The sequence below is a fragment of the Platalea leucorodia genome (assembly GCF_965183815.1).
Source record: "Platalea leucorodia genome assembly, chromosome: 13".
NCBI classification, from domain to species: Eukaryota; Metazoa; Chordata; class Aves; order Pelecaniformes; family Threskiornithidae; genus Platalea; species Platalea leucorodia.
The window spans coordinates 14,768,814-14,909,447 of NC_138835.1; the positions used below are offsets into that span (position 1 = coordinate 14,768,814).

At 46.3% G+C, this 140,634-nt stretch overlaps 4 protein-coding genes across 16 annotated transcripts in view; 3 read left to right on the plus strand and 1 right to left on the minus strand.

Annotated features, from left to right (window-relative positions):
- Positions 1-2,533: 2,533 nt before the first annotated feature.
- NKAIN4 (sodium/potassium transporting ATPase interacting 4) lies at positions 2,534-53,637 on the minus strand. Its single transcript, XM_082325937.1, has 7 exons — positions 53,496-53,637; positions 27,970-28,107; positions 27,388-27,468; positions 18,935-19,132; positions 11,030-11,090; positions 7,769-7,853; positions 2,534-2,717 (listed from the first exon to the last, which is right to left on the minus strand). The coding sequence occupies exons 1-7, from the start codon at positions 53,547-53,549 to the stop codon at positions 2,708-2,710; spliced, it is 627 nt and encodes a 208-aa protein (XP_082182063.1). The 5' UTR covers positions 53,550-53,637; the 3' UTR covers positions 2,534-2,707.
- An 11,210-nt stretch (positions 53,638-64,847) lies between these two features.
- On the plus strand, positions 64,848-90,111 carry ARFGAP1 (ARF GTPase activating protein 1). Of its 6 annotated transcripts, none has more exons than XM_082325759.1 (14): positions 64,848-64,964; positions 65,165-65,249; positions 68,922-68,985; positions 69,910-70,019; positions 71,562-71,733; positions 72,940-73,040; positions 73,801-73,890; positions 74,583-74,679; positions 77,400-77,456; positions 78,480-78,512; positions 81,746-81,802; positions 83,790-83,849; positions 85,059-85,135; positions 85,609-90,111. In XM_082325759.1, the coding sequence occupies exons 3-14, from the start codon at positions 68,926-68,928 to the stop codon at positions 85,961-85,963; spliced, it is 1,269 nt and encodes a 422-aa protein (XP_082181885.1). In that variant the 5' UTR covers positions 64,848-64,964; positions 65,165-65,249; positions 68,922-68,925; the 3' UTR covers positions 85,964-90,111. The 6 variants fall into 6 exon arrangements, with proteins under 6 accessions (XP_082181885.1, XP_082181882.1, XP_082181883.1 ...); XM_082325756.1 differs by having other exon boundaries at positions 64,858-64,925; positions 65,165-65,296; positions 85,609-90,110; XM_082325757.1 differs by having other exon boundaries at positions 64,870-64,964; positions 65,165-65,296; positions 73,804-73,890.
- A 10,853-nt stretch (positions 90,112-100,964) lies between these two features.
- Positions 100,965-119,497, plus strand: LOC309597144 (DEP domain-containing mTOR-interacting protein-like). Of its 8 annotated transcripts, none has more exons than XM_082326220.1 (10): positions 100,965-101,184; positions 109,120-109,298; positions 112,478-112,601; positions 113,867-114,045; positions 114,672-114,857; positions 115,241-115,381; positions 116,309-116,379; positions 117,846-117,950; positions 119,117-119,343; positions 119,461-119,497. In XM_082326220.1, exons 1-9 carry the CDS (start codon positions 101,099-101,101, stop codon positions 119,240-119,242), a joined length of 1,197 nt encoding a protein of 398 aa, XP_082182346.1. In that variant the 5' UTR covers positions 100,965-101,098; the 3' UTR covers positions 119,243-119,343; positions 119,461-119,497. The 8 variants fall into 8 exon arrangements, with proteins under 8 accessions (XP_082182346.1, XP_082182348.1, XP_082182345.1 ...); XM_082326222.1 differs by having other exon boundaries at positions 119,199-119,343; positions 119,461-119,496; XM_082326219.1 differs by lacking the exons at positions 119,117-119,343; positions 119,461-119,497 and having other exon boundaries at positions 114,700-114,857; positions 116,287-116,379; positions 117,846-119,079.
- A 6,193-nt stretch (positions 119,498-125,690) lies between these two features.
- Positions 125,691-140,634, plus strand: part of COL20A1 (collagen type XX alpha 1 chain) — a gene marked incomplete at its 5' end in the record, with an annotated part of 48,779 nt that continues 33,835 nt past the window's right edge. Inside the window, 13 exons of the mRNA XM_082326294.1 lie at positions 125,691-125,763; positions 128,225-128,335; positions 130,050-130,193; positions 130,435-130,593; positions 131,542-131,742; positions 132,991-133,146; positions 133,880-133,999; positions 134,171-134,335; positions 135,885-136,049; positions 137,399-137,571; positions 138,236-138,365; positions 138,872-139,017; positions 140,347-140,470. Of these exons, the coding sequence (XP_082182420.1) occupies positions 125,691-125,763; positions 128,225-128,335; positions 130,050-130,193; positions 130,435-130,593; positions 131,542-131,742; positions 132,991-133,146; positions 133,880-133,999; positions 134,171-134,335; positions 135,885-136,049; positions 137,399-137,571; positions 138,236-138,365; positions 138,872-139,017; positions 140,347-140,470 (1,867 nt within the window). The remainder of the gene's footprint in view (positions 125,764-128,224; positions 128,336-130,049; positions 130,194-130,434; positions 130,594-131,541; positions 131,743-132,990; positions 133,147-133,879; positions 134,000-134,170; positions 134,336-135,884; positions 136,050-137,398; positions 137,572-138,235; positions 138,366-138,871; positions 139,018-140,346; positions 140,471-140,634) is intronic.

Here is a 140,634-nt window from a genome sequence, read left to right on the forward strand (position 1 = left end):
ACAGAACAGGGTCTTTGCATGACCTCGCAGTCCTTAGAGCAGGTCTAGCACAAGCAGACCAGGAGTATGAAGGATGACTAGCTCTGCTAATAAAAGCTAGAGGAGGTAATTAAGTGTGGAATATGATCCTTGGTAGCTTGTCTTATTTTCTTTCTTCTCAGAGTGATTTTTGTGATGATTTGTGTCAGTCATTGATACCAAATACTATAGGGTTACCTGAACCTTTATTTTACTTCTATTAAAAGATACTTAATTACCTGTGTTCACCATAACATAGGGTGGTAGTTATGGAGCTACTCAGTCATCACACTTGTATTTATTTAATTGATCTTTACCGGTGTGTATTACAGTCAGGAGGCATGCCATTAAGTGCACAATTTGATGCTTAGTCTCTTTAGGGTACTTGGCAAGTATTCTTGATCAGTTTTCTTAGTAAATGTGGCATCAAAGCTTGGTCAGTTGGAGATGGCTGCATGTTTTTAACTCTATACCTCAAAATAATTCAGAGAGTTCCTTCTGACTTCGTACGACCATCTAGAAGAATTTCTTCCTGAAACTACTAGTGAAATGTTTCAGCTGTTCAAAGCTGAAACCGCTTTCTCCACCATCTGTGCTGAATTTTGGTTGCACTCAAGCAAGACCAATAAAGAATGCTGCTGTCTGATGGACAACATTTCTCTCACAGGAAAAGAAATCGTATTAAACCAAAAAGTGTAAAGTCAGTGCTTTCTGGTGAGGAAAGGGAAGACTAATTTCAAAAGCCCCAAATAAATGAAGCCTTTCATGGATCAGTCTCATTGACTAGAGGATATGTATTCTTCCATTCCTTTTTCTGCCCCTCCAGGGAACATCAGGTGGGCGAGTAGGAATGAGCATAATACGGAAATGAACTGAATAGAAGAAGAGGTGGAGAAAGTGCTAAGAAATTGTGTATGCGCACAGCTATGTGTGCTGTCTAAATGGAGAAGCTTGTGTTCCACTGGTATTTTTTTTTAACTCGGTAGTGGCACAGTATTGACTATATGGGAGGTAGTTATGTTTTCTCAGGCAGAGCTGTTTTAAAGAGGGTTGAGCTTTTTCTTCCTCAACTGATGAAACTAGTATCACACCAGCAACTGTCGGCTGTCTGTTCTGCTCAGTCAGCAGCTGTGGCTTCTGCTGGCTAAAAGAAGGAAAAATACCTATAGAAGACAACATTTTCACTCACAGCTGCACCTGATGAGAACTCAGGATGTTGCAGTGGGTATCTGGAATGGAAGCTGCACAGAAACAAAAAAATGTTCTCTTAGTGCTTATACTTTTGAGTTTATAGAAGAGGGTTTTGCTTCCTGGGCCCTTTGGAATGGGACAAAGAAAGATGCATCATTCTGTCTTTGACTCAGCACTTAATGTTTTTATTTCTTTTAATTCTTCCCTCACATTTCCCCTCCCTAGCATGGCTTCTAGCTTGACTCTTCTGAAAAGCATTACTCAAAAATGCCAAGTAATCTCAAACAGATTAGGCAAGATGATAAAGAACTACAGCCGTGCTTGGAATGTGCCACGGATGGCTGACAAGCGCTCTTTCTCTGCTTGACACTTAACATGCTGGGAGATGTAGGTAACAAAACTGACATTGGTTTTTGTTTGTTTTTTAATTAATCGCTGCAGCTCATTAATGCAACTTTAATTATACTTATTCCCCCTTTTCTTCAGCCCATTCCCTCCCCTCAAAATTATCCTGTCACAAAAAACCCCTTCCATCAGGATGTTGCCAGGCTTGTGCCTGGAATAAGCGTGGCTGCTTGGTGAGGAAGGCAGATACAAAACCATCGGTGATCCATGAAGAACTAGGCATTTTCCAGTGTCCTGCAGCAGGTTTCAGCTGTGTATATGGCTACACCAGTGTTAATGTAGATGGACAAACCCGGAGTAAGCTACAGCTGCTCTGAGAATGGCTTGGCATGTTGAAATGGGGCTAGGCTCCATGCTGAGTAAAGATCTGGTGCTTGTACTAGTTTTTAGCTGTTCAGCATGACAGGAGTTAGGTCACAGAACACTGAAATCCAGGACAAATGCCTACTGCTAAGGTGCTGACCCTGTCTAAAGAATAGAGGATGAGGAAGGGAGTCCTGGATGGGCAGGGAGGGAAGAAGGGAAGAGCTCTCATCTATAACTTAAAAAAACAAAAAAAACCACAAAACAACAAAAAAAAAAAGAAGCCTAAATAACTCAAATGTAAATAGCCCCCACCTAGTTCTATACAGGCAGGGAGGAGATGAAGTTGTGTTAGGGGATTTAGGCTCTTTTCAGAACAAGGGGAAGAGGCTAACTACAAAACATATGAAATGTCCCGGGGTGTTATGCAGTGCTTCCTTCTTTACGGATCCATGGCACAAGGAAGCAGCTCCGACTTCAACTGTATCTCGAGAGGCTCTCGGTGAACTTGTTCTGCCTGAGGTCTTTAGGCCTGTGCTGTTTATTGGCCAGTACCACCAGACTATGGTAGGAATGCTTTGTCAGGGCACTTGGAGAATTAAAAACCAACCACATGGCCATTCTTCAACGTACATTCATTGCATTTGAAAAGAAAACAAGGAACAAAAAATGGAATGGAGTTCACCATCCTGCATTTCCTCTGCCAAAGATCCAGGCCATGGCGGATTGTTTCCTGCAGCACCTTTGATGGCGGAGTGCAAGGTTCATCCATCCTCTGGCTCTTCTTTATTTACGCAGGCCTGTAGGGAGGAAAGAAAGTGAAGGCAGGGCATCAATGTGGAGCAAGAACTAAGCTGCTTCCTGAAGATAACAGAAATGGCGTGGAAATAATGAGGACAAACTTACAAACTCTTTTTTTTCTCCTGTTCTGGGTTTTTAAATATGATTGACTACAGATGAAGAATAGGGTTGAGAGCTCAGAGGTAATGTGGTTAAGTAGTCTTCAAGTCTGCAAAGAATGTTATGCGTATTCCAGACCTGAATATACTGCAGTTAGACTAAGGACTAGATACGAGCCAAAGTGTTAGATCTATGTATTCTCAGCATCCGGAGCTGCATAAAATTTGGTTAGGAGTTTTAAAAGCTAGGGGCCATCTCTAGAATAAAGTAGCTTCTTGCCACTGTGGTGATGTGCTTTTTGTGTAGATGCAGCAGTATAAGCAGATCTACTGTTGTAGCCAGCAGTAAAGATGAGTGAATGGTTTCAGCTGAGACATCACCTCTCAAACATGCAGCTTCAGGTTGATCAAAACTTTGCAAATTCCTGTTGATATTCAGCAAATTGTTTGTTTGGGGAAAAGTCTACCTAGAAAGAAAAGCAGAAGCATTTTGTTTTGTGTTTGTTTTTTGTTTTTTTTTTTATCTCCTCGAAACAAAGTGGGATTTTTTTCCTGTTAAGTAAATGTTTCCTTTGTGAAGTATTCTGGTCATCAAGCCAAGTTTGGAGAGGGTGGGGGGGGAAAACAATCCTAAAGGAGTTTAGTTTCTTCCCCCTTTCCTCTCCCGCATTGTTTCAGTCTGGATTTTGATTTTTTTAATTGAAGAATGTTAGTTGTGTATTTGTACCTATCAGTTGTAGGTTGATCTACTGAAGAACCTACTTTCAACCTATAAGTGGGTGACTGTTACATGGGGTCGAGTCCTTTAATGCTGCACGCTCACAGCTGCTTCATGCCTAGGGCCAGCAGACAGACTGCACCACAAAAGAATGGATTAGGGAGTATTAAAGTGAGCCATCGCCAACTGGAGCCTTAGATCATTCAATTCACCAATGCCTCCTGTTGCTACCCCGTCAATGCTGAAGTCTGCATCTGAGAAAAGTCACACCTTGTGTTACCCTATGGTCCCTTCCACTGGTAGAGCTGAGGAAAGCAGTCAGTGAAATCTGGCTACACAACTAAAATCAAATTAAAGCTCTCGAGCCATAAACGTAATGCAGTACTTGAGGTCTCAGATCCTAGTCAGTGTTATGGACAGGAGCCTCACAACTGCAATTCATTGCTTGGCCTCATAAATACAGTCTTAAAAGGCAGGGAGATCTATTGCCCATCTCTCCACCTTTTAAAGAAATAGAGACTCCCTCCTGCATCTGGCAGGTTCTTGATTTAGCACTAAGTCATGTACAAAATCATGCTTTGGGACTATTCTGCTTTATAATTGAGATTGCACAGTGCTTCTGTCTGAAACAAATTCCGAGAGTGATGTCAAAAGACTGAATGGATGCAGCGGGCAGGAGGTGCTGACAAATGCTTGTGATGCTCTGGGCCTCCTGCTGTCTCGGCAGTATTGCAGGGTGCTTGGAGATAGCAGCTTTAGTCAGAAACTTCAAAGCTGTCTTGGTTAACCCTTCCACGGTTATCAGTGCAAGAGTGCTTCCTTGCCTCAAATGGTGAGAATTCTGTTACTACAAGTGAACAAGAAGAAAAGCGACGCAGAGCTGATGTCCTGTGCAGCCCAGGAGGAGACAGTGGTGCAAGCAGGCATGGCCTGAATTTGAGCTTTAGCTAAGGAGGGGTAAGAGCTCAGCCTTTGCTTCCTGAAAACTCATTGGAAATGTTCCCTTTTGGCCTCAGGAGAATAACTTTGGTTTTCAATAAGTGATGTGTTATCCTTTGGCTAAGTACTTTGACCCAGAAACTCATGCACTGAAGGCGTTAGCATATCTTCTATCAAAATTCCTAATAAATTATTATTAAATAATTAGTGCAGTGCCTTGATTGGTAAGCAGCAGTGAGATTAAGAGTAATTGTATTACACAGTAAAACTGCCAGAACAATTTTTTCATGATAATTTGAGTCTCTCTTAATTAAGCTTGTGGCTTGAAATAGGAACCATCACAACCAAACCCCCCCTGGAGTCAATGAAATGTAGAACAGAAGCAGTCATGGAACCTGAAATAGAAATAACTGTATTTATAAAATTTCATTGTTGCTGTGTGAGTGTTGGAGGTGCTAATTAAGATGAAGCATGCTTAAATCCTGCCTTTGTAAGCAACAGTACAAAACTGTTGGTTGGGGGTTTTTTTTGTTGCTGTTGGCTTGTTTTTAAAAAGAAAAATAACACCTGGCTGTTGATAACTTGTGAGGTTTTCCACTAACTGGAGACTTGCAACTGAAGTGAAGGAGGTCAGTAGATTACCATGATAAAGCGAGGAGATAACTGGATTGTGGTCTGGAAGTACCGATTCTCAGTAATAGTCTGGGGAGATGTTTTTTCCTCCTAGTACAAGGCAAAGGTATTTAAGAACTTTTTTCAGTGCAGTGGATGGAAGCTGAAGGCCAGAAGTTGCGTGTACATTTTGAATACTGAATTTAGCAGCTGATAACCACTGAAGTAGGCTGCCAAGGAACACAGCAGTCTCCCTTTAATGTCTTTGAACTGTGACAGCATATTTCAAAGTTATCGAACTCATAGGCTGCGTGCTTGATACAGAGGTTATGGGGGCTGGTCCTGGACTTAACCTGTGCACATCAGTCTAGGTCAATGTCATTGTTCTGTGGGGCCTTCAGATCCATGAAAATTCATAAATTTGGAGAGATGAAGATGAGAGACTGGGGAAAAATGCAAGCCAGGACAAGGGAAAGGGCACATTGGGAGGAGAGGAAAGAGTGTGATTTCATCAGAAAAGGGCAGATAAAACTGGAGCGAATAGGATAATTCCATTAGGAAATGAAGGAAAGTGATCCTGTTAGAGAGTTGTGGAAACAGGGCGAGTGCGTTGTCAGGAGAGCAGCTAACTACTGATAATGGGGTGATGCCATCCTAAAATGAAAGTTCATGGTTGCAGTTAGCTCCAAGTCAGTAGCTGTAGAATAGATTTGGTTTCATTCAGCATTTCCTTCAACAAAAAGGACTTAAAAACAGAAAGTCCATGTTCCTGACCCCTAGCTGTTCTGTAAATTTAAACTTGAAAGAAGTTGGATGTATTTGTTGGTTTGCATCTTCCTGAACAGGATATAAAAAAAGAAAATGCTTTCAGTCATCATGAAATGATTTTCACAGCAGGACAAGGGCATCTGGCACTCAGTGCCCCAGACTGCAAAACTCCATGGCATCAGTAGTTGGGAATCAAGTATCCGTTCCTCCTCTCGTTCCCATTCATACATGTGGAAGAAAGGCAAGAGCTAGGCTGAAATAAATAAACGAAAATTGCTATTTGGTGGCTGCTGTGAAATCTGTAGAGAGTCAGCTTATCTACTGCTCAGCAGCCGTTTTCATCTCCCATTGGCCAGAAAATAATATTACATTGTGCTGGCAGAAGCTATCAATTGATAAGTGATGGTGTGAAGAATGGAAGTGAAGAACAAGAAGATTATCCGTGTACTTCATTAGTAGCTTACCATCTTACTGAGACCCTTGTAAGGACGTTTTGCGTTCCTAGCTTCTGTTCATATTACTATCTCCCCATATAGAAGCTTCATTTATAAGTACTAGCTTCTTTCACAAACAGAATTTGTCATTTTAAGAAAAAAACAGCCCAAGCCCCATACTGGAAAAGTGTGATGTTTCTTCAGCACACTGCTGTATCAAGCTAGTAAATCAGGGAGCTGCTTAAAGATCCACAGCTTCTGCAGACTACGGAAAATTCCATCCCACTGTGACAAAATGAGAGGGAAATCAATATTTAATCTCCTGTAGCATCCCTTCTAATAATGCTATTGCACCCCAAAGTTACAGGGAATTTAACTGCTTTGCAAAAATGACTTGTTCTCCTGGTCTTGTGCTGCAGTGACAAAGTGGGTAGTAAGTCCATACTACATTAGAGGGGCACATCTACAAATCTATTTGGGGGCAGTTTTTCTTCCCTCAGCCCCACTTTTCTCCCCCATCCTCACATCCTTCTTTTTGGCAGGACTCTCTGGTAACATTATTCCCAAAAACAACCTCCCTTAGCAGCTGCTTGAAAAAATTTCTGCGCGTTGAACTGCCTTCTTGCAGCTAGATTTAAGGAGTATCGAAAATTCAGATCTTATTGCTGCTTTAAACAGAGAATACTGGCCTTTATGTTTGAGAATCTCATTACGAACCAGCTTTTAAGTGGACTGTGTGAAAGTGTGATCTTGTGCCTTCAGCAGTGGGAAGGGGATCATCAGAGGGCAGACGCTGGAATTCAACAATGGATCTCTATTAGTGGTATGAGAGGGGCTGCTGTGGACAAGTCGCCTTTCTGCTCCCTGCTCTCAGCTGAACTCTTGGGATGCCCCACACATAGAAGCCTCTGTTCTTGTAGGCAACAGAATTTAAAATAAGAAATGAAACCTTAAGAGCAAACCTGTGCCATCCTGCATACAAACCATCTAATGCTTGGTTTAATTTAATTCACTGGTGTGTTAGCTTTGTATCCTACAGGTTCCTTAGAAGTACAAGCAGATACAGGGAGACCTCATACCCAAGACAGAGTCAAATTTTGTGGTGCTACCATGAGAAGATTATTGGAGGATGACAAAGACATGGCCAGTGATCAAAATTGCATGGATGTATAGGTCAGAGCTCAGTTATGACTGTCTGTCCACAGAGCTAAAATACAGCTTAAATAACTAGATGTTGCATAAATTTTATCAAACAGCGCTGCCATAAGCCAAGTATGGCAACACCAGCTTCACCCTGGCAACCTGGGGCTAAGGAGAGGCAGTTTCACCCCTTCTGGTGTCCACTTGTTCATTCCTTCCATGCCTGAAAAGCCTGTTGGAGAAATCAACCTGCAAGGAGGAAAAAACCCAAACCTGTGGCACCCTTGAGCCATCAAACTAAGAGGCATGCATAGCCTCTTAGCACAGGAGATGATACTTACAGGTATGTCTGCTTGAACAAAAGGTTGGTGGGTTTTTCATTGACATGGTAGAGAGGAAATGGATCAAATCCACCAATGAAATCAACTGAAAAAAAATCAAAACTCAAATAAATAAACAAACATGGCCAGAAAGTTGAAAGGAAATGAAAGAGAAAGTTGGTGCATGTCATGGCATAACACAAAAATTAGTGAGAAAACAGAAAAATGATTTTTCAGGTATGGATTGCCTGGTGGAAATCTCTGCTTGTACAGACCTCTTTTCCAGGATCTCCTAGGATGGGCAAGTGTGCCAAGGAGGAGATTCAGCTAGCACAAGACTTAAAGCAGAGAGCTAACAAAGGACTCCAGAAAAACAAGAGGGCCTCCCTCTGCCTCCTTGGATATCGCCACCATGCTGTGACTTCACAGGAGAACTGAGCTGACAAAGCCTCAGCCATTCAGCGATGTGCTGAAAGAAGGACGCTGGGGAATGGCTCGCGAGTGAATGCCAGCGGAGAAGTTGGCAGCACAGCAGTCCCCATCAAGGTTATATAGCGAAGTGGGAATTTTCTTGCCCCACTTGTCTTTCCTGCCAGACAGACAACAGCAGCTTTGGAAAACTGCAAATACCTCATTATCTTCAGCTCTGATATTTTTCACGTCCCCTCTGCCAACTCAATTTCTTTTAATTGTATACAAATAGGAACAATGCTTCCCTTCTCCAGTATTCACATAAGGGCAATGTAACTAAACAAGGAAAGTTCTAAGTGACAATTCCCTTAGTAACCATAGAAGAATTTTCCAAGTCTCTCTTAGTTCCCCTGAAATTAGGCCAAGTCTGTATTACTGAGCTGGCCAGCGCAGCCAGGTCAGTAGGGGTATGATGTGGTGTGATTTGTGACTGACCTAGCAGACCTTGCAAAAACCTTTAAAATAGATCCAGCTTAGACCACTTTTTGGCGCCAAGTACATTTTGTTTGGAAGTGTGAAAGCTATCCGGTCCAAATGCCATTTAAAAAATAACTGGAGAGTCTTATTAACTATATAAATGCCTGTTTACTTTTCTTTCCTGAAGGTGGCACTATTATTTTAAATTTTAGCTAAAGAGTTTTGGTATTTTTTAGTGAAAAAACGATAGAAAAAATATTTACTAAATATATTGGAAGTGAAAAAAAACCTCTTAAAATATATTTAGAAACCCAAAGACAACATATTCTCGCAAATTCCATCTTAATGGATAGCTTCCTGCTGATCCTGTGACTTTGGAACAACTGTCAGTTAAGGGGCAAAATCTGTAGAGGTTCTAAAAGTTAACTGGCGGGATAATTCCCAGCAGTTCCAGTGAGAATTGACCTTTTCTCAGCCACTTTTGAAAATGTTTGAGTATTCTAAAATCAAGACAGTCTGCAGTTTTAAGAAACAGATACTAACTATATTACCTCAGTTGTGGAATGTCTAAATTAGGAAACCTTAAAGAATTGCAATTTTCAGTAACTGTTTAGTACCTGGAACAAACCAAAGTCCTATCATCTGAGCACCCAAGCTTGGAAGAACTCAAAATCCAAGTTAAAAAAAATCTTAACTCTGGTTCATTGTTGCAATATATTACAGTGCATTAGCACACGTAAAATATCCTTGCCCACAGTTCAGCATGAGTAGATCCCTACTGCTGTGTTTTCTCATGAAAATCACGTTAGCATGAGCTTCCTGATTAATGTGCCTCAGCACTTATAATTACTTCATGCTGCATATCAAAGCCACGTTTAAAGGAAACCACGAATGGAAGAGAAAATTAAAATGCAGGTCAAATTTGTTCAGGTCACTGGAAGGATCTACCACTGTGAGTGTGAAATATTGATGGTTTGTCATTGTTAATTATTCAAGCTGGCATTTTAACTCCAAGCTGGGAAACTGGGAGGGAAAAGGAATTTGTTAGTGGAAAAAAAATATGTATCCTGAAATTAACAGCTCTGCCTTTCTAGATAATGCTTCCTTCCATGTGGTTGCCTCTCCTAACAGATCCCTACTATAAAAATGAGCTCTGTCAAGTTATTACTTTACTATATTCAAAAGGGGCTCAGAACTCAAGCTATTCAGCTAATAGAAGAGCTATAGGGTAATTTTTAAAATATTGCTTATAATGTAGCACTTTCGCTAAGTGCACTGCCAAGCTCTAAACAAATGATCAATACAATCGGTAGAATGAGTTCAGCCACACAGGAAGCAACAGAAAAACAGGAGGACAAGTCAGATAAGCAAATGCATCTCATCTCACTCCTGTGAAATCAACCTTCTTCACATACTTTCAAATATTCAGTTCAAAGCTGTTGTTTTTCAGCTAAAATCCAGAGCCAGCTGCTCTTTAAAACAACAAAGCTACTTGCACAAACCTAATGAATATCTTAAAGAAGTGATACTTGGATATAAAACCTTTGGATCAGATCCTTACCTGGAGTAAACTGGCCTAGAGCCATTGATTTCAGTAAGACTTTAGTGATTGAAACATGCTGAGAATTCAAACACAGAAAGGCAACGCATTGCCAAAGAAATCAGACTTCACATTGATTTGAACCCTGTGCGTCCATTCTTTTGTTTGCAAAATTACTGTTCTCAAAGGGAGTTTTAGAAGGGCAAGGAAATCCAGGACCACGTTATAGATATCTGGATAGATCCCACAGACCCAGCCACCCGTGTGATTCCTCTGAGTCTTTGCTCTTCTCTGACATATGTCATGACTCTTAAGATATTTGTATACCAAACGTGAGAGAGTCAGCTCCTTCCTCCTTCTTGTAATTCAGATACAGCACTTCCTCTGCTTTTAAATTAAGTGGTCAGGTTGGTTCTTGGCAAGAAATCTCATGCTCTGCTTCATCCTCGGCTTGTGGCATATGATACTCAGCAGGTGGCCTGCTTGAGTATCGGGTTGTATTCTTTGTTGTAGGTACTCCTAATTACAATGGTAATATTTCAGTGGTATTGAGCTTTACAAACTTGAGAACAGAGGAAGCTGCCCAGCTTCTCTAAAGCCCAGCCTGAGTGAGTAGCCAACACCAAGCTTTTTTTGGGCTGAAAGCAGAATTACAGCATCTAGCACATGGTGACATGGGGGAAAAAAACCTCACAGTAAAAACAGCTGTTCCTTGAAAGGTAGGTAGTGCCATATCACATAGATGGAGAGATAGAAAGAAGTCTGATGGCAACTCAGTCCTGATAGACAAACATCTGAGAGAGAAATAAAATTTAGTAAAACCTTTGCCAGGGGATCTGTTGATAAATACTTACAGCTGTCTTCTTCTTCTGTAAAAACACTAACAACATAACAGGCGTAGACAAAGCCCACCAGCTGGAAAACAGAGAGAATACATCATTTTAGTATCAGTCTTGTGAGACTGGTCAAAACCCACTTGGCACAACTTCAAGAGCCAACATTGACTGTCAGCTCGGCAGCATTGCTGTAACGGTGAGGCCAAGTCATATTTGCTGTGAGGCAGGGGGTGCGGGTGTAGGCTTAAGGGAAGACACTGCTGGCAGCATACTCAAAGGTCCAAACTAAAAACTTGCAAGACCCATCCTCACCTTCAGAGCAGCAGCCTGCTCTTGCCAGAACGATTGGCAAGAACACGGGCTCGCTTCGTTGACATTGAAGCTCTGTGCTAAGTTTACTCTCTCTAAGAAGTGATGAGGATGCAGGAGAGTGCCTTATGTAAAATTTTAGACAGACGACTACGTACAGGACAGACACACAGACATACAGGAGTAGGTTTTATTAACAGAGGTCCAGGGACAAGAACTCATCAGGTCTGTATTGCTGTCAGAAGGGGTATGCAAAGGAAGAGAAATGACTTTGGTGCAGGAGCTACCGACAAGATGTGAGTAGTTTTTATGCAGATGAGATAGAAAGTTAACCATAAAAATGGTGATGTACTGGCAGAAATGTTCAGAGACAGTGAAATCTTTAGTAACTTCGGCTTGGAGATCAAAAATTCATTGGAAAGAAATCCCAGTCTTACTCTAGCTCTACAATTTCTAAGGTTCTTTCCATCTTTGGAGAATAAACACTTCTGCGTGAGCTAATCAAGCATTGGGCCTGCACAGTAGATGGGCCAGAGCACGGTGAGAAACAGAAAAGACGATAGCAGTGCTCTTAATTCAGAGATTGCATAGGCCAGCAGTAAATTCCCCCTCCTGGGAACCAGATAGAAGCAGGGAAGGAGCAGCGAAACAGGGTGCCTCTCAAATAACAGCCGTCCTGGCGTGGTGTGGCCCTCGTGTCAACCCGTTGCTCAGAGCAGTCTTTACAACAGAAAACTAGAGTGAACATTAAAAAAGCAATTTAAAGTAGCCTGGCGGGTCTGTCCTTAGTTGGTAGTTTGTAGAAGCTCTAAAACATCAGAACTGCCTCATTCCATTTCAGTAGCAAGTTGTTACTCAGCCTGAACAGGGAAACAAACTCCTGGTACTACGGGAGTTAAGCATTCTCCATCCAGCAGGGTTTTATTTTGCTTTGCCTTCTTCCTGTTAATCAAATATCCTCTCCATCCTTCATTTTACATCTTTACCTAACACCCCACTTAGCGAGATCGCGGTTGACAGTAACTGTATTAGTAAAGTTATTGTGAGACATAATTGTTTTCCACTGTGAACTCAGTTCTTTTGAACAAGGGTTGGAATGTAACACGCAGTGACTCACTCCAAGGGAAGACAGAATGATGCATGGTAGGGCTTGAAAAGTAGAGTCCATTCATTTTTAATATGACAGAAAAATACATCACACCAGAAAACAAAAGCCAAGATAATGAGATTTTTACTGGGGAGTTAAGGCATTTGTGATTTCTCAAGCTCTCCCCGACAAAACACACCTTGTTGGAAGGAAACGGAATGTTTTGCAGCATCACTAAGCCTTGTGTTTCCTTTACAATTTTCTGTAATCGTCTGAAAGACAAGCCATCTCTCTCCTTTCTTCTTGGGTGAGCCCTGTGGAAACGTGTCCCAGTACCTCTGTGTGGGAGAGGTCGCTCTGTGCACTCACTCATTCCCCTGCTCTGCATTTCTGAAACCAGGGCTGCTTCATACTAAGCTTCTATGAGCTACAGAGGACTTCATACAGGAGAAAAAAAAAAATAAAAAAATAAAAAAATATATATCTATCTATCTTTCTCCTTCTGGGCATGATGGTAACCACAAAGCCGCACACAATGCCCAATCTATCTGATTTTCCCTGCTGACGTTTAGAATTGCCTCTGAGTAGAACCATTGCTTTTTAAAGGCAGACCAAAAAAAAAAAAAAAAAAATAAAACCAAACCCAATAACAAAAACACACCCAAAAAAATCAGAATAATCAGAGATTTTTCTTCTCTTCTATTGCTTGTAGTGTGCTAACAGAAAACCCGGGGAATTTTTTTTTCTTTCCGAAGTTTGGGGCAGTTCTCGGGGGCAGTTGGGGACAGCTCGGGGCAGTTGTTGGGGGCAGTTGGGGACAGCTCGGGGCAGTTGGGGACAGCTCGGGGCAGTTCTCGGGGGCAGTTGGGGGCAGCTCGGGGCAGTTCTCGGGGGCAGTGGCCCCAGGGCAGGAACTGGCCGTGGTGCTGACGCAGCCCCCGCGGCTGCTCCGGTGCCCGGCGTCACGGGCCGGCCTGGCTGCGACCGCCGCAGCTAGCGCTCCTCAGCCGGGCTGCGGCAGCTAACGGCGTGAACGCCTATGGATGCTCTCGGAAAACCAGAGTGCTTCAGCTCAAAGCCGTCCCAGCATTCACTGAGATGCCTAACCACCCGTCTGCACGCTCTGGTCACCGCTGTAAGGGCGTTTGTTCTCACCCTAGGATCAAATTAGGAGTGTGGTTACACACATTCTTTGCACTTGCTCTAGCATTTTCATAGTTTGAAGATCCAGCCTTTTACATTTTACAGGATATAAGGTCAAATCATGCAATTTACATACACACAAATATCCAAGCAGGAAAGATGTATCTTGAATGTGTGCCCCGATTCCAAGGGAACTCTAGGATGGTTTTCTCTTTGCCCAGATTTTCTATCATGCCGCAGAGTAGGAACTGTGGGTTAGCAGCCATACAAAGTGGCAGCCCTAAATCCATTCACTGTTACACGTGCACACAAACCTTGTGCGATACCTGTGTCAGGGAACTCCTGTTAGTATTACCAGTAAACATGACTTACCTGGGCAGAGCGCATGAACGATATCAGCTATACTGTCACAGGGAACCTGTTAAACCTCTGAAAACTGTTCACAGTCCAGAAGCACCAAGCAAGCAGTAAGATTGACTTGGGAAGTCCGTTTTGCACAGAAATTAATGCCTCATAACCCTCAACCATCATTCCTCTCACCCCGTACATTTTTCCTTTTATGACTAAGGTGACCTTTTGCATTCAGAAAAACAAACAAACCAACCGAAAGCTAGTGAATTAAGTGAACTTCCCTAAATCCCTAATTCCAGCTCCACTGGAGTGGAGGGTTTTCTTTATTTCTTCCATCTCCTGGCTTTGTTTCAAAATTACCTGCTTAGTGTTTAAAGTTTACTTATTATTGACTTTATAATCCATTCCTTCTTTACATGAATTTCATCAATAAAAAAAATTGTTTATTTAATGGCACTTTTTATTCAAAGAAGTTTTGCTGGTCTTGTGACCTGGCCAGAACAGGAGAGTTTCAGTAGCGAGGAGGGAAGAGACGTACAACATAAACAAGAATTGCATTTTTATATGGGCTGACCTAAACTATAATCAAAGATATCACCTCAGGGATTAAATGAACTCCCAGGACTGCCCATGTCTCACCTTCTGCATGAATTACGAATGAAATATAGCTGCAGAGGAGAAATGTCACTCCTGTTGTCCAGTCCTTTTCACTGGAAGAGTCTGCAAGTATGTGGGATGAGCAGACTCCAAGAGACACCAACGGTTCCCTTCTGACTGCATCCTTGAAGATGTATCAAGCCCCCAAACATCACCAAGTTCAGCAGCAATTAACATAGAACAGGAAGCTTCACAGAGGCCAAGAATTTGGAAGTAATTTCACTCTTGCTCAAAGTGCCATTTTGGTTGCTAATGTCAATACAAAAGAGGGCTTTAAGCTCTACTATCCCAGGGAAATAGCAGTAATTCTTAGATCTTTGCAAATTATGCAGGGGAGGTGGAAGAGGAGGGAAAACGTCGGTGTTGTAAAATGACACTAAGCTATTGCTCTAATTCCCCAAAGAATGTTCTTGGGCTTTAGCCTCTGCTGCTGTTTCTCTGCTTGTTCTGCATGTTCAGTACCAGCTTCCTCCAGGCTGCAGAAGTATCCGATTAAGCTTTTTATTAGGAACACATGTTGTAGGCAGGTGTGTTCAGTCAGCCTGTCAGAGAGCCTGGGAATGCACATGCTGCCCAACAACAGAGGATGGAGCTGGGATGTCCCAAGCATTCTGCAGGCAAATGAACAGAGCAGGAAAGACGGGAAGAGACAAGTGTGCCCAAAGGGAAAGAGGAAAACATAAGCCTGTACATCCCTCTGCTCCTCCGTCATCTGAAGTTAACTTTTTAATAGCGAGTTGAAAAGTGTTCACCAAACAGCAGCATTGAACTAAAGTGCTGGAGCCAGAAAGGCTGAACTACAGCAAGATCTACAGAAAGGGACCAGCTGGCTGTGAGCATGCAAAATACGGGAAGGATAGGAAGGCAAATTTTAGGAGGTATTACTGTTGCTTGTGTAAAATCTTAGCTTTCGTCTAGTGTCCTAGTGAAGATTCTGGGCTCTTCAACTCTTCTCTCAATAGAAAAACTTGCCATTGGTTTTTCCACCACAGAGAATTGTGCAGAGCCTCCTCCTTCAGGGCAGATGGATTCTAGGTTTCACTTCAGAGCTAATGAAGTGTATATGCTCTCATCAGTGCAAGAGGGGGGGAATGAGATCTCTGCTACAAGAAAGCAAAAAGCCAGCTCGTGAAAGAGCTATTGTGACCAGATAGCCAAAAAGAGGCAATCAAAATCCTTTGATTCCTTGACCTTCTTTATTCTTTGGATGCAATTATGACCACTGAAAATCAAGCTTCTGCCAACAGCAAAGCATCTCTTGTGCGTTGCTTCTCACATAACATCTGCTGTCAAGGCTTGCATTGCTGCCTTCCTGGGAACCTTCCAACCTGTCAGTCTGAGCGAAAACAGCAGACAGGCAGGCAATGAGTTCTCTCAGTTGGGGTTCCAATTTCCATCCCATTCAATGGAGCCTCAGGAAAAGCCTAACCCTCCCCACTCCCAAAACTACCATATGGACAGCCCAGAGCTATGCCAGGTATTTCAAAACTGGAAATCACTCCTCTCCCTGCTGGCTGGCAAGTTGGGGAGATGCAGGATGAATCCTTGCTAAGATAAAACCAAAGCAGATTTCTTTTCTTGACAAACTAGTTGCTGTTGCATTTCCTAATTGGGTTGGTAGGATTAGTTTTATAGTGCCATTTCTACAACAGTAGAGACTTCAAGATGTTGTTACAATAAGCTTTTTCCTCCAATGTGTTCTGTGCTAAAGCATTGAGAAAGATTTTTGTACTGGGCCCTACAGCTACTTGTATCGTGCATGGTGACTGATATGCCCAAGTTTGATCGCGCTCCAGATTAAAGGAGTTGCTTTTGCCTTCAAGGAGTACAGACAAGCTCTGAGCAAAAGCAGACTGAGACCTTATGTATCTTCAAATGTATGCCCAGGAGCAGGCTAATATAGTCAGCAGGAGTCAGGATGACAGCCAACACTGTGCTCACCATATGGGTTCAGGTTTGCTTTCCCTCTCCTTTGGCACGCAAGATCGAATTCAGCGAGCCTTACCCCAAGTACACAATACGGCGCACTACACTTGCTCAACAGCCTGAAGGAACTGGCATTTCCAGAGAACAACCAAGATTTCCACAGCTGGGTACTGCATAGTTAAAGAACATGGATTTCACACTGCCCTATCTGGAATAAGAAAACCCCAAAATACAACCCCCCCCCCCCCACAACTTCCAAAAACGACTAGGCAAACCAAAAAACTACAGAAAGCAGAATTTTGCCTGTCCCTTGCCCTTCTTCACAGGGAACTGACTATTCCAGTCTCAAACGCGCAGCGGACGAGGAGGGAACTAGGTCATGTCCCTTGCTGCAACCCCTGAGCCTTCAAGTTCCTAGTCATGTTTTTGTACTATCGATCTGGTCTCCCTGCCTGTCTGCAGCACAGTACCTGCCAGGCGCTCTGGGAAGGACAGCAGCCTGTAATAAAATCTGCCTTCAAATGAGATAAAGAGAATAGAAAAAGATACTGGCAGGGATCAAAGAGTTTGACCCTCAGAGACTAAAGAGGGAGAGAACTGGCTGACTGTTTTCAGGCAAGGTCTGAGTGAGAAAGTGAAAAGGCTTGTTTTCTGCCTTACCTCCGCAAAGCCGAGAGGAAAAGCTCTCTTTCTCCCACCACATGACAAAATTATATGAGCATTTCTGAGCCAGCAGGAGTTACAGACCTGGGGCTTCAATACAAGTATTTTAGCCTCATTTCCAGGGTTTAGGATTCAAAAAATCCACTGCAACTTAAGTCTCAGGGAGCAGGAAAGAGAAAATATTTACCTGAATCCTATTTTATCTTATAGTTCCCTCCTCTGTCTCCCCATCTGGCCCTTTGTGGTGTTTTGCAGATGCACAGAGAATACTGTCATGTGCCTTTGGGCAGAAGCAAAGGAGAAAACACTCCCAGAGACACAGACTCCTATATATCGGTGTGATCACTTAGCTCGGGGCCGTGTGCCTAAGTCAGTAAGCTGCCATAAAACAAAGGTCTATTCCAAACAAACTCAGGACCATCTGTGGGCTGAACCTCCAGCCTGGGGCGCAGGGCTCGTGCCAGCTCAGGCATTCAGGAAGGATGCTAGCACTGACATACTTCTGCACTTTAAAAGTCAGGGATGTTCTGACTTCAAAGTCTGTCAGTTGTTTCACCAAACTCAGGAACAGCACCAGCTCAGCAGCATCAATCCTGTTCCAGCTAACAGTCCTTTATAAAAGACAACAGGCTCTATTCTTCTGGATACATAGGTTTGCCTCTCTCATACACTTGCATCGAAGCAACTCTCAGACAGTTTAAGGCAGATCATTTTCCCTGAAGGAGAACTAACCACGTATTAACAGCCAGCACACACGCCAGGGAGTCCGTCCAACTCAGGAAACAGGAGCTTCTCCGTCTGCCTCTTTTTTGCGACAGGGCAAGAAGGGGGTCCGAGCCCCGCGGTTCACTGGGTCACACAGATCATCCCAGCTAATAGGAAATGCAGGATCAAGACAGTGGAAAGTTGAACCAAAAACGTGCGGAGAAGTCCTTGGCACTCCAGAAGCTTGGAGTTTCTCTATTTGTTATCCTTTAACATTTAAGCATGGCAAGTTACCCTTCTTTTTGAAGCCAAAACTGAAAGCTGAAATGTAAACGTTTCACCAGTCCACGTCCATTTGTACTTAAAGCCATTAACCACAAAGTAACAACCAAAGCAGATTAGAAAGATGCGGGCTGCTAACTCTACAGCAGCTACAAAATGGAAGAGTACTGATGAAGTAAGGGGGACAATGGACATTTTGTTTCAGTTAATTTCACAGACAAGTGAGAAACAATTAATTAACAGTGAACGTGACTGCAGAGTACTTTAAAAAGCCCGGGGAAGACTCCAGTGAGGAAAGAGTTGATGAAAACATTTAGTGCATATATCTTAGGTGTGAGCAGAAAGAAAATAAGCTGCTTTCTGCTTCCTTAAAGTTTCTTTCATGTTCTGGAGATAAGGGTCTTCTCCCTTTTATTTCTTCACAACAAATGTGCACATATGTGCTCCGTCACCCATCACTACTAAGTCACGTGGAATAAGAGACATCCTTCTTCAGAAGGGTCTCTGTCCTTGCCAAAACATGAATTTCCACACCCCAACAGGGATTCAGAGTGATTTGTTATTGTGCGGTTGCATGTGATGCATTACTTCAGATGCTAAGTTGCTGGCATCCATTTCCAATTCTTTCAAGTAATATTGTTCATAAGAGAACAGGAGAACAAATAAACGAACATTTACAGAGATTTTTGCAATCAGTTGATACAAAATGGGGTGGAAAATTGCTGCCTGGAAAAAAAATAAAACCAAAGAGCATCTCCTCAACACTTGCTACCCTGCAGCGCTCTCGGCGATGTACTCACCGCGATCAGGATCTGGAAGGAGCTGTGCATGACCTCGATGTACCGGTACTCCAGGGCACAGCCTATGACAGAGATGTAGGAATGGCTATCCAGCCCTTTGATGCCAGACATTGAAGCCTCCTTCCGTACACAGCCAGGACCATTTTCACTCCACCATGACTGGTGCCGCGAGATGTTGAATGTCAAGAGTTCACTGTCCTAAAGAGAAGAGTTGCCAAGAGATCTCCATTTACTATAAGAGTGTCTGATATGCTGTCAGATGGAGGTGATACTAAAATCAATGGAAAAACTAAAGTTTCTAAGATCCCCACCCTCAAGAAACAATAGCACAGATCAAAATGCATTGGCCTTATGTTCCTTATAAGTTTTTCTGCGGTGGGAACCATTTCTGAGGCAGTCCTGCAGCACTCCACAAAGCTCTTTCACCATCACGTAGCGCGCTTCAGAAGCAGGACTGAGCAGCTTCTAAATCAGAAAGACTGAGAAATATGAACTTCATAACCCTAAAGTGAGTTTCAAAACCCAACAGATCTTCCTCTGTTCCTAGCTTTTAACACATCTAACAAGTTCCCTTACCATTTCTGTCCGATTTCCTTCCACACTCTTCACATATGGTGCTTCTATGTCTTCTGTTGACCCGACACGCTGCCAGCCTCAGGTCAGATTACCCAGCTGAGCTGACCTCACGGTGATGATTGCAGCTTCTTGCAAACACTTCCCCAGCAATTCCTTATCATCTCTACCCCAAGAGAGGCTTTTTGTTTTGCTCTTCTCGTCTTTGTTAGTTCAATAGTTTAAACCATGCCACTGTGGGGGTTACATAGTGAAATGCCACACAAGTAGTGCAGGAGTTTTAAATGAGCACCTGGCTGCATACCAAACTGACAACACTTTCCTCACACTTGAGAAAAGAGCGGTACTTGCTGGAGTACCCGGGAGAGCTTTGGGATTTTGAGCTTACAGGACACGGCAAAGCCTCCCTGCAGACGGTAAAAGACAAACTCGGGACTGGCTGAATAGATCAGCTGCACCACTTCACGGATGCGTGCTAAGTGCTGGGTGCCCCAGCAGCCCTCTCGGGTCACTTTGATGTGGAATCAACAGTCCCTTTTGACCACAAAACAAGGCGAGGGCTTGGAAGTTTTATTCTGAAGGACAGACTATAAAATTCTCAGGCAGAGACTCTGTGTCTCTCTACAGAGTAGAAATGGGTACTGGATATACACACCCCACCTAACCATTACTAAAAGCTTTAGCACCTATCCATATGCTACTTCACACTGCTCATGCCAGGGCCCTACAGAGTCCCTGTAGGAAAGAAGGTCACACCTCCTAACGTGGGAAACCTCACGTGGCAGCTCCTTTGCCTCAGCTCCCCGTAGAGTCAAGAGGGAAAAACAGATTCGGAGCAGCTAATCCAGGCTCCTGCTCTGAATTACCCGCTGGAGAAAGGACTTGTTTCCACTGCCAACCCAAGGAGCCTAGCCAGGTAGTCCTGCAGATACACTTTTCTGTGTCCGTGTTTGTATCCGGGGGCAAACTTGAGTTACAAGAGCAGAAAATTTGAATGCCAGCCAGAAAACCTGTGAATAGAAACCAAGTGCCCCACTACACACATTGTGTAGGTACCCTCCACTCCACCACAGATACTGAAAAACGGTTTGCAGAGCTGTTATTAAAATATGCTGCACAAAGCACATGTTAAGAAATGCGGACAATTAAGTGAGAAGACAGCTGCCAAACTCCTGACATAATCACCACAACAGATGGGATGTGTTTTACAGTAGATGGAAGAAGGCACAGAGATGAAGTATGGCACCAGTGCAAAAGCAGCCTGAATAGCAAAGACAATAGGGAAAACTCTATTAACAGTTGGAAGTTTAAAGGCAGCTGTCTGCATTTTAAAGGCGATGGGGAATAATTATTAGATTGGCAGCTACAGGATAACACACACAGTGCAAGGTGCTGTGCTATCTATATTTCTAGAGAGTTTTCTCTTCCAGCTTCTCACAATTTTGGCAGAAGAGTCCTTGGCTTGCTCCCTCTGCTGGGCATTGCTCTTCAGTGGCCCACAGATATCTCACATATCCACCAAATCACATCTTTTCTGCAAAGCTTGTTCTTTCTCTCCCAAGTTTGCATGTTCTGAGACACATGGATCTTCCCCAGCAAAAGCTTTTCCTCCTGGAGACAGCCAGCCCTCCAAGCTGCTCTGCTCTTCTCCCTCTCACAAGCCACTTGCCACTTTGGATAGGGAAGGAAAGAATGATCTTTCTCCAAAGAAGGACTCAATTCCTGTTTCTTTGCCTGGGGCTTCCCCCAGTTAGCACAGAAACAAAGCTGTTCCACAGGGCACCACAGGATCTACTCTTAACCTCGGTCCCCAGGGCTTCCCTCTCCCGGCTCACAGATGGTGCCTTCCCAAACCTTCTGCCTCACCGATGCAAAGAGCCCCTTCAGCACCTTCTCTACTCCTTACAGAGGCGTCTGTGTGTATTTGGCAAAGTAAGAAACAGGCTGCTTTCCTTCTTGAATCTCCCTCTTGTCAGTCCTTATAGAATTGGGTCTGGCTTAACTTTGCTGCAGAAGCTGCACTTGCTTCTGAAGTAAGGCTGAAAAAGCAGAACAGGAGCTGGGCTGGAGGTGGGCAGGTGGAGGAACAGTAGGTCCGAAACAGCACTCACTGCTTTTTGCCTACAATCATGCTCCAGCTCCGTGGAAAAAAAAAAAAAATTATATTTCAGTTAAGAACAGATTGGTAAAACTGAGCACATTTGGATTCTAAAAGCACCACAACGACTCGCACACATGAGCCATCCATCTCACAGATGTAAAATGAATACTGATCGCACACTGGGATTGTGGATGCCCTTGCGTTCACACAGACACCGTTCTGAACAAGCATCTCGCTGGAGCACTGCAGGGCACGAGGACAGCATGAATGAAAGGGTCTCAACGTCCTAAGCAATGCCATTCCTTTGCTGGTGGGCCTGGCTGGATGTCCTCGGAGGATACCTGCTCTGATGGGGCACAATAAAAGAGCAGTCAAGGAAATCACTTAATTGACCTCCAGTTGCTCAGTGCTTGCTGGGAGACTGGGAAAAAAAAATCTCAGGATGTCTCCTGTGGTTTGCGAGCTTCATTTGCTAGGAGAGGATTGAAGAGCAGGGAAACTATGAAATAGGAACAGCACACTAAAATCAGGAGAAAAGAACCAGTTGCAATAAAGTTTAGGAAACAGCTGTTTCCCAAAACCTTTCTGCAATGCATTTGAAGTCTGAACACACTGAAATACTCCCAAAAGTGGTATGCAGGTTGGAAGATGTTAATGAGTCCCAGAAGTGAGCAAGCCTTGCTGTAGGGAGAGAGAGAGAGAGATCTGCGTGTAACTGCTCTCCCCGATGTTTCTTGGCAGGCTGCTATTTGAAGGGCTATCGCTTCCTCTTTAACCTTCAGCCTGAAGAGAAATATGAGCAAAGAGCGATACAAGCTCCTTCTCAGGAGCACATTGAAGGCCAGCCAAAAAAAAAAAAAAATCTCACATCTCACTCTGAACTGTTGTAGCACCTGGTTGCCATCCACTTGCCATCAGTGTGAGAAGGAAGACAACAGCACTAAAACTGTAGTACCTACATTTCCCAGAGTCTATTTTCCGCTCCCAGCCTCACCCCGCTGTGTCCCATGGGGAAACTCACACCTACCTCTGACACCCACAGAGCCAGCTGCGTTCGTTTTCTAAAATAGTTTTCTGAAGGCTGTTCTGAAATGATTTTCTAAGGGACACTATCAGAGATGGTTTTATTTCTTGTTAACAGCCTTCCAAACTGCCTCCCCCCAAATTTCCTTGATTATCCGTCAAGCCAGCACTGTAATGGCTCTGGAAACAAATTGAACCCTGTATGGGAGCCCCCAGAGCTTGAGAGCAGAATCATTTTAAATCTTTTCAGTTGGAAACATTTCTTATCAAAATAGGAAATATAATGTTTATCTTTTAGTCATGCGTGCTGAATAGCTGTATCACCCCGAGACGAGAGAGAAGCACGCTCGTTGTCTCTCAGCAGCCTTGTTGACAATGCCACAGCATTTAAAGGCCAAATCCCAGGCTTCCAGTTTCTAAATTTAGATGGAGTTGAGGGACAGTTGTAATTACGCATGCATTTACCCATCCTCCTCACAGTATTTTCTCCAGGTACAAAGTCATCCCAAGATGCTGTCCAGATTGTCTGGAATACAAATAACCCCCCGTTTGACTAATAAGGGCTGCTTCCACGTCAAGAGGAGATTTAGACCACCACCATGGCTCTGGATTCAGATCAAAGCACGGGGTAGACAAGAAAGAATATAAAGAAAGGGTAAAAAAAAAAATTCACCATTCCAAGATGAATAATTCCAGAGGGAAAAGACAAAGGAATACATTGAAATACACAACACCAATTCCTCAGACCTCTCTGAATGTTTCTCAAGTACATGATGAAGAGTCAATCAGCATGGCAGCTGGACAGACAGATGCTCATATGTCTTAACAGCAGGATTTTAATAATTAACTCAGACTAGGGCATTGCAGGAGGGACTGTGTTTCACACTCGAGTAGACAGGGAGAAGCTTAACATGTTATTTCAAGCACAGCCTAGAAACTTCAGAGATCGCTCCCAACAATTCACCTAACCAAACGGCCAGATGGACAAAGAGAAAAGAGGGAGATGGAACAGGAACAGACCCGAGGAGGAGGAACAGCAATCTGGAAATTGGGCTGCGAGCCCCACCGCAGAGCAGTGGGACAGCACTTTCGGAGAGGCTGCGTTTCCCCCAGATGCTGCAAGCGTGCTCAGAACTGCGAGCAGAGCAAGCCAGCAAGGCAATGCTGCCAAGAGCCGCTCGGAGGCACATCACCATCTCGCTGCCGGTGCTGAGAAGCAGCCCTTCAAACCCAGATTGCTGTATCTCTTGCCTGCTCCTTGGCAAAGCACTTGCAGGAAAGCTGGCATAGGCTACACACTTAGGGAAGCCCTTGCGGCAACAAGGGAAGTGCTTTCTTAGACACTTCTGCTGATCCATTTGTGTCTGGCCACCTAACGAAGTTCTGCTGTGCCGTATTTCACACTCTTACTCCTACTAAGAAAAGATTGCAAGATTAAGAAAAACGACAGGATAGAAATACAGAAATCAGGCCAGTTTAGTTCTTCCAAGAAGTAGAGAATAGATTCACAGAGCAGGAAAGAACATCTTCCTTTTGGAAAAAAAAAATAATCCAGGGTAGTTAGAACTAGCAGTTAGGAGGCAGATGGTTAGTAAGTAGTTATAACGCAACTGCTTGGTAAAGGAAAGCGAACAGCCAGCCCCCAAATTGCAGTTCAACACCCATGCACCTACTGGCCCATCTTCCACTGATGCGTTTGTAACTAAGAGATAGTTTCTTAAGCCCTTTGCCAGATTGCTCGTGGGCTGACATGGGACCCCACCTCACAGACCCCACAGCCGTGGTGCCCCTGGTTTCTGTTCTTTGGATCAGCCGGGCACCCAGAGCAAGGGGGGCACAAGAACAAGCGCCCGTGCTCAGCTCAGCCCTCACTGCGCCGCACCTCCCTGCTCCATCCTGCACTCCCTCACCACCGTGAAATCACATCTAGGCACCAGAGCCCAAAGAATTATTTGCAATAAGTGCACATAACCATTTTCTCATTTTTTCAATTCTTCAGGCTCTTCCTAAACTAGTTACAGCAGAAACAGTTGGATCCTTTCCCCCCTTTCTCACCCCACCTGAGTTATCAGCTGTCTCAGTTGCACTGGGCTGTCATTACCAGCCACCAAGTTAACAAACTCCCTTCTTTCTAGCTCACTGCCCTTTCTGCATTTTGTCATTATAAATTAGCTAGCTGCTGACAGAGATCTCCCTGGCAGGCTGCCCTTGTCAGGAATACAGAGGGGCGAGCACGGTGCTGGCAGGAATGCTACTCTCCCACTCCCCCAGCTCTCTCCCACAGGCTCACCAGGAATCACAGATGAAACGGCACCTGAAGACCTTCCTCAGAGCTGTCAGCCGCTCAAGGGGCTTGCACAGGGAGACAGCCCTGCCCGAAACACCCCCCCGGCACATTCATGCTTAGTCTAGTAGTTAATGAGTTAGTATTTACCTGGCCAGCTCCATCAGCCTCACTCCACCAAAAGCTCTTCTTCTAATATTTGCAATCTACCTGCTTACTGCCCGGCTAATTATAAGCTTTGACTTCTGATTAGGAACTCAAGGACACCTTCCTCCCAAGGCCGCTGCGGGCACACAGAGGTACCTGCTCCTCTGCAGCACCGCTGCCGTAACCCCTGGCTGATACCACCCTGCCCTTGCCCCCACCAAGGGCCCGTTCAACGCATGTTCATCCAAGCCCAGGTGTCCTTCTGGGGTCTGATCCCAAGACTACAGAGATCAATAAGATTCTGCAGATGTCGGCTGGCTTTGGATCAGGTTTCTAGAGGTGCAGCGGGAGAGCAACACTGCTCTTTAGTCCAGCCTGCAAATGCCACGCTGTCCTACAGAAACCTGCTTTCCTCAAGTGTATCATCTTTTGTCCTCATGTGGAAGTCAGGGCTTTGTCTTGCCATTACAAAGACCCAAATAACTTCAGTTAGAGGGGAGAAGGAGGAAAGCAGGCAGCATCATGCATTTTTCTTACAAGACGGCCTTTTTAAATGAAAATAACTCATTAAGAACAGAGGCAAGGCTGTAAAGGATTTCACCACCAAATGAGCACAAATACTCTCTTGTTCTTGCCAGTTGCCACCAAACTAACAGCATGAGTTTCTCATTACGGCTCTAGAGGGAAGTCCACTAAGTCAATAACAACTTATACTGCAGCCCAATTCTATAATAAAGTCCCCAATCACAAGAATCATCCTGTAGGCTAAATAAAGGTTCCCTGTGTGCTGGCCTTGCTAAAATGAGCCGCAGCACAGAGCAAGGTTATCAGATGCAGCTCCTCTGTAGTGGAGAAAGTGGAGTTTGCTGTGCTGTTTGAATTGCGGAACAGAACCCAACGTGTTGCAGGGCAGGTTGGGATTAGTAAACACAAGTAATCAGCTGGCTGGAAGCAAACACCGGCTGTCAGAGAAGCTCCCAGAGCAGTTTATCAAGCCGATATTTCCTCCGCAGAAGGGAAGGCTTAAATAGTTACATAAAATTCTTTTTTAGTTGGCCACAGCCAACACCGAGATCATCTCAGGCTGAGCTTTACCATGAGTAATCACTGTTTTGGGCAAGAACTCTCTCAAAGTTTCTGTGGATAATTGAGAGGGGAAATGGAGATTAACTGAGGAATTAGGAAGCTACATTTTCTTATCTGCAAAGGATTTATGCTGTCACTCATGACTTGCTGTAGGCCTGATAAAAAAAACATAGCGCGGTTCCAATTATGACTGCAACTTAGATGTATGACCTGGGAATTTAGGCCAGAGCGCTCCAAAATGAACCTGCGTCCTATAATCACTCCAAGTCTGCTAAGCTACAGCAACACTTAGTAATTCATTGCTTACAGCTCAGGTTTAATTTAGGGCCTGCTTCCCATTTTTATTACTTCTGACCCACCCCTCATTAAGCAGACAGCAATACTTGGCTTATCTAACCTTCAAAGAGCTTCACTTATTAACTCACAACACCCCTGGCCACAAGCCACGAATAACTACCACTGTATTTAAGAAGGAAGAATTAAGACAGGGAAGCCACATCACCTCTGAGGCCACATCCAGAGGAGATGCACCAGCCTCCCCAGCATCCCTCCAGTTTGTTCTCTGTTCGGCAGAGAGAAGAGCCTCTCCCAAAAGGTGCAATGGGAAATATTTTGCCTGGTGTGGCAACAACCCTTGCTGCTGAAGTGCACTAGGTCTTCAGCAGGACCAGGAGGCAAAAAACCATCAAGAACTGGTCAGGTATGGAGGTACAGCAAAGTCCTGGGTCCAAGCCAGCCCAGCCAGGCTGAGTCCCTGCTGCAGCTCTGCCCTGGGCCAGGCTGGCAGAGAGAGCACGCTTGCTGCTGCGGGGGACCCTTCCCCTCCGAGTCACACACCTTCTTCCCGAGGTGTTACCAGATCACAAGAGGATCAGCTGTAATCCAGTTAGCTCATAGCCTTCCTCAGCCACCTCTGCAGCACGGCTGGGAATGACCCCTCAAACCCCATCTCCCCCCAGGACGGCTCTGCTGCCAGGCTTGCTCTCACCCTTAAAAAGCAAATGCACTTTACCTCCTATGAGAGCAGGGCTTATTCCAGCCACCACCTGCACTCACCAGCAAAGGACTCCAGAAATCAGTACTAGCTCCCCATTTTTACCACACAGTAAGCCGTACTCCTCCCCCCCAGCAAGGCAGCCCCCTGCCACCCACCTTAGCCACCCCCTCCCTTAGCTGACAGCTAAGCTCCATCCCCCATGATGCAAAGCCTGGGCACTCACCCATAAAGCTCCTACTCACCTTTGAGAGCCCTCCCACTTCTAAGTAAAAGCAGATGATGAAGATGTTCCAGGTGACCCAAATTGCGGTCCAGATGGCATACTAGAAGGGAATGGGGGGGGAGAGAAAGAAGCAATAAACATTAGGAAGTCACTGGAATTAGTTTATATGTGATGCAGCTGGGGGCAGTTCAATGCCCCGAGTCAGCACTGCGATTGTTTTTTCTTCCTCTGTTTGTTTCCCGTGTGCAGACAGTTCTTGCCCGATTAGAGACACGGGGGCAGAAGTTTGGAGGGAGGGGAAGAGCTGCTGCCATGCCTTTGTCCAGCATCTAGTTCTCCCTGTCTGTTGTGCAGTATCTCGGTGTTACTTTGGTACCAGTAACAGTCCTCTGACATCTTCCAAGTTTGGAGTAACTACAGTAAAAGTGCAGCACACTGAACAACGTGTTCCTAAGCACAGCAACACCTGCTAAAATTGTTTATAACGCTCATGCCTGATTTCCCAAGGGCTTTACTCAGTTCCTCATCACTTGCCGTATCTCACCAGAGCAGAGGTTGCCAAAGGCTTTGAACGGCTCTGAACAAAACGAACATTACTTACCACCACTATGTAGCGAGGTCTGTACTGAATAGTGCCGAACAGGCCAAGGATAACGATGATGATGTGGAGGAAGTTGGCGAGGATGGGGGCCCACTGGTAGCCCAGGAAATCGAACACTTGCCTCTCTAATGCAGCAAGCTGGAAGGGAGGAGGAAAAGGAGAGTTACAGCTTCTGGGTTCGTGATGTTTATCCTCAAGGTTTTGACACGCTCCCTGAGCAAATCACTGCAGCAGCTGAAGATGTTACTCCATTCCCAACGCAATTTACTGCCTATGAACCAGGTCAGTAGGACAGAACATGTGTCTACACGCTCCCCCTTCCACTTTGTATTCATCCCATCTCCTCCGATGGCTAAGCTAACGCAGACCAGTGAGCTCCAGTGCCCGTGTGGGGGCACGTCCTCTGTTCTGTGCACTTTGTGATGGGGAGGTGGTCCTGGCAGAGGGCAGAGGGGAGCAGCGGGACGGTAACATCTTAAATGGCTGCAGCAGGACTTTCAGGAGCTCATTTGTCAGAGCCTTCAGCATCACTCCATCATTCCTGACACCTCTCATGTTTCTGCTCTCCAGCACAGATCCATCAAAGTGAGAGAGAGGAGGAAACTCTCTCCTCACCTTCGCCCCACAGAAATGCTGCCACCCAGCAAAGAAATTCTGCAAACACATCGGTTTTCCAGGAGGACAGACGGTGTTCCTCTCCTGCACTAATAACATGGTTCAAGGCTAGTACTAAGTTCTAGAAATAACACTCCATTACTGTTGAAGTGCTGAGCCTGATTTTGAGATCATATTTGCATAAAGATGTGTTTTTCTCTGTAGCCATCATCTGTGTAGCAGCAACAACTGGTCACCTGGATCTGAACGGCTGTGTTACACATGCAGCTGAAAGAGCACAATAAACATGCAATTGCACGCTAGCTTTTACATCCCCCCAGCCTTTAAATGCTATGTCTATAGGTGAAACAGTGGGTGGAGGGGGCAAAACGGTTCCTGCAGGATTTTCCCCAGTGCCCAGCCCTGTGCAGAGATCTCCTCTTTGCTTGCCTGTGCTAACGCAGTGCAACCAACCTCCCTCCATTGCCCAGCGACTTTGCTAGTGCTGCGGCCCAGCAGGAGATTGCCCTGTCAGGGTAAGATTTCAAAGTCTGTTTAATTATCATAGTAGTATGCTGGGATTGCATTATTGCATTTCTTATTTATTTTCACTTAAATAAATAATTACAATTTATCATTGATAGTTAATTTAACTACTAATCAGACATTAACCATGGATGATCCTCGTCCACTGTGTGTATTCAGCTATGTGACATCTTTTCTTGGCTTGGCTTTTAAATGGCAGCTGGGGACCAAGCACTGGAGCGTCTGTAACGGCTTAAAGCATTTAAGGATGTGAGTGGTTGCAGGTCCCAGTCAAGCCGCACGATGCGGGAAGCCACATCTATCAAATGACCATGTTCCCTCCTTCTTCCCGCATCAGTGGGGAAATCACCTTCACACCTCTCTTGGGCTAGGAAGGTATTGCAACTCACAACACCACCTTGGAAGTTCAACAAACCCCTGTATTTCAAAGAAATCTGTAGCAGCCCTGGCTAAGGGAGATCAGGCAGCGTGGTGATAAGCAGGTTTCCCTCTCTGCCATCTCTCTTCACTGGCAAAGGGGCACAGAGAGAGTGGGGAGGGAACAGAGGCAGTCTCCAAAACTGTCTCTCCTGCAAAATAATCGGTCTTCCCTTCGAAGCAACGCACACTGCCCCATTCCGATCAGCGCGAACCGCCTGGAAGACGCCATGAGATGTGCTGCACGGCCACGCGCGGGGCTCCGGGGCTGGAACAGGGCAAATGCTGCTCATTTCACCGTTCAGCCTGCTCTCCCCCCGAGCACAGCAGATTTTCTGTATCTCATCAGAAACAGCAGTAATAGGTTAAACGCTTAATCTTTTAGGAGGGGATTAACGCACGTACCTTAACGATATTGGGAAACTTTGAATCCTGACTGGTTGGCAATGGGTCACTTGACTGTGACTGCTTCATCCAATCAGGCATTTAATTGGCTTTGTGCGTTAGGTTAACGCGGGAGTATGCGCCGCACAGCGCATCGGTTAGCCAGGGGCCACAAAGCGGGGTGTTCCGCAGAGATAACGCCCTGCTCAGCTTCGCCTCGTGCCTTCGGGCCCTGGAAAGGGGATAAAGACAGATCCTTCCCACCCACGCCTTCTGCCATGAGTTTTCCCACTCTAGAATCAGGGCATCCACATCTGGAAAGGTGTTTTCTTCTCACAAATGACCATTTGCCATTAGGGCTGTATAAAAGGGGAAAGCTTGTCCTTCCACACCTTCGTGATGTTTCCTGCTTGTTTGGACCAGGGAAAACATTGGTCTGTGCAGTGAGAGGTACCCAGCCCTCCTGGAGACGGACCTGCCGATCTGCCCTGACTTCGGATTGGGGCACAGCTCCTAGAGAGGCCTCCGGTCCTGGCCACTCTGGATTTTTCCCCATGATCCTAGAAGTTAGCTTCGTGTCATACTTCCCTCTTCCTCACTGGGATTGCCCTTGTCTCCAGGTTGTTTCTGTCCTGATTTACATTCCCTTGCCACTTTCCTTGCATTTTTTTATGTTTTTGTGTCCCTGCGAGCTGCGGGCGTGACGCAGCTGGTACAGAGATCGGCTGTGCCTGCCTGCTGGTTCAGCGAAGGGGAGCGGGAGCCGGGTCGGTACGCTTCTGCGTGACGTGCGAGCTCAGGCAAGCTGTTTCCTCACTTATAAAAAATAACAGCAATTTTCTGTAAGATGTGTGTTGATGACAAGCACAAATGCTACTGTTGAAACTCTAACACTGTGTTACAGACACACAGGTAGTGAGCCTGTGCTGCAATCCAGCATCAGAAATGCAGCCTGGAGTTACCCTGGACTTGTCCCTGTTCCCCCAGGAACCCAGCATAATTAAGAAAATATTTGCTAAAAACAAATAGATAAACAGCCATTTCACTCATTACACTACAGGTCTGTGTGCAAAGCTTACCCATTAAACGCTGCTGAGATTTGCAGGTAAACAGGGCTGATGTTTGTGCTAAGCTGGCCTTGATGTGCGGTTGGGATGTAACGAATGTCGTGGTACCCTTCAGTCCTGCCTTTCAGTCTGGCTCAGAAATGGCAGCGTGCCTACGGGTGCCGATGTATCTGCTCCCTCCTACCGAACCTCTCTTGATCCCGCTGGCTGAGCAGGGGCAATGCCATCTTTCTCTGCTGCTGCCAAGTTTCTGCAGAGTAATATCCTTGCTGTAGCGTCCTTTACGATGATTCACACCATTCTATCGAGAAAGCCTATTATATTCTAGAGATATTGGTTGTAAAGAGAAATTTCACACATTGTGGCACAGGTTTCAACCCATTCAAAGCTGACAGGACCTTTTCATCACGGAGGACGGATTTTTCTTCTTTATGACTATTCTTATTAAAAATAGGATTCCTTCTGCTCCTTTTGCGTCTCTAGCCCATAGAACATTTTTACCTTTCATTCTTTAAATTAAATGATTTGTTGCGGTACTAAAATCAGCATAGTTGTGGCAGACTTTTCTCTCCTGAAATAAACCACATTTCTGCTGATCTGAGTGAAACTGGCATCGCAAATAACCATGTGAAGCAACTGTCAGCCAGGCAAACAAAACAAGCCAAAGCTCTCTGTTGGGCTATCGTTCATTTATACAGCCGGGAAAGATAAGGAAGGCAGAGAAGATGTTCTGCAGTTTACCGAGAGCCCTATCCCCTGGCTCACACAGCGTGAGCGCAGAGAGGCTCCGCGAGCCAGCACCACGGGCCATGCTCAAGGGCTTTCCACCATTAAAACTTCACCAGAGAGGGAAGCTGTACCGGAGCTGGAGGGGAGCGCTGCCTGAGGGAGCCCGCGGCAGCACAGGAAAATGGTCTTAGAAAACATCTCAAAATGTGGAATAGTTTCTTGTTGGGGGGTTCAAACCGTTCCAGTTGCGTTTCCCGTGGCTCCGGCAGGACAGCGTCACTGGCAGATGTCGATGCCAGCAGGACACTCCGAGCCGATTCAACACGGGCTGGGGGGGTGCTTGTTTAAATTCCGGTCCCTCAAATCTTTTCCATCCCCTCATCTTTGTCTTCTGTTGCTCCAGTCATGCTGATAAGCTGGAGGGTTCAACCTGTTCCCCTGGTGCCTCCATGCCAAGGACGAAGGGGTGCTGATGAACCACTTCTTTAACTCCCTGTCCTTTGTAGCCTACTATCAAGGCCATGTTATCAGCTGGATTTGCTCTTCTAAGTTTATTAAGCTTTTAAAGCCTTTAATCTTATTTGGTTTGGCTCTATTTGGTTTGGTCTTTCACCGCATTTCTGAAATCAGTTGGGACACAAAATAACAAATATCACTTTCCAGATGTTGACATGACTCGTACAGATGCAGGCAAGGTGCTCAGAAAGACCACTGCCAGGTACGGACACACAGAGAGGATGCCCTGCCTACACACACACACATGTCCATACGTATCCGTTCCTGCAAGCAAGCCTGCTTTTACACTTTCCAAGTTCAGCTTTAATAAGAGATTTCTTTTTAAAATCAAATGTTGGAAATGAATTTACAAGCATGCAATAAATGGAGCAAATGGGAAAGGCTGATCCTACTGCTATGGGCCAGCCAGCAATTAAGGGAGATACTCCTGCAAAAAAGAAGAAAAAATGTTTTGCCCAGCAACCTAGACAATTTGCCACTTGGCCTATAAAAGAGCAACTTGAAAACTCTTTTGCTGCTCCTCGTCTTTCACTGCCCTAAGGACACACAGCCTCACAGACTGCTCCAGCTCCTGCCCTGCCCTTGCTCAGTGCTGTACGCAGCCACCCAGGGCCCCTGCGGGCGTATCCACAGCTTCAACCCAGCCAACATTTGCGATGTAAACCCCTCTGTTTGCTTTCTCCCTAGCCTGAACGGAGAAAGAGCCTCACTGCAGCCCTGGGTCCCCGCCGCGCTCCTGCGATGCTCAGGGCTGCCTGGCTGCCTCCCGCGGCCTTGATTCAGCATTTGATTCCCTGCCAACTGGCTCTGCTTTTTAAGAAGATGCTCTTTGTTTGTCTACTGTGCAAACACCATCGGAGCGGCCAAGACTTTCACTGAAAAAGGTCACGGGTCTTTTCTTGAGGAAAAACTTGCGCTGATTTCCTGAGGTATTTTGGCTATGCAGTGGCTGACGGCCTGAGTTCAGGGCAAAGTCACAGTACTGCTATCCCTATGAGACATCATATAAGGATGAAAATTTAAGTCCAGCTAGCTGAAACAGCAGGAAGAAATTAAAAAGTCTCAAATGTATAACTTAAAATATATCTCTTTAGGTTTTGAACACAAATATCTTTATTTTTGTTTCCTTCAAGCAGTTTAAGTTTGGCAACACTAAACACCTGTCTGCTCTGTTTATTATTATTATTATTGTATTGGTATTATTGTTATTATTATGATATATCATTATACATAGTCTTTCTATACAATTGGTTTGTGTTTGTAAATGGTGAAACAATGCTAGATCTAAAGAATCTTAAAGCCAAGCTGCAGTGTGGTGAAACTATCAGCAGTGAGCAGAAAATTCCCCTCTGTGTGCCAGTGCTTATTCAAGGCGGAGAAGATTTTGTGGGCAGAAAAATTATTAAACAGTAAGCCTGCTTTTACCACAGTGGGTGCATTTCTAAATAAATATTAATGGTTGTAATAGCTGTTTAATTAAGTTTAACTGAAAAAGCAGTTCACTGAGCCACTACTTCACATCTCCCTAATCAAGGGGCTCGTTCTGCTAGGTGCCGCGTCCTTGTCTCTCCTAAAGTCAGCCTCTCACGTGCTAATACATGCTGCATTCGTGAAATCTCATTTTTCTTCAGTAAGTGTTGTCAAGGAAACCTTCCTCGGGGCCTTGTGATCCACAGCTCCGTTCCCAGCATCCCTCGTTGAACTACAGAGGTCAAGAGACTAATTGCACAGGAGGTCTCTGTTTGTCACGTTGTCTCTCAGACATCTTTGGTCGCTCTGGCCACTGGATACAATAAACCTCATTCTCTGCTCGGTTTGGTCCGTTTTCTCCCCAGAAGCTGCTGAAACCCCCTCTATTCACACAGATATTAGAGAGGCCTCCAATAGCAAACCTTAAATCTTTAAATCGTTTCTGTTTCGGAAGCAAAGCCCGGTCACTGCGGTGGCCTGGAAGACCAATGCCTGCCAAAGATCCCCGCAAGGCAGCTGGAGAGGTCCCCATCGCTGGCGTGAGCCCCGCACCAGGTCGCTGCCCTGCAGCAGGGACTGCCCGCTCCTGGGCTGTTAGACTCCAGCAAACACAGCTTTCTGACTGCACCATGCCGGAGCTGAGGATCAGGACCTCTCCCACCCCAGTACCATCCTGCGCGGAGGCTGGGCAGACTCAGCCCCTCGGTGTGGTTCAGCACAACTTCCCTGCCAAAGGCCGGAGCATCCTGCTGTTAAACAGCCCGGCGCTGAGTCCTCACCTCCTCCTTCCCCCTGGTCTGGCACCTTTGTGCTCAGGATTCTCCCCTCCCGGCGTCATTTTGTGTGTTAGCAACGATGCTCTCAGGAGTGCCACTGCTTTGACCTTGATCCCTACGCTTTCTGCTGCCAATGCCTTTCAGAAACATCCTAGCTGCAAAGATAAGTCATTATGCAGTCCCACACGCCCGAATGCTGCTTAGCATTCCAGAAAAGGCACAATCCTTGCTAAACATAAGGGATGAGACTGGCACTGAAGCGGTGCAGAAGCCCGCTTGTTTGTGTCTGGAGTTGAGGCTCCAGCTTCAGAAGGACTGAGGTTTCCTCCTACCTCACGTATAGCCACCAGCCTTGCTCGGCTGAAAACATGGGCTACGCACAAGCATTCACGCACACAAACCTCTTAAACCTTTTTTCCCCAAGTGTTGGGTTGGGCCGCGTAGTGGGCAAGACAGCAGGGGTATGTGCAGGGAGGGAGAAGGCGCGGGGCTGTAAGGTGGTAGCTGGCAGTACTTTATCTAGCAAGACCAGGCAGTCCACGGTCCCCCCCAAACGGCACATCCCCAGGTGCAGTGCGAGCGTGGCACCCCCTCCTGCTCCGCCGCCCCCCGAGCGTGGTGAGCAGCAGTGCAGTGAATGAGCTGGCTCTTGCACATAACGTTGCGGAGGAACAACTTTCTGAATGGTGCTCAGAATACAGCTCCCAGGAAAAAGACTGCTTCCTAGGAGGAACGTTTCAGTAAAATTATTGCCCTTATTGCCTAAACTTCTCCCAAATCGGGGTCAGTTACATCCCCGGTGAGGCTTGTGCTCGGTACGGCCCACGCAGCCTCTGGCCCCGTTGGTTTTCCTGGACCACGTCTCGCCTCGGGGCTCAGTCAGCCCTCGGGGATGCGGAGAGGTGTCTGTGCGGCAGCATCAGACACCCGAGCTGCTCTGTTCCCTTCGCTCCTGCTTGCGTCTCCTGATAGCATCTAAGTGCTGCGTGCTGCTGTGATTGCTGATTGCCAAGATTAGCAATCAGGCTAAATTAATAGGCAGGTGCCTTTGTGATCCAGGCAAAAAAGCACTCTGGCAAGAATGACAAACTTGGTTTATTTGTAACCTACGTCAACACTCAAACCTAAGTTTCCCAAACATAATTAAATTAATCTGTTGTGCCCACAATGCTCCCCCCCGCCCCGAGCTTTTTCCTCCTCCCTCAGTTTCATAGCTCAGCTTTGGCTCTCCAGCTTTGCAGCAGAGAGAGGGGGCACTGGAACGAAGGGGACGTGACTGTATTTGCAACAGACATAAAAAATAATGAGTTTCTTCAACAAGTGCCTGACATTTTTATCAGCCAGGTGCTCCGTAAGGCACAGCCTTATCCCAGGCTCAGGCTCCACACCTGTGGCAGTCCTGGCTTTCCCTCGCCTCCTGGAGGCCTTGCAGTCTATCTTTGCCCGCCCCGTACTGACGAACCTGGGCAAGCATCCCTGCTGCTCCCCACAAACAGCATCCTGGCGTGGCAGACAGCTTTAGCACTGGGGGGGACGCCTTCTCCCACCGGTAGCACAAATTTCCCTGTTGAGTGAAGTATGTTAAAGATGTGCCATTAACTCACCAGCCATTTCCCTCGGGAGATCTGCTGCCATTTATGAAGCCATCTAAACACTATAAATGCTGTGAGGCAGAGCAGTGTTGGAGATCAGCAGGAATTTAATTTTCTAATAGCGAGATTTATTTCCTACCAACAGGGCATTACATTCTGCAATCCCTGCCTCAGCCAGGAAGGCTAGCCGAAGTTTGGGCTCGTTCACATGACAGGGATGCAGGAAAAAAGTGAAAATACTTAAAAATTAGCTAAGGGGTTGTTTGGTATGGGGCATATACCCTATATTCTCTGGAGCTGCTATCTTAAGCATTGTCTGCTTAGCTAAAAGAGCCAGCTCTGCTGCTGGAGGGAGAGAGCAAACACATCGACAGTCCTGGAGGTATTTAAAAGCTGGGGAGATGTGGTTCTTGGGGACATGGTTTAGTGGTGGACTTGGCAGCGCTGGGTTAACGGTTGGACTCTATGATCTTAAGGGTCTTTTCCAACCTTAACGATTCTACGATTCTATGATTCTATGACTTGCACAGAAGGTGCAAGGCTGTCCTGAAGCACTGTTTGGGCCAGGACTGCCCAGCCTGTCTCCTAATGATGCAGCTCTCTGGAGCCTTCTGGATGTGGGAGCAGCAGTTTGGGAACAGCTCGGAGATCCCCACGAGCTCTCGAGTGCACTAGAAAGACTTAAAATCATTCAGGGGTTGGACCAAAACTCACAGGGTGTATAAAGCCCCTGAGATACCAGCTGGGCTCACCCAGTTCAGACAAAATTATGGCTATCTTTGCTATTTTATAGGCACTTATTGCAAACTGAAATTTTATTTTGCCTCTGGTTACCCCAAAGTTGAATTATGACCTTAAATATACTACTGGCAGTCTCCCAAAGGAGGAAGAAACTCTTGCTTCAGGCTTGAAAAGCCAAGCTCAGCTTTTCCTCTGTCCTGTCCACACACAGCCCAAGAAAGACTCGCCGTGTCCGAGAGACGCTGAGAACATCCCCTGCCTTTAGCTTTATGAACACAAGTGACCCCGGCGAGTCTCAGCCGTGCTGGCACCTGCAGCACGTCCTCCTCAGGAAGGGGCAGCTGTAGCCTGAGCTACAGAAATGCCTCTCTGAAGGCAAAACACCTACAGAAAGCCATCGGAAGCTGTTTTTCTTGACCAGGGGAATATGAGGATGAGAGGTTCTTGGTGTCCATGTAGCGTGGGCAGCAAAGCCCCCCTTTTTGCGTAGCTCTGTGGGTCAGAGTGCTCCTGAACTCAGCAGGATGCTCCCCAGCACCTGTGGACAAATGGTCCCTGCATCACTGATCTTTTTTGGAAACCCCCCAGGGCCTTGCTAGATAAAGCTCCCCTCTCTCCTCTTTGCTTGACGGTCCCTCTCCCTCTGCTCCGCACCTTCCACCCGCCCCGTCCTGCTCCGGCCGGCTCAGCGGCCGCTCTCCCCCAGCTCCACGCTGCACATCGCACTGGGAGCTCTGGCAGCTGATCCCCTTAATTAGGTCATGAATAGATCACGCGTAAAACACTTGCACCAGCCAGATCCTCTGAAGGAAAAACATGCAAGCTCTGCAACCGGGGTAAAAGCTCGAGAGAGGAAGGATGCCAAAGCTGAAATAACTCTTCAAAACTTTGTCCGTAGGAACCTTGTTTCAGTTTCTGCTCCACAGCTGGGTCCCTGCTCCCTGACACTGTAGCTAAGTGCTAGTGTTGCTTTAATTTCCTCTTGCTCCCGCTGCAATGCCAGATTGCTTGGATATTCGTAAACAGAAGGAGTTTAATGAAAATTATAATTAGAGCCCTGCGGTGCTCTTGCAGGTCGCTTTTACACTGGGCTGCCTATTTACATTACAAATCAGGCTGGTGTCACTGCGGAGTCTACAGCGAGAGAAGAGAATTCATTAAAAGGGAAGCGCAGGGTGGGTGAGAAATAGGGGAGAAATAAAATGATATTGTTATTATTAATAATCTAGGAAATTGGGATCTGCCATGGTCTTGCTGCAACTTTGCTCCTAGAAGGAAAGCCAATTTGTGATCATCCTGCGGCGGGAGGGGAGAGAGCACAGCCACCCAGAAACTTCCACTGGCAATTACTGAACAAACGGACCCTTTTTCATAGAGCAAGACTTGCTCTCCCCCACCAGGACACAGAGAAGTGCTCTTAGCACTTCTGCTTCCTAATACCTCGCTGTGAAGTTGGGGGGTCAGGGAGAGACATGTGAAGCCGAAGGGATGCGTTCCCCATGATTTTACAGCTTTCCCTTCCCGCCTGCCAGCAGCTCCATATGATGCTTTTTGCCCCTCTGTAACGCCAGGAGCAGCAGCTCCTTGAGGAAGACAGAAGCCCTCATTCAGTGAAGCGCTGGAGCATCTGCTGACTGGAGGCACAGCGTCCGCCCAGCTGCCGTCGTGTGCTGAAGGGCTCTCTAAAATCTGGGCCTGACGGAGCAGGAGAGAAGATTCCATGGGAACAGCACGGAGGCATCGGGGCGTCGATGCACCGGCACCCAGCCCGGCTCCCGCACCGGGCAGCACAAACTGGTGTTACCCCAAATACAGATCAATCACCTGGCTTTGATTCTGCTCCGGCTGCCTCCACCAAAGCCCTCCAGCACGGTTGTTAACTGTCAGCTTTCCTATCTATGCAGTGGAATTAGAAATAACACCTTCATTTTACACAGAGGATAGCTGGAGACTTAGGTTGTATTTGTTAAAAGCTTCTTTAATATTTCATACTAATCATCCTGCATCAGCAGAAACCGCACCATCATTGCAATAGTGTTTTTATTGGATGCCCGCCTGCCCATAAAGAGAGGTGGCATTTTAGGTTGGGGACCTCCCCGTGATGATCACAGCACCAGCCCCCTCACCTTTCCCATCAGTCACGTCCTCAAACCAGAGGTAAACTCCCCCCGCTCCCGTGCCTGCATCCCCCCAAATTCAGCCCCGTTGATGCTCCAACTAAATCCCAGCAATGCCCAGTAAAGGATGCCCAGTCAGTCTATCTGCCAGGCTCCCCACTGCTGCTCATCTCAGCTATTAATCTTACCTCGCCCTCCGCGGCCGGAGGACGTAACTTTAGTCTAATAAACAGCTGGGAAGTCAGGACAGAGCAGATGAGCTAATACTGCAGAAGTGATTGGGTTTATATATCAAAACCGACCCAGGAGACTTTCCCCTCTGCACGTCATGGCAATATGCAGAAAGTTTTCAGGCAAATTAGAAGCTGGAGGTATTTTAGGAGCTTGGCTGCAAATGGGCCAAGCGATTTGCTTGCATTTCATGCACGCTATCGTCAGGATAAAATGACCCATACTGCGACAGCTGAGTTTTAACCATCACTAGTAACACTCTGTTGCTTGTGCTTTGCCAAAAAACAGCCTAACACAAAAATGTGCTTATTTCAGTTAAAAAAAAAGGACAAAAGAAAAATTTCCCTCGAAAAACTATAGCTGAAAAAACATGTAGCCATTTTTTCAGCTGAAAAACAACTGTCAGTGAAGAAATACTGACCAACTCTCCCCTAATGAATGTACTAGCAAACTTCCAGGCCTGTCATCAAAGCATGAAATGAGAAAGAACTGGGAAGAAAAGAGTATTTTGGACATGAAAAACATTTAGCGGTGCAGCTTCTGGTTCCAGTAAAATGCTTTTGACAGGAAGGGTTTTAAATTGGAACAAACAAGAAAACAACTATTTTGTCACAAACAGGGACTGTCAGAGGCTTTTGGGGTATTGCAGGGATTTTCCAATAACCACAATCCCCACAAACAACTTCCCTTCTAGAAAGTGGCTAGAAAATGAATCAATCACTATTGACTTTCATCTTCCGATTGCTTCACTGGAAGAAAACCAGTCGTACTTAAACAATTGATTAATTACCTTAGTAATTACAGGTAACAAATCTACCTTCCCTTGCCTCCCTCAAGACATGTAAACTAGGAATATTTCAGTTTTCCAGCCACTTTAGGAGGCGAAGCCAATTTTGTGCGACACAAGATGACTTCAGGCGTCGCCGGGACCTCGCTCGGAGACGAGGAAGGGTGACCACCTCTTGGGTTCCTTCCTCGGCCGTGGGCTCCCCAGGAGCGTCACAGGCTGGGAAGTGGAGATCCAGCTTGCTTTTTCTTAGGTCAATAAAAGCAAGAAACTGAACTGCTCAAACAGATTAAGCAAGTAAATACCTAAGGATGGAGACGGCGGAAAGTTTAGACACAGATTTGAGGCTGAAGTTCAGCCTCTCTCTTTCACGGCTTGAGGAAGCAGCTTGGGAAGCGCAGCCTGCTCTGGGTAGTCATTAAAGTGAAGAGCGCATCTCTGCTACAAGATTGAGTGTGGAGGTGCGTGCCTCAGGCTGGAGAGTCGGGGTTCAAAGCGGGAGAGTGAGCCGTGGTGGAAGGCACTAAGCCCGTGTTTTTCTCATGCTCGCCATTCCCTGCACCGCTGTGTTTTCCTGCTATACTTGAGGGGAGTTCAACGAAACAAAAGATTCTCATCGGGGATTTATTAGCAATACAGTATCATGCTAAAAAAAAAAAAAAAAAGCTAAGGTTTAAGAAGTTCTCCCACTTGCATTCATGGCATTGACCGTATCACTTTTTGTGCAGCATCCCCTTTGTTTTTGCTCTTCAGTCCAAGCAGACGATGAAATGAGAGCCGTGATGTTCACTTTGATGGAGGCGAGCTGCTGGCTTTCCAACAGTGTAAATAAGGATTCAGTGCCTTTTAAAAAGCATTACTTTTAAAGGAAAGCCCTTTTGAGCGAGGGCTAGAATGGGATTATTTTCCACATGACCAAGCGTCAAAAGGAAAGCGGCAGCCCAGTCCGTGCTCTTATCGCCCTCCCCGAGTCACCCATTGGACAGATTTGTCACAAGGTGAAACAGGAGCAAGTCCTCAATTTATTATCGTTTTCTACTTGTCCTCCTTAATGCAGTTCCTGCCAGGATGAGTTTGCTGTGGGAAAGTGGAATGAAACCAGGCCTTTCAGTTTGCTGCTAAATGGGGCTGGAGGGAGGCTTTCGGGGGGAGGGAAAACCTCCCTCATTATGAAGGGAAAATGTGCAACGCAGAGTTTTCATTGGATGCTGCCCAGCCTCCCAATTAGGATGGCTGAGACAAACAGTGGCGTTATTATATTTAACTGTTTATCCAGTGTCACTCAGCCATTGTTTATTTTATGAGCATAATTTATCTCTTCTGTTGTGCTACCCAATTTGTTTGCATTTTCAGTCCAGTTGAGTGTCTCTCTTTTGTTGTATACATCTTTTGGCCTCCCACCAACCGACTCTCCAATTAAGTTTCCAAGAGTGTGGCACAATGGCCAGGCTCCTCCTGCGCTTCATTTTTCGCATGACGTTTGCGTCCCCTTCATTTCTCCGCTGCCCCTACCCCTCCCCTGCTGACTCGCAGCTCCTCAATGGCTCATGGTTTATTCAACAGCAAAGCTGAATTTCTCTTTTCCTTCTTTTTTTCCCCTTCCTCCCCTCTTTTAAAATAGAGGCTGGTCAATAGATGCCACTTTGGCAGCTCTGGAGAGCAAAGTTCATTTGCAGCAAATCTTTAGCGGTTCTGCCTCTGCAGTGCAAGAGTTTGGTGACCTTGCAGGGACTGAACCCCGAACCGCGGGCAGCTCAGATGTGGGGCACCCATGAACTCTTGTGTCTCCTCCGGCCATGAAAGGGGACAGAGACTTGCCCCCTATTAGCATGTGTTACCAAAGCTTCGTCCGCACATGGCCCTGCCTCCTTGCTTGCTCCCCTTGGAGGTGCGAGACGGTTCCTCATCCTTGGAACGACGGCATCTTTGGCTTGTCCCTACTCCAAACTTTCTGACCATATTTTTCAAGTCTTTTCATCTTCTTGCTTGCAGCTCTGTCTGTAAGGATTAGCTAAAATAGAAAAGTGCCAATCCACATTATGGAAATTCAAATCCTTGCTGCTACATTAAGTAATTTCAAGGAAGTTTAATCTGGCAAGGCTCCGAGGTGAACTCCAGAACAGCGATAACAATATCTGTGCATCGCCTCTTCCACCAGCATGACAACGCTGCAGCGGTAAGAAGCAGCTTTGTCCTCCTTATCATAGCAGGCTGCGGACTGCCGCTGTTTCTGATGGGGTCTAGCAAAATCCCGCTGAGCTCTCAGCCCTGGGTTACAGGTGAACGAGGCCTTTACTGCTGCATTCCCACGGAGTCTGCCAGGACTGGGTTTCCAGGATTGCTCCTAGAAAATCTGTACAGTGCCTCACCACCGAACACTGGAGCTCCAGCTGAAACGCCCTTTGTTTGCAGGTCAGTGTCCAAAATGGGGAGTGAGGAACTTCACATGGCCATGGCAGCCACCGCGAGGGAAAAACTTGGCAGCCACGAAACCTGGGTTACATCCCATGCAAGGAAAGCATCCTTTGGCTAAGCGATCTGCAAAGGAGTTTACTGCCCCTCTACCTCCTGTCACTATGAGCTGCTTCAGAAATTCATCGCACTTTAAGTGATTCACTCAAGTATCCATTCAGTCCCAGTTCATAGATTGCAGAGCCTTTATTACAGAGCCATATATTTAGCACTGGAATAGTTCTCAGCAGTTGTAACAGCCCTGTCATCTAAGGAATAAAACAAAGAGCCATTATTCATCAGAAAGGAGACACAGTCTGAAGCCATGGCAGAGTTTTTATATCACCCTATCTATTCTTTCAGGCTGTCACACAACTCAGTTTTAAGCTGCTTCAGTGGCAGCCCTGGAAGCCTGCACGCTTCTGTAGCTTCTCATAGCTAACGTCCCAGCTAATGTTGTTTTAAACTGGCAGCAGGACTGATCCTGAGCACACTGCGTCTGGCCAGTGACTTAAGAGCAGGAAGGTTAACCTCGTCAGAAAAGCTTGAGGTAGACGTCAGTCTCTGGCTAGGTCAGGAATAAAAGCCGGCAGGGTTATTTAAAGACACGAGGAAGCACGGCTACAGGGAGCAACGGATGAACGTGCACTTTGGGCACTGATTATATCCAGAAGATCTGGGTTTGGGCTCTGGTCTGATGGCAGAGCTTTGCGTAGGACCCAAGAACACACCGAGGCGTGCATGCCAGCGGTCCCGACCTCACACTGGTGTGGATCCTGCAGCCCTCCCGTACGTGCCGTGGTTTGCTTGGTGGGTGTATGTCCAGCACAGACCTGGAGGAACCAGCCTGGTTCTGTGGATCTAGACACCTGGGGGTTAGTACCTTGAGATGTACTCAGCATGAACCACCCTCCACCCTGCCTAGCATCTGCCTGACTTCCTCTGCGTCCCTGGGAAAAGCAGGTCAGATTTGGGGCCAGCAGACCTCTTCTAACATGCGCTTCTGTGGTGCAAATGAGCCCATTAAATGCAAACGAAGCAGCACCATTCACAGAACCAACCACCACCAGGTCTCCTCGGGCTTCTGAGAGCATTTGAGAATCTGCCTGTGTCAGCACAAAGGCAGGATAAAGAGCCCGCAGAGCAGATACCTCGGAGAAGGTGCCGTGCAGGGGCCCTCGCCAGCTGTTTGCACAGCGACGCAGACCCATCCTTCCCTTGAATGTCTCCTCTCAGAATAACGAGATGGGAAACTTGAAGACCCAGAATCCTAAAAAGCGGCAGACATTTGAAAAAGAATTGCCCTTTCCCAGCTTTGTAATTTGTTTTAAGGCTGGCAATCACATCTCCAAACCCCCACGCTCACTTTTCTCCACATGCTCAGCAAGCAAAGGGCACATCGCAGGCTGTGAACTCCCGTTATGCTTCTCCCAACACCCCGCTCTCCTCCCTGCCGAACAGCCAGCAATCTCCCAGGCTAATTAGCCAAACTGTATTCTGCACATATTTAGCATTTCTGAGTAATTAGGATAATCAGATTTCTCCCCTAATTCTGTACATATACAATATAAGCAGGTGTATTGCCTTTCCCACAATGATATCACAAGAAGTGCGTTGTCTGCCGGAGCGAGGGATGCCAGCCGCCTGTCAGAGCCCATTCTCATCTCACACATGGAAATCTGCTGCTAACGGATTACCAGTAGCCATGGGAAATGAGGAACTGGGTTTGATTTGGCTAAGTAGCCAGTCGTTCAGATATTCATGCAAGCTATCTACATGCACAGAGTCTTCAAATCTGGCCAGAGACTTGGCTGTTCTCATCATCGTCCTCCAGGGAAGAGCTGCAGGAGAAGCTCTTCTGCGCTGCAGCTGGACAGGAGGTGTTTGGCCCAGAACCTGAAAGGTGTTTTGGGTTCTGGGGAAGTGCAATAGTCCACCCAAGTCTGAGGACTCAGGTCTTGGTCATCCTCCACAAAGTTAATCAGCCTATGGACCTAGACCTTGTCTCTGTGGACTTGTTAGCTGGTAAACACATACATGCAGTCTCTGCTGCTTTCAAGGCCTCTAAATGAAGGTCAAAGCCAGTCAGACCAGGCCAGCTCTGTCTTGTCCTGGTTAGGGAGGGTCTTTGGTTCAGGAGGAGTTTTCCTCCAGTCAGCTTCACTCAATAATTCCTTCTCAGGGAAGCAGAAAAGCTTTTTTAAGTGCCCATGACTACATCCTGGTTCTTGGAGCATTTGGATGTGGTGCTTCTACTAAAGTGGGACTATTTCCCTCTTGGTAGAGTATCAAGGGTCCAGCATCTCTGAAAGGAGGAAAGGACGCTCCCAAGCCTCATAGCCTGGAGTTAGGCACTCCTGAGTATCTGGAACACAGCAGTAATATTAAGGAAAGATCCTGCCGCATACCCTCCACAAAAAGACCATCTATCTGCTGAGCTTCATGTAGGGGAAAAGTTTGCTTGTAGACCTCAGAGTACAACCCCATATACTCCCAACACAAAGAAACCATTCTAATGTGCAGGGCAATGGTCTTATTGTAGTACTGTAGAAATAACGTCCAAACCTCCTAAATATGAACAAATCTGAGTAAGGCCAGGATTTAGATTCCTCCTGATCTCCAGGTCGGTTAACCGTCCCGGTACTGAGGTTGAGCTCTGGTTACTACAGAGGTAATTTTCAGGTAGAGCTGAAGATAGACAGTGACAAACTGTTAATTGTGGTGAGGCTGTTTATCTGTGATGGATGAACACACCATACAGAGCACTCCATGCGAGGTTACGCTCAATTTTTTATAAATTCTGTGTAGGTAATAAAATGCTCCATCCCCTTCTGTAGTGTCCTCTATCTCACCTTCTCTGTTCAGATGAAACGGTGCTTATGGATGAACTATCTGCAGAGAATAGCGCTTGGGAAATATAATTCAGCACCAGACGCTTTAATGGGTCCAAGGCTGTTGTCAGAGTCACCACAGACACAGGACAGGTCCCCGTTCCCTGGAGAAGGGTCACAGGGGGCTTCTTCCCAGGCTTGGTATGTTCGCTGTGACTGTATTCATCTGAGCACCAGGATTCATTTTTTATTAAGCGTTCTTAGCTCTTGAGGAGAAGCGTAACTCAACTACGCTCAGTAATATTCAATTCTTGTTCTTTTGTGTCTTTGACCAGGTGACTGGTTGCCCAAGTGCTCAGTAATGAAGGAGAGAGTCTGTCCTGTATCACTCGGACCTACCTCCCTTAGGTCAGTGATGTCGCAGGTCACTCGGGGATGGCACAACGACAGGGAAAGAGACTCGGAGGACCATGCTGAGCAAAGAAATCCTATTGCGGAGCGATGCCCTCCTAGACCTGGGAGACCGAGCTCATGGGCAGCTCTGTGGGACGTGGGATGGAGCGAGGCAGGGTGAGGAGCCTGGCCCACCCCTCTCCAGGCATCCCATCCCCCAGGATCTCATCAGGGAGATCCTCAGCTGCTTTCTTGTCTCCTCTGAGGGCAGCGCAACGGGGAGCAAGTCTGCGTGGTGAGGGGCTGCCCCAAAGTGCAGGAAGGGCAGGAAGGCTGGATCCCCCCCCGCAGCCCTCCCGCCCGCCGCTGTGCAGCGGCGCTGCCTGCTGCCCTAACGGGGTGGCACCTTGTGCTCCCACGCTTCTGAAAACCAGGACCTGGGTGGACATCTGTGTGCTTGCTCCATTGGCGCAGGAACAATATGATGATGGTCCTCGTTTTCTAGAGTTTTGAGCGTTGGATGAAAAAAATGGATTAAAAAAAGAGAGGGAAGAAAGCAGATATTTTCCTGGCCTGAGAGAGCCTGGAGAGCAGGTGGGAAGCTGCCTGCAGGGCCGGCCAGTCGCTGAAAGGTGGCAAAGGAAGCTGGCACAGCGACTCCTGACGTCTGCCTTCTCCAAGCAGGTGATGAAGACAAGCTGTTGCCTTGATTCCCACAGTATATTTTCATTAAGCAGTGGCAGATGGCAGCGGAGGTCACCGCTTCCACACCATCATCCTTTCAGCCGAAAGGTGTCAGGGAATCTGACACCTCAATTACCAAACCTAGATTCGCCCAAACAACATCCAGGATGAAGGGGGAAGGGGATCAGAAAAGCTGCTCCCCTAATTTCCATGAATCCTCACCTTTGAGAGAAAATCTGGGACGTGAGCTTCCCTGATAAACAACATATTTGTGTCTACCGTCCTGACACAGAAGCAGCTGTGCTGAGAACAAGCCACAGACACCAGGAAAATGGCAATTAAGTCCTTGTGGAAATGAGACCAAAAAGCATCCCTCGGAAAAGACGGTTGGTGTTAACGAGCTACAGCGAAGTCAAGGGAGGATCTATTGATCTTGCCCCAGCAGAGAACTGCTGCTCGCTCCTCTCCAGCCTGTGAAACCTCGGAACGGAATATAAAGCAAAATAAAACTTCTGTTCCTCGCTTCACAAGGACTTTCAGATGCGGGCCCAAGGCTCAGCTAACCCAGGGATAAGCCAGAGCAACATCACCATTGACTTTTCCGAGTTCAGTGTGAAACACAGAGGTGCTGGTGAGAAGCAGCACTTTTATTGAAACCCCATCTCAAAGATTTCTGCCAGATATTTCAGTCATTCCAGTCTTTCTCATCCCTACTATTAATACCTACTTTCCTATTATTACTTTACTACTGATTCCCTGCATTTAGTACTATTAATCCTCGCTTTTGTAATCCCTATTATCATCTCTGGCAAGAAAGATGAAATAAGATTCTGACCCTTATCAGAGCTCAACAAACAAGTGAAGCAGAAGTCATTTATTCTTATTCTGAAATCCCGTGAACTTTAATGTAATATTGTGATTCTGGAATGATTATGAAATATCTCAGATTGACAGTTCTGCAGCGCGTTTATTCATTGGGTTTCCTTCTACAATAAAAATACCAAACCCCATTGGCCTATGAGTAGATAATGAGTCAACTCAGCAAGCCACTACCCTGCAGGAATGCCCAAGCCTGTGCTTTCTCTTTGAGGCCTTCTCCCCTTAAACCCCAACCCAAGTTGGGGGAGACACGATGATGTCAAAAATATTTGGAAGACGAAAACTTCCGGAGTGCACAACTGCAAAGAAAAAAACCCAACAAAACACCAAACTGACTTCTTTTTAGTGAGACTTTTCAACTTTATTACAGAAGCTTGAAAACACTTCTGAAACGTTGAAAATATTTGGGGTTTGGCACAATAAACCCTCCCCATCATTTTCAGCAAACACTGCTAAATGCCAGAGCATTTTCATTTTTTTGCCCAGAAATGTCCTTTTTTCCCTCCTCATATTCCGGTGAGGGGGAATGGGAGAAGAACGCATTACTTTTGAGAGAAAAGTTTCCACTTTGTTGAAAACTCTCTTTCTACCAAACTTAAACACAGAGAGACAACCTATGCAGGTAGGTGTGCTCCTCACATCTACTGCAGCCCAGGAGGAGAGGGGGCAAAGGGAACACCGCAAGCATAAGGACATTAAATCACAAATTATCTCTGTTGGGTTTTTTTAAATAAGAAAGAAAGGTTTAGTTCTACTGACCTCAAACCCAATGCTTTGTTAATGGGAAAAGGGAATGCTACAGCTGGGGCACTTACTGCTCGCTAGATCATATGCATTTTCTTAAGTGCTCGAAAAGCTAGGGGCTATTCCAGGGTTTTCCTGGAGGAAAAGCGATCACAATCTGGCCTTTGTTATTCAGTTTATTCTCCAAAAGTTCCTACTTGAGGGCCCCTGGAGCAGATTCTTGGAAGAGCTCCATTTTGCACCCCGGCCAAAACGATCCGAGTTTCCGTATATTATTAGCACACAATGGAGCAACGTCAGCTCGGGGCTGGCAGGCGCGGCGCTCCCTTAACCCCGCACCGGCCACGGGGAGAGGTTCCCCATCGGGGGAAAACTGCCTCCTTCTCTTCTCGCATGGCCCCGGTGCTCGGAGAGAGGAAAAAGGGGAAGGCACAGGAGCAGAGAGTGGCCGGGAGAAATCAGAGAGCGGTCAGGCAAACATACCGCGTCAGCTGAAATAACGCCCTGGTTCTCCAAGAAGAAGAGTTGACTTCAATACCACCCTGCCCTCAGCTGCTTTTTGGCTTGGCCTTTGCCAAATTTCATTCCTGGTCTGAAAGCGCGAGATGGGTTTGGTTAGGGGACACAAAGAATCGTGGTTCCTGTGAGTCATTCGCCATCGCCGCCACCGCTCTGGGAAACGCGGATGTGGGCTGCCAGGCAAGGTGCAATCTGCAACGGGCACATCCCAAACACCCCCCCAAGCCCCTCTTCCCTTGTGCCGCTCAGAAGCTCTTGGGCTCAGACCACTGTGCTACAGCGGTACCGACTTCAGCTGCTCAGGAAAGAAAAAAGAAAAAAAAAAAAAGAAAAGTCTCCTCATGCAAAAATTCAACTTTTTGTAAGAAAAGCTCCACAACTCCAAAATGAAAAATGTTTGCCAGCACAGCAAACATTTGCCAGCACATTTTTGATTTTTTGCCAAAATATTCTGGCCAAAACTTGGGAGAAAAACTCAGAATTGTCTATGGAAAGCAGATACTTCTCATGAAAATATTCATTTAGTCAAATCCCCAGGTTTCTACTGAAAGTCAGCTTCAGTGGAAAATGCTGACGAGCTCTATTATTGGCACAGCTTTAATTTTCCTTTGTCTGGAACAGACACGGAGAAGACAGCATCTGTCAAACGTAGTCTTTAGACTTACGTTATTATTTAGCCTGGAGTATTGTTCAAGGACTTCAGGAAAGGTTCAAGCCATCATGGTGCTAGGTGCTGTGCATATGCACGAAAGATAGAGGGATTATAATTTAAGCACAAAACATGGAGGAGATAAACAGCTGGGGAGAACACAGGGTAATTTTGGAGCGGTCCTGAGCGGCACGATGAGCGAAGGGACGCTGCGCTTCCCCTCGCACCTGCTCTCGCCTCGAGTGCTTTGTGCTCAGCTGGGCGAGCTCAGACCTCCCCCAGGAGATGCATCAAACCGCCCCAGCTCCGGGGGCAGCCGCAGAGCGGGGAAGGACGGGTCCTGCTCTCCCCACCCTGCCTCCAGTTCCAAATGTCCCTGGGATGGAGAGGAGAAAGCCAAGAAAGGCATCTCCACAACCCCCAAGGTGCAGATGCTGCGATCCTGTAGCTCCTTCCCTTGGGTAGGAAGATGCTCCACCGCCCTCCCTCTTGCAGCCCATGTGTGCCGGTCCCATCGAGCCCACCTATTTTAACTCATGCTTTTTTTTCGCTTTGCCGAGCAATCCCACCGCCTGTCTGCCACACTCCCCTTCTGCCCTCACCCCCTGCGTGCTCTTCATCGCTTTACGCCTCGATCAGACTGCCACAACCGCTTTAGTTACAAGAGAGCAGTTAGAGAAGGATCTGTGCTGGTTTCAAATAGTTTCCAGAACTGGTCACCCCCTTCTGTAAGAGATTAAAAAGGCATCGCCGAGAAGGGAGGGAGGGAGAAAGAGAGCATGAGAAAATAAATAAATAAAGGTATATAGTTACTTTTGGTTAGTCTCAATATGCAGTCCCGTCCCAGGGTGCCTTGTTCTGTGCTCATTTGAAGTATTAGTCACTTTTTCCATTAGAAGCTCTTATTCTAGGGGGATTTATAATGTATCTGTAAAATTGTCTCCAGGCTTTGCTTGGCATCTGAGCTCTCCATCCGCAGACAGAATGTAAAGAAACTACAGTTGTTTGATTTATTGGGACAGGGCACGGGGAGGGAGGGAATTTTTCCATGCTCGGTGGAAATAAATTCACATAGTGCCTTCAGCGCACAATCACTTACTGCTCCAGAAAATACGCCGTTTGGGTGCAATCTCACGCGGGCAGAGAGGAAAGAAGCAAATCAATGATTTTTTTAATATCTCCCTGCCTGAGACCCAGCCCTCGTTTGCGGTTTCTCACCATGACCCACCCAGCCCGCAGTCCTGCTGGGTGCGACAGTCTCTGTCGTACCACTCGGCATCAGAAGTCCTGCCCTTGACAAGCCTTTTTCAACCCTAATTTCTACACGGGACATTTCTTAACCCTCTGCGGAGGCTCTCTTACAGAGTCCTGACTTTTTTCCTGGGAGGCCTATGCCTCTTTTAAGTTTTGCTCGTGTTTCTTAATAAGCGGCTGCCCAAAGGCTGGGAGGGACGAGCAAGGGCTGGCCAGCTGCTGTAGGTAACATCGGCACCGGAACGGCAGATGCGTTCGGGCAAAGCGAGACCTGGGAGGTGACAACACCCTTGGGATGCACAAACTCTGGGCTACAAACAGCCCATCACCTTGCTGACGGTCCTCCTCCATGCCACGGCTGAGGGTAAGCTCATCTGCAGGGTGGCCCTGACCGGAGCCAGTGTCCCCCCAAACTCCTGCTGAAGACAGGGGTGGATCGGGAAGAAGGGAAGGATTGGGGACAGGGACACAGACCGGGATCAGGGGGAGGGAGAGCCAGAACCTTCTCGCAGCCTCCCTGCAGCACCCATCGGCAAAGCAAGAGCCCAACATGGACGTTTCAAGGAAACAATAACCTAAAATTGGAACATGGCAAATTATTTATTCAAACTACAGCCTTCCCTCCCCCCTTGATTAGCAAACCGCTGGGGAGTCAGCCCTGATTTTCTTCAGACAGACGCATACGGCTCTCCTCCTCCCTCCGCGCCACGAGCGCTCAGCCCGTGGGGGGCTGAAGATCTAGTTGGTATTCGCGTTGTGTAGCAGCTCCTTGAATTCACACGTTGTTCTGCTCTCCGACTGGATCACAAACTTTTTCTTTGGGAGCATACACTGCGATGATGAATATGTTTGTTTTCTGCCTTTTTTTTCCAGGGAAACATTTAGGCTGCAGCGTGCAAACACTTCCCCACACACGCACTCAACTACTTGCACCTAATAATAAAACAACCTCTACGAAGCATTGCAACTCAAATTCATAATTTGATTTTTTTTTTTGGGGGGGGGTGGTGTTTCGTGAAGGCAAAGCATCCACTGACCATAGATGAGCCAGGATTTCACCCCTGGGACTTTGGTAGTGGGAGACACGGTGCTTGGCAGCACACAGGGAAGACTGGGAAGGGTTCAAAGTATCGAATGAAGCCGAGCAGGGACATGAGGGGAACAAAGGAAGTTCGTGTCATTATAATTTATTGATGATCTTGGCCTGATCGCTTCAGTGTTTTGTCTTAGCAGAACCCACCCTGAGCAGCAGCGAGTCCTGCAGATCACTTGGCTGGACTGATATGGAAGTGATGTGCCGATTTACAAAGTTTGCTTAAAAAAATAATAAAAAAGCACCAGTCTGGATCTCACCCTCACCCAGGCACTTGCTGGGAACCGGCCAGGATCTCCTGACCTCACCCCCATCGGAGCGCAGCTCCAGGAATTCCCTCACCATAGTTCACATTTTTCCAGCTCTACCAATTCACCCAGCAAGTGCCATGGGAAATCACCACGGCCAAGGCATCCAAACTTGCTTAAGAATGAGCCAAACTGATTCTTTTCTTCGAGGAGGAGGGTCTTAAGGAAAATAAAATGCTGGGGGTTCTTTGTCCCTGTATCTTGGATACGAGAAAACTCCCACGCTTGTCAGAAATAAGAACAGCACCAGCAGCTCATGGCTTTTTCTCTTTCTTATTCTTTTTTCTTTTTTTCCTTCGGTGTGTGTGAGTGTGTGCTTGAAAGCAGGATGACACAGTGGTGGGTTTAAGAGACAGTGAGTGTCGAGGTGCCAATTTCTAATGTAATACAGGGTAGAGCTTCTTTCTTCTGTGATCACGGGTGAAAAATCAAAAGAAATAATCCAGGAGACTAAATACACTCCCCAGCCATTCAGCTCGCTCATAAATATGCCTAGCGAGACGCTTTGTGCAAGAAACCCCCGCCACTTCTATTCTGTATTTTCTTTAACTACGAGTCAAATCTTCCATCCACCTCTTCCCATTGTGCTGGTCGGAGTTAACAGGGTTGCATTCTCACCCCCTTCCCCTTCCATTTTAGCCTGACGGCTTACATTTACGAACCAGCAGGTTTCTACTCCTGAGAGGTTCTCTCCCACCTCCAGCAAAGCGCTCGCTCGCCGTCCCTTCGCAGAAAACACGCTGCTGTCACAGCAAGCAACTCCAAAACAAAGAGTTTTAACCAGACTCATCCCTTGGCACTGCCTTGCTATTCAACAGAACTTAGCAGGAAGCCTGCCCTTTCCTGCACGCTGCTAATGCTCCGAAATAAAGCAAATTTGGAAGAAGTAAATGAAATTAAATACATAGATGCTGTCATTTCCTTTTTAAGGCTCGAGGAGCCCTGGAGCCCATTAGCTATTGACAAGAAGGGGACCCTCCGGATCCGGGCTGGATGCGCAGGCACTCGGGGAACAGCCAGACCTTTGTCTGTCGCGGCTCGCCCTGACATGCAGGCAGATGTCGTGAGGACGGGGACCCCTGCCCACCAGGGACCACGCCTGCCGCACACCGGGAAGTTTACTCCTAAATAAATACACGTATATTTATAAGCACATTCTATCTCAGCGCTTCATCCCGAGGAGGTTTGAAATAATTCCTTCCGAGCCAGCACCGTGCGGGCGAGCGGGGTGGGATGCGGGCGAGCGGGGTGGGATGCGGGCGAGCGGGCTGGGATGCGGGCGAGCGGGCTGGGATGCGGGCGAGCCCTCCCCTGCCGCTGGGCGTGCAAGAGGCTGAAGGTACCGGTGGGCTTCAGCACGGATGAAGTTTGCTTTGCCTTGCTTTGCTTTGCAACACCGCCACCGAGCCCGCCGGGACTCCTTTGACAGACCGATTTTTTTTTTTCCTAGTCCTATCTTATAAGCACAAACTTATGAACTGAGAACTTATTTTTTAAAAAAACCCGTTTCTTCGAGTTTTAGGCATCGGTAAATTCCCCCCGTGCGCAGCAAAGCGTCCCCGGAGTGCAGCCTGCCATCCCTCCACCTCCCTCCTCCTCCGAGACGAAGTTGCGGAGGGACCGGAGCCTCTCCCGGCCCCGGGGGCAGCGGGCACCGAGGCGCGGGGGGGGCTTTTGTCCCCGTCCCCGTCCCGGGGAGCCGAACCCCCCGTTCCCCACCGTGTCCCCCCTTCTCCCGGAGCGCCTCCACTTACCAGCTGCAAAGTGCAGAGGAAAATGAGGGTGCAGCGCCCGGTGCAGCATCCCATGGTCCCCGAGCAGCGGGGGCAGGGGCAGCCCGGCTCGCTGCGGCCCCGCCGCCGCCCTGGGGCTCTCCGCGCCCCGGCCCGCAGCTGCCGCTCGCCGCCGGGAGCGGGGAGGGAGGGAAGGAGGGAGGGAGGGAGGGAAGGAGGGAGGGAGGGAGGTCGCGGCGGCTGCCGGAGCCCCTCCGGGAGCCGGGGGGGAGGCAGCGGGACCACAGCTTAAAAGGGCAATGCCCCGCCGGCGGCTGCCGTCCCGGAGGCGGGCAGGGCCGGCGGGGCGGGGGCTCGCTGCTGCCGCCGCCGGGATGCGGCCCCGCAGCCCCGCGGGATGCTCCCGGCCCCCGGGGGATGCTCCGGGCCCCCGCGGGATGCTCCCGGCCCCCGCGGGATGCTCCCGGCCCCTGGGGGATGCTCCGGGCCCCCGCGGGATGCTCCCGGCCCCCGGGGGATGCTCCGGGCCCCCGGGGGATGCTCCCGGCCCCCGCGGGATGCTCCCGGCCCCCGGGCAGAGCCCTCCCCCGGGGGGCCGAGCCGGGCGGAGCAGCGCAGCCGGGGCAGCTCCGTTCCCCCTCGGCGAGGGCTGGCGGGGCAGCGCCGGGTGGTTTTTCCCGTGATGGGCCGCTTTTCCCCGGGCGGTGCTGGCTCCGGCGCTGGCCGGGGGTGCCCGGTCTGTGCCGGGGCACAGGGGTGCGCTGGAAGGCAAGCTGTGTGTGCAGGACACAGAGCCCCTAGGACATCCCAGGGGACGGGAATTGGGAGCTCCTCTCCCCCTTCCACGTATGCCCATCGCCCTCCTCCCGTGCAGGTGCTGGTGTGCTCGCCCTAAAAATCATGCAGCCCAGAATTAACCTAAAATACAACTGTTCTTCCCATAAAATTTGTCAGCGAGAGCACACATGGAAGACAAACTTAGAAAGGGGGAGAAGACAAGGAATTATTTAAAATGTATGTTTGTGGGTACTTTAAGGTATATACCCAGGCTTGTGTATGGATCACAGCTGACTAGCAGCAGAGGGAGGTCGGGGAGCATCTCTCCAAGAAGCAGAACTACCTGAGCACCATCTATGAACCACTCACCATACCCTGCATCTGTAGAAAACCAAGTCAGTCTACTTCAATTGCAAATAGCAGAGCAAATCCACGAGCACACAACCACCCCCTTAACGTGCCCGAGTCCTGCACGTTGCCTCCTCTCCAGAAGGAGAAGCAGGGTCCAGAAGACACGGGACCACGTCAGCCCTCCCTGCCGTACACGCCTCTGGTCGGAGCGAGGAGCAGGTCAGACACCAGGCACTGGGACTGGGACAGATTTGTCGCTAAGCTCAACCCAACAGGACAAGAAGCTTTGGGAGAGCCTCATGCGATGACGACGTCGTCTCTTTGCAATCGCCAGTGACTGCAACGGCTGCACGACAGTTTGCTCCGTTACTCTCAGGCTGTTCCTTCTTCTCCTGAAGCAAGTCAGGGTTTTGCTTCTGCCCCCAAAGCAGGGTGCGACTTTGTACCATGAGCCACCAGTTCTGCTTTCCTTTTAAATAAGCGTGCCACACTGCTTATTGCAGGGCTGTGAGAAGGAGAGGGTAGCTGAAATGTTAGAGGCTCTATCATTTTACTCGAGGAAAGCATTGCCTGACTATACCCCAAGGAAGCAGGATTAGTCCTAAAGTGCTATGAATGTTAAAAGCCTTATATTAACAACACTTGTTATTCAAATCAGCCACAGGGAGACACAGAACAAACAAACAAGCAAACTCTGAATACCTAAGATTAGGAAACAGACTCTGAACTGATCACAAATCCTACTGGTTTTAAATGGTAAAGTATATTGATTGTCTGACCTGTGCACCACACACAACCAGGGCATCAATTAATGCAGTCAGATACAATAAAACACATTTTATTATAGGTGAGAGGAATACACCCAGAGAAAAAACCAATTTACATCACCCAGAAACCTGTCGACTGAAGAAGCTTTGGCAGCATTTGTATGCCCGGGAAGATGGTTTTTGGATGGCGGAGGCAATAGGAACAAAGACCAATTTATTTTTTAATGGATGACGATGAAACATTCCTTACAAACTGCATCGAAACTGCACTGTAGGGTCAGGCAACCCGACATCAGACTTAAAACAGGAGCTCAAGACTGCTGCGAGCAGGCTGGGGTCGGGCTGGTTTGTGCCAGGTGCTCTGGGAACTGCTGGGAACAGCACGGGGAAGGCTGGCTGGCAGCCGCGCACGTTACTGCCTGGCCCTTCTGCCATTTCTTAAGCTTTCCCGCATCTCTTGTACTGCCTCCTGCTTCGAAAATCCTCCCACAAGCATAGCTATTTTCCAACTCTGTTGTACTAGAAAGGAGACGTCGTGTGAAACAGCTGAAATACTCAGTTTGACATAAACAGGATTTTTTCCGCCTGCACTTTTATCTTGATAAGCTAAGTAAAAGGCAACCATGTGTTGGCTGGGACTCCCCAGGCATCTGAAAGAAAACACACTGACTCTCCTTAGCTTATTAAGAAGGGTGAAACTACAGGGATAATGTAACCTGTATTTCAGAGAGAGACTTAAAACACTCAGAGCCTGATCTTGTAATCTTCATTTGTATGATTTCTTATCCGCGTTGGTAGAGCGGGAGGCCTGGACACAGAGGGGATCTGCCTTTAAGCACCCAAGTAGCCTCACTGGTTTTAGTGGGGCTACTCACATGTCAAAAGTTGGACGCTTGCTTCTGTACCGTGGTCTCCAGCCTCTTTCGATTACAGACACCAGTGGAGGTGCAATGAGTTTGAATCTCCTGACAACAGGTTTGGTTTTTTGGTTACTCTTTGCAGGCCAATTAAAAAGTCTCCTGCAGACCTCCAGAAAATCCCTTATTTCCATGAGATGAAATATTAGCTTAGCTGAGTTTGGACCTAAGTGAATAAAACACATAGTACTTAGATCCTAATTAGGTTTATTTAATTAGCAGGTGGATTAACAAGGCACCATTGGAGGAGGCAGCGCACAGGCTGCCAAACCACCGCGCCACCCCCGATGCGCGGTACGCCGCCAGTGAGCCCCACGCGCCGCTACACAGCGGCGCTCGGCTTGGCACGGCCACAGCAGCCGCCGGCACCGCCGAAAAATTGTGCAAAGTCCTGGCCATCCGAATTCTCGCCTGAGTGCTGCAGGGCCACACATCTACCCTGAGAGTTTAACTCATAAAACCAACTACGACTTTAAATTAGCAAACAAGAAATAAAGCCAAAATTGCTCAGTATCCTGAATTTTTTGCTGCCTGGAGTATAACCTCATCCCCAGCTTCCGATGGGCAAAATGTTGCTGCGAGAGTCCAGTCTGGATGTCAAGAAGGATTTCTCCTGATGAAGGGATTTTGGATGGGGTCTGAGGAATTCCCAGCAGGGATACCGATCCCTGATGTGTGGACACAGAGGAAGGCAATCGCCGGCAGCTCCAGCCCTCTCCATCGGACAGCCATTCTTGCAGTCCTCTCCAAACGCTGTGCCACAGGTATGTTGAGAGATCCTAGCTGTTTCTTTTTTCCTCCTTTAATTCCCGAGGATGCTCCTTCACTTTAAGGTCCTGATGCACATGCTGGTCACATCCTGACTCCATGGAGGCAATGAAATCCAGCTGGGAATCAGCCTCAGGTTCTGATGCTCCAGAGACCGAATGTCCCTGCTCTCAGCCAGTGCTTGAATCAGGAGCCTCTTCCCATCCAAACCTGTCGTGCTGGGGAGGTTGCATGGATCCAGCTGCACTGCTAGGGGAGATGAACCTGCCACAACGGGACCTTGTTATCACTTGTTCCTGGCTGATTACATCCAAATTACTCCAAGAAGTTACAGATTTACTTCAGAAGAACTCAAGAAGCAAAGTTAGCAAGCTCGAAACAAAGCAGCAGTATCTTAGCACAGCTTGTTATCTCTCATATCTGCAGCCTCCTTGCTCTGACAGATCAAGATGAGCAATAGAGGCTAAAAGTATTAGCTGGGGACACATCTCTTCACAGCCCAAACCCTGTAATTGTCACAGCTGCTGAAAGCTATAGATGGTCTTACATCCCACGATACACGTGGGGTGCATTATTCTGCTCAGTTCATTTACATTCACCTCCTCTCCATTTTAATAACCTCATCTGGGCCACAGTGCCTTTACAGATGTCTGATCAAACACAGTGGAGTCAGAGTACGCCAACCTTATCAATGCCAAATCCAAAAGGCAAAACGTGCCTGTCCCAGTGCTTTATGGCCTTAGGAGCTAATCAGCCAGCCCGCTCCCCTCCCCCAGGGCAGACAGCAGCCTTCCCAAGGTGGCGTGTCACATCGTATTTCTCTATCGCAAATTAGAAGTAAAACCCGCTGCCAGTCGCCTGACTGATGGCAGCTTTCCACTGTGCACAGCAGTTTTTCGCAGGGGACACGTTCAAAACGATCAATTGGAAAGTCTTCACGTGAGAGCTGGGTGAGCTGTGAAGCTTCCTGCCACAGGACACTCTGGATGCTTAAAATGTCGACGGGTACAAATGGCTTAGGATAAATCCTCGTCCTGGGTGGGAGGAGGAAAGGGCACCAGCCTCCGCCCTGTCTCTGCAAAAGAGCAATGTTGGCTGCAGTGACAGGACCTAACTGCTGGTGACCAGAGGCTGCCACCGCTCACCTCGGGCGGTCAGGTCTGGCTATAAGAACTGGACTCTCTGATACTCCCACGTGTCTTTCTGAAGACGTTTTACATAGAAAAGGATTACTGAACCAGCTAGAAAGGGAGGGAGATCATGAAAAAAGGGCAAAGGCTTTTGACCTTCTCATTTTAAACTTGTAATTTTTTAAACCTCCCATTGCCCTGGGGTATTAACTAGAGAGTTGTTACAGAGCAAAGCTGCTCTGGGACTGAAGCCAGCTGAAGCCAAGACTTTCACAGTGGAAGACCTCGAGGAGGTGGCAATAGCACGGACACGTCCTCCTTCTCTCCAGAGGGACCAGAGAGGCAGAGGAGCCCAAACTGAGCAGCACCGCAGTGGCAGACCCTCCGCAGGCGATGTCCAAAGGGACCACGCTCTGCTCTTCCCCTCCTTTTGCAGCTTGGTGAACACATCGCAGAGAAAAACAGGCCCACGAGAGGAAAGCACAATGTTTTAAAAATTGTTCTCAGCACTACACAAGAAAGGAAACAATCTCAATGACTTTTATGCTTTGAAATGGTTCCCCGGCTGCCCAGGGCAATCTGTAAAATTTATCAGAACTGGTGTGTGAAATCTGTCGTTTTCTCTCTCATCCCTGTGAAGTCTTGGATGTTGGGGGGGCGGGCAGCTCCTAATCAGGCTTTCCGGCATTTCTACACCACCATCATCTACATTCCGCATTTGTAATTCCCTAATATTAACTTGCTGAGCTGCACAACAAATTCTCATCACTCTTTGATGAGCAAGTGGAAGATGGCAGAGGTGGAAGGCAGATTCGCTAAGCTCTCCGGTATGTCAGAATAATAGCAAGGTGAACAATTTGTCCACATCTAGCTGATACAGCTGCCTCGTTTGTATGATCAAGGGCTTGTGCAAAGGAAACCTGGCTGGTATCCTTCCTCCCCTGGATCAAACACATAGGCACCCATTTACCGCTACAGCGGAGTCAAGGTTCAAATTCACTCTTTTATAGCTTTAATAAGATGCCTTGACAATTCTGCCATAACACCCCACAAGCAGCCTTTCAAATAACTCTTCTTCTGCTTCTCCATGACTACAAAGGAAAAATATAGAGACAGAAACACCCTGGAACCTGCCAGCACTTTGGTCAGCCCGAGGGGGTGCCTTGTGCCACGGACCAACACCTCACCTGAGCAGCAGCACCAAGGAGCCTCCCTCGTTCACTGAAATTCCCAGTCTGTCTTATTCACAACCTGGAGACCGAGAACATGAAACAACGACTGAACTACTTTGGGAAGAAGCTGCTCGAATTAGGGTCATAGCAGCTGTGGGGACTGCATGTCAGCGTTCCCGGGTAAACGGCGCGGGTGCTTCCATAGGCACGGCCTCGAGTGGAGAGGAGGGAGTGCCCGAAGGGTTAATTCACGCAGGAGAAGCAAGCTGTCACAGCTGACATCCCAGCATCTCAGCCCATGCAATCCGAGTAGCTGGCATGATTGCAGCCACATTTCCAGCTGCAATTTCACTAGGCAGTGTGACCAAGAAGTAATTCAGCGCAGCTGCCAAGGTCCCTGGGTATCGATACCAAGTGATTATTCAAGGTTTCCATGCAACAGTTGCATTTCTCAAATGATTTGACAAAAAAAGAGCCTGGAGGGTGAGCGCAGTCTCCGATTTTGGGCAGCGGCTTAGGGCGCTCTCATTGAGACGAGCTGCTTCCCCACTTGCTTAGGAATCATCTTCTCCTCTCAGTTGATTACGAACTTCCCCAAGCCAATTTAACGAGTCTCATGTGATACGATGGAGAAGAAATCAAAAAAGAAGTTTCTTTCCAAGTGTCTTTTGAAGGACATCTACAGCAGTGTGTGCACGAGCGTACGGCGTCAGGAGCTGCCGTGTATGAGAACTGCCCCGAGGCAGGTATGAGACCTGCAGTCAGAAGCTGCTCAAACACATGCAGGCATAAACCAGAGCGACTTTTCTGCCATGTTTTCGGTGATATTCTTTCCAATCCCAGCCAGTGAGAGCTAATATGTATTAAGAAGTCAGCAGTGTCAGGTGCCACCAGGCTGAAGGAGCATTTTTTACATACATTTACTTTAGAAAGAATTAATTGCCTTGGAAATAAGCCCCTTGAACCAGCCTCCCCAAGTTCATTCTGAATACCCACAGAGCAGACACAGGCAGCTAGCAGCACTTCCAGGCTTTTCCATCCTGCCCGGACCACGCTAGGTGGCCGCTTCGGTAGCTTTGGTTGCCAATGATACAAACTGGGATGGGACACACACGTATGTGACACTACTGCAAAATTAAAGCTGCGTGTAGTAATAGCTGCTTGTTAAATAAAAGCTTTTGCTTTTCTGTTTGCTGTTTTAATATCAGAGGTGAGGCTTCCTGCTATCTCATACAAAGACTTTCCAAATTTTGCCTCATCCCTGAAATGACAAAAATGTGCACAGGCAGAAGGTCTGACGGGGGTCTCTAAATACAAGTAGCTGCTTAAGCTTTTCTTCAGCTCTAGCTATGAAGTGGAAAAACATAATGAAAGGACGTCTTACTAACCTGATTGATAGTAGAAACGCACACATTAAAATTCACTCCCAGCTGGATGGAGGAGTGGGCACGGTGAGCTCAAATCAGAAGTGAGTTTCCTATAAATATGCAGGGAAAGGATGGGCGTTGATTACTCTCCTGATCTTGTCTGTGCTTTGAAGAGCTAGACATGAAATTCAGCGCCGGAGGCTGTGGCGTGTGATCCATAGTGTAGGCAGGACTCCGTGTTTTAGCTGTAGGACTAAACTCTGCCTTCTCTTGCCTGACCACCAGTAGGGCCGTACTGGTAATTAGATGTAGTTACAGATTTTGCCAGTGTCAAGTTAACTGAGGAAATGTATCAGAAAAGCCCTTAAATACGAGTTTCTCAGCTGAAAAGGAAGGACAAAGTAATGTTGCCTTGCACATTGAGAGGGAAGTGATTATTTTATTAAGTGCACGTGGCATTTCTATAACCTAATGGCAATATTCATTGTAGCTGGGTAAGGTTGCTATGCTGTGGCTGCCACATGCAATGAATATCAATAGCCCTGAATGCTATAATTAATAATAAATAAAGCTTATTTATTCAGCATAATAAATAATAATAAAAAATAAACATTTAATAACAACTGGGCTGATGTTTCATCCCATGGCAGAAAATATTTCACACATTACTTTTCTAATATTTTTTGTTAGGTGACATAAAGCTATTAGGAATGAGCTGCTGTCAAGATTTACAAAAATAAGACACCTCCTGAAGTCACTCTAAGTTCTCAAGCCTCTTAAGTTAAAAATGAGATTAAGTCTTTGGTGACAACCTGCTTACCGTTCACAGGGTGCTAGCAGAGCATGCAACACGCAGAAGTACCAAAAAAAACGCCAAGAAAAGGGCGTTATCACATTCCCATCAATTAATGAGAGTACTCATGGAGCTAAAAGGGCTGAGTTCGGGGTTTTATTATTATTCACACAGTTATAGTTACGGAAGTCACACGTAATGACAACGCAGAACTTGAATGGTGACATTTGTCATGCAAACAGGTCTATTCCTTGCTCCTCGCTCTTCAGATTTATTAAATAGATTTATCTAACAAGGGTATCTCTGTTGCTTTTTGTTCCCCCTCAGTTTAAGCGTTGTGACATCCTGCACATTACTCTGATATAGTGGCTCATCTCAGGTGTGTTGGGAGGGAAAAAGGCAATAAAAATCCACGGCTTCTCAGTCCACGCCAAGCGCTGCTAGTACCGAGTATTGTATTCAGCCCACATAGGTGTTAATAAACAAGTCAAACCAGGGTTTTGTTGTTTCTCTTTTTCCTTTAATATTTGAAGCTCATGCTGTCAGCTATTCTAGAAGAGAATTCCTCAGGTATTTTTGTGCAATTTAAACTGCGTGGTAATGCCACTTCATTTATTGCAATATTTAATAGCCAAAATCAAGTCTTATTAATAGATTAGAAAGGGTTTGGGAATCTGTAAAAGAGGAAAAAGTGAAAATGAATGCTCTTTGGTTTAAATCCTGTTCCAGAGACCTTTTTTTTTTTTTTTTTAACCTGAGAAGTTTCAAAGCCATCATTCAAAATCATTAGCTTACAAGCAAAATTGCACACTAGGTAGGTTATCTTAATAAGCTTTCACTTGCTCCTAGTCTTCTTCACTGCAATTATGACACTCGTATTCATGAAATCTTTGCAGAATTGGGCTCTCGTTGTTTTCTGTGCTCTCAAATCGGACTACCCTTTACATGTTTGAGTATTATCCTTTCGTCGCCAAGTAAAATTATTTCTATCTGAAAAATCTCCACATGGAAAACAGCTCAAAGGGACTGTGCCTGCCTTGTATTTTATTATTTTATCCCGTAATTTGTTCCTTATCGTCACATTTCATATGTGCTTGGCAGTGGGCATAACAATTGTAACAATGGCAATTGTGCTAAAAATATTTGTAATTCAGTTTCAAGCTAGAATCAATTCATAACGAGAAAGGGAAGAAGTAGGGCATACAATGCAGGATGCCTTTTTAAATGTTCCTTGTTGGCATTATCTATTATCTTAGAATAGGAATTCGTCACGTTGCAGAGATGGGAAGAGAGCTATGCACCCACCCCAAATTCCGGGAACGGAGCAAACTGGACTTGCCAGGGAATGGCGTGCATTTATTTGCTTGCTAAGAAAGGCAAATGTTTGTGGCTTCCCTTCATGCCTACTGAAAACCAGATAGTCCCACCCTGCAGCCTTCACTCCGGTCAGTAAGTCTTTGCTGCTCACTGTACATCACGGGTTAAAGATGACTCCTGGCTCAGGGCAAACTGCAATATTATTACTATAGTGAACACAGAAGCACTAATTTGTGAGTCTTTGGTAATAGCAATTCTGATCCCAGAAAGACAAAGCTGCCACTGCAAGAGTTTGCTGCCCAGACAGCGTGTGAACACGCATGTTTGGTAAAGTAAGACCACGGGAGGCATGGGTCTCCTAGCCCTGCACCACAACGGATGAAAAACGTTGCCCAACACTGCTCCCCTGAGGCTGTGAGCACAAGGGTTGGATGTGCAACGTGCGCCCTTCCAGACCCGCTGCAGAACCACCGCCAACACCAATCGCTGGACTATCTACCAGTTATAGGGAACAAAGACTAATATTCTCATTAGACCCTATAATACAGCATCTGTATAACGGGAACCTCATGGCCCACTAGTTCATGTTTATCAGAAAATAATGGTGCTTATCAGAAGAGACCACTTTCTCCTTAACTGGAAGAGCAAATTAAGCCGAGTTTGCTTTGTATTTCGTACCCTCCCTCTGTCATTCATACGCATGCACATTTAAGGGCCCATTATCTTCTCGTTGATGCAAGGGGGTTATGTATGTAGCTACCATTAATGGTAATGAAAATGGCTCTTTTAATCTCCCATGCACTGATAGTAAGGTAACAGCCTACTTATTAAGTACGAAGGCCAGACTAGGAGTTGCACGGAAAACGAGCAGCGTATTGTCTCTGTGGGATTCATATGTAAATGCTAAAGCATTGCTCTGGAGTGTCTAGAGTTGATTATTAAAAAGAAATCAGTGATAGCATAAATGCGCTCTCCTGGCACATGCTTCCAACCACCACAGAGCAGTTCCAGGTCCTCTTTCCACCCCACACGCCCTCACCTTTGGAGAGTTATCTTCGGAGAGCAATGGATGGAAATTGTCCTCCGACAGCAGGCGAGGCGAGGGCTGTGCTTTCAGACCAGCCCCCTCAACCTGCTCCCCTGGCCTAGGAGCAATGCGCGGCCTCCGCTGCAACCCCCCCTGCTCAGTTCACAAAAATTACTGGGGAAAAAAAATAAAATGACTGGTGAAGGGTCTGGAGCACAAGGCTGGGGAGGGGCGGCTGGGGGAGCTGGGGGGGCTCAGCCTGGAGAAGAGGAGGCTGAGGGGAGCCCTCATCGCTCTCTGCAACGGCCTGAAAGGAGGCTGGAGCCGGGGGGGTCGGTCTCTGCTCCCCAGGAACAAGCGATGGGACAAGAGGGAACGGCCTCAAGCTGCGCCAGGGCAGGGTTGGGTTGGGTATTGGGGAAAACTTCTTCACCAAAGGGCTGCCAGGCCCTGGCCCAGGCTGCCCGGGGCAGGGGCTGAGTCCCCGTCCCTGGGGGATTTAAAAGCCGGGAGATGTGGTGCTTGGGGACATGGGTTAGCGGTGGCCTTGGCAGGTTAACAGTTGCACTTGATGATCTTAAAAAGTCTTAAAACCTAAACGATTCTATAATTTGATTTAATTCAACCTTATGGGCAACCTCCCCTCCCAGCTAAACCACCGAGTGTTGTTTTTTTTATCAGCCTGGAACTGAAGCGAGCGCAGCGCGGGCAGACCTTCGCTGCCAAGCTTTACGTCGGTTTTGCTTGGTTGAAACAAACCCGTTTCTTCTCCCTTAAAAAAAAATGAAGTTTGATAATTCAATATTCTGTGGGTTCAGGTGTAATCTCATGGGGGCCGGGGTTTCGGCCGAGGCCCCGGGGCCGGGGAACCCGGCCCCGGGGCCTCGGCCGAAACCCCGGCCCCGCTCCGCGGCCTTCCCCGCCGGGGCCGGGCCGCAGCGGGTTAAGGCGGGCACCCACAATGCCTTGCGGCCCTGCAACGTCGCCGGTCTCGGCCCGGGTAGCGACTGCGCCGTGAGGCGCCGGGCGGGACCGGGAGCGGCGGGTGCCGCGTCAGGAGAGGCGGTGGGTTACCGGTTCCCCTTCATCTCCCCCGGGCTGCGGGTAGGTCTCGGTGGCGGTGCCTCAGCGCCGGCTCCCCGCCCTTTCCCTCCCCGGGCTGTCACGCAGGACGGTCCCTGAGGGAAGGCAGGAGGTGCTGGTGCCCGGCTGGCGTGGCGGGGAGGAGGCCTGAACTTCTCACGACGGCCTTTCCCTCCTCCCGCTATTTCATCTATCTCTTTATTTTATTTTTCTCTTCCTAGAAAGAAGAGGCCGGTGTGCTCGCCGGGAATCCGGCCATGTTCTGAGGGAGGCCTCCGGGACTCGGCTTGGATCCGGATACCACAGGTGTGCGTGAAGAAATTGCCCTCCTCGCATCCCCTGTGAAGCTCTTGGTAAGCTGGCCGCGCTTCTTAGGACACAAACCTGCACGGCTTTAAAAGTCTGCAACAGTCTCTGATATATATATATATTTGAAAGCGAACCTTGCCTGCCCCGTGGAGATGGGTGGCAGCGTTTGGTTCAAAGCATTTCTTCAGCTGACGAGGCCTCTGCGGCCTTTTTGCCCTGGTGAGACCCGTAGGGAGTCTTCAGGACCATGAAGTCACGCAGACCACGTCACCCGCTTAATCTTCGTGTACCGGATTGCAAAGCTCTTTACAGGTCTGCTGTGTGAATTTGCTGCTACGTCAGAGGAGCAAAGTCCTATTCCAGCTCATTTCCAGCTAAAAGTGTCTAGTGCCACTTCTGCCTTTTTGCTCGCTTTTAGCAAGCTAAAGATTCCTAACATGGAAACTCATATTGTGCACGTCTAGTTTTTGCTTTGGAAGCAGATTGTTTGGGAAATAAGAGTGTGAGAGTGGTCTGTCTGAAGCTGTCTATTTCCACCCTCAGTCCAAAATATTTACATTCTTCAATGAAAACTTTTTCCTAAACTAAACATTTTCTTTACCGCTTGTGTCTATTTACGTCAGATCAAAGCAATGCATATTTGTTTAAGGTGTCCCCACAGTTGTTACTTCAGTATTTACTCCTGAAACTTAAACAGCACAGTGGCTATGTGCCCAGTCAGCTACTAGGGCTCAGCTTTTGGGTGTTAAACAACGGTAATTTGATCATTTACAACTTTGTGGGCAAACATAGTTGAAAATAGACGAGGCACCTCTAAAGATGTTACCTATTAGAAAGCTTAGAGTGTGACTCTTTTTCCTTGTCCCTCTTTCCTTCATTCCCAAATGATTTGGTGGAGGAGAGAACGGTGAGAAGCTGGTGGCCTTAGTTACCGCCTCCTTTTCTTGGATGACGTGGTGTGGATGAAGCTCTGCCTTCTCACCAGACAGACGTGGTGGTTTGGTCAGGGAACTTGGTGCTTCTGGAATGGGCATGTGTTCAGATTGCAGTTGGCTAAAGTCTTGCTTTTTTAAAAGTTTTCATCAAAAAAAGCAGTTTTGGCAGACCCAAAGGCAATTGCTTGCTCTGTCAGTGTAGAGTCAGAGATCTGAAACTCGTACTGTATGTGAACACTGGGATGGCGTGGATATTGGCTGTGGTAGGATGGATGTCTCTTTCTACCCAGTACAAAATTCCTGGCTCATGGGGAATTGGAGTGGGAAAAGGCTTTCCTGTTCCACTCCAGCAGTGATCATTTGCCACTGAGGCTGGAAGGCCTTTGCATATAGTCTGCCTCTCTTTGTTATTCTGAATGAAAACCTGCTTTAACAACCTGGGAAAAAGGAGGAAAAAAATGGTAAAGGAAGGACAGCAGTGAGGGGAACGAGCGGCCAGCCAAAGAGAGGGACCTTGTAACTTGTTGGTGGCATACAAGAAGTCTCTGGGAAATACAGCCCTGAGGAAGGAGAGCTGGCATGCAAAGAGAATATAAGAAAAATGGCAAAGAGGAGGGCCCAAAGGATGCACAACTGTCTGTCTGGCTATTACTGCTAAGGTATTTGCTTCATTTCTGTACTGCAGAGGGAGAATTTTCCCTTATCTTGCCAATGACAAATACTAGAATTGAAGACGTGGACTTCGATTCATGTAAATGGGTTTATGGTCTCTGTTTCAAAGACATGAGCAAGCATGTTTTATGTGTAGTGCTCTCTCCCTCCTCACATGCGCATGAGTAAGTTACATAAAATTAAAGAGTGTTATTGGAATGTTTTTGGAGAGTTTCATTATACAAGGGGTCGCTTGCCACACTTTTGTTTCCCTTCTCTGAAAGTTACGCAGTTTCCATTTGGTTATTGATGAAAATAATTCTGTTCAGTTTTAATTCGATGCAGGATGACTAGAAGCTTTTACTCACCATTAATTACAGTAACCTTTTCAGTCTAAACCACTTTCTTTTTCACAACTAACCTGTTTTTGTCTAATACAAATTATTCTAAACGTCAGTGAAAACACTGTCCCTTAAATTACCGAGAATTAAGTGCTTGTCAACAAGATGTTTGCGAAGGAATAAGTGCTTTAGATAAAAGGCTGTGAGCTGTGCCACAGATAACTTCTGCTTTTAACCGTGATAATACGTAGGTACGATGTGAAGCTTATTTCTTTATGAATCATGTTGTCTTAGCTGGTGGTGCGTGTAATTGTATTATTTATTGTACCGCTGTGGTTGCAGTTCGCAGGAAGGCTGTTCTGCTTCAGAGATGTCTAAGAAATTGACGTTATCAAAATCATACAAATTTAACGTTTTCTTACCTGTAGCGTTTTCCTTTATATAGGAAATAGCCTTCCTTTTCTAATTAAAGATGTGTTCTCCCTCCGTCCCCTACTGGGTTGCGGCAATTGTATTTAAAGCTTTACCATTTACCTTCTAAAATTATTGCAAGATTGTTAATCCTATCGATAATTTAGGGAGTTAAGACTGTTTAGTCAAATAGCACAGTGAACAAGTGTCAAAGACTTGCGTTAAGGCGTTTCTGCCTCTCAGACCAGTATTTGATGAAAACATGGCACTGCTATTTTTCGCTTTGTATCTTGACTGACCAATAAGCTTGACATCTAGTAGTTGGTGCTGTTTCTAGTCAGCTTGGTGACTTCTCTGTCTTTTATTATGTCTTAGAAGTTTGTTTTCTGGAGTAGAAATGAAAAGATGGACTGGAAGTAAGAAGGAAGAAGAGATACTATTTATTTAAAGTTAATTTAAATATCGTACTACCAAATTAGTTGGAAATGTGAATTCATTTTTTATCTAAATTGCAGTCTTATGCTGCACCCTACACTGTACTTCTTTTACTCGTGAGTGTTTTGTGTACTCTCAGTTTTTCCAGGCTGTGTGCTGTGTGTGAGTCACATTTGTTTTTTCTTTATGTGAATTTTATCTGTAGCTTGACACTGCTCCCTGCTGCTGCGTTTCATGCTTCCTAAAAATTAGAGTAAGATGATGTGGTCTGCCAGCGAGACATGACTGTCGGCATTAGAATTCTATTTTGTGTAAAAGGTCCCAATAATTGACTTATTTTCTTAGAATTCAACTGATAAGCAAATTTCTGGAAAATCACAATTTTTTTGTATCTTCCAGTAAAGCACTCTCTTAGCAATGTGTTCAGCACTCTTAAGTGTAAGAGTTTCTGCTATTTTTTGCTCAGGTCTGTTTGGTTGCATGCATGTGGTCCCGTGTCATCATGCATGATTATAAAGCGCTTTCAGAATGGGTAGCGGATGGGTCTGGGGGCAGCATCAAGTAAGAGTCTGTTTTGATAGAACACATGCCATAGATGAGTTTCCGTGTTTATCACCCCCCCACCCCCTTTTCAGGTATGGCTGAGTGACACCTTCCCAATGAATGAATTAAGATGACTTAAATCCCCCAAAATGTACAAAGTAGATGGAAAAGTAAGGTTGTGGGGTTTATGGTGCTTTGTTTTGTTTGTTTGTTTTTCCCTTGCAATTGGTTGTGATTCAGTGGTTTAGATTGCAAGCTCTTTTTCAAAGAGATACGCTTGTGAGGTACTGAACGTCTTACCAGTATCAAATCCTTGAATATGACTTGTTTTTTTTCTTTTTCTCCCTTTGTAGAATCATGGCAAGTCCAAGAACAAGGAAAGTTCTCAAGGAAGTGAGAGCACAAGATGAGAACAATGTGAGAAAATTATAATCTTCTTTAGAGTAGTTTTGTAGAATTGAATTTTCTTTTTACCTACTCCAGAGGTATGTGGCGGTCTGCTACAGCTGTTGTCTTTACAGCACTGGTATGGTTAACTAATGGTAACATAGAAATTTGGATGTCTGATATCTGTGTTAGTTCCAGTAACTGTTATTCGTATATGTATTATAATACATTGCTGCGTATTTGGCACAAGTCTTTCAGAAGTTCTATGCTGTAACCCCTGGAGTCTGCTGAACAAGTGATGCTTTGGGCACAGCTTAATTAAAACGATCTATTTCAAGTAGCTTGATCATATGCTACCTTAAATGTGATAGCCCATGGACAGGTTCAGTTTTATTTATATCAATGCATTAAACCTTGAATGGTGATTCTAATCATAAGAACTTAAGTTGTTGCACTGTATGAGCAATAAAGCTATTTTTAAGAACAACCTCTGTTTAAATCTGCTATCGTTTACTGCCAAACTGTAGTATGACTGAATAAATGTTCCAAACTTTAAATGTTGCATCTTTATTTTGCCAAGGAAGCCTCAAGAATTCAGTTTGGTTACTTTCTCCTCCGTCAAGACAATATGGAAGTGAAATCAAGTTGAATTCTTTGCTCATTAATTTCCATTTGCTCATCTGTATTTCCTCACTGCTTTTGGTAGTCGGTACAGTAATTTGTACAATCCAAGTCAGGCAAGTTAATGAGTATTTCTTTCCATGCAGCATAAGTAAATATTTGAAGGAAGCTTATGCTGTCAGGGAAGGTGTTTCCAAACACTAAGAACTCTCCCTTCTGAAACTATTTTCTGCATGTAACGCTTTCATGATTTGACTTTTTGAGCTGTGCTGTGATAACTTCACATGGACAAGTGATGACTGAGTGTTAGAGATAATTGTTTTTCTCTCGCAGGTCTGTTTTGAATGTGGTGCATTTAACCCCCAGTGGGTGAGTGTGACCTATGGAATTTGGATCTGTCTTGAGTGCTCAGGAAAACACCGAGGCTTGGGAGTTCACCTCAGGTCAGCCTTTCAAGCAGACGATGGACTGGGTTGGGTTACCTCAGGGTGCACTGTGGCTGTGAGCAGAATGTATTGTTTCAGAAGGGTATAGAATGCCTCAATTCCAACATTTCCCTGGCAGTTTTGCTTCATGCTTCTCTCCAAAGCGAGCTTTGCTCTTTGTGCCCTGTCTGTAATTAGTTGGGGCGTGTGCTGCACCAGGGCAGCTGTGTCATGCCCAGTTGTAGAAAGTAATGTCTCTAGCTGCATCTTGAGGTTGTGCAGTGGCGTTTGGTAATACTGCACTAGTCCTTGTACGCCATTCTTTTAATCTTCTATAATCTTTATCGATTAAAACTGAAGTAGTGCTAGAGCAGCTTGCGAGTTGAGCAAAAAAAGTCACAGTATGCTTACAGAATGCTTCTGTAGTGTACGCAAGTGTATAAAAGCAGTTTTATTCCATTCAGGAGATTTTTTTTTTTTTTTGGTAACATAAATGACAGTTTTTGTTTTTTCCAAGAAACATACTCAACTGAGATGGGAATCTATGGGATAAGAACCGTTACGTGTTCTGGAGACTCCCGGTATATGTGTGTGTAATAGGGGCAGAGCATGGGATAGTGGCTCAAATGAGGAAGGGAGAGAAAGTCCAGGAGGGAAGTCACCAAAGCAAGGAGGCCGTCCAGAAGTATGTGCTTTGCTTTTCAAGGGGTGATGTGAGCTCATTAATGAGTAGAAATGGCATAGGAAGTGAGAGTTTGGAACTATTCCGTATGTTACATGAAAGGAAAAATGAAATTACTGAGATGAGGATATGATGAACGGTATTTCTTTAGGGACAAAAAGAAAGAAATCGGCTAAGATAAAAGTTTTAAAAAGCCTTCTTGAGGATGATGTCTCACTTTACCCCCCACCCCCACCCCCCACCCGGTGACCTTGTATTTAAGAGCAGGGCACTGTTTGGTTTTTTTCTCGTTTTGGGGTTTTTTGTTTGTTTGTTTTGTTTTTTAATATAGTTTAATGAACAGTAGCAAGAATTTATGGCTCAAAGCAGCGTTGAGATGCTAACTGCAGTCATGGATGGGGACGAGGTCAGGTTATAGGGTAGGCTGTTTTAAACAGTTGAGCTGTCAGTACTTGATGGTTGTTAGGAGCAGAAGCATGGAGTGGGACAGGAGGTGTCCTCACAGGTCACTTAAGTGTGCCTGTGAAAAGAGACAGGAAAATAAAATTTCAGAGTGAAGAAGTACGGGAAAAGTTTCTTTTATATAGTGAGTGAGATTAATTTCTGGGCTTGAAGAAAGTTGCTTTTTCTGTCACTTGCCTTTTGTTGACTGTCTTCTTTAAGTGCCAGTAAATGCCAGGATTTTAGCTTATTTCAGTGAGGCTCTGACCACCTTCTTAGGATGATCTATCTTTCTCTACTTGGAGAGTGTTCTCTAACATGTTTATACTCCCAACTTTTGAGATAGGTTGTAATAACCTTTTTTTTTTGTCCCTGCTGATATAGCAGGAAATTAATAATAAGCTGTGATTTTAATTTTTTTTAAAACTGCTTTTCAGTTTTGTACGTTCTGTAACCATGGACAAATGGAAGGATATTGAGCTGGAGAAAATGAAGGCTGGAGGTAATAGCAAATTTCGAGAGTTCTTGGAATCTCAGGATGACTATGATCCCTGCTGGTCAATGCAAGAGAAGTACAACAGCAAAGCTGCAGCTCTTTTTAGAGATCAGGTGAGTTCAGTTGTGTGTACGTCCTCTTCCCTTACCATCTGAAAATGTCAAAGTACTTTGTAAGCACTTGTTTTTGAAGCGGGAGGGAGGGAAAGTAGCAACCTTTTGAACCTCTGCAATCGTTCTTGAAAGGGGTAGGTCTTAGAGTGCTTCTTCCCAACTCTTGCAAGAATTTTCTTTAGAAACTTTCTTTTCTGCATTTAGCTGAGGTGGCTCGGATTTTCACTGCTGCAATTTGTTGCAATTAGGTAGTGGAGCTGTCCCAATCTGCAGTAGACAGTTTACTACTTCAGCAGTACAATTTTATCCAAAGTGGTTGTTGATAAATCTGTTGTGTATGTAGTAACAAAATGGTAAATCAATTTGCCAAACACTGGCAGGCCTATAAACAAATAAGTTAGTAATTGTAATGGCATTATCATTTCGTGGAGGCTTGGAATTTCCAAAAATGAAATGACAAACAAGTTGAACTCGTGAGCTTAGAGAGTTACAAAGATACTGTATTTTCCTGCTGACCCTGCCGCGGGAATGGTAAAAAGGTCCATGCTGTACTCGCCGGGATGTCCATGCAGCTTGGAAGTTTGTTGTGTGTGTTGTCTCTTTGCATCTTTAGAAGTTGCTAGGAATAGGAGGCGGTTGGCTGAAGTGGAGTATCTTGATGAAAGCAAAGAAGTTCTGTGCTGTAGGCCTTTTAATGTATGAAATGGGGGACTCTAGAGTTTCTGTGGCAAGGCTTTGGAAATTTTATCTTAACTTGCTGAAGTAATGACTTGGATTGGAGGAGCGGTATGGCGTGAAGAGATGAAGTTCAGGTCCTTTGTTTGAAGGAGGGAGAGAGAACATTTAAATTCTGTGTATGTGTTTTAGCTGCCCTATGCTAGAGTATAAGTCCACCTCTTTCTGTTCCTCCATTATTCTGTGGTTAGTGCTTACATCTCTATTAACCTAGTCTTTCCTCTTCAAACCAAATTTGCCTGTGTGAAGAAGTTGCCTAAAAATCAGTTGCCTGAAATAAAATCAGTGTTCAATTCAACATTACTAGCCTGGTATTCAGAAAAAAATCGGTTTCTTGTGAAGACAAGTTAATTGAACTATGCAGCTGGCAGCAAATTGGAAAAATGACTTGTCCTCACTTTACAGGACCGCTGTGTAACTTGTATGAAAACTTTGACCTAGTGCTCTTGATTGTTTTCCTACCTCTTCTAGGTAGCTACAGTAGCTGAAGGCAAGGAGTGGTCCATTGAAACATCTCCTGCCAGGAACTGGACCCCACCTCAGCCTAAAATGTCTCTCTCTTCCACTCATCGGTATGTATTCTTTTTATCGAATGTTGATGTAGCTACAGCAGGATCAAAACCCAATGTTTGAATGTCTGCTGGTTTTATTCTGTTGATGGTGTTGTCTGAACAAGCATTTCTTTTGCTGAAGTTAAGGAATATGAGGTAGCAGGGCTTTAATGTCTGTAATAATTCCCACCTCCTCCACCTGAACCTTAAACCATGGCAAAGAAAAGTGAGCAAGAGCAGAGGAGAAGCCATGCGGGTTTTATCTTGGCTTGCAGTGCACCTGAGACTCGTCACTGTGTCAGTCACGCGTAGCGTGTCCCAGCCTTGCCCTAACTGCAGTGCTGTTCCAGTTTGGGATTGAATGCCAGGGAAGAACCACCAGACTTTTTCCTTACGGTGCTAATTACTAACGGGAGCATCAAAGCTGGACCGCGGCAGTTGTGTTTTTCTGCTTTTGCATGTAGCGTGTGTTGTTCTTTGCACTAAAGAATCAAGTTAACTGAAAAAGCGGTTGTAAATCAAGCGAAGAAGAGCTTTGTGCCTGGCCATCATCCGGCAAGTTCAGGGGCTAGCTGTAGTCTGAGTAGCATTGTCTGGGTCTACTGTTGCTTTATTCATTCAATACTCCAGTGGCTTTTAGTGGTTGCATTAGAGTTCCCTACTTGATAGAGGAAAGAAAGAATCAATTTTGCACCTGTGTTATGGTGATATATGTCAAGCTGCACTGCTGAGCTAGCGGTTTTTGCTTTACGCAGTTTGATTCTTAAATCTTTCATTTCAGTAGTTCTGCTGGACAATCGCAGACTGCAACTGCCTCTTCTGACAAGGCTTTTGAAGAGTGGTTAAATGATGATGTCAACTCCTACCAAGGGTAATGCAATATTTATTAACTTTTTGAGTGCCTGGCCTTCTAGCGTAACAAAGACGCGGATGTTATACTACAGCTACACAGCTGTGGTCCTGATTCACCAGTTAACAGTTACATCTTGTTTACTATTAAAAATATGCTGGTAATGTATGATAAGAGTAAGGGTAAGAGGAAGGAAAAGCGCCGCTTAACACATTTGTATAACAAAAATGTTTGAATAGCATTGAACAAAGAGCTTATAACTCAAAATGTTAATGTGGTGGGCTCCAAACTAGGGAATTTTTAGTGTATACAGTATCTTGTAGTGATTTGAGTTAAACGGGGTTATTTATAAAGCTAACAACGTTTTCTTAGTTCTTTCCTTTTTGCATTTTCATGTATCACTTTGTTAAGATTTACTCAGACTTCTGATATCAGTGATCTGTTAATCCTGGAGAGTCACTAAGACCACATCAGCTTGCATCGGGGACACTCTAATTTGAAAGGATTCACCAGTGGATCCTTGTTGGTGTTATGTCTTTATGAAGTGAGTGGTTTTCTATTTTGGGTGCGAGGTGCTTCAGGACTTTTTTTTTCCAGGTGTATTGTAAAGTCTGTTAAACAATTGTCATTCTTTCATGCTTTCCAGTTTTTGTTTAATGGTTTTAATGAAAGCACGCTAATACAGATACTGTTTATTCATTTTCTTATGGTAGTGGCCAAGAGAATCGCTATGTGGGGTTTGGAAACACAGTAAACCCTCCAAAAAAAGAGGATGACTTCCTGAATAATGCTATGTCTTCATTGTACTCGGTAAGGAAATGCCTGAAGCTTTCTGTGACCTGAATTACTATTTTCTTCTATTTTATCCCCTGTTATGGGATAATATAAATGGGGAAGAGAAGCTAAAGACTGCAAGTAGATACAGAGAGATGCAGAGTGTTGGTTATATTCTCAAAGAGTGAAGAAGATGCTGGTGGACTTTAAAAGGCAAAGTGAAGGGAGAAACTTGAGCAAAACTTAAGAATTATGTCTGGTATCAGTTCATAGAAATAAGGAAATGAGGATATAGCGATGGCTTAAGAACTAATACTTAACAGGGCTTGGAGGGAAGAAAAAAAAAAAAAGTAATTACCTGTTGGGAATAGCAGTTAGGCTGGTAATGCTCTGAACAGATTAACCATATTCGGTGTGTTCAGTGGAGGACGACTGAAATGCGTGTGTACGTGGCTGCCAGAAGCCCTAAGCAGTGATGAAAACCTTTGAAATACTTGTGACAGGGTGTGAAGAGATAACAGCATATGGCTGAACAGTTGTGGCGATTAAAGTAGAGATAGCGAAAGATGCATTGTTGAAGGAAAATGAGAATCAAGTCAGAGGCAGTCAGGGAGGTATTGGTGCTTTGGTAGCCTGCAGCGTTACGGTGCTGAACAGTATTTGGGATTCAGAGTCACTTTGAAGTAGAGTAAGGTTTTCTACCAGGGTTAGTGGCTAGTAGTCTTTTGTAGAGCCTCATTGTATCATCGGTCTAAATATCCACACCAGGTTCCATTGTTTTGTTTTGTTGTTTTTTTGTTTTTGTTTTTTCCCAAAAGATACAATAATTTCACTAGAACATAATAGAAAAAGGTAATGCCTGAGCCTTTGAACAGTATCCCAGGTGATCCCACAGGGCGTTTAGTATAGCTCTGCTGAGTATTTTCTAGGTGTGTCATAGATTGTAGGCCAGAGAGTTCAGGTTAGAAGCCACATCTGTAATGTATTGCAGATGTGCTAAGACAGCAATGGAGAGATGACACTGTGCTGTTCGAGTTACCGTCAACCGTTATTTGAATACATGATCTCATTGAAACTTATGATTAAAATGCCCTCTTGTGACCACAGATACGCACTACAGCGCAATTTTAAGTCGTTTATTACAGTGAGACTGAATATTTGCATGCATAGTCATCCTCGTGAGGAAACCAATTTTCCTTCCGCTGCATATGATTGATTGTTTTTCCCCACACATGCTACATTTTTCTTTATACGTTATTTTCTGCTGTTACGTATCAGAAGGAGCATTTTCTGTAGAATTCGCACTGACTACGCTATCCAACTCGTTCTGTAAAGAGCAGATGTAATTGCAGTTTAGGTTTGTCTTGAGTCCCTTGAGACTCTGCTTAACATAAAAACTACAAGACACATCACTTTGCCTTTTGTGCAATTGGCGACATGATTATATTTCTGTGTGTCAGCATAGGACAAGAAGGACAATTAACAAAGAGACTTCAAAAGGATAGGCAAAAAATATTTTTTGCTGCTTTTTTTAAAAGACATTCCCTCAATCTAAATATGTGGCATAGTCAAATTAAATAGAAGGGGTAATGAGAAAAAGATTCTACTATTTACGACCTTTGTATGGAAATTACCCAAAAGGTAATACGTTACCAAAGCATCCACACTCTAAATAAAACATGCACACTTTGATGGAAATCGAATTGATAAAAGGCAGTGGTAGACTTGGATATTAACCTTGCATTCGTAGCACCCTGTTTAAAAGATTCTGTAGAACAGCTTAAAATTAGGTGGTGATGATCTGCAAACAAAAAAAAAACCAAACTTATATCTGTGTCTTCATTCATTATCACATACAAGGACAACCACAGACACGTTAAAGTTTTTTCTGTTTTTTATGCATTCAAGTATGGTGAGGTTTTTTCCACTTGTTTTACTGGGCAGATTCTGGATGAATGAGTTGCTAACAATACCGAAATCTAAAAAATTGAGAAGTGATTTTTTAATGATTTTGTTAAAAAAAAAAAAAAAAATCATTAGAATAACTCTCCCACTCCACTTTCTTTTACCTCGTTTCTTAATCAGAATCTGACAATCAGTAGTTAGAAGAAAGCTGTTCTGATTCGTTACAGACAAGTCTTTTAAGAAATGGCCAGTGGTTTTCAGGTCTTCCAAGAACCAATGAGGCAAAATAAAGCTTTGGTTTTTTGTTTTTGAAGATAAAATTTGCCGGAAACAAGCAGTTTGAAGCTTTATTATGAAACGGCAAATTGCTGAATGGGCATTTTATGAATTGCTGCCTCATGATTTTGAGCACTGATTCTTGGTTGCTCTTTAGCTGTTTCCAGGCATACATTTTGGCTGCTCCTTGATTTTTTTTTTTTTTTCTTCCCCCCCCCCCCCATGCAGTGCTTACTTGTTGAAGGTGCAATCTCTGTTTACTAAGGTTTCAATGTCTTTTGTTCTCTCACTTTTGGGGGGTGGGGAGGAATTTTTTTTCATGTAGCCATTTTCAGTAGAATAACATCTGAAACAGATTTGTTCAAATTGCAGCTGTTTTGATATAAATAATGGAAGTTCATCACTATATTACAGTGAGAGACTATAATCTTCGCTCTTACTAGCGAGTAGTTCTTATGACTACAGGACAAGCTGTACTGGAGAACATTTTGACTTAATTTAACATGTCATAGTGAACTCTTGGTTATTCACTATTATTATTCACACACAGCTTACGACACTCACTTTCTTTTAAGGGATGGAGCAGTTTTACAACTGGAGCAAGCAAAATTGCCTCAGCTGCTAAAGAGGGTGTAAGTAAACAAAATGTATTTCAGTGTCGTTCTTGTAAACTCAGAGATTCTGTTCGTGTTCTAACAGGGATGTATCTTTAAAAGCATTACCAAGACAAACTAAACTCTGCTTTTTTGTATATCTTTGCCTATGACGTATAAAATAGATGCACATCAAATGCACATCTCCACCTTAACTATTTCACATGTTTCTGGATGGACATTTTTGTAAATTTGTCCACTGGATGTAAGCATCAAGAAAGAACTCAGCTGCCATTTTTACACTCCCTTGAGAAACAAAAAAAAATTACTTATAAAGCAGAAATTTTGGTTTATGCCTAATAAGGCCGAATTGCATTCTTCAGCAGGAATTTAATACCAAGTTACAAATTGCTGATGGTTTTATATTTTTTTTTCCCCTTCCTTTGACTTCTCTCTAACTACAGCATTTTTTGTCAGTTTAAGTAGAAAGCCTGTTGGGCAGAGGTTGTGCCTGGAGGGGATGCTTTGGGAGAAACTGAGGCACGGTCTTCAGGCTCTGCATGTTCTGCAAATTTGCACACTTAGGTGACGTTCAACTAACTGTAGACTAAAACCAGAGGAAATAAAAATTTATTACATTTTACATAGATGATGGTGGAAAGAGATTAAATGTTCTTTTGTGAAAATAGTGCATTGCAACTTTTTTCAGTTTTGCTCAGTATTCTTCCAAACTTCCATGAGCATAACAGTTATCTCTTAGGAAAAATACTTTGGGTGACATTATGAGAAACAAAAATATTGCTACTCATCTGCATTGGCTCACCAAGGTCTAGTCTGTGTTGAAGACCCTTCCTTCCCCCTGTTGTAAGTTGAGAAAGACCAGTGCTTTCCCAGAGCAATCTGGGATACCAGAGGTGATGATACAGATATTCACTTTGCTGCGAAATTCTGCCAAAGGTCTGCTCATCCGGGAGAGGATCATGTAACATTTCTAAATGGGTGTGTTTACTAGGAATAAAGCCTTTGATTTTTAAACTTGAATGTATTTGCTTCTTTTCACAGGCTACCAGATTTGGATCTCAAGCAAGTCAAAAGGTGATTATAGATTTAGCTCTGTCTTATTGACTGTAACTGGCTTTAAATATCATGTATTTGCCTGCAGCAATTGATTTAGACTTGATCATCAGCAGACCAGTGTGGTTTTTTTCCTTCATAGTGCACAGTAATTTTTAGGTTTTAGCTTTTATTTCCATGGGAATTGCAATCAACTGCAGTGATCAAATTAAGCAAGAAATAAACAGTGATACTCTGCTGTGTGTAACTGTCGGGTGTATTGGAGAGGCAGTAGAATGAAATGCTGTAATTCATGCTCGCAAACTTGAAATACCCTTATTTTATTTTTGAGACCCTTAAATGTGGTCTATCTTGAAGTAGTTTTCTTGGTGATACAATATCATGCAAGCCATCTTTCCATTGTTAAAGCCGAATAAGATATTACAAATGTGAACTGCTTAATATCGTTATTAAATTAACTTGCTTGTGTGTATTTAAAAAAGTAGCAATTACAGAAGCGTTTCCTCTTTCAAACTAGGGTTAAAACAGAGACAGTCAGACCTCAATTACACAGAGCTCTGACATAAGCAAGATCTGTTTGCATGGAAAAGTTTTAAATACAAATGTAAAAACATGTAAAAGATAACATGTGCCAAAGTTCTGAGTGAGAGAAGGCTTGCATATATTCATATATGATATAGGGAGGTTTACTTTGAACAATAACTCTTCTTGTATGTGTAGCGTTAGGCTGGCATGCTTTCTGATATGCATAGGATGCTAGTGCTCAAAACGAAGGCAAACCTGCAGGTATCGGTGTTGAAACACGTATGCAGTAGGATATTAATACTCCACGTCGCGAGCCAAACTTGTGCGTGTTTTGCAACAAAAATGTCTTGTTAAAGCACCCAAACTTGATATTTAGAAGCTTTAAAGTATTTGCTGCTTGGCTTACATAAGAAAAACTAAGTGTTCTACAAGTCTTCCTCTTTTACTGCTTCTGGCAGTTTCTGTTTTAGAAAACTGTTCTTTCTTTACTATTATGAGCAAGTGTAAATATAATACTAAGTGTAAAAGCTCATCACATCTACTGACAAGGACCGCAGCAACATGGTGCTCTAAAGTCGAAGCTGTTACTGAAGCTTAAATTTTGTTCCTGAAACATCTGATCTTTTGCTCTGTAGAACAGATTTAGCATCTTTTTGATGTAATGCATTGTTTAAAAATTATATTTGGTGTCCAGTGACCAAACATATTCACTGTCTGTCTTGTCAGTAGATGTTAAAGTTGGAAAAGGTTCATGCTACTTAACTTGCCTTGCTAAAAGCTGCTTCTACCTTCCTTGCTCTTTCTCTTTTGCTGTCTGGGTAAAGTTTTGGGGCTACAAGCAGCAGCCAGAGCCGGTAACGCCCTCACATATATTCTTGTGCATGGACTCCTTGTCACTGTTCGTGCTGAATATGTGCATTTGCTCTTGAGCTGTCTTTTCTTTTTTTTTTTTTTGCCTTCAGTCAAATCTGTTTAGAATAATGTTGTGTGTTTCGTATGGTAATGTTTCTTCAAACCTATTTAAAATAGGTTAAATTGGATAGAGATACCCAAGCTCTGCACTCTCAGAAAACATGTTGCACTTTTGTCCATGCTCTTCATAAAGACAGATGACTTCAGGATTTCCGTTTGCATGTCTGATCCAGGAATGCAGTATACCAAGAACTACCCTGGGGTGTTGGTTGAAGGCAGATTCTTTAATAAATGCCCCATTATGTAGTGGTTTAATGGTGGTTAGGATGCTATCCTAAATTCAACAACAGTAAAGGTGAAAAAGCGATTCAGATGGAAACGCAATTGTATCCAAATCTTCCCTTTCTGTATTTACGGAATGAGGTGGTGGAGTAAATGGGATAATATAAGAGTTATTCCTCATTCTAGCAATGACTTCACTTTAGCATACCTGAACTTCTAGTGTATTACACTCTTTATTATATAACATAAACCGTTTGCCAGGTTTAATAGACTCTGAAGGATTTTTCAAAGATGAAAAATCCCCTTTCTTGTTTTTCTTAAACACTTTCTAGCCTCACTTCCAATGGAAACAAGCCTCTGTGATTCACATTCACGTTTCTTACTAGGTGGAACTGGGGTTACCTTTTGCCTTTGTCTTCTCAAATAACTTTTGAACTGGTAAGAAGTAGAAGTATTGGAGGTAGTGGTGGTTGGGTCGTGGGGAGATCCTAGTAGTGCTGTGGCTAAGGGAGAGGCTTTTTAGACACCTGGGAATCTGTGATGCTCGAGGTGCTCCATCCCCAGGACATGAATGCAGGCTCACACCCTAACCGATGTTAGCGATAAGATATAAACCCTTAGGAAATGAAACTTCATTAGACTCTGCTAATGTTCAGGACTGATGTTTGTCTCCAAGAAAATTGGCCCTTTTGGATTAATTGGGCTAATTCAGAAGGTAATCAGTTTAATATGGCAATTCTGAAGAAAAGTTTAAATCAGGCAAAGGCTTATTCTGGTAGTAGGGAAGGGAATGATTTCAAACGAAACATTTGCAAACCCTGCTGTCTGTGTCACTATCGTCTTATGAAAGTAATTTTGTGACTTACACTGTGGGCTTACATTTTTGTAAGATGCCTCTGAAGTACAATATCCTTGCACTTGTTCTGGATTGCAATAGATTTCTGAAGTTCATTGCTTCCTCTCCCTGCAAACCTGGGGCAGTAAAAAAGATTACAAAAATCTTCTGTCACAGCTTTGCCTCTTGTGTATTGCTTGGAAACAATTAGGCGGTTATTAATAGATGACAATTGCAGCACTACAGGACAGAAGAATTGGTGAAAAATTGGCCCAAAAGATCTAATTCTACAAGTAATTCCATTAGTAAGGAAAAATAAGGGTGGATGAAGTCAGTTCTTCCAAATATTCAGCTGCAGGCATTGGCAGGGGGCCCATCTTCTAGGCTGTTGCTGGTTGAACCATTGCTTCCGCTTCCAGTGCGAGGTCAGACTTTGCTTGGGCTCTGGGCATCTCCAACAACCTATTGCCATGTGCATCTGTTTGTAATTTATTTTCTTTTAATGTTTTCTGCAGCACTGTACTGTGTGTGCTTTTCAGCTCATTCTGCTTGTATGAATCAAAGCTTAAGGCTTCCCGTGTTTTTGGAGATACTGCTGAGAAATTAGCCTGCAGAAGATGTTGGCTGTGGTTTTTGTTTGTTTGTTTTTTTTTTTAAAAGAAAATATAACTGACTTTGTTTTTGTTTTGCTTTTAAATAGGCATCAGAGTTAGGTCAGACATTAAATGAAAATGTTCTCAAACCTGCACAGGAAAAGGTAACTTTGGAACTAGTAAATTACTTGCAGAACGTGGTTATGCCGACTTCGGGAGCGATTGTTTCCTCCTGCCACAACTGCCCAGTTTGTCAGTGCGTCCTTCTGTTTTTTCATATGCTAGCCCAGGAGCAAGGGGGAAGCATCAAGTAATTCTAAGCTAGTATGTTAGCAAAGAAAGGTTAATGAGGGGAATTTCCCTCTGCAGATCTTTCTCCTGTCCACAAGAGTCTGTGACATTCTTCCCCGTTAGATACTATTTTATAGATTTCATGCTTTCAGTAATGGAAGATGGGACAAGATGAAAGTGCACCCTAAATGGATATCAAAATATTAAAAAAACCCCCAAACCCTATTAGTAGTATCTTTTGAGTGTTAAGTTCATAGTGTTTTATCCATCTGCCTGCCAGCATTGTTTTAATTCAACTAAGCACCTTTGAGCCACTGTAGTTCATCTGCTGCCTCATCGGGGGCAGCAGAATTTGGGGCAAAGTATATGTCTAAGATGAATGGCGACAATTTATCGATAGCAGTGATGTGTTCTTGCAACCTTTACTTGGTATTCGTTCAGAATATTCTGCTAGTCAGCTAAAACCAAGTTTTGCATGCATTCATACACAAAGTGTGGTCTAAAGTAACATTTTGATTAGCAGTTCTAGTAACTGTTGTTTCTAGGAAACTAGTTTGAAGCAGATTTTCATCTTCCCTTTACAATTGTTTGTGACCAAAAGCATGTGGCTATTGGCACTTCCAACAGCAGTTGGAAGAAAACACCCATGCTGACCTGAGGAAATACAGATAGTCACTAGGACTAAAGGAAAGCTGTCCTCATAAGTGACTAGTGATCACCGACACCACAAATTTCAGTCAGAGATTCTCCCTAGTGTCAAACGTTGCCTTCCTGTTTCATATGTTTAAAAAAATGTACTTTTACGTCTTTTCCGTTTGGCATGCATTTGTTCTGTGCTTCCAGAATTTTGGATCAGCTCCAAAATTTTGATGGAAGTCTTTTTCTGAGAATGTGGTGCTCTACTTACCTATGTACCTTTTCCCAAAATACATTGGTTTTGATAAAGCAGGCTAATTTTGCTCTCTTAAGAGAAGCAGTGCCACCACTTTGGGATATGGATTAATTTTCAATTTGGAAAGAATGGTTTAATCACATTCGAAAATAATTTCTCTTGCATTACCTTTATTAATTCAACGTTCTTTACATAGTATTTCAAATCACAGGAGAAGACTGTTAATTGGTTTCCTATTCCCTAGAATTATCCACAACTTACTTCAGAGTGCTTAGATACATTATTTTCAGGGATTTTTTAGGGTGCATTTCCTCGAGCTGACTTCTATTTTGTAGGACAATTTAATGAAGAATGTTGCATTCTATATTAAAAAAAAAGTCTGTTTCCCTCAGGATGTTGTGCTGTTAGTTCTAAATAAGTGTTACTTTCTGAAGTAAGTATTCAGTGGCCACTGCCTGGCACATAGGTGGTTATATGAAGTCACTTGCTTTGGAACGGCTGGTGAAAGGCACCATTTGTGTTCTGGTTGACCAAAGTTTGAAGCCCTTTTTATATTTAAATAAGCATGTATAGAAGATAGAGAATACAATGGATCTGATTAGGTTTTTGATCTCTCCCAACCAAATCTTTTTATATAGTAAAATATAAGATGTCACGTTTGCAGATTTTTTTTTGTACTGGTGTTTTTATGCTCAGCATTAGTGTAATGGTACCTTCCTCGAACTGTATGTCTGTCAGTAGAAAAATCCCACAAACCTCAAAGGCCTGAGGTTCACTCCATTATAGATCAATGGGCTTTATATCTCATTTTCTTAACTTTGCTAGTTTTGACTTAAGTCTATTTTGATTCCCTTTCAGTTTGGGATTTCTTTTACACTTTTTGTTTTTAGCTGCTAAGCACAAGTAAGTTTGTCTTAAGGTTTCAGTACTACTTTATGACTAATTACCAATACTTTTGATTCACGTAGGTGAAAGAGGGGAAAATATTTGAGGAGGTCACCGTGGGGGTATCACAGTTGGCCAGCAAGGTATGAAGTGGCCTGCCTGCCTTTAAGGAGGCCAAACAGTAAGCCAGTCTCCATATTCTTATGAAAAGTTTGTAGTGAAGCAAAACCACGATGCAGCTTTAGTCTCTGCTTGTGTTGAATACAGAAATTTTGAAAGTGTCATTTTCAGTATGCAGTACTTCCGTTGGGGTGTTAAAAAGCTATACGGGTATGATGTAGTCCTCGTAATAGTTTCACCGAGGGCATGATGTAGAGTTACAAGACAGGCAGCGTCCCAAACACAAAAAGAAAATGTCTGCTAGAGAATATGGAGACAGCTTGCGTTACATTTGTACAGTTAAACTTACTAATGATCTGTACCTTTTTTCTTTGTTGTCTTTTGCTATCGTTACTTGGTAATGTGGTAAGTGTTCTCTACAACTGCTAAGCACAGAAGTCCTGCACAATCTAATACCTGTTTTGATAACTTGGACGGTGTTACCTAGGAGGGTCTGTCTTTCTAGCGCCGTGAAAGTCAGCACTGGAAGCTCTATCTGTACCGGCTTAGTGCCTTAAATGTTGGCAATATTTGAATAAAATAAGCGATGTTACCTGTTCCATTTGGAGCCTGGCAACTTTAAGTCTGAATTCTGGGATTCATTCTCTGTATTTGTAACTTAGAATAGTAACTTCCACGGGTGCCACTTCAGAATTTGTGTTTCTAATCCAACGCCAGTCCATTATAATGACCCCCAAAGGATTCTCCTGGCAGTCATGTTTATTCTAGAACTCAACTTCTGGCCTGTTTTGCATGGCCAGTGAAATAATACTACTGCAATGGAGTGAAAGTAGTTTTGTAGAACAGTAAAAATATAAATACTAGTTATATGAACCGTAACATCAAAACATCAGTGCTGTCATTCAATTTAATTTTATGTAAGGAGTAATTCCAGCATGTTTGTCAAGGAAGTCTAGGAGAGAATTCAAAAGCCATTATTGACAATGATGGGTGAAAAAGCTTAACTTGACCTACTTTTCACATCTTCCAGTAGCACGATGCTGTCTGTGTGTTCTTTGCATCAACCACGTAACTGCCCGTCAAAAGTATTAATAAGTCGTGAGTGAAATTTTCTGATGAAATGTCTTCTCTTTATCTGAACAAGTGGAGGAATGTGTTACGGCTTTTGCTGTTGGACTTGGAAGAGGTGTCGGTTCAGTCCAAATGAATGGAGTGTGGTTTTTTTTCTCTAGGTTCAGGGAGTTGGAAGTAAGGGATGGCGAGATGTCACCACTTTTTTTTCTGGCAAATCAGATGATAATTCTGAAAGGTATTTTTTTGTTATTATTTTCTCTGTCTCTTTAAACACATAATTTTATCTCCTGTATGTTCTCTGCAGTATAGTAATAGCAGGTAATTTTGAAGTATGAAGAAATTATTCTGTCTTTGCTAGTAGTCCTCCTGTGTGTAATATGGGAGGAATTCCATCTAGATATTTGTTTATGACAGTTGTTAAACTGAGAACAAAAGTGCACGGCACCTTGGTTTTAAAATTATTCCAAATGCATATCCCCCCGCCCTGGGCCTGTTAGCACTTAAGGCTGTTAGCAAAAATCTGTGAATTAGAATACAAGCTTATGCCATTCAAGGCAATATATTTAGTTCTTCTGCCTTTATCCTCAGTTTTTGTTTAAGCAAAGGGCAGTAGCGTTACAGTTTTCTTTGGTTTTGGTCATTTATTATTATGTTTGTCATAACTAATTTATTTCTACCTTCTTTTTTTTTTTCCCCACCCCATAAAAGACCAGCTGAGGGAGACAGCTACCAGAACAGTGGAGGGGAGGGCTACCAGAACAATGCTGTAGATCAAAGCTTCTGGGAGACCTTTGGCAACTCAGATCCACCAAAAGCTCATAAATCTCCAAGCAGTGAGAGCTGGACCTATGTGGACAATTCCACAGAGAAGAAGAGCTCTGATAGCTGGGACGTGTGGGGCTCAGGAACAGTCTCCAACAACAAGAACAGTAACAGCGACAGCTGGGAAAATTGGGAGACCAACTGGGAAAACACAGGAGGGGAGAGCAAGACCAAAAAACCTCCTAAGGCAACGAAAAAGGCATCTTCAGCTGATGATGGGTGGGATAACCAGAACTGGTAGAACTCTGTTAACCCTGTTTTGCACAGCTAGGAAAGGGAGGCTATGCTGGCTGATTGCGGGGAGGAAGTTCTACACGCAACTGGAGTATCTTGGTTGACCTTACTGATCTGTTACTTTTGTGCTTCCCGTTCATTCTCCTTTCTTCTGTCCCGGTTTAGGGAAAAAAAAAAAGTATCTGAATCTTTTATTACATAAAGGTGGCTCTCCCTTTTTTAAGGATAGTGATAACTATATTCGCCTTGCACTATTGAAGCTGGATACAGTGACTTTCTTCACACGAATGTTCAAAGGAAAAAAATCAGTGCAAGCACACTTTCATGGCACAGCCTTGCATGTGTAGGTTAATAGGTATTCATCCAGTCCTCATATAATTTGAGATGACCTGGGGTATTTAACGCAAACGAAGGACAGGTTGTGTCTTGAGAAGATAGCCGTTAAATAGGCAAGCTGCAGTTGAACAGATCTAGTCCAAATGCCTTATGGATTGCTCTGACCATACTAAGTCTGGCAATTCAAGATGGTCTTTAAGATACTTTTTATTGGAGCTTTGTTTTTAAACTTTATTAGGTGGTTGTTTTTTTTTTAGTCTTTTAAAACTTATTTTCTCCCTTTTGAATTAATAAGGAATCTAGAGCTAAATAATTGTTTGTGTAAACTCACAGTTTTGACCTGAGCTATCAAGGGATATCCAGAATGGCTCTACTTGCCCTTCTTGCTCTATGCATTAAGAGTTTGCACAGTGCAGCTCTCCTATGCAGATAAAATGCAAAGCTGTGGTCTCCTTCCTTACCTACACTCTTCCCCCAGTTTGAGTATTTTATATGCTCTGTTTTTTCTCTGTCTTTCTTCCTTCTACCCATCTATTTTATCTGTTCTGATAAAAATGAAATCTTTCTGCTGCTTATGGCCTTTTGGACATCTGTTTGGCAACTTGGCAGTGAAACAAATTTATAAAAAAGATTCCAGTAAGAAAAAATGGGTGGAAAATATGAGAACATCGAGGAGAGAGGCGAGCTGCAAGCCCCTTTCAAGATGAGTAGATGTCTGGGTTTAATAGTAAAATGTAAGTTAAGCAGATGTTTTCCACATTAATCTTTAATATGTCAAACTATATCTCTGTTTCTATCATGTATTTCTCTACATTTTCTTCCTGGATCTTGTTAAAGAAACACTATTTTGGAAACTTTAGAAACTCCTTGTCAGCATTAAGGAATGGAATAGAAGATTCAGTTATGTCTCAGTTTTGACCCAACAAATTGCTTTGCATGACACAAACCACAACTTCCACAGAAGAGTTGTGACTTTAACGACAAAGGCGTCCTATGTACCCCATTCTGGTTTGGGGGTGGGTTGTAAATGTACGTTCAGCCCAAAAACAGTCAGCTCACTTGAAAACTTCAAATCATGATGTCGTTGCATAGTCTGCTTTACTACCAGCATGGAGTTCTTTACTGTGGACCCTGTAAATCTTAATACATACCTAAAAAGCCTTTTCTTTTTAAAATTAGTTAATTTGTTCAAGCAACCAACCAGCCTAAGTTGTCAAAGTTACCTTAAATACTGCTTCATGTCTTTTTCTCTTCACAGAGGTTTTTGAGCTTATAGCAAGAGGTTAAAAAGGAAGGAAAATCATGAATCACCTCAAAAGTAGCAGATTTTAAAGGCTTAAGTCTAAGTAGAAGTAGCTCTATTTATAGTCTGATTCTGTATTTCTATTAGTAGGATCTTTCGATGGTGAACAAAGTATTTTTCTAGTCTTCTCTAGCCCTGTCCTGCAAGAGCTGGGATTTCTTTTTTTTTCCCCTCGCTTCTCCCGATGGCGTGGCCTCTGAAGCTCAGGCAGCAGGACGCGGTGCTGCTCGAGGCTGAGCCGCGCGAGGTGCCCCAGGCGCTCTTGCTGACACGCTGACCCTTTGGAAGTGCCGAAGGCACAAGAGATCTCGGTTTACAGTGCTGCTTGTGGTACCCTTGGCAGATGTTTACAGCCTGACTGTATAACGAGAATTTCGTTCTGCTTTTTCTCCAGTTCCAAATATGCCTTTGTCATAGCTTAATTGCATGTCAAACGTAACTTTGTATTTTTATGCATACACCTCTGTTACCTACTTGTCATTTGTCTGCTGCCCAGTACGAAACTGTAATGCATGTACTCCGAAGGCGGTGCCGTGTGATGTACGTGAAGTGGCACTGCCCGGTCCTCGGCTGACGGTCAGTCCTCGTGAAGTCTTGCAGTAGCGGTGATGGCAACATGCATCCGATGGGTTGCACTGTCTGACTGCTGGTGTCTTGTCTGGAGTGATGTGAAGCTGATTCAGCTTCCTGTGTACAAATTTATTACAGTTTCTCTTTCATAAACCTCCTGAAATAGCTCGTAGCAGGATAAGCTTTATTTCAGTCGGTTCAATCAACGGTATTGTGATGTGTATGCGTACATTCTCCTCAGCTGTGTGGTTTGCCTAGGAGAAAACCGGTTTATTTATATATCACTTGCAGCTACGATTGGCATGAGCCATTTGTTTTTCTTCTGTTTTTATTTTTGTATCTCTTGAAACTTTATGTTCTAAATTAAACTAAACAGCCAGAGCCCTACTCAGGCAGAAGCTTTGGGTGATGATTTTTCTTCCAGCTGGGGAGACAGTGACAGAACAGTTGCTGTCTCTCTTTTTGCAGTGCTGTCGAGAGGCAACAAAATGCTACAACTCCCAGAAAGGTGTTAACGGAAGATACTAAAAAAAAACCAATAGAATGGCAGAAAGTGTAACTGCAGCTACAAAACTAGTGTACCAATGGGTCTCACTTTGCCAGGCAAATCGGTATTTTTTTATGACTTGTCTGAATCTGAAAGTTTTACCTTGTCTTCCAGAGGAGAGGATGAAGTGAGGGCATTTTCTTTTGCAAAGCCTCTGTTTTATTGGATTTTACTTTCTTTAGTGTAGATGGCTGGGAAGTTTCTGCAGTTTGGTGGAATGCATTCAGTCAAGGTGCATGTGTGGAGTGAGTGGTTATGAATTAGACTTTTTTTTTTTTTTTTTTTTATCCCTCGCTCCTCTCCCAAAATCCTCTTTTTTTGGCCTGATTGTGAGCACTGTAAAGAGAGGCATTGAGTGCAGCCTGCTGGAGCTGAGGCCGCCTGTCTGCGTGAAGATACGGCCGTTGAATCTGGGCGAGCGTGTGGACCGGCAAGGCTTCACTGTCACTGTGTGCTTCATCTGTTGGGGGGATGAAGAGGGCTCCACTTTGTCCTTTCAGTTCCACACTGTGTGTTATCAATTTTAAGCCGTACAAGCAAATGGCCAGGAGAGAGCGCAGAAGGCGAAATGCCTACTGCAACAATTGGCCGTTGCAATGTTTGGTTTAAATCTCCTAGTGTTTCAGACTGGTTTATTCCTTTGTATGGCTTCAGCTTTGGAAAATACAGAGCAGCTGGATTCCTACAGGTAGTCTGAAATAAGGAACACTTCAAGACATTCAAACTAAGTGCCACTTGCAAAAGAGTGAAAGTCTTAGAGAATGTTCCTGAACCAGGAACCTAATCCTAGGAGTTAGGGATTATTTTAAAATGTTTCATTTGTGTCTTGAAACCTGTTAATACTTAGAACATTTCAAAAACTGCTTGGCCAGCTCTCCCTCATAGCTGAGACCTCAAGGATAGTGCTGCTGCTTTTATTTTCCAGGCCAGACTGTATAACATTCCATGGGTTCATAATGTATTTATCAGTGTAATGATCTGTGCAATAATTTAACAAGTGTAGGTAAAACCTTTGTTGTTTAATCCAGGATACATTTAAAGATACAGTGGTCCTCTTGGAGAGTAGCAGTCTACCAAGGTATTCCAGTTCTCACCTTACTTTGGCAATATTAAATTTCAGTAACCCTGTCAAGAAAGGCTTGAGCAATCAGTGATTTAAACAGAAACCAAGAAACATTTCGATGTCCATTATTAGAGTTTGATTGTAACGGCTTAGTGACCTCTAGTTGTAGAGCCCTCTTTCATTTCCGTGCCAGCAGAATCTTGGTCAGTATGGAGTACTGTATCTTTAATTTTCCTGACGTGTTTTTTGTGAAGTTCACAGGAATGGCAATTTCAGTGAACGCTACTCGTTGTTCTGTAGAGTGGTACCGGACTTGAACTGCAGTGTCATCTTTTAAAGAGCATTATAATAAAGCAAAGAGATATGGAGCAGAATGGTGTTTAGCCCTTTTTCAGGAGACTTCGGTTAATTTTAACCCCATGTGCGTTAGTACAGCTTATGTGGCCTTTTGAATGAATTAAATTAGTTCTTAGTATGGTTAGCATCACAGAGTAAACTCGAAATGCTTTGTAACTAAGAAAGTAGGAAAGTATTGTTACAATATGAGTTTAAAATTGTCTTGTTGGAGCAGAGTAACGGACATCAACAGCGGGAACGTGTGTCCTGATGTGCTGGCGTCGGCGTGTTCTCCACTGCCAGTAATGGGGGAGCAAGGGAGCTGCCAGTGCTGATGAGAGAGCCAGGGCCAGGTGCTTCATCTTTGTATTTCATTGGAGTTTCATAGTCTAACTTTGAATGCTAATTTAAGATCTCTCTGAATTAGGAACAGTTTTAAGACATTGGTTGCCTCCTTTATTTAAAGAGAACTATAAAATAGAAATTAAAGTGGTTGCAAGTGGATTTATGTACTCTGACATTTTATTAGCTTGTCTGCAAGGGCACTTATCACAGGAGAAAAGGTAACTTTTAAAGCAGTTTTTCTTTCCAAGAAGTGAGATTCCACTCACAAATCCTCCAGCTGGTGGTGATGCTTCAGATTCCAGTTTCCTTCGTTAGCCAAATAGCCACGTGAGTACTCCAGATGATTCATGGCTGCACGGAGCTTTATGTAAATTTAAAATATCTTTTATTATGTTCGTGGTCAGCAGGACCGAATCCTACTTGCCTTATAGAAGTAAATGTATTGATTTTTTACACAAAAAAGCGGACATTTGGGTTGGGTAACGGCACTGGTGTTATTCCACTGATAGGCTGTGTCCGTTCTTGCCGTGACGTCCTGCGTTAAGGGCTGCTCTGTGGGTTGGATGCCAAGTTTTCAGCTGGGATTACTTCGCGTAAACAGGATACGCAGGTTCTGGAGGGAGGCTTTTGGCCATCTGTTCTGACAGCGTATGGAGGCCGGTGACCTAAGGGCGTACAAAATACTATGGAAAGCAATAATGTGTATTCTGAATTTCAAGCTGAGCACAATCAGCAAAAGCTGATGGAAAAAGCGGAGTCTGTAGACCAGAAAACACAGTAGTTACTGACGTGAGGGCGAACAGATCACTGCTGCAGTTACGCTGTCCAGTTCACTTCTGCTGGGTAAATGGTTTTGTCCCTTCACAGCTCTCATCTTTGTGCTCTGGTCCCGGCAACGTCAGCACGTTCAGTTTAAGCTGTTTTACCATTATATAGCGGTTCATGTATGCTTTTATAGCAGATGCAGGCTGGGAAGATGACTGCCCGGGTTTCCTGGGGTTCACAGCTCCCTGATGGTAAGGACCCAAATATTTGTGCCCTCTGAGGTGTCTGAGAGCCGGCAGCGGGGCTGTGTCCTGGTCTCCCTTCTCACCCGCTGTCCCCCTTCCAGTCGGTCCATCAACAGGCGCTCTTCCTTTTGCAACAGGCTTTTGGCTCGCTCAGGAGCTGGCTGACCACCGTTACCTTCCCCAAACTCCACAGGCTTAGACCAGTCCGCAGGCACCCCAGTACAAAACAGGCACTGGGACAGGGCGAAGGCTGTTCCCCTCTCCACTGCTTTGACAAAGGTTTGCAGGACGCGGCCAGTGGGTGAAAACTGGAAGTCCTGCAAGGAAAGTGAAGAGCAGCGGGGTTGTCCTGTTGGGAAGCTGTAAAGCCCAAAGCTCTGACGTACGTGCGGCGCGACCGTTCATCATCTGTGAAGTCACTGATTTGCAGGGAGGCTAAGGCACGTTGCCGGTCTGTCTGGGCTCCAGCTGTTTGTGCTCTGTCAGCAAGAAGCTGCATCTCATCGGTAACACGGGGAAAGAAAGGTTAGCCTCCCCTTCTGAGCAAGTCGCTGATCTTTGGTTTAGGGGAGATGAAACTTCACCAGGTTTTTCTATCCTCAAACGATGCTCTGCCGAGCTCTCGATTTCACCAACGCCGCCACAATGGCAATGTTTGAACTGGCTAAAAATGGAAAAGATGAAATAAATACCAAAAAAACCTCCTAGGAGAAGCCTGCTTGTACTTGCAGTCACCGAGGGAAAGTGGGAGAGACGGAGTCTCTCCGGCAGGGCTGGTTGGAAGGACTGCCAACAATACAGTTGTGTTGTACCTCACCGAGATCGGGATCGCCGCTCAAGCAGGAAAATCCGGTGCTATCGGCTCTTCACAGTTCGTCAACCGGTTTTTGTCTTTCCCTTTAAGCTCTGCCAAAGCGTGCTCCCTCCGAGAGGCTGTTCAGCTTTGCTGAGGCTGTCGAATTTTACAATAGATAAATCCGCTTCTGCCGGGAAACACAGAAAGGCTGGAGTGTGAAAAAAATTTTCCCCACTTCAGATTAAAGTGCTACTGCTTACTATCAGCAATTCTTCACTGGATTGCTCAAGTTGCCTTAAATATAACAGTGTTTGACTACCTAGGGCAAAACCCACTTATATACTTTTTTTTTTTTCCTACTCCGCTGACATGGACGGTTAACGTACGTAAACTGATGTGCCAGACTATATAAAGGCTGTTGTGATCAAGGTCGAGCTAGGAATTTTCTTCTTTACAGAAACCTTTCTGTGTGTTGTTATTGCATAGAAGCTTGTTACCGTTCAAGAGTGAATGGCTCTTTTAACTCTGCGTTCACAAATTTCCTTTTGACTCCAGCCATCAGCTGTCACTTTTGGGGTGTATCTCAAGGCGATACACTGGACTTGAATTGTGAATTTAGTCTACCTGGACAGGGCTTAACTGTTCAGCTTAGGCTCCCCTGTGTTACTGCAGTACAGGCAAGAATAGAGAGAGTCTGAATCTAAAACCACTCGTCAGTCTCTCAAACTTCTTGCCCGCACCGAGGTGTCTCTAAGCTGGTCATGGAATTTGGTGTGGAGTACAAAGCTTATCAAGGTAGCGGAATAAATACTTCTTGTGTAGCCTAGGCTGCTAGTGATATCCAAGCTCGTTAACTTACGCCTCTGCAGAATACTTCCCTGTCTCCACGTCTGTTAAATGCCTGTCCTCTCTGTGATGGTTGTTATGAAAGGCTTTTTTTCACCTGTAAAAGGCCACGCACACGCTGGGCTCTGCCGGCGGTGCAGTCCGGAGGCCGACCTGCCTTCCTCCGTTCATGGCCCATCTCCTTCCAGAGCTTGCGAGGCGTCGGGGCTGCAGCGGCTGAGCCGTGCCTGGCCGCCGCTGCCAGCGGAGCAGGCGGTGTGGCGAGAAAACTGAAGCTGATGTGTTCAGATGAATTACGCCTGCCTGTCGGTGCCAGTGTGAAACGCTCGTACTGTGAGTAGTTGCTGCATGGCACCAGCTCAGGACCAGTAAATCTTCCTTGGGCTGTTGTCCGTTTGCTCGTGCAGCCTTAGCACGAGCTAGGCTCTGCAGGGTGTGCTCCTTGGGCTGAAACTCCTCAGGATCGGTCCCAGTGGAAACCCTCTCTTGCACTGGTTATGATGATGGACTGGGGCAATGTCCCAGCTCACACGGACGATGCTGCTTTCAGAGCTTGTGGTCAGAGGGACGCTGCTGGTGAAGAGCCTCACTTCTCCCTCCTTCCTCTAGAGGGGATGGTGTTACTGTGCGTGGCCGTTGAAGGAGCCTAGCTTACAGGAGGTTGGAATAGCTGGATGCAGGGTTAGAAATGTGTTCCTACTGTGTATCTGCTTATCCGCAGCCCCGTCCTGTCCTCTGCCTTTGACTTTCATGCTGCGTTAAGCCTACACGATGTGAATTCCTCTCCCCCAACCACCCACACTCCTTCGATTTTACTTGCTACCTTAGGATTTGGCTCTCCCTTCTCTCTGGCTGAGTGCACCAGGCTGGATGGAGGCAGTTTAAAGCTCAGGCTCTAACAAATACCAGGTTCCAGGCTGTTACGTTAACCCCTGTTATCCCAGCCCTTTGCTTTTAAACCAGCGTACCAGCCCTTTCTTTATGAAGAAGCACGTACGGAGCCAGGACAGGGCTGTCCTCTCCATCGCTCCTGATACAGGTGTGCCACAGCAATAGCCAACGGTTCTCTTCAACGGATCGTGACAGGGCGACGCTTACCCTGCCAGGAGCCGTTCCCTCGGCTGTGTTCAGTGCAGGCTAGCTGTAACGTAACGAGCACATTCCCCTTACGGCATGAGACCAGAGACTTTCCCACCTCCAAAGCTTGAGGGTTTCTTCTCTGGGAGGAACGTGGGTCCAGGATCAGCCCCTGCATGTGCTGTGCAACGTCTGGCGCGGCCCTGACCCAGGTTAGGGTTTCCAGACCGTGCTGGAGGGCTGTGGGTGCAGCTCTGCAGCCTGCTCCTCCCTGGGAGGCTTTTCTGGAGCTGGAGCAGCAGAGGTGCAGCTCGCGACCCCAGCCCCCGTGGCCCCGTCACAGTGGTCTGCAATTCCCGACTGTCATCTCAAAAAACACATTGAAGAGCCTCACCCATAGGGTGAATGGAGGGAATTAAACTCATCTGGCCTGCTTCCGAGTCTCACACCTGAGCACTGGCATGGGAGGCTGACAGTTAAGGACTATGGAAAGTTTTTTAATGTTTCTTCTAATAGCTGTTGAGGAATGGGGAAGTGAAGATGACGCAGGTCCCACGCCTGGTTGCATAAGAGCGTTTCTTTTGTTGTTGTTGTTCCTTGTTCTTTGTTTTTTTTTCCAATGACAACTTTTATTAGTTCATTATGAAGGTAAGTATTTGGTGGTGTTTTCATTAAAGCTGCAGGTCCTGAAGCAATGCAGTTGTGGGAGAATTTCATTTTTCAGGGTGGTTTTTTTGTTGTTGTTTTTTGTTTGTTATTTTTTTCCCAAGCTAAAGTTCTATTCTTTGTAGTTTTGGAGAACCTTGCCTGAGCTGTATTTTAAGGGAAACAAAGATCCCCATATTTGCTGTTTTGAAGCCAGCCAGATTATTTTGACTTATATTTGATTGCTTGGGGTTAGCAGTCCTTCTTTTCCATGGAAAGAAGCAATATATATCGCTCTAACATCCAAATTTATTTTCTGGAACAAAACGAAGGTCACTCAATGACATGAGAGCTCCAGCTTAGATTTATAACTGGCTAATGAGAAATCGCTGAATAATGTGCTCATTTTCTGCCAGTAGGAGGTAATAAATCTTCCCGAACTTCTCGAGCTCTAAGAACGCTGCTGTCCACTCTCGTTATCAGCTTCCAACACAGAAACGAAGGAGTCTCCATGGTGCAACGCGCTTCCCCGGTGCACAGCGATCTCAAGGCTGGCTTTAATGGCTACGAGACCGTTCCCCTGGGTGCTGCTGGATAGAGATCTCCATGAAAGATGCTCCCAGTATTGCTGATTTGCTGTTTTAACTGGTTTGCTATTGAGGTGTTTGCTGTGAGGTGGCCTCCAGAATTTGTTGCGGCACTGACATCAAGGAGTTAAGCAGCAAATAGCCCCAGGGGTGGATTGTGAGCTTTACAGCCAAATATAAACTTCTTGTCTGAATGCAGCAGGGAGAGCCTGGCTCCCAAACAACGCCGTGCTCTCTGCTGCCCGGCCCAGATGGCGGGGCTCCAGCCCAGGGGAGCACACCTCGCTGGGACGAGGAGTTACCCCCGGGAAAATGGTCTCTGGCAAGAACAGCTCGCTGTCAGCTGGCGTGGGGCAGTCTTTCGCACTCAGAGGAAACGCAAGCCCTGCAAAATCAGGGATTTTATTGTGTTGGCGTTGGCTGTGAACTCTTTTGCTAAGCTGAATCAAAATCAGTGTGTAGGGCGAGAAGCGATGGCTGATTGCCCGCTGCAGACTGCTGGCATTGTATGTGCTGGCTCGGAGCAGGAAAAATCTGAATCTCAGGCTGCTGCCAGGCTCTCCTGCCCTGCACGGGAGATTTCTGCAGCTCTCTGCTTGCCTGCTTGAAATTCAGAGCCTGGGCTGCCGTGGGGAGGACAAAATTTAGGCAAAGGACTAAGGCAAACATTGCAGTGGTTGACAAGGATGACTGTGACAGCTCCTGCTGTCCTCTGTGCTCACCCCGACTTGCTGCTGCAGAAAAGGAATGCTTTACAAATAGTTTTTTATCTTTCAATAACTTGTGCACTTATAATTTAAAAATAAACTCATCTAATTCCCTCCTGTCTTTTCTTCAGCCCTGCTTGGGAAAAAGGAGGAAAAAAAAAAAAGAGATGGGGTGCTAAACCTTCTACTTGACGTTGTAACAATGTTGGGAGCTGAAAACCTAGAGAACTGGCTGTATCCAGAGGTGCCGCTATCCTTTCTGAACACTTAATGAGTCAAACAACTCACTAATCTATTGAAACAGAAAAATCCAGACACTACAGTTCCTCTGGGGAGGAAACCTAGACGAAGTGACTGCGGTGCTGTATGCGTATTCATTGTAGCCTTGGACTCCAAAGCCATGCTATGAATAGCACCTTTCATCTGTAGATCTGGCAATAACTAATTACATCTCATTAATCCCTGCACGTATGGGGAGCGGGGAAGACACAGCGAGGGCTATGTCAGCCCTGAAATGCTCTCGCCTCCAGGATGGAGTTAACAGCAGCTTGCCCCGTGAGTATTCCCTTCAGCGATGCAAAATGCTTTGGGGAAAGGGGGTCAAATCTGCAAAGGACGCCCGCGAGGTTAAGTAAGAGCTCGGTGCTGTGAGCACGGCCTGCCTGGTTTCGGTTTAACATCCCTTTTCTCCTGAATTGATGAGATACTTTTCCCTCTAAATGCCAGTGTAAAAACCCAAGGTCGTGACGTTCGGGATGCTGGGCTGAGCAGAGCAGAGGTTCCTCCAGGCCTGGATCCTTGCTCTGCTGTGGACCAGTAGCAGATGCCAGGGAAAGAGGAGGAGAAACGGTGAGTAGCCTCTCCGCTAATGCATTCATGCAGCTTCCAGCAATGAAGACAGAAGTAAGCATCTGGATTACCATGTTCAATACCAAGACCTGTCCTGCATGAATTTGCCTAATCCCTTTTCTTAATCCATTTAGAGTGTGAGCCTTAATATCCAGTGGTGATAAACTGCACAATTTAATTTTATGCTGGTGAAGGGGGAAAAATCCTATAGTTTGTCTCAAGCCTGTTGACCCATTTTATGAGCTTGGCCCTGGTCCTTGTTGAGAGAACAACTACTCCGTGGTCACCTTCTCTATAGCAGGTGTAATTTTACAGTGGCCCTCTGTCCTCTCGTGAGAAGCTTTGGTCCGTCTGGCTGCCCATCGTCCCCGCAGGCAGCTTCCGAAGCACGGCTCCGCCAGCCTCCGCGGACCTGGACGTCGCCGCCTGCCGTGCCCTCCCGCTGCTCCCTTGGCCGAGTCCTCTGAGGGCTTCAGAAGAGGAGATAATATAATTTTAGTAGCTTCTTTTCCTTGTTCTTGTGGCTTAAGTAGAAACATTAATGTCTAATTTAAAGGGTACATTTTACAAGGTGATTTATGGAAGCAATAAGCTTTTTTCCTTCTGTGTTTTTCATGAAAGAAGCTGGCAAGAGCTGAAATCCTTTACCTTGTTACTATAACAGCAAAATATTCACTCTCAGGCTTGGAGCTTTGCTTTAAATAGTCTCTCCTTTTCCTTTTTTTTCCTTTTTTTCTTTTTTTGGAAGACATTTAATATCCAATGAATAAAACAGCAGTTTCTCCCTAGTTGAAGTGAAGAATACGAGACCCAGAAAGAAAGCAAAGGGGGAACCCCTGGTCTCTTGTGCACCTCCACGGTGAGAGGACACGCTCATGGGACCGGCCAGAGCAGCAGGCGAATCCTCTCAACCCATTCTGCTGGTAATGAGGTGGCATTAACCTTAGACCATTCTGCTTTTAGCTCCGTGCTATCGTTTCTATGATTGAAAGCAGCCCTGTGCATGCAGTGGGTGCAGGAAAGCAGCTGTCTGCAGGCGCTGCTGTTTGGCAAACTCCAAAGTAGCCACAGGCTAGGAGAAGGGACGGGGTCTGTGGTGGCTCTGCAGGTTGGACGGCCTGGGGAGTGATGGATGAGAGCCGGACTTCAGCTTTGAGGATGAACACGGTGCCCTGCCGCGTGCGGGCAGGGTGTGGGAGCCGGCTGCCCGTGTTGTGATGGGGGAGCGATGGGACGGGCAGGTTCGGGGGAGCGCTCCCCACGGCACGCGTTCGTGCTACGAGCAAAGGATGCTGCAGCGCTGGGCAGGGACGAGCCCTGCCTGCCCCGGGAGTGCCGTACGGGCCCTTTTGCTGAGCCTGGAACGGACACACCAGCATCAGCGATGTCGGCGCGGACTCCAGGAGACAGCCTGAGAGCTGCTGGCTGAGCCTGCCTGTGCGCACAAGGGGAGCCTGTTTTCCTGCGTTTATGGCGTGGCGTGATCAGCAGGACATGGGGGAGAGTATGCTCCAGGAGAGCCTGGATAGAAGGAGCCTTGTTGGTGCAGCCCATCGCTGCTCCTCTCCACGCAGCCGGGCTGCAGCGGCTGTTTCACTTGGATGGGAGCACTGAGACTGAGATTTGTTCAGCCCCGCTAGCTACACCTCTGCTGCTCCTTCGTCAGCAGAGAGCCAGGGGTGATGCTGGCCAGAGGAAGACCAGCGTATCTCCAGCTACAGGGGTGCCTTTACCCTGTGTCACCTCTTCCTTCTTGCTCTGTCCCATCTCTGCATGTGCAGAAACATCTTCTCCCACCTCCTCCCCTCTGCTCAGACTATGCTTGTACCTGGCTGTCTGGCAATGGGCAGCGCACCCCCCGAATGCTTGCACAGGAGTACCGCCGTCTCTCCTGGTGCCAGGTGCCTGTCCCATCCAGGTGGGCAGTGGTGCCCTCCGCGGGACACCTGTGCTTGCACCCTGATCCACAGAAAGGATACGGACATGGTGGAAGCCCTTGTGCAAATCGGTGAAAGCCTGATGGGGCAGAAAACCTAGAGGGTGCCAGATGAAGTCAACCAAGTTTGCAGCCATCCCCGCAGGGAGAAGGTGGCTGCCAGATGAGCGATCAACAGCACCTACGGCTCTCAGCAAAGTGATTCTGCAAACTGCACCCTGAGGAACGAGCTGCGTGGCGTGTACTCAGCCTTTGTAAAGACGTGCCCTGGCACCTGCAGAACAGCAGACCCAAGAGCTGGGTCTCTCCTGGGATGGTACGAAAATCCCCTCCTGACTTGGCAATAATCAGCAGCATTTGTCAGCGACTGTACCGACAGCTGGCTGTTACTGGGCTCTGCACCCCAGCCTGGACACTGAAGAGCTTGCAAAGCATCTGTTCTCCCCTCTGAACTGTTTCAGCATCCACCTCTTAGGAATCCAGGAGCCCAGCTATCACCACCTAAAGCCTCACTTCTTAGGACTTGGCAACAAAAATGTTTCAATGATTTGCTTTTGGGAGAGAGGTCACAACTGTAAGAAAGACACTGGAAGCACAGACAGCCCAGGGCCAGCTTACCCAGCATGGCAGGCGCTCTGTAAAAGCTGCTCCTCCTCTGGTCGCCTGCTGTCCTACCACTGCAGGCAGCGAGCAGTGTTTTAGGACACCAGGCTCATTCGGGAGCGCCAAGACCGCGTGGTCCCACGTGCTGGCTCGCTGCTCCTCCGGGCAGGAGGCAGACAGGTCTCCCTTTGATTTCGGACCCTGGCCCTGGCCGCTGCGTGCTGCGCTTCTTGAACCGCTAACCCGAGTTTGTTTGATTTAGCGATATTATAGCGTTGGGGGAAGGTAAGCCTGGAAGGGTCTGCTTGTGCCGATGGAGATGTTGGCTAACTAGCTGCTGGCTGATGAATTGCTGCTATAGGTGATCTAATTAAAGACAGTATTTAGTTTACTGCTGCTTTATTAGGCTTCAAATTGAAGTAGAATTGCCTTAGCTAATACAATTTACAATTACAATTTTAGCTAATGAGCCCTTAGACATATGGTGTGATTTTTGGGGTTGTCCTATGCAGGAACAGGAGTTGGACTCGATGATCCTTGTGGGTCCCTTCCAACTCAGGCATTCTGTGATTCCATGAGTCCCTTCCCTTCCCTCACCCCCACCTTCCCCAGATTCTCTTTTGATAGGCTTCCTCCCTCTTTTGTGTTTCCGAGATTTGGTCCTTTATGACAGCCAGTATTTTTCACTCCTACTTTAACTAATGGAAATATAATTGCACATGCATCTGATGGTAATGATGGATGTAATTAACCATCTCCACATCCCAGTTCCTCTGCCTATTTGTTTGCTGAACACTATCGCCTTCAGGTCAGCTCTGGCCTGCAGAAAATATCTCAAATAATGGCGATGACTGGTAGTAGCTGAGGCAGGTACCAGTGCCTGGAGGTAGATTTTAAAGGCTGTAGCACCATACAGGCAAAGAGCTTGGCACCGGCGGAGTCCCAGAGTCGTCAGTGCCAGCTCTTGCCAATTACAGCCTGTGCTTCTCCATCCAACCTCTGTGGTGGCTGCCACCATGAGGAAGGGCTCAAGCTGCGCTGAGCCCGCTTTTTGGCAAGTGTTGGATGCAGCCCACTCTGGGGAGAGGTGGAAAGCAGGGGAAGGGAAGAGGCTGGGAGCAAGCCACATGGCTTGCATCGGGGAATAGCACATCTTGAACCCTTCGTAGGAAAGTGACAGCGTAAGGAAGTGCTTTGTCCATCTTATTGCTAATCAAACCACACTCATCCCACAGCCTGTGTGTGCCCGGAGCCTGCTGGAATCATCTACACGGAGCAAGCAGAAAGGACGCTGTCCCCAGCCTGCTGGAAAGCAGACCTGCCACCGTCCCGGCTCTCGGCTGAAGCTGGGCTGGAGCGAGTGGGTGAGAAGCCAGCAAAGCCAGGATCAGACTGCAGCAGGCTCCTCCTCCAGAGGCTACGGAGAGGGAAGGAGAGGCGGGGAGCTGGAGCCAGCAGCTTCAGGCTGCCTACCTGCACCTTGCCAGCCGGGCTGGGGAGCGGGCTGGGGACCGGCATCTTCGTCACCCGCATCCCATGGGGTGTGCGGGGCTGCCCCGGGAGCATCTCCCCGCCTCCAGCCCGGCATGGAGAGCCTGAGCAGCAGCCTGAAGAAGAAAGCCACAGAGCAGCACTACAGGGCAGAGGTGATGATTGCTGGAGAGCAACTGAGGTAGGAGGGGATGGGGCCCTTCTCCAGGCTGGGGCAGGGCTGTGGCCAGGGTTAGCCCTGGGGCTCTGGACTGTACCCCATTAGCAGGAGGCTCAAAGCTTTATCCTTGAGCAAGTGCTTTTCCCCCAGGTGCTGGTGTCTCCCCCTCCCCAGTATCTGCTGATCCTTCCTTCACCCACCAAACCAGTGGTGAGCCAGGTCCTTTCCCATATTACCTTCTCCTGCTGCTCCTCTCTGGGCATCTCCTGCCTTCATCTCCAGGTGCCAGGGGACTGGCAGGTGGCTTTAGATGCCAACAGATTTTTCTAATCCCTTTGCATCCTCCCCTAAACCCAGAGCCTGATGTGGTGACACTGAGCAGCCTCCCCAAGGTCCCTGGTCCCTGGCTGGATGGGGACAGCACCGCCTCCGGGGGCGTTCGGACTTTCGGGGGTGATTTGGGAGCTCGTCCCATGGGTGCCGTGCACCTGAACTGTTTGGCACAGCAACACGTGGGGTCTTCCCTCTCTTGAAAGTCACTTTTGGGAACTTCTGCTGGTTTGTAGTCCCAGTTCTTGGGCAACTTCTGAGGTTTTTTTTCTTATGAAGACAGAAATACATTCTCCTATGCAAGAAAACCTGTGTCACTGAGAAAACCTGTTCCTTGTGTAGCTGGGGTCAGACCCCCCCCTCCCCCCTTCTTCTAAGCAGGCGACTGCAGGCTTTTCTAGCTCTTGAGCAGAGTTTGCCTGTTTGTATCTGGAGTCGTCCTGCTTTGCTTTGAAACGTGGGTGGAAAATAGGAAATATATCCTTGAATAATGTAAAGAGCCCAGAGCCCAAGTTTGCTAGCATCAGATTCCTAAAATTAGCTCTGTGTTGCGATGTTGTCCGTTCTCAGTGAGTCACGTTAGCTTTAGCATTATTATTTGTATTGTATCAAGGATTGATAACTTCCAACTAAGGATTACTGCCCTATCTTGAAAACACAGCCCATGCCCAAAGTGGCTGGATTTTAAATATGTGGTGATGGTTAGCCACATTTCCAGTCTATTGTCCTTCACAAATATTACTGTCCTAGCTCCAGAAATTAAATCTTTTCCGTAGCTAGTGACTGGGAGAGCTGCCATTGGGGGTGGAGGCTGCATCAACCTTTCTGCCTTTGCGGTGTTTGCAGTCCGTGTTGTAAGCAAGGCTTTGAAAACAAGCTTAACTCCCTTATAGGGAAAAGCAGCAGCTGATCTTGCCTCATTTCAATAACCCAGTGCAAGAGACATAAAGTTATGACTTCTTCCATCTTCTGGGCAGGGCAAGCTTATTCATATTTGTATTTCCAGTATTTTATTCCTCTGGAGTGACTGAGGTTTAAAATGGGTCCTGTAGCCTGGGCCAAAGGAGGAGGTCAGGTATTCAGAGAGAAAATAAAATAATCAAGATGTGTTAAAACTGATCAGTGTGGGTGCAAGGGGAACGACGTGGCTTCCTTGCACCTTTTGCAGGACGGGAGCGTGATCCCGGACCATCTGGTGGTTGTGACTGTAAGGAGGCGAAGGGGATTCAATAAATCTGGTTGTGAACAGAGCTCTTCTAGTACACTGCACACTGTGCTACTTCTTATAAGCAAGGTAAAGGCATAGTACAAATGTTACACTCTTCTGAAAACCAATAATGCCAACTCTTTTTTTCCTCCCAACATTCGTCTGGAAACTTCACTCCTTATTGCCAGCATGAATGTACCCTGAGCCTTTAAAAAGGATGTTAAAAGCCTGAAGGGAGGCCAAGTTTGTGCAGGGAGGGAATATCTTTCCACTAGCGTGACTGGGATAAAGTTGAATAGAAAACCCAAAATATATGTACTTTTTGGGGCACCCATATTTCCCCCCCATAGCTGGAGTGCCTTGGAGTTTCCTGGTTAGGGAGCTCCCAAAATCTGACAGTTTTCAGACCAAGCCCATCGCAGCAGGTTGCAATCTTGAACTGCCTGCTCCTGTTCAGTTTGCTACCCCAGGGTGAACCTGCTGCAGGTGATCTCTGCTGGAAGGGGTGACAGGAGGGGTATGAAGCACGTACGAGTGGAGAGAAGAGGCGAGAGCTCTCCCCTCGCAGCCCGGCAGACGCTAAAACGGCGCTGCTGGGAGACACGTGCTGTTTTGCAAACAGCGCAGCGCGGGGAGCAGACCCAATCCGCCCGTGGGCAGCCTTGGCTGCTTCACGCCCCTGACCTGCTCTTGAAAGGCTCAAGCTCGTTGTTGCACGGAGAAGAGCGGGTGGGTTTCACCCAGCAGGACCGCTCTCTTCTTCAGCGGTGTTCGTGAGTAACGGGTTTAAGTGCCAAGGAAGGACCCCGGAGTACTCAGCGCTCACAGTGATGGAGAGGTGGGTCCTTTTGGTGGTGGCTTGGCACACAGCAGTCACATCCTTCTGCTTCGGTCAGGGCAGGAGCCTGTTCCCACTGCAGAAAGACTGGAAGGAGCTCCTGGCCAGCACGGGGTGTAAAACCTGGGGAGGAGGGCAAAGAGATGGACACCAGCCTGCAGCTGGTCCCCTCCTTCCCTGCAGCTTGTCTGGCTGAAAGGAGAATTGAGTGATGCAGAGCAGAGCACCCTGAGCGCTCGAGTCTGTCTCTTGTATTTGGAGGATCTTACAGCCTGGCAAGTAAGGAGTTAGTGATATGAATCTTCCTGGGAACTGGATGTCCAATAGGTAGCAATGGGGAAACTGAGGCAGAGAGGTTGGATGATGCCTCGGGCAACAGCAGATGGGGGAGGCTGAATCTCTGCATTGTGCTCCCCTGCTTTCCCCCAGGTAAGGGATCAAGAAGTATCTAAAGGAGTCTCGTGGTCTGCCCTGACTCTGTAAACCTCGATCAGCAATTAATCATAGAATCATTGAATGGTTTGGGTCGGAAGGGACCTTAAATATCACCTGGTTCCAGCCCCCTGCCATGGCAGGGACACCTTCCACCAGACCAGGCTGCTCAAAGCCCCATCCAGCCTGGCCTTGAACCCTTCCAGGGATGGGGCATCCACAGCTTCTCTGGGCAACCAGATACAACGCTGTTGTATCTACATAAAATCTCAAACATTTTTTTTTCCCTGTTCTCCGCTTCCTGCCCTGCCTCCCCGCTATTGTATTTAACCAAATAAACCTTTGCTTCATCTTTACAGTTCTTTGGCTTCCCAGCAAGTTTGCAAATCCCTCTGAGTTTGGTTTGGCCAGAGGACTGAGTCTGTTCAGTGTCAGGATGCGTTTCCCAGCCAGAAATAGCTGCACAAGCGAGGGGTGAGGGAATGCTTCGTGGGGATGGCCGGGAACAAAACAGATCCTAAAGGAATCGAGGGGAGAGTGGATCCTGTGCTTCAGGCTGTGTCTGCCAGGGTCCCTTCGCTTCCACGGGGACGCTGCTTTCTACTCCATCGAGGAGGAAGAGGAGTTTTGGGTCTTGAGTCTCTCCCCATCAAAAAGATGACGATGATAATTTCCCCTGATACTTTGGTCTTGGGTTTGACAGGGCTGCTATCTCAGACTTGTTCTGCACATCTCCCGCTGTCGATCGTTTTTTTTCAGACATATAAACTTGCATAAAACTCACACTAGTTTGACTGGGCATTGCATGTTCCTGGGTGGTATTCCCTAAGAGAGGCGCAATTAGTCATTTCTAATTGCAACAAATGGCTTATCTGCACAGAGATATTCTGGAACAGCTACAGTGCTTTGAATTCACACCCTGCTGTAATCTGAATTTCTCAAGTATAGACAAGTCCTTGTGCACTCTCTTCTGGGTATTCCTCATGGTCAAGGGAACCAGCTGTTCTCTAATAGCTCTGTTAAGCTCTATTAACTGCTCTTAAATGTAAGATGTACTTGGTAAATTTATGTCTTGGACAAAAAAAGTGAGAGGAGAAGGAAGGTTTTCTCCTATGAAGAAGAAAACTGATTTCAGCCACTGTCCAAAATTTTCAAAGGCGCTGAGTGTTTTATTTGGATATTCAAACTTGAGACGATGTTAAATAAAGTGCTCATACCTTGATGCTCTGGAAATTGGGCTCACTTCAAGGTGTGTAGCTGAACATGCCAAAGTTGGTGTTCCTGGCCAAAATCTTGTGTCCGCAGGAGGTTTGGTGGTTTTCTGTTGAACTCTGATCTTTTGAAGTGGGGATGTCTTCCTGGAGGAATCCTGGGACGCTGCTTGATGTGGCGGTCACCAGGTGAACGCCTCTGGGCTCCGTTATTCAAAAGACCAGACTTCGTGATCAGAATGACCTTAAAATGCCTATCATTAAATTTTCAGCACTGCTGGAAGTGAGGACTGAGAAGTAGATTTGTGCTTGCCGGGATTTCTTTTTGAGATTTAAATCCCTTTTTCCTATATGTACATTTAAATACAAGCAGGAAAATAAAATGTCTCTGTACCACTTTAGCCAGGCTGCCACAGGCGTGCAAAGCTCTCCCCTCTCCCCCGGACTGTACTGGTGCTTTTGCAGACTGGGAGTGCAGCAAACTGGGTTTTGCTGAGCCTGTTTGCAGTGGTCGTTTTGCCTGCATGTGCCTCTCCAGCAGCTATTTTGCAGATATGCTGTTGTAGCTGTTGCCGCCTTTTACTGAGCACTTAGGTTTTTGCTCGTTTGGTTTTTTGGTGGATTTTTTTTGTATGTTTTTTCTTTGTTTGTTTTTGGTTGTTTTTTTTTCTCTAAAGATAGGAACAGAAAAGATCCTTCGGATGATGCATCTTTCCAGGGCCATTCATGTGTTCTTAACTGCTGTGGGAATGCAAACCAGAGTTAATATCCTTGAAAGATCCACCTTGGCATTTGAGACGCTCAAGGTCTGCTTACATGGGTAGGAGGTGATGGAGAGCGCTGCAGGGAGACGTTCCCACTCCATGCAGGCACGTGCAAGTTCTTGGTGCAGAGTATCTATCGCTTCAGGGATTGCTCTGGCTGTGCAACTATGACACAGTAAAAGCAGCACCTTTTCCAACACCAGAAAGCCCTTTGCTTGGGAGTAAGCCTCTGATTTAGAATCTCACTTCTGAAATTGTGTGAAATGTGAACACACAGAAGTAATCAAGAGAGGAGCTCCTGGGGTTGCTCTCCAGCAGTGGACACCCGTAACGCTGCTGGGAAAATGCTGGCCTGCCAGAGGAGCAGGGAACTTGTGTTTGTAACTGCTGAAGTGACTTAAACTCTTGATTCCCTAGAGGTTTGTATGTGTTTTTCTTTTCTTTCTCTTCTATTTACACTGCTGCGGATGTCCCCTTCGACAAGGTTACACAGGATGAATAATGATGTCTTTCTAGTGACCTTGACAAAGAAACAATTTGCTTACCCAACGCAGCCTACCCAAAGCAAACGCACGTGAAAGCGCAGCCACTGCCAAGCCAGGAGTGTTTCATAAGAGTCCGCTCTCATGTTCCAGCAAGCATTTTCTCCTTGTCTTATTCTGCTTTTTTTTTTTTTTTTTCCTTTTGAAGTAGTAGTATGTACATGGGGTAGGTTTTGGCATCTAGAAAACTCACTATATTGCATTATACATCCTTCCTTAAGTTTTTTTTTTTATCTGGAAGCACGATTGTAAACTACTCATAGTTTCACTGGCTTTGCTTTTGCAACATCGTACGTGGACTGGTTTCTAGAGAGCGTCAGCTGAACTGTTCGAAGACGCAGTTGGTATTATGTCCTTCTGCGTCTGAAGGACAGAATTTGTCGTCTCATGGTTGATGGGAAACTGTAAACAAGGGGAAAGCGAAAAGACCACAAGGACACTCAAGCTGTGCATCTTCCACTGCCCTGGCTCTGCGGGCAAGAGGGCAAACGTCACAAACTTAAAAAAAGAAGGTCCAAGAGACTGCTGCTCCAGAGGCACTTAAATACCACTTAATTCCTATCCTGGCAGTTGCTCCCAATAGAATAGTTTCAGAATAAGTGTATTTTTCATTTTTATTTTTTTTAAATCCTAGGTTTTAGTAGTATTATTTGCTGAAAGTCTTTTTTCTTCTCTTTTTTTTCCCCTACAAGATCTGTGTGTTTTCTGCAGTATTCTGAAACGTGATAAAAAAAGACCTATAGGGGAAATAGTATTCTCCCAACCAGTTTCCATTCAGGTGCTGTGTGATTATGGTCTATGTGTTATTGTGGGTGAAGGGGTGTGTGTGTGTGTCCATATGCATGTGTGTGTATATATAGTCTTTATAGACTCCTGCAGACTCTTGATAGCAATAGAGTACTCTCGGTTAAACATTTCTTATCTCTACCAAACACGCCTCTAAAGTGGCATCCCACTTGCTGATTACTAAGGAAAGCAAGCATATAAAAATGACTGCTTGTCTTCTCCCACAGCAGAGGGATGTCGGGGTGGGGAGCCTCTCTGCGGTTGCTGCTGCCTGGGTCTGATTGCATTTTGACAGCGGACCGTGAAATAAAGGAAAAAGCTAAAAACTCTAAAAATAGCAAGCAGCTGTCTGTTGTAGGGTGGACTGCTCTGTTTGGGTAAAATCCACATGCGGAATGACCGCTGGTCACTTGCGGGAATGAATCTTCCAGGTAGAGAGAGTAAAACACTGAATATGGACTTCAGTGTTTGAGGGAGGCCAGTCAAAGGCAAGACCAGGAGCTGGTTCTGCATGAATCTTTGGTTTAGTTTTTTAGTTACCTGGACGGTCTGAAACTATGTAGAGTTATTCTGACTCATAGTAGCCTGAGCATTAATTACGTCAATCAATTACTAAATCTTCACTCAACAAAAGTTTTTACCTTAAGACTTTTGAGAACCTCGTATTTGTAAGTCCTACAATATAAGATAATCCATTATTACCTGATAGATTTTTAGGATATTTAAAACTTCTCATATGGTGCCTGAAACTATTGTCCAACGTGATGTGGTATACACATAACTTCTTCAAAAAGAACAAAAGAACATGAGGCATTAAATTTAAAAAGGCTGCAGTGATTAATACCTTTGTAAAATACGCTGGCCTGGGGCAAAACTGTGAATTGAAATGAATAATTTGAAACCAGCAACATCCTGGAGTTACAGAGGAGATATTAATTAAACATCTCCCCTCTCAGTCTGCTGCGTGCACTGGGCATTTTCCAGGGTTAGTATTTTGGGAACAGTTATGACTACAGGGCAAAAGTTTGGCTCCTGGACACATCTCCTGCCAAGCTGGGTTGGCTTTGGCTTCAACACATAAGATCTCTGTGCCCTGTGGCTTGCTCAGTTGTTAAGGTCCTTTTAAAAGTCAAAGCCATACTCACCTGAGTAACCTTCACCCATATATATCTTTCCATTGGAGTCACCAACTAGCCGTAACGTCAGGGTTTTCAGGATAGGATGCTTGTTGTTCTCGTAAACTCTGTCCCAGCCTATCCCAGTTTGAACCAGAAAATGTCAGGACTGTTGCTGTGGATTAGTGGGTACCTGGGTTAGGAGGTAGTGCATGGGGTCCGCCTGGCACTCGTCTCTTAGACACACACAGGAGAAATGAGTGCTCCCGTTACCGCTCCCACCCTGAGCTATGACTAAGAGTTTGTCCTGGGGGCAGCTACATTCCTGCTTTCATGGTTATGGGGAAGGAGAACTAGACACAGAACCGTGGCAAGATGACAAATGTAAGTACTTTTTTTTTTTTTTCTGTGTTTTGACCCTCTTCACAAACTCCAGTTAGCTGCTGTGTATTTTTTAGAGGCTTGTTGAGAACAAAAAGACACGTATGGGTCAGGCTACGTCTGGTGCAGGCAATTCTATAACCTGCGTAGTGATAGTAGGAGAGAAGGGGATGATGAAGGGAGGCTCCTTAGGATTGACTGATGCAGTCTTGCAAAGCAAAGAGGTTTGGTTGAACTTATGTCGATGGGTGCTTGCCAGAAATCCCAAATAATCGGTGATTTCTCCAAGCTGGGCAGATGCAAGTTCCCCTGTAATACCAGCTATGCTCAATGGCTGCCTTTCTTTCTAGGCTTCGCCTCCACGATGGGAAGCTCATTAAGGACAGACGCTACCACCTCCGAACATACCCAAACTGCTTCGTGGCGAAGGAGCTCACAGACTGGCTGATTGACCACAAAGAAGCACCGGACCGAGAGACGGGCATCCGCCTCATGCAGAAGCTGATGGACCATTACATCATCCATCACGGTGTGTGGGTTTCTCTGCTACCTGCTGAGCCTCCCCAGGGAGGTGGCTGTCTTTCGGGTCACCACGTGTGTCCATCAGCCCAGGATATGGAAGCATGGCCAGGTTCATGACCTTCCTATGGGTGAGGGCTCCTGGAGAAGCTGGGAGATGATGGGCAGGCACGAGGCTGTATGGGGTTGGATCTGTGTGAAGCTGTGTTGTTTTGGGGGATGTGCCAGTTCCCTGCCCCAGAGAAAAAGGACGTGGGCTGTGCACTGGTAAAACAGTGTCTGAAGTGGCTTTTAATTGACAGCAAGTTCAGTAATGCCTGACCTATATTGCCCTACAGCAATTGCGTCGGCAGCCGGTGGTGGATGTTTTTACAGAAGCTGGTCTAACTCATGTTTATGTCATGCAGAAGAGGAAGCTGAATGATAACACATGCTTCACATCTGCAGGAAAGTTGATTTTTTTTATTTTTTTACCATAAGAGCCCAGCGTTCCTCAGTTTTCCCCATCCATGCTGGGGTGGGACAAGTAGGGGTGTGGAGTCAACACCACTCAAAGCAAAAAGTCAGCTGGTACCTGTAAACCTGGGGCTGAAGCAATCCTGTAGGAATGCTTCCCTTGGGAATTAAGTGTGTGATGCCATTTCAAGGGCTTGCCTGTGGAACCTGTTAAAAGAAAGAAAAAAAAAAAAAGGAGGGGGGGGGAAGGAAGAGGGGAAAAAAAGCAGCTTGGTGCTCAAGCCCAGCTCTTAGTATTCAGGCCTTGCTCTTTTTAAAAATTCTTTGGAACTTCCAACAGTTTTGGATTAACTCAGGTCATGTACTGTGGTCTCTGCCTGTCCCTGAGCTGCAGAGCAATCTCCAAGGTCCAGCCCTTGGTCCCGATATAACAACGGGAAACAAGCGCTTCATGTTAGCGAAGAGCCGTTTCTCTCCATGTGATTTTCAGGCCCAATCAGGAACAAAAGTCCTGGATTTTCAAACAGGCCTGGGAGACCACGGCCCTCGATGGGAAGGGTTGTGGCTGAGCTGCTGACTCTTGGCTGAGCCCTCTTGCTTCCAAGTCTTTGGGACACGGGCTATGGTGACCTGGAGTTGGTGGTAGTTTGCCACAAGAGGATGAAGCTGAGGAGGCAGAAGCAGATGACAGCCATACCAAACTCAGCCCTCTCTTCCCCCCTCTTCTCTAGGGTCCAGAAATAGCTGCCTTGGACTACTTCAATGCAAACACTCTTTGTTGCCATCTCTACTTGCCGAGGTTAATGCCCTTTACATTAAGCTACCTTGAATAAAAATAAACTGCCTCTGTGCTTTATCACAAAAGCATAAAGCTGAAACAGTGAGTTCTCAGTAACCATTAACACTTAAAACTGATTATTTTTCCATCTCGCCAGCTGACAGTTTCAAATAAATCCATTAGTTAATTAAACCTGTGCAGCACTGGGTACCAGTGCTGTTTTGATTGCTTATCGCGGACGCGTCCCTCCTGCTTCTGTGATAATTCCTGGCAGGACGCAGAAGTTGACTTTCCAACTTGCCTTATGACCGTTAATTTTCATTAGTCCTATGGAAACGGGGCTGCCTGCTAACCACAGCGCTGTGCTAAGTGCTTTGCAATTGGCTGTCTAAATTGTTTGCCCTCTTCTCCGCTGGGATCCAGAAGACGATAATTATCTCATGAAGATCCTTGTCTGTGCTGCCTCTTAACGGTCTGATGTGGTTTGAGCTGTTATTCTATTACATGCTGGAAACGCGTTGAAATTGGTCTTCAAATAGCAAAAGTGCTTTGGTTTTCTATGGGCGCAGTCCTGTGAGGTTTTATGCTCAATTCCCAGCTGCAATGATATCCGAATTGTTGCTCCTTGCAGTTGTTAAGATGCAAACTTTCCTCTTTTAAAACAACCTTCTTGACCTGCCTTCTTGCTTGGTGAGTCACGGGCTTTAGCGTCCTCATTTCACACCAAGACAACTGCGCAGGAGGAATGATGACCTCCGGATAATCTGACAGTTTTTAACATTGAGCTGCTCGCCAAAAGGGGAATGAAGTTTTGCCAGTCTGCTCAGAAGAATGAACAAGTGTTAAAATTTTCACAAGAAATATCTTGCATCTTTTGAATTTCACTCTAGTGGATTATGTTACTTTAGCGAGGAAATGTTTGTGGGTTTTTTTTTTACCCTTTGACTAATTTGCTTTGTTTTCCAGGCATATTCTTTACTCTGTTTTTTTTTTTTACTGCTGAGGTTTCTCCTTGATTCAGATGGGTGGACTTGAAGAAAGGCAGGCTGACTGATTTAAGAGCTGGACTGTGATTTTTTGGGGCTAATTTTTTTTTTTTTTTTTTTGACTTGTAGTCTAGGAATCTGTTGCAGGCAATTTTTTCTCAAAGCTGTATCCCAAATATTTGCCTGCTAAATCTTGCATGCACTTAACAGCCATGCATTTACAGATTGTGTGCTCATCCCCAAGATAAAACAGGCTTCTTATATAGATTTGATTATTCCAGTTGTATGTGCCTAGCTTTGAAGAAAAATGTCTCTCCTGAGATCAGTTTGCCATGCAAATGAATTGGGCAGCGTTGGCACAAAATGGTGTGGAAAAGTTGGTGGTGTTATACATTTTGGCTTGCAAGTATTTTTGACAGGGACAGAGGTGATTTTATGGGTTTTTGGATGCAGTGTTTTTTTTTTTTCTTTCCTCCTGTCCTCCAAGTTTACTTACATGTGGCAGTAGCTTTCTAAAAAAAGCTGATTGAGACAATTCTCATTATTTTCTTTTAGTCTAAACCAAAACATCAACATTTAAATTTAAAAACTAAAAACAAAACAAAAACCCAAAAACCACCACCAACAAAAAACCCCCAAAACTTCCCAGTTTGTTCTAAGGAACATTTTAGTGTCTGGATCAAAATGTAGACTCAAACTCAAGCTTTCCCAAGGTCCGTTCAGTGGAACTGACCTCTCCCACCAGCACGGGCTGCAGGCATTTGTAAGCACCTCATCTGGGGACCGAAGGCTCAGATGCTGGTTGCTGCATGGTACGAGGGGCATAGAGAAGGACATCGCATGCAGCCCCCCTAGCTTTTAACCTGGAGATAACACCCTGCTGAGTCTGTGCTCTGTGCAGCTCTGTCTGTCCCTTACAGACTGACAGACGCCCGCAGCACTGACATTCCTGCTCTGAACTCCTTTCAGTCTGCGACGAGCACTCGGACTACAAGGATGCCAAGCTGCTGTACCGCTTCCGCAAGGATGACGGGACCTTCCCTCTCAGTAAGGACGTGAAGGTCTTCATGAGAGGGCAGAGTCTTTACGAGAAGTACGTGAGTCCTTCCCCTGCAAAATAACTCTGAGCAAGGGGCATCGGGAGTGCGGTCTGCTGGCTGTGCTTGCTGATGATGCTCTACAGCTGGAAGCCACAACTACAGTCGGCTTTTCCTTCTCTGTACCCTGTGCTGTAGCGTTGGGAAATGCTCTTTCCTGAGCCCTGTCGCAGCCACAGGACAACTGACCCCTTTGGGGCTGGGACAGGAGCTGTACTCTGAACTCATGGATGCTTTCAAGGGCTCCAACCCAAGTGCAGGTTCTGGGATCTGGTACAGGGCAGCGCTAGGGTCCAGGCTGCAGTTGGAGCGCTCCTGGGATGGGCACGTCCAGTGGCTGTTCCCAGCACTCCCCCACCCCCCTGGGTGAGCCGCTTCCACCAGAACTATTAGGACTTGTGTCCCACCAGGTTCAGCGGGGTATAGGATCTTCAGGGCCCTCATGGGCCTGGATCCCTGCACCTCGCTTAGCCTATTTGCAAAGTTTGTAATGGAAGAACTAATTCTCAGACAGCAAAGAAAACTCCCTCCATCTCCAAATGTTTAGTTTTCTTTGTGTTGATTGTTTCTGGTTCTAAATCCAAGCCATCTTCCCTGGCACCTCACGAGTCATTTTGTTAGACTGGGTTGAACCCCAGACCCTCCTCTGGACCCCTTTAACACCCCTCTTCACATCTTCCCCGTCCTCAAACCCTGGCAATCAGATTCACAAACTGGCACTGAGGGAGAAGTCCTTCAGCCAGGTGGGCGGTGATTTCAGCTGTCTCCATGACCCTCTGGCAGATGTGCATCGCTCGTACTTCGCTTTTTTTCGGCCATGGTGGCGGTGGGACCGGGGAGAGCATCCAGCACATCTCATGGCTGAGCCCGCTGCACCCTCTCGTGGAGGCACTGGATTTAGCTCTCGCATATGCTGCAAACTGAATATGTGTTTACTGAAATGCACCTTCTCCATCAATTCGGACTATGCCATTTGTTGTGTGCATTCGATTGCTTGCTTGGCTTTCCCCTGCGGTCTTTAGCTGAGGCCACAGCTGAACTGATTCCGCTGAAGCTGCTTCCTCCGCGGTGATGAAGATTTACAGAGCTGCCTGACTGCAGCTCTGCATTTCTCCCTCCCTTCCCGCTGCTCCCAGGCAGCAATGTTTTGGCTGTAACGCTTTGCCCGCTTCTCTTGGCCTTTCTTCGGCTGGCTGCAGCACCCGCGTGGGATGGCAGGGCTGTACAGCATCACGGGAGCCTTGTCCCACCTCTGTGCCAGGCTGGTGAGCGTGGAAGAGTCAATTCTGAAGGTGAGAGAGGAGAACTCGGTGAAGTACCAGAGGACTTTCCTGGGCTGCGAGATGATTGACTGGCTCGTTCAGGAGGGAGAAGCAGAGAACCGAAAGGAAGCGGTGGAGCTGGGACGAGCGCTGCTGGAGCATGGGATCATTCAGCATGGTGAGTGAAGGCCTGGCTGGAGCCGGGATGGAAAGCAAGAGATGAGCATAGTTGTCAAGGCTGCGCTAGGAACAAATCCCCATTCATGTCATGCAACAAGTGCTGGTCAAGTGCCCACTTGGTGATGGCAATGGGGCCTTTTAGTTCTATGTTTGGAGCTGGTGACCTTTGAAATCGGAGCGATCTTCCACCACCCACAAAGGCTTTGAGTTGAAATCTGAGCTATTGCTCTTCAATTCTTCAAAGCCTCCGGCTGCAGGACTGGGATTCACCCCTGGGTTTGGAGGGCCGGGTTGTGAGGATGTAATGCTCAGCTCTGCTTGGCTGGAGATCATAACCATCTGCAGGAATTACGCTTTCAATTCGGAAGGCAGGGAATCCTCTGAGCCTCTTAGGACAGCGGCAGGTGGAGGTCTGTGTCTCGGTAGCGCACCCCTGGGAGATGGCATCTGCTGGGGAGGTGGTCTTGCTGTTCCTCCTTCCCTGCAGGTAGCATTTTCAAAAAGTCAGAAAAACTGCAGTAGGACACAGAGGCATTAAAAGCAATTAATCTGGGTCCCTCAGTATATTTGCTATATATTTTTTGCACCCCCTCAGCCTCTCCCTCCTCCCTTGTTCTCTCCTAGTCTCCAATAGGCATCACTTCTTTGACAGTGACATCCTCTACCAATTCTGGATCAACTTTCGACGGAGGCGTCGTCTCACAGAGTTACTCAACGAGAACTCTTCTCGCGCCCTCTCTGAGAGCCCAGACAGCCCCTTCTGTCTTCGCAAGCTCAACCCGGACCCCGGCAACACCAGCTTTCTCTCTGGTAACTGTGGATGCGTTTGTGGAAGGGTCTGAAAGCAAGGATTATTTTACTGGAGTATCCCTGAGCTGAGAGTGTTGCTCCAGCAGAGCGTAGGGTGTTCCTCCAGGCATGCCATGAAGTAGCCACCCCTGCCACTGGTTTGGGGTGGATGTCACGATGCAGTGGCAGTCTCTATCACAGCTCCCTGTCCCAGGAAAATAACTCAACTCACCATCAACTCAGCTCTTGATCTTTCTTTGAAGCTAGTGTTACTCTTTCTAAGCAAAAATGCCATCTTCAGTGCATGCTTACCTTTCAGATGCGGGTCAGGCTGGTGGGGGAAGTTTGTTGTTTTAAACTAGTCTGTTCCTTCCTTGGGTAATTGTTATTTCTGCCTTTTTCAGTCCAGACCAACAAGGAGATCAAAATTGTCTCAGCAGTTCGAAGGAGCAGCATCACTTCCCTCGCTGGAAACTCCAACCCCTACTTCGGCACTACTCCTACGTTGGTATTCCCTCCTGTGGCTGAGTGCAACCCCAAATCAGGTCTGGGCTTCTGCATTGCCCTGTCGTTGCACAGGAGACATCTGTTCCTTCAGGGCATGGGCTAGCTCAGGCCTCAGGTCCAAACCCATCCACTGTCAGCTTGGTGACTTGCAGGAGGAGAGGGTCAGCCTCACCTCTGAGTCTTGATTTGAGAAGTTGTGCAAGTGTTTTGAAAAACATTGAGATGAATGCAAAGATTTCTGTGTGCAGTAACTACAGCTGGTTCTAACATCTTCTATCAGAAATAGTGTGGCCAGCAGGACCGGGGCAGGGATCGTCCCCCTGTACTGGGCACTGGTGAGGCTGCACCTTGAATCCTGTGCTCAGTGTTGGGCCCCTCATCCCAAGAAGGGCACAGAGGGGCTGGAGCGTGGCCAGAGCAGGGCAGCGAGGCTGGGGCAGGGGCTGGAGCACAAGGCTGGGGAGGAGCGGCTGGGGGAGCTGGGGGGGCTCAGCCTGGAGAAGAGGAGGCTGAGGGGAGCCCTCATCGCTCTCTGCAACGGCCTGAAAGGAGGCTGGAGCCGGGGGGGTCGGTCTCTGCTCCCCAGGAACAAGCGATGGGACGAGAGGGAACGGCCTCAAGCTGCGCCAGGGCAGGGTTGGGTTGGGTATTGGGAAAAACTTCTTCACCAAAGGGCTGCCAGGCCCTGGCCCAGGCTGCCCAGGGCAGGGGCTGAGTCCCCATCCCTGGGGGGATTTAAAAGCCATGTAGATGTGGTGCTTAGGGTCATGCTTTAGTGGTGGCCTTGGCAGTGCTGGGTTAACAGACTTGATGATCTTAAAGGTCTTTTCCAACCTAAACAATTCCATGATTATGATTCTATGATCTGTTCTCCAGCCCATGGCAATCCCCAGGCAATCCCCTTGTTAGAGGTTTCACTGTATGAAACCCTTGATTCTGACAGGATCTGTCACCTTCTGCTCTAGTGTTAAAGAGACCTGTCACCAATGAAGAACTCCTGTCCCCTGGGGCCCCCTACATCAAGAAAACACTAACTGTAAGTGACCATAGTGAATGGTGTTGCTAACCCAACAGTATCGAGCTCTCTGACTGCTCTTTGATAGCTGTCTGCTGCTCTGACCTCTGTATGTTGAAACCTTGATTGCATCTCACATCATCATGGCTCTTTCTTGGTGAGTCTCAGTGGGTCAATGCCTGCAGATATTCTTGTGGGTGGAAATGTGTGCAGCCTCTGCTTTAGTTTAATGCATATTAAAAGGGTAGATCAGGAAAGAGAATGTTTCCTGGACAGAAAAATGCCGGCTTATGTTTCATCCAGCTCCATACAAACTATAGAATCAGTCAAGTCTTGTGACAGTTGAGACTTTGACACCCATCCTCTGTCACACAGATTTCACCTTTATGCACGGCTTTATGCATCTTTCGGGTTCCTGCTGCAGATCAGGTGTGTTGATATGATCCATCAGCATCTGACGGAGCAGCACTGAACGGGGAGCATCCGAGGGTCACTCTTGCCTTTCTTATGATGAGCTTTTTTCATGGACAAAATAAACACCCTGCAAAATCTCCAGGATGCTGCAGACAACCTGAGTTTTGGGCTTTTGCTTTTCTAGTTATTTCTAAAGCTGTAGGACCAGTCAAGGCACGGCTGGAGAGTGCTGGGTGTAAATGTTGCAAGACAGTTCCTGCCCTGCAGATCCTATCGTGCTTGTTTATTTTTGGGTAAAACTTCTCAGCCCTTTCCTGCCTGCCTTTGAAAGGGGGAATCTCACAGTGGCCAGTTTAGGAAGCGTGAGGGCTGTCTTGCCATACTGGTTTGACACAAGTGGGGTTACAGAGGAGCTGTCGATCAGGTTCCCAAATTAACTGTGCTGTAGAAATTGGTGGGAAGGAGCAAGAAAGATAAAGCTGGTGATTAGTGTGGCATGTATGAGGACGTGCCATTCTCCTGAATGCTCTTGCCCTGCCCTTCAACCCTGCCAGCCTGGGCATTCAAGGCTTATTTCTTTCTGCTTAGCTGTGCAGTTGCTGTTATTTATTTATATGGATAATGTGCAAAGTCCTTTGGAAATTCCTTTTCTCTTTCAGTCACATCAGATGGCCACAGTATTACAGCAAACTGCTCTGACAGACTGAGATCAGAGTGGGTAAAAATTAAGGGTGGCTACTTCCACCCTGGAAATGCTCTCCTGTGCCAAGGAAGAGACACCCCGTGCGTGCTCTGGAAATGTTCTCCACGTGCTCTTGGCGCATGCCTTGCGCTTCAGCTTCGTGCTGCCTGTGCTTCACTCTTCTGCACTTGCTGGCAGGGAATATTAATTGGAAAGCAGCTTTGCAGAGAGCAGTTAATCTGTGGTTCTGCATCTCGGTGCACAGCCCTTTCTCACCCACCCATGACTGTTTAGGATCATGAGCAAAGCTCTCCGTCTCACTAGGAACTCTTGTATCTCCTCTATCCAGCGCTCTCCTTGGTTTTTTAAAACCCTTTTGTTTTGCTTGTAGATTGTGGGGGATGCAGTGGGCTGGGGGTTCGTGGTTCGAGGAGGAAGACCTTGCCACATCCAGGCAGTGGACCCAGGAGGACCCGCTGCTGCTGCAGGGATGAAGGTACTTCTTACTCGTGGCGACTTAATAGGAGGCAGGACTTATGTCCTGTTTGAGCTTTTCAGGCTGAACACATCCTCCGTGATAATGCCTGCAGCGGAGATCAGTCGGATGGAGTCGGCACGTGGAGCTCCGGCAGCGCTGTGAGCGGCGGAGGGAAGGATGCTCTCCGCAGGCAAAGCGCACTGCGCGTGGCTGCACGGCGGCGGATTTGACTTTTGCCAGGGCAGCACCGGGGCTGTGGGCAGCTAAAACTGGAAAACTCTGTCAAAACTAAGCTGTCCCTGTGGTAGACTTCGGAGCTGTCGAAACTGTTGGAGCTGCTAAAAACAAAGCAGTGAATTCCCAGTTCAGCTCTGGTAACTGTATATAACCCCAGTGAAGCAGGGAAGGAGCAGAGCTGTATCCTGAATCACCTGCTCTCACAGCTCCTGAGATGTAACGCATTTTGCGTTTCTCTGCTACTAACAACGTAGTTCCACGTGGAACTATTTTCCATATACATGAAAGCTTAATAACCTTAGACTGATGCCCTGATTTGATTCATCAAGTAACTTTCAGTATTTCCAGCTCAGGTGAAATGAACTGAGGTCTTGAAACTCATTTTAGACCCAGGCATGTATGGGTTTTGTGTGTAGAGTTTTAGGCATGAATGGAAGAAATGTTGAGTTTCACAGTTCCCTATAAAAACCCCAGCAACAAGGGATTAATTTCTACAATCTGATATGAGTCTAAAGTCACATGGATATTTGATATAATGGGACTCTTCAGAGGCAGAGTGTGACTCCTTGTTTGCTTCAGGCAGGATTGGAAGGATTGAATTTGTTTCGTTTACTCAAGAGCCCAGTTAATTTCTCCTTCCCTAATCTCATTTGCTCCCAGATTGCTAGGTGTTAATGTTGTGCCTCATTTCCATCTGTGAAATGAACCACTGCTCATAAATGAGTCTCTTTCTGTTAGCTCACAGTCTAAATCCCTTTGGTCCCTTTTTTATGATATTGTGATCGTAGCACAGTGGTTATTAGTGTAGCTTATGGAGTGGTAATGCCTTAGGGATTGCAGGATCTTGTGCAAGTTGTTTGCATTGCAGCCTCTGGCTCTAGTCAGTCACGGGCAGAAGTTGCCATGAAGGCATCGGCTGGAGGTAACTTGCCCTTCTCTCCTTGCAGGTGTGCCAGTTTGTTTTCTCAGTGAATGGTATGTACGTTTTGCATCTGGACTATCAGACCATCAGCAGCCTCATCATGACAGGACCACGAACTCTCGTGATGGAAGTCATGGAAGCCATTGAATGAGTGAAGGAGTCTCATCCCACCGCTGTTTGGAAAGGCAGGACACTCCACTAAGCAAGGATGGACTGTGGGGAGGGACCAAGCTTGACCATTCACTGTGAAATGTTAGTCAGTCATTTTAATTATATTTTCAAATAAATACATTCTAATGGACAAGTCTCGGATTTTGATGTTGAAATATTTGTCTCTACCTGATCTTGAGAGGGTCTAAGCTCTTGCAGGTCCTTTTTAATGCCAGCGGGAGAGTTCAGCACATCACGAAACCAAGCCTTAGGACAAGCCATTCACCCAGCCAAGCTGCAAGGCAGGTGGTACAAGCTGGTAAGCAGCAAGACGTTTGATGCCAAGCAAGTGAGTACGTCTGAGCTCCCCTGAGTTGTCTGTGCACTCTACCGAGAACACAATGTGCTTTCCAGATGGCCCAATAAGCCATGCCATCGACTCTGTCAAGAAAATAAGGAAATGAATACAGTGATGTATGCTTCCTTGTAAAGAAAGTCTAAGGCTCCTGCTACTCTCTTGGCTTAGCTACGCTCACAGTCAGGACTGGTTGCTCTTTCCAGCTGTTTCTTGAACAGGTGAGACTTCCATGATTGTGCTTTTTAAGCATTATTAAGGGGTGGGGGCACAAATTCATTAACCAGCTTCACCTTGGCATGGAGCCAGGCAGAGGTCCCAAACATCACAGGCTGCTGCCAACCTAGTGACGGGAGGCAGTGGGGGAGAGACCCTAAACAGCGTCTGCCCCCAAGGGAATGTGTCATAGTCGAAGTTTGACTCTGGAAGGGAACAGAAATGAGTTAAAGCCACCAAAATCCAGCCCCCCCAGGCCCTGTTGCTCCCAGGATGACTGCATTTGCAGGCAATGCAGAATATTCACATACAGATTACCCTGGAAGTGAACTAAATACAGAATAACAGGTGATAACAAGAAACTGGGGAGGTTTCTTGCTTTCCAGTTCGCTGAGCATCCTGCTTGTGATTAGCCTGCAATGCTGTGTGTACAGCAGGATAATTTCCAGCACTCTTGGTTAGGGCAGGTCCCTCAGTGCAGCTCTTTTGGCCACCAACCATGTCTTTAAAAAATAAAAAACAAACAAACCCAAAACCAAAAAAACCCAACAACAACAACAACAACAAAACCCAAAAGAAATAGTAATTTTGATTTGTGTTAAAGTGGGAGCTGACTTTCTTGGAAAATCCAGTGTCAGCTGTATATTAGGTATTGTATTACTGCTGGCTGCCTTTTTTTTCCTTGGTATAAAGGGATATGTGCTCCCCCAGCGCTGGTGCGGAGGTAATAGGACGACTTGGAGCACAGCGTTCCTGGAACATGGTCCAAGCGAGATGTTTGCCTTGATAATCCACTGGGGTCCTTCCAGCCCCTAAGTGAAACCAGACAATCTATTAAGCCATTTGTCAATGTACTCACAGTTGTTACTTCCAGGCATTCAGTGCACAAGCAAAGCAGCATCCGTCTGCCTTTTTGCTTTTTAAATTCTGGTTTGTGTTGCTGGTCAGGGAGGGCTTGGGTGTCTGAGGTGGCCCCAAGTTTTAACCCAGAGTGCAGGGCTTGAACTAAAATCAAAGCCAGGAGACCACAGCGTTTTGTGGGCACCTTGGGAAAGGCAGGCCAGAAAGCAAGAGCCCGAACATAAGCACAGGAAGCAGCTCCAGATTTTTCTGACACAAACAGAGCACAAATTTTAGCTCTGGAGCTGAATTCCCTGAAAGTGAAGTGCAGGTCTGTGGTCTTTCCTTTCTCGCCTCCTCTTAGTTTTAAAGGAAACTGTAGCAAAGCTGAGCAACTGCTGAAATCCAGTAGGAATTACAGAGGAGGTAATTTGTGGTATTTACGTGCAGGGCAGTGACAGCTCTCTCTCCCCAGGCTACCAAATGCTCCATGTTTTCTCTTAACAAGATTTAAGTGATTTCTTTTGGTGTTATCCTTTGGCCCGTATATTGTGATGCTTTTAAATACTTACTAGATTACAAAGCAAAACGACAATGAACTACCAAATGTTTCTTTAGTGTGCACAAATACTTTACAACTCCTTTTTCTTTTTCCCTATCTGAGCTGACACTTTCCAAGGTGCCTGTGTTTCCTATAGAACGGCCATTGAGAGTTTCTTGCAGCTCGCTCTGTTGCAATGAGAGACTGATGCTGACAGTCCCCCGAGATGCAGCTGAAAATCTGGCCTCTGTTTGTAATGAGAAATGCCACTGTCAGTTGTTCCATTCCTGGCAACGAGGACAAAATCTTGCCAAAAAAGTTTTGGTGCGGAGCTGGGCAGCTCTCCCAGGCGCTCCGGGGGCTGGGGACCCCATGCTGGTGGAGGTCAGGGCTGTATCCCACAGCTGGGAAGCCTGCAGCACCATCGAGCTCCAGTTCGTGATTCAGCCTCTGGCCTTGCAAAACTTGCAGATGTGCTTAATTTCCTTAAAGAAATGCAATGCAATTTGCCTTCAGTGCAAACGCCGGGCTCTCAAAAATATTTAATGGGATGTGAATGGGATGTGAATGACTTCATCCCTGGGAGTCTGACAGTGGGCGGGAGCCACGACTTGTTGCTGCGCTCTAGGAAATCAGTGTGCAGCTTCCTAGACATATATTTAGTATTTAGTTAGCAAAACCACTAAAAGCTGTTTACTGTTTTTCATAGAAGCAGTCTCTCGCTTTTCGTGCAGGCTTTATTTAGCTGCACGTAGGGGCCAAGCAGTGCTCTCTGCTGTGTGGCGAGGGGGAGGTGGGGGAATCGCTGTCCCTCTCCCCCTGCTCTCCCTCCCCTTCCTTATTCCTCCTGACGTCTGGGAATTGAAATCTCTAATCACGCCGAGGAGCAGATGAGGCGCCAGGGCTGCTTCTCCCACAATTTCAGAATGTAGCTGGATTCGTCGCACCTCCCGGCCGACTCCAGGGAAAGCTGCGTCGCTCCGCAGAGGTCTGTGGCTCATTCCCCTTTGGGGCTCGGTTCGCAGGGATGCCGAGGAGGGGCTGTGTTGTTTTGTGGCGTGCGTGGGTATCGGCAGAACAGGGAACTTCTGCAGGGTTTTGGTGTCTGGGAAACTTGGGGCTGGTGCAGCTCAGCTCGGGGCAGCGCTGCCGATGCTGCACAGCGGTGGCAGGTCTCATCCTCTTCTGGTGAAGTAGCTTCAAGAGTTGCATTCACTGCAGGTTTGGTCTAAATATAGTGCCAGGACTGCTTTGGCAATCCTTTTGGAGTGATGGCTGTGAGAAATGCACTTGGTTTGTTTTTTTTCCTTCTATTTTGTGGTTAATAATATAAAACCTGCAGGAAATTGCTGCTAGAGAGGACAGCACTTGGAAGGGTTTGTTAGCAATAGCAGTTGTCTGGGTGGGTTTTTCCCACCTGGAGGTGTGGTGTGGGTCTGCATCAAGCCGGTGTTACTAAGCCTGCCCAGGCTGTGGGGAGCTGCAAAGGCTCAGCCTAGAAGTGAAACTTGTGCCTGACTTTTTTGAGACTGGCGCTAGGATAATTGAGGATTTTTGTTCAATAGTGGAACTGAAATACAGGAGATTTCCATGACAAAACAGAAAGGGGTTGATGAAAGTGGGTTTTTTAATCTGTTCCTTTAATTAGCAAAGCACTCGGGGAGTGTGGGACAGATTTGCTCCGTGCAGCTGGCTGCCTCGGGCAGGTCGCTGGTCTCTGCCGCAGGGCTGTCCCTGGCGCTGTCCGTGTGTCCGGCAGTGAGGGGGCCATGAGGGGACACTGCTGCTGCCAGCGCTGCTGTGCAGAGGCGGCGATGCCCTCGGGGATGAGGAATGATGGAAATGTCCCCAAATGGCAGCTGTGGAGGGTGGAAATAATTCGCAGTGCCCCCCGATCCCCACTTTTAGTTGTGCTGATTTAACCATGTGGCAGGGATTTTTTGCATAGATTTTTTTTTTTCTTTAATTAAGGCAAATACTTTAAAAATTTCCTGTACAAATAAGGGGATCTCTGACTGCCTTAACCTCCAAATCCCCTCTGAGCATACAGCTGGGGCAAGCGGGAAGTGCTGTGTCCCCCCCACATCCATTTTCCAGGCCCTGGAAATGCCACATGCTCCATGTGTCGCTGTCTCCAAATTCCTTCCCTGGGTGAGTAACGGGAGAGCGGCATCGGCGTGCGGAGGCAGGCTGATGTCACTGCGGTCCCCTCGGTCCCAGGGTCCGCAGCTCAGCCTGGCTGGATGGTGGCACCAGTCAGGGCAAAACTGGATGGGAAGGGACCATGGAGACCCGGTGGGGGCTTGGGGAGCAGCAGGTAACCTGCGGAGAGGGAGCTCTGCAGGGTGGGGAAGAGAGAGCTCCTCCAGCCGTGTGTCTTCCACCATCTCCAACAGGGGCATTTGCAGGTAGGAAAATGAATGTTGGCAAAGAGGCAAAATAGCGGTGGGTTTGCCTCTGAGCTAGGAAGAAGAGATGAAGTCCCTGCTTCTTGCTTTAGTCCCAGTAAAGTGCCACACCCTGGGGATTTACTGGATCCAGCTTGGGTTAATATTGAACTCATCCTTAGAGGCACATCAGGGTGGAAGCTCCTGGCTGAATCGGGCACCGCAGTAAGCCCAGTTCAGGGCAGGCTGGAGAAGCCCCTGGGCTTATTTCACTGGACTGCAGATCCCGTACAACCCTGGTTAACATGAAAAGACCATACACAGCCCAGTGCTTTTGCCAGAGTTTGGCATCCCGTTTGCCAGCAGAACCACGGGGAAGTTGCGAGGAAATCAGGAGCGGTTTGGTGGCATTGCAAAATGGCACAAATGAACTTTTGATTCAGGGAATTTTTCAAAAATTCAGGCTTCTTGCTGCTGTTTGGCACAGGTACCTCTGCAGCCAGGGCAGACTTTGCTTTGCTTGAGGTGACAGATTCCTGAAACCCACTTTTAAAATGTTTGCTGTTTTTTATAAGCAATGACTTCATTTTATTAGCTGGAAAAAAAACCCAAACAAGTGTTTCCCATGGCTAAGGGCTTCAGTTACACTGCAGTTGTTCTGTATAACCTGATCTTCAATCAAAAAAAAAAAAAAAAAAATCACAGACTGAGTAGGGTGGTTAACATCTCCCTGTTATAACTTGTATATTTTTCCATTGATTCTTCCAACAATTTAGAACTTATTTAAACACCAGGAGATCATGGCTGGGTCACTCACATGCATATTTATTTTTCCTTGAAATCTCTAAAAAGCTGAAGTATTTGAGGGGAAACAGGCATTTGCCAGGAGCCTTTAAATACCTGTCCATCAAAATGAACAGAAGTGAAATGTTACTGCAGACGGCAGTGGAGGAAACTTGTGTATGGTCTGGTTCTGCCAAAAGCAATAAGGCTGAAAAGTGCAGCACAAAAATGACAGATGCCAATGATGCGTTGCAAAAGACCAAGAGCATATGTTTCAAACCTGGTATATTGAGAGTGAGATGAGGGGGAGGCACTGTTTCCATTAGGGTGGTTTTATGTTGACCTGACATTTCTGACCCAAACTGAATAAAACTGAAATCCAGACCAGCAAAGATAACTGAAGGTGCTCGAGGCCCGTGGGCTGTAGGCTGGCTGTCCTTAGCCAGCCAGCTTTGTCAATGCTGCAGAGGTTACTTCTAAGTCAAACCGATCCTCTGCCATGATTATGTCTGTGGCTGCATCTGTTTTCGGTCTTGTTCAGGTGAACAAATTAAAACAAGACTATCTCAACAAGTCCTGAATGTAACTTCTCAGGAACTCCGCCACAAAATCAGAAATAAAACCCTTGTTTCTAAACTGCTGACATATAAAGTCAGCCAGGTCTGTGGTATCCCTCCTGCTGCATAATTGCTTTATCACAGCGACTGCAGGGTCATTAAATCTGTGGTGTGAGGAGCTTGTCTGCCAAAGAGTGCTCCTTTAAATGCTTTTTCCCTTCTGATCAGTGTATGCATTGCAGGGACATGAGAAAGATGCTGTGTGTTTGTATACCTGTGTTGATTTTGGCCATGATAATTGGAAATAATTACTTACGTAGTACTTAGAAGTCGTTCTGGAATCTATGTCTGTCCAGTGATTTGGCCCATGTTGCTTATTTCTGTGATCAGAGCAGAACCCAGCACGTACTGTACCACTGTTGGGATCGTCCTACCAAGAGGGCAGTGCCCATCTCCAGGACCAAGCAGGCTGAGAGGAGTACTGGGTCAAAGCCTGCTCCCCATCAGGTGTATAAACTCCATTTAGTACTGGTCCAAGGCATTGAACAGCTGTATTGGAGAGACCAAGAATGTTAAATAATGTATAGGAATTGCAGGAAAATTCAGTATGTGCTTCTCCATCCACTCTTTCATACAACTCTTTCTAGAGTTGTAGATCTCAGCTTGTGGTCCCTTAACTGAGGACTGCAAAAAGCCTGGGTATTGTCATGGTGAAATGTAACTTTTAATTCTCCTGCCTGATGTTTGCCTTCTCATAGGTCCTGGTCACCATGCTGATTCGTACTTGTTTCTTTTTTGCCTGCCTGCCTGTGGCGAGCCATGTCTGGGGACGAGTGGGCCAAGGTAAGGAGCCGTCCTGCCCTTGCTCTGGGCAATTCCCTATGGTTTGGCTGTCACCTGGGTTAATTTGCTCAGCCTGAGCCCTTCCCGCTGGGACATTCCCAATGACACGCAGGATTTCAGGGGGCTGCTGTGCTCTGGGGTCTGGTGGTGACGCTCCAAACAGCCCGTTCGCACACGTGAAGAGCACCAGGAGATGAGGGGGCCCATTTGGGGAGAGTATCTCGATCCCTCCCCACCCTGCAAAGCCTGTCCTCATCACTGGCAGCAGTTCAGCATGCCGCTCCCTCGCACCAGGAATGCATTTCAGCCTGTATAAGCAATGAAGGGTGCTTATGTGATCTGCAAATGGAGCTTGAGAAATAGGAAGAAAAAGCGGTGTTGCTTTTGTTAGTCACTGCGTCTGTCCTGTACTCTGAAACTATTGCTTTGGGGGTATATGGTGATACGTGGTGCAACATCTGGATAAGAAAGCACGTGAGGGGCATTCCTCCTGTAACATATAGGGCTCCCATAGTACCATAAATGATCAGAAAATACCTATAGCACCTCACCACAGTCTTTCTGATGTTGAAGATCCACCTTTATATTATGTTTGAACCTTCAGTGGAAGTGGTCAGTGGTTTCTCGAGAGGCAATGGCATTTCAGAGTATCTTCCAGACCAGCCTCTGCAGTTAAGTCTGGGCTTAACTCCCTGTCAGCCGGAGATCAAGGTTACAGCATCAAATAATGCACATCCAACACAGGGCAGGGAGACAGTGGAGCCTTCATGGCGCTGGGATTCATTTGCATCCAGCACATAATGGCGCTTTAGAGGATGCTGTCCTTTCTGGTCTGTCTGGGGACATTCTTGCCTTTTTAGCTTCCCAGCTCCTAGAGTGATGGCCGAGGAGCTGGACCACACTTGGCCAAAAGAAGACAGCTCCATGTTTAATCTAACTATGAATTCCCCTCATTGTTCCATGATCTTTTACCACTTCTATTAGGCATGATTCTGGGATTTTATTTTGCCCCTCACCCCTCTTCCCCATGTTTTCTTTCTTCCCCTTCAGATTTGCCTGGGGTGAGATGTGAATCTGAGCTTTGTTTCCCCAAAATAGTTATCTGCTTGTTGGGCAGCCTGCAGGAAGTCTCTACGAGGAAAGGTTAAGGCACAGATGTTGGGCTGAGATAAGCAAGTCCTCACTGCCAGCTCTCACTGCTTTCCTGGGCTGTGACTTCATGGCAAAGATGCCAGGAGATGTCTGGATGTGAGGCAAGACCAGAATAGGGACCTGAGGAGTCCTGTCCAACACACAGTTTGCCAGCACTGAGCAGGACACTCCAGGTCACCCTAAGCTTTTTTTTATGGGTAAACGTCAAGGGAAAGACATCGGTAACAACTGCAGATGAGGGTGGGCATTTGAGTGCAGATGCTTGTAGGGCACAGGCAAAGGATGCGCTCACTCATTGCAAATTAGGGCAGCCTGCTGGAAAGGCAGCTGTAGGCACGGTGTCAGGCAGGAGGGGAGATAAATCTGCTGAGTTGCCATCATGTATCCAGTCAAGCGAAAAAGTTTCATATGGTGACATTTGTACGACAGTACAGCTGTGTTTAACCAAGGAATCATTGATTCAAAGAGTGACACATGAGTTCAGACATCTAGCTGGGGTTTAAAAGATATCGGTGAAATCTGGAGATGATAAGGGAATGTGCTCTTTCTTCTTTTTACCTCCTTGTCTGATATGATTTTTTTGCTAAGGATTTGTCATTTAGTTTGCTGCTCCCTGCAGCAAACTGATACAAGCTGGTGCCCATGAGTTATGGTCCTGCCAGGAACTGTTATTTACACTTTATCAGGTTTTCTTTCTTCTTTTCTTTTTTTTTTTTTTTCTTTCTTTCTTTCTTAAACCCAGTTGGTCCTTGGAGCTGCCTCTGAAATTATCTTTCTGCAGAAGTATGGGATCCATCACCTGGGGAATTTCTGTATTTCTCAGCAGCCCAAGCCTATCGAGGAGCCTCATTGAGCCCTTTTATCTCTTTCCTGCCCTCCCATTTCAGATGTTTGCACTAAACACACTTGCTGAAACAAAATGTCCTGCATGAAAGCTCCCGGGAGATGAGCCTCCAAGATGTCAGGGGTGCGGAGAAAGCCCTCACTTCTGTGGGAGGCTGTTTTCCCTGTTTGCAGCAGTATATATTGAGGCTGCATTCAAGCGCATGAGAAACTCCTCTTTGCATAGGGTGGAGGCTACAGAATTGCAGTGGCTCGTGGCAGGTTGCCTGGCAGAGGTGCAGGGGGACTGCAGGAATTGCTGTGCAGCGTCAGAGGATGCTGAGGACTTGCATGGGATGGTGAAGGTTTCCTCTGTGCTGCGACTGTTCCCGTGTCCATAGAGGAGATGGCATACGTGGTGTTTTGTGCGTGCGTGTGCAGAGGGAGGAATTGCACCCCTAACAGCATGGACACATCTCCTCCCCAGGGTCAGGCCGGCTGAAACTCACTGTCCTTTCAGAAGACAGGCTCCAAATGAAATGGAAAGAGACCGAAGGGAACATCAACGGTTACAAAGTTCGGGTAAAGCCCATGGCAGGTATGTGCTAATGCATTGGACATCAGACCCAGCAGAGACTTGTGTATGAGTGAGGGACTGCGCCCCACTTTTTGACTGGTGGACAACAGGACTGAAGTAAGAGCATTATTTAGACCTTAAGGTGATAGAGGCAAGGCAGAGGGAATTATCTGCTGGTTGTTCTAGTTTCAAGTGTTGATTATCTAGATCAAAACTTTCCACTGGTCTGTACACACAGTATGGACAAGAAAATTTTCTGGCCATCACGAGAGCAGTCTGTAGTGCCATGCAGTGCAGGCACAGTCCCTCTATCACTCATTCAGAAGAGAGAGATGAAATTCAGCTCTCTTCATCCTAGGGGAAAGGCTTAGCCAGAAAGTGTTGCTCTTTGGGACTGTGTGAGAAAAAAGATGAGGAAAGGTTCACTGTCTGGTTCTTCTGTTGGAGCTCCCAGCTGTGCCCCCACCTCCAGGGACACGGGATGGGAAGTTCTTGGGGGGCTCAGAACCCCAGCTCCCTACATCTGCCAAGCTCCAGCTCTCCCTGACTTCGGATGCTGAACCTGGTGGTGTTGGAAGGACACGATGTCCCTCGGCAGGGAGCAATGGTTGGAGGCAACCTTAGGCTTGGCTGGCATTTGGGTTTCAGTTGCTGCCGCTCTCCCAGCAAGTCAGAGAAGGGAGCTGCCAGGCAGGAGTGCGTGTGGCAGAGCTCTTGTGATCACCCACCCGCTTTTAGCTCAGCCCCCACCTGTTTCCCAAGCTGAAGCAGGAGGTTTCTCATTCCTTCCCTGCCCTGCACCTCCCTGGGCCTCAGCTCAGCAGGGAGCGATGAGCATCCCGGGAATGCAGGGAATCCCCACCGACACATGCCTGAGGCTTTCCCTCTGTGTAGGCTGGGGACCTCCATCTCCAGCCCTGGGATGATGGGGTCAGAAACACATCCATCCTCATAATTTAAAGCTTGTAGACCTTTCTTAATCAGAGGATTTTAGGGAGCTAGTTTGCCTCTCTCCCGTTGTTTTGTGTGGCACAGAGACCATGGTGCAGCATTTGGCTGCTGCATTGCAGAGCTGCCTCGCTCCATCTGCTCACTGCCGTGCCCGTGCAGAAATGCCCCAGTTCTTGACTGGTCAAGGCATCACAGCCCCAGGGCAGGTCCCAACACTGTTGGGCATGGCTGGAGGGGTCTGGAGGCAGTGCTGGCCCAGAAATGAGCTGTCTCCCTGCAGAGAGCAGCTGCCCTTGGGGAGAGATGGGGCTTGCAGAGACAGCACAACGAGAGTGGCTGGGATAAGTAAAATGAGTCCCAAGTGCCAGTGGTGACCTCCAGAGACACCAAGCCACTTCCTCATTTTGTCACGTATGACCTCAAGCACATCCATTGGTTGGATGTTTTCACAAGCAGTATTTACTAGCAACTGCCCAGTCTTTACCCTCTGAAGACCGGTTTCTCATTCAGCAACTCCCTGAGAAGTTGGTGAGAGTTGCACTAATGCTGGGTGGGAACTGGTTTTCCATTTTGGGCACATATCAGGGATTTAAAAAATAAATAACAAACTAAACATTCTCAACTCTGGATTGGGAAGAAGAGCAAAAATCAGAGATCCATAAAATTAAAAAAAAGAAATAGGAGTTGACTGGGGTCCCTAGGCAGACATTCCCTGCATTTCAGCTACTGTCAGCTTAAATTTAAGCTCTAACAGTCTCTGAACTGTGGCTTCATCCCACCTCAGGGGACTCGGAGCAAGAAGTCATGCTGAAAACCAAGACTCCCAAAGCCACAGTGGGGGGGCTGAGCCCTACCAAGGAATACACGCTGCAGGTCTACGTGCTCAACGGCTCCCACGAAGCCCTGTTTGCCAAAAGGAAATTTGTGAGTAAGTAGAGAGTGATACCTTTTACCATTCAGAGAGCTCCTGAGGCTCTTGGAGATGTGGCTTCTCAGAGCTCATCCTCTGGCGTATGCCCAATAGACTATGCAGCAATCACAGAGCCTGTTACTGTTTTGGTTGGAAGGTTGAGAAGGGGGATGGTGAAGACCCAGGGGATGAGGGATGGACTGTGACTCACAGACCTGTCTAGATTGACTGTCTCTCTCTGTTTTTGGTCTTCTTACAGTAGAGGAACTGAAAAATGCATCCCAGACTAGAAATAACCGAAGAAACTCAGGAGCTGCATCAGGAAAGAACCTCACCTCTTTGGGGAGCTCAGCAGCTGAGCACAGTGGGGTGGCAGAGGCCACCCCACCACCCCTGAACACCGTCTTGACACAGCCAGGTGGGTGCACTGACCGTCCTGGAGTCACATTGGATTGATTTTGAGCCACGGCCTCTGCCATGCTGCCATGGTTGGAGCATTAAGTACAGCTGTCCCTAAAACCACTCCCACCCACTACCTGCAACCCCTACTTCATCAGGGACATTCATACAGTGAGACATGTTATCCCAGTCTCATCCCTTGCATGCAGTTCTTAACTACAAAAACACAGTAAGCAACGTAAAAATGTTTGCCCCTTGTGCCAGCCAACCTGAAAAAGCACATCCATGCGTTCCTGGAGCTGACAGGTATTCAGATTCAGCAGATACAATCATATCTTTCAACTGAGAGTGGATCCTTTGAGAACAAGCTGCTTCCTAAGCATTGGGGCTAATGGTGCTTGATTTCCCAAGGTTGGCTGCAGATGGGCTACAAGAAGGTGTGAGCCCTCCCCTATGGCTGAGGACTGTATATAACTGCATAGATTCTCATGTATCTGGCAAGAAGGTTTTCATGAGTTCAAAAGGCAATGCGTTGATGGAAGAAAGATCCATCAGAGCCATGTTACAGAAAGACTTGCACTGGCTCAGGATGTTTCAGAGTCACAGATTGCTGAGGTCTGGAGAATACACTGGGTATCAGGTGCCATGGTATGTTTTCCCTGATTTATACTTTATAAACATGCATTATATTTTTATCATCAAAGATAATGGGAAGGACACACTTTTGATGTGACCCACTGCTAACATTATTATTAACTCATGAGCCCGTGTGCAGCCCTCTCAGAAAGGCATGAATGAAGATGGTCTCCTTTATCTAGCTACCTATCTGCACAAAGCTTGTAGGACTTTTATCCTCTCCAAGCCCCTACACCTCTGTCAAATGTGGCTTAAATCAGCCGATGAGTGGAGCAGGTTGCACGGGGATAACACAGCTAGGGACAATGGGATTTTTCTCTTTGGAGCACAGCAAAGGACAGAGCTGAAAAGAAAAGACAGAAGGGGATTCAGCCAAAGGGCTCAGGAGAAACGACAAGAAACCAGCCCATTGTGGAGGCCAGTGTGACAGAAGCAACACCAACAACCACAAAATCATCCCAGCGCACTCCTGCAAAGCCGGAGCGAGAGTCTCTAGGAAAAGAAAAACCCACAAAGGATTCATTGAGGCGAGGTGAGAGGGGTTTCAAACATATCTTGCTCTTTCTTCCCTATTGTTTTCCCTAACACTCATTGAATACAAGCTTTCCATCCCACTCTCTGTCACCAAGATTTTCAGGAGTACAGTGCTGCCGACAGTGCTTTCAATTGCTAGGTCATACTTTGGGGAACTGTCAGGGATCACTGGAGAAATTTAGAGTTCTGGAGAATATCACAGATTTTAAGGCAAACTGGAGCTAGGCCAAAAATTCCTTCCAGATGATTTAATTTATTGATTTGCCACTATTCTCTCTCTTCGTGTTGCCACCTCCCCCTTCTGACAGATCCATGCAAGAGTTTGTATTCTTCAACAGACCCCCCCCAAGCAATGGACTTTTCCAAGCCTTCAGAAGGGGAGGGGCGCGTCAGTGATGTTCCTTACCCAACCTGCTCCACCCCCTGGACTTGTTCTTCGTGTTTCACAGATAACTGATCCATGATGATCCTTCAGATTCGTCAGTTGAGACTATGGCAGGGCAGATGGCTCACAGCACTGTTGAAGTGGTGGGAATGGGATTGGCCAGAGCATCCTCATTTGGTCCCTTGAGACCAGGAGGAATCCATGGCTGTGAAAAGAGATAGAAGAGTAACCTCCTTGCAGCCCACTGAACCTTGGTGGGATCATCTATTTCCCTCCATAAAAGATGGAAAACCTCCCATCCAAAAAAATGCTTGGGGAAGATGCATTTGATCAGCAACATGCCCTATCTTATCCTCTGTTAAGCTGCGGGCCTGGGGTGGGGAGAGAGGCGGGGCCTGAGTATCTGTGATGCCAGCAGGTTTTTACGGAGAGATTGGATTTAATGTAAAGCCACGAAATAATTATAGCCCACGGGATCTCATGATGGAATGGAATTAAGCAATCACCTGCAGTTCTTGGAGACTTAGGCTAGATAAAAGGGAAGCACAGGGCTGGGTTTGAGACTTAAGGGAGCTGACAGCTTGCAGAGAGCAGTGCTTGGGTTAGGCACACACTTCCTGACAGCTTTAACCCATTCTTTGCAGAAATGCAGCTGCGCACCACTCGGTTTCTTGGTACTGAGATGGGTTACCCTGAGCCATGTGGTTTTCCCAAGATGCTGGGATGTGTCAGGCTGGCAGATGGTCCAATCCACCATCCAGACAAGGCCTTACACTGCAGATTTGCTTTTTATCTTAAGACTGATGCAGTTTTTCCTCCTTTACAATTGCTTCTCTCAATATCAAACCTTATCCCTCCCAGGTTCCCAGTTTCAATGCGACACATCGGCAATGACTGATATTATCCTGCTTGTGGATGGATCCTGGAGCATCGGACGCAACAATTTCAAGCTCATTAAGGAGTTTCTGAGCAATTTGATTTCCCCATTCAGTATTGCCCAAGACAAGATAAGAGTAGGTAGGACACTTTCCTGTTTCCTGACCTTGGGAAGTCCGTGTTCGAAGGGACCTTGGTGATTCCTGTGGTTATGTGCTCCTTTGAGGAGCTTTTATTCCTTTAGGATGGGGTCCTGCTTGTTGCTCTTGACAGCCTGTCCCATCTGGTAGCAAGTTCTGGCCTCTAGTGGCTGTAAGAAATAGTTGCACAGTGAGCAGAAACATCTTCTGGGCAGCACCACATCAGGCATTGATGCTGAGACACACTTGGGATTTGCTGCCTACCTCTGATGAGGTGCTCAGCCTCCACAGCACTGCTCAGACAGATATGGTGGCAATGCTGCATTGGAGCTGCTTTGAGTTCAGCTAAGAACGGTGCTGCTTCCAGTTCAGAGTGATGCTAACCCCAGCAGATGACACTGGCCAGGTTGTGCATGAAACAGGACAGTGTAAATCCTTCCCACTCCTTACAGCCGACTAGTTTGACCCCGATTAACACTGAGACCTTATCAAATACTTCAGAGCACCACCACAGGGGTAAGTGTACCCAGTGGGGTCTGAGGCATCACCTTGCTGCCTGCATGACAAGGACCATGCAGAGAAGAGGAGCTAGAAACCAAATCTGCTCACCCCCAGTCCCATTCATTATTTTGTGTCATCCTCCCATGGCAAGCCTGATGCTGCCTCCCCAAAACGAATCTCCTCTTGCAGCTTAACTTGGCTTTCGTGATGCCAATAGCTCTCGCCTTCCCCAGGGCTGTCGCAGTACAGCAGCGATCCCCGCACAGAGTGGGATCTGAGTGCTTACTCTACGAGGGACCAGGTGCTGGAGGCTGTGAAGAATTTGCGGTACAAGGGCGGCAACACCTTTACAGGTAACTCCAGCTCTCAGGTCTCTGTTAAATGATCTGTGCGGCTGCAGAGGGGAAAGATGTTCCCATGGGATGACCTCCATGGGGACCAAAGCAATGGGGGCAGAGAAAAGAGTAAAAACAAGGGGGTTGTCGCAAGGCTGTAGCACACCATCCATCTCTGCTCCTCCCCAGGTCTGGCACTGACCCACGTCCTGGAGCAGAATCTGAAAACAGATGCTGGTGCCCGGCTGGAGGCTGAGAAGTTGGTAATACTCCTGACTGATGGAAAATCCCAGGATGACGCCAACCTGGCTGCTCAGACGTTGAAAAACCTGGGCATAGAGATATTTGCCATTGGTAAGATCACAGCCATTGATAAAACAGTAGGACAAAGTCAACCTACTTTTGATCTTCTTCAAACTGAATGTTATGTTCCCTGAACTTTGATAGAAGCATCCTGATGCTTTAACACTAAGGTGATGGGTAAGACCTCATTACATTCTGGCTAAGATGAAAATTAACTCATTTATTCAGCACAGGCAGTGTCTTCAAAAGGGATTTTGTTTGTTTAGAAAGAACTCTCATTCACACGAGATATTTCACACCTCCCATCCATAAAGACCTTTGTGATCCTCAGAGACCTGTGCCACGAGAACAACATTCTCAGCTGAGCAATTAGGCGAGAGAACACTGTACTGGGGAGGGCTGGAGACCTCCTTTATAATTACTGCCGCTCACAACTTTCCATTTCTCTGAATAATAACATTATGTGCTCTTTGCTATCCGGCAGCAATAATGAGACATGAAATGGCCTTGACCAGCCCTGTCTTGATGACTAAACAAGTCTGCTCGACTAATACACGGGCAATAAAGTTACATAGAAAACTCACCTAAAATTGCAATCTCCAAAAGTTTAAGTGCTGATTTCTGTCGGGAAGACACAAGCAAGGGTGTATTGCATAGGGTTATGTAGCTAAGTGGCTGGCACTGTGATTGCTTTCATGGACTGAGTGAAGCTGCTGAGCCTCAGCTGTTGTTGCGCAGCACAACAGACTAACAACTGTGTACCTGAAATCACTTGGGGATCTGTTCCTGGCTGGCATCTTTGCCTTTCCGCTCTGGTTAGAGGAAGATCACATTCTTTGGTCCTCGAACATCAGGAGCTGAGTGCAAGAGCAAGCGGGAAGAAGGCTAGCAAAGCTGTTAAGGCAATGGTCTTGGACTTGAGAAATCAGGTGGGATCCCCATCTGGCAATGGTACTGCTTGGGCAATGCTAGGATGACCTTGAGTCTAGCACCGGGAAGCAAAATAAATTGTATGCCGTGGGGCTTGGTCTGTAGAGGGTTAATGAGGATGCAGAACAGAAGGATAGGGATGGAGGATGCTCTGTGATAGTGAAGTTCTGCTAAATAAATGGTCTGCTTTTTGCTCATCTGTGACACTCTTGAAATCCAGTGTGATGTTCTGATGAACAACAGACTCTCTGTGGGGAGTGTTGGCACCTGATAAATATAAAATTGTTGTTTATTCATTCACTTATTCCCCCATTTATGCCAACTTCCTCTTAGCATGAAAAATAGCTGTCTTCCTGGTAGCAAAGCCTGCAAGCGATGAGGAGGCAGGAAAACAGAAGAAAGATTCACTAGACTGTCTCTAGGCCACGAAAGACCTTCTGAGCCCACAGAGTTGAAAGCCCTTCCCAGGCTGGACTGAGGCTGTTGCTGCAGGAAAGCCCAAGGCCATTCTCAGATACCACCACCCCACTGGAATGACTGGGAAGCTCTGCTTGGAGAGCAGGATGACAGTGGACCCATCCTGCCCCTGAACAAAAAACACAGAAGAAGGAGGCAGAAGCTGGTCCTCTCTGGGGATTTTTTTCAGTCTCGTTCTCTGCTCTGGTTGCAGGGGTGAAGAACGCGGATGAAGCAGAGCTGAAGCAGGTGGCCTCGGAGCCGCTGGAGCTCACGGTGTACAACGTGCTGGATTTCCCACTGCTGAGCTCTCTGGTTGGCAGGCTCACCCGGGTCCTGTGCACCAGGATCAAAGAGAAGAGCAACAAGGAAAATGCAGGTGAAGTGAAACCTCCTCAGTGAGGGCTGAGCTTCCTTCTGCTCACCATCCACCTTCCTTGCCATCAGAATTAACCCTTTCTCATACCTTTCCCTCCATGAGCTCCACCACCCTGTCAGCACCGCCTAACTCTTCTCCTCCAGTGCTGATCTCCTTGCTCAGCTCTCTTGCTGCCTGACAATGGTCCTTGCCACATCAATGTGTTGGCCAGTTTCTTCTGTGATCGTTGCCTTCTACAAGACCCTCTGGATGCAGTTCTTCCACTCTCACTCCACTGCAGACTCCCTGCTGTCTCTAACAAGTTACAGAGAGACGTTACCATGTAGATGTTTCCATTCTGATGCTCTTGGTTTAGCTCTCTGCTTTTCGTCTGTGAGCCAATAAAGCCATTCCTACCAGGGGTTTGGATAACTCTTGGTGGATATAGTCACCTAATAACAATAACTACCATTGTAGGGAAGAGGGGACTTTTCTCGCTTCCATTAACATATGGTGTGATAAATGTGTTGTAACCATCTCCTTTTCTGAGTTTCTTCCAACCAGGAGGAGGCAGAAAAAGCAAAAAAGCTAATTTGAGAATATAGTAGGGAGAGTGTACGGAGGAAATGTGGAGGTAGGAAGAGGAGATGATAAAACATCTAAACACATTTTTTTTCTCCACACTTTACTTTAAATGATAGTTCTCCAAGGCATTTTCAAGTTAAAACCAAACAGCCTATTTCTTTCCTTTGCTGGAGAGCAGCTTGTATGATGAACAAGAGAGTGAAAAACCACTCCAGATGTTAGCTTAGATCCTCAGGAGAAATATCGTGTACATATTTCCATCTCTCTCTGCTCTAAGATTGCCTAAGGAGAATGGGAAAGTCTGACTTTCAAGCATACTTTTATTTTAATGCTTTGGAGATTCATATAAATACATTGATTCATCCTTATTAATTTGTACTTGTTTGATAAAATTAGACGTTTTTCAAAGGTGAAGATTATGCTAAAGAAAGACGGGCTGCTCAAAAAAGAAACTAAAATAGCTTCTACTTGTTCATTTTGACAAATTTTCAAGATTGAGGAAAGCTGGGTCATCTTTTGGATGCAGGCAAAAATGCAGACTTGTGTTGAAAAAATATTCCCAGCACCCAGCAAAATATACAGCCTGTTCTCTATGGAGTATTTATGTTCTCTGTATGCCCAGTTTTAAAATATTTATTTCAGAGCAGTTTGGAACAGTTTCTATACTCTATAGGGAAGGAGACTGTAACTTTATTTGAAAAACGTCACTCATATTTATGAGCTGGAAAGTACATTTGGCATGAGAAGTCTGAACATAAGAAAGTAAATGTGTTTTTAATTCCTAGGCAGCACTGTGAAAGATATCCCTGTGAACACGGGTCCCCAGCTGAGCCCAACTGACCTTAAAATATCAGCTGTGACCTCTAAGAGCATGCACCTGACCTGGAGTCCTCCTGTGAGACCACCAAAGAAATATCGGATTGTGTATTATCCATCTAAGGGTGGTATCCCCAAAGAGGTGAGAGACCTTTCTCTGGACATCTGAGACTGCAGTATCTTCCAGATGGTGGCTGGGAAGTTACATAGACTTGAGTAGACAAAGAGAGGAAAGTAGAGGCGCAGTTCTTGTGGGACATCAGCTAAAGCCAGAGATGAAATTAAATGCATACTGAGTGTAAATGTGATCAGCTGATAGGATGACAAGATAGAAGAGGACATCAGATAAATATCATCTTGCTAGAAATACTGCAAGCCATGCCGATGCCAATTTTTCTCTTATGCAGTGTTATCCCCTCCCTAAAGCTTCTGTTTTGACTCAAAGAGGACACACACAGGTACTCAGAGCTGTCCAAGGATGCTGATCTGTGATGGATATGACTTAGAAAAGCAAATCCAAATTGTTGATGGGTTTCCATTGATTTCAGTGAGAGCACGATTAGTCTTGTACTTGGTGTTTGCACAGATCCCAACCTTAGAGGACAGGAAAGCTTATTGCCTCTTACCTCTCTATTTTGGGGAGATGCTAGCTTCCACAAGATTCAGAGGGCAACTGGACTTCATGTTTCTGGGCACAGATCTGCCACAAAGAAGCCACGCTTGCTAGGGACGACCAGTTCAGCCGTTCCTTTGCTAAAGAGTGGCCAGCACCTCCCTGTCTTGACAGCCCTCCTTTGTGCTTTCAGGTGGTTTTAGATGGAACAGTCTCCTCTTTGCGGCTTTCCAATTTGACCTCACACACGGAGTATTTGGTGTCGGTGTTTCCTATTTATGACACATTTGTTGGGGATGGGCTGAGAGGCGTCACCTCCACATGTAGGTCGTGAGTAGAGAGAATTATGCTAATGCATGGTTATGATAGGTGAACAAAGCTCTTTCTTTGTGACCATCTCAGAGTGGAGCCTGACATTGTATTTTTTCCCCCCCTTCCTCAAGTTCAGTCTGTCTACAGCTATCTCCATCTGTGGAGATGTTCAGAACTTGACCAGACAAGACCCTAAGCAACCTGCTCTTTGAGCAGAAGGTTGGACCAGAGACCTTCAGGGGTCCCTTTTCACCTACGTCATTCTGCAAAGGCGACCACCGATGTCGCAGTAACACACCATGCCAGAAATATCTTGCAAACCCTTGCAGCTTTTTTATCCTTGGGCTCCAAGTGAATTAAACCTATTCTCTGTAAAGCGGCTGCTGCACTGTGTTAGATGTGGGGTAGATGTCCACCAGCTTGCAGTAGCCGTCGCAAAGCCAGGTCTCCTCTGGGGTTTGAGCTGTCGCAGACCTCATACACTGAAGATATCTTTCTGCCTTGTTTTTCCCTTCAGTACCTTTGGCTTCCCCTCGCTCCCTGCGCGTCTCTGAGCTGACCCACAACAGCATCAGGCTGAGCTGGAAGGCAGCCCAGGGAGCCACGCAGTACCTGGTGCTTTGCTCCGCAGCCCCTGACGGAGCAGAGGACTATACGACAGAGGTAGAGTTCATGAGAATAACGACAATATCGTTTTTTCTCTGCCTGGGCTGAGTTTAGTTCCAATTCTAACCTTTGTGAATTGGTATCATGTGTTTGAAAAAAAAAAAAAAAAAAAAAGAAATGTCAGCATTATTGCTAGCAACATCTTTCATGGAAGATTTTTTTTTTTATTGGTGTATCTCAAAGCGATTTATAACTGTGAGGGTTTCATGTGGGAAATTAAGGCGTAGGGAGAGAACTGACTGCCTCATGGAGCCCTGGAAACCCAGGCACTGAACTCATTTCTCTACAGCCCTAAGTGTAATTGCTGTATCCTTGAGGCTGGACGTAAATGTCTTTGCTTTGCTTATCTTAAAATGTTAATTGGAAGTTTGTTAGGGCAGTTTTCGCTGACCTCCAGAAACAGACCTGTGACACTGCATAAGAATAAAACAACGCTCAATGAATGGAAAATCGCTTAAAACATCTAAGATCCCTTTGTAATGTGTGCATTTTAATGAGTTCTCTGGAGTATCTGTAGGTTGAGGATATGAATTAAAAAAAAAAAAAAAAGAGGAGTGGGGGGAGCACGTATTGCCTCTTTGCCTCAGATTCCCCCCGAATGCACAGCAATAGGAGAAATTGCACAATGGTTTTCAAAACAGAGCAATTAATGCTTATACTCTGCTTTCAGTGCATGACTGTGGTTTTTTAAGATTCAGAATGTTTGAAGAGAGACCGACATTTAAAATTGTATTTTAGCATATTAGAACATTTCTGCAGTTACCTGACCTACACACTGCAAGAGTGCAATGCTCTAAGGCTGTGGGATGTCTGCAAAACCAGCATTAAGATGTTCCCAGCCTTTCATAAAACTGTGCTCCGTTGTGTGCAGGCTCCTGAAAGTCTCTGGGGCGCGTTTCTGCAGCGAGCAGGCTGTAGGAGGAGAGCTGTGGCCGTGCCGTGCTAGCAGCAGGTGGCAGCAACCCAGCCTGCTTGCAGCAGGCAGCTCTTCTGCAAGAGCTTTCCATGTGTCTGAGCAAAGTGGGATCACATCTCTCACGTGCCCCCTGATCCCACCCAGAACAACAGCCAGCATCATCTCCGTATGAGGGACTTACACCTCTGCAGACCAGAGCAGGAGAGGGTGATGTGTACCCACAACGTCCTTGGTGTCCCTTGGGAAAAGAGGCAGAGCATTGACCACTGTAGAGCACCTACCCAAGTGGTGAAGTGCCAAAGTGGAGAAGCCCCCTTAGTAGAACCAAAGGGACCTTGACCTGTGTCTCTGTAAGGTCTTGCTCTGTCGAGGGCATTGGTGGGTACCCTGAAGCATCTCTCTGTTGACAGGTGAAGGTGGCCCAGCCTGAGGTCCTGCTGGATGGGCTGTCGCCCGGCACGGAGTACTCTGTCGCGGTGTACGCGATGTATGGGGAAGATGCGAGTGATCCAGCCAGCATCCAGGAAACCACCCGTAAGTGCTGCTGCTGCTTACTGAGTTGTTATTAAACACTTAAGGAAGGAGAGACGTGTTAAGTGAGGTGCTTCCCATATTGTGCATGTGGCTGTAAACACGCTGCCTCTTCCCTGCCTGGTCTTAAGTGAATATTGGTCCCCAAGGGGATCTCTAATTACATG

Excerpts from the sequence above, each read along its gene's own strand:
- ARFGAP1 (XM_082325759.1), top strand. The coding sequence starts at position 68,926 with ATGGCAAGTCCAAGAACAAGGAAAGTTCTCAAGGAAGTGAGAGCACAA. Across the intron at positions 73,041-73,800 it reads TCTCTCTCTTCCACTCATCG|TAGTTCTGCTGGACAATCGC; the intron begins GTATGTATTCTT and ends CTTTCATTTCAG. Across the intron at positions 83,850-85,058 it reads TATCACAGTTGGCCAGCAAG|GTTCAGGGAGTTGGAAGTAA; the intron begins GTATGAAGTGGC and ends TTTTTTCTCTAG.
- NKAIN4 (XM_082325937.1), bottom strand. The coding sequence starts at position 53,549 with ATGGGATGCTGCACCGGGCGCTGCACCCTCATTTTCCTCTGCACTTTG. Across the intron at positions 19,133-27,387 it reads AAGTGGGAGGGCTCTCAAAG|GACAGTGAACTCTTGACATT; the intron begins GTGAGTAGGAGC and ends TCTTCTCTTTAG. Across the intron at positions 11,091-18,934 it reads CCTTCCAGATCCTGATCGCG|CTGGTGGGCTTTGTCTACGC; the intron begins GTGAGTACATCG and ends TCTGTTTTCCAG.
- LOC309597144 (XM_082326218.1), top strand. The coding sequence starts at position 101,099 with ATGGAGAGCCTGAGCAGCAGCCTGAAGAAGAAAGCCACAGAGCAGCAC. Across the intron at positions 114,858-115,240 it reads CAACACCAGCTTTCTCTCTG|TCCAGACCAACAAGGAGATC; the intron begins GTAACTGTGGAT and ends TGCCTTTTTCAG. Across the intron at positions 115,382-116,308 it reads TGAGTGCAACCCCAAATCAG|TGTTAAAGAGACCTGTCACC; the intron begins GTCTGGGCTTCT and ends CTTCTGCTCTAG.